A 142,110-nucleotide genomic window follows, 5' to 3' on the forward strand; every position below is an offset into this window, starting at 1 on the left:
CATCAAGGCAAAGGGCGGCTACTTTGAAGAATCGCCAACATAAAAAATATTTTGATTTGTTTAACACTTTTTTTGGTTACTACATGATTCCAAATGTGTTATTTCATAGTTTTGATGTCTTCACTATTATTATACAATGTAGAAAATGGTAAAAATAAAGAAACCCTGGAATGAGTAGGTGTGTCCAAGTTTTTGACTGGTACTGTATATTTACAAAACATATATATGGGGGACTGGAATTGATGCAGACAATTACATCTATCCACAATATTAATGCTGATCTAACCCCCACCAAAAAATATAAATAATTGTCATATACCAGAATAATTCTGCACATATGGATTTTCACCTGTTAGCATGTTGCTGGTCTCTCTGCAGTGTTCTGCTCTCCCTTGCTGGTGGCCTGCATGGGTCCTCACATTGAAGGTGGATGACACTGCATTCTCAGTTTCACTGCGGGGACCATACATGTGGACAGGAGCAGAGGCAAAGCCCTGGGGCTGCATGGGTGATGGTGTAGGGTAAGAGGCAACATTGTGAGTTGGGCTGTTGATCACTACATAATGTGGAGGGGTCACATCAGGGGCAGCCTGGCAGCAGCGATGGTCTGTGGGTTCGAAGGTAGGGGCCGTAGGCATAACTGGCATGTAGGCACCACTCATTGGGCAGAGGGTTTGAAATGAGCTGGCACCACCCATAAATATGTGATGGGTCCTGAAACAGGGCCCAAAGTCCTGGCACATTGGCAAGTTGGCCTGGTCAGGGTTGTAGCCTTGCTCTTGCCCACAGCCAATCACAATCCTAGATCCTCCTGGGAAAGCCACAACTGTTGGCATCCCAGCCATAGTCTCAATGCATCTCCAGCTCCTACCACATGCTTCAGGTGTAACATACTGGCACTCTGGCATGGCCCCAGTAGGCGCTGGGTCACATAGCCTTTGTGAATCTACAGGGATGATAGAGATTTGTTAGGGGGGTCAATGACAATAACTACACAAAGAGGGTGAAGAACTACAATTGGTACATTGGGTAGGTATGAGCATAATATATTGTCCTTTTACAACCAATCGTTATTCAACTTACGCGCTTCTCTGGACCAGCTGGGAATAAACTGATGTTGTTGTGGTTGAACATACATCTGTGGCACTCCCATAATGCTTTGGTAGACCAATGGAATCACATAGGGGGTTCTTCTGTTCTCCTCATTCACATGGAATGCTTCTGCATTCCGACCAGTGCACTGATGCAGGTGGGCAACAATGGCCTGGGGGAGTGGCAATGAAGGGGGTATTGTTTCCTCCTGAGCCAAGATTGATGGATAAAGCAGAGTGGCTGTTGTTTTTTGTGGAGCTGGTACATATGGGTTTGGTAAAGTGACTGCCCTTGGTCCTGCCACGGGTGGCACAATAGGAGTGCTAAGCAATGGGAGTGCTCCAATTGGTTGAGCAATATAAATAGGCGGGAGCACCAAACTGGGTATATTACCCCCCTGTCCAGCTGAAATTGGAGGGTACACCAAACTAGGAACACTTATTTCTCCTGCTGGTGAAACACTTGGTGGCATGAAGGTGGCTCCAATTGTTACCTGTGGTGTTGGAGGATACACCAAGCTGGGGGCACATGTTTCTTGTGCTGAAGTTGGAGGGTACACCAAGCTGGGGGCACATGTTTCTTGTGCTGAAGTTGGAGGGTACACCAAGCTGGGGGCACATGTTTCTTGTGCTGAAGTTGGAGGGTACACCAAGCTGGGGGCACATGTTTCTTGTGCTGAAGTTGGAGGGTACACCAAACTGGGGGCACATGTTTCTTGTGCTGAAGTTGGAGGGTACACCAAACTGGGGGCACTTGCTTCTTGTGGAGCTAAAATAGGTTGACACACAGGAATGTTCACCACACTTGTATCCTTTGTCTCCAGTGGTGCTGAGATGGGTGGGCCCATTACATTGACGCCTGTCATCTCATCTGACACCTTGGATAAAACACCAAAGTTCACCCCATTAATTTGATCCAGTATCATCTCATTCATGTAGGGGTTGTACCCGTTCACATCAGGTACTGCACTGGGGAAACATCCATCCTGAAGTGCTGAGTTGACAGGACCCATAATACCAGGGGCTATTCTATCATCTGACACCATGGTTGAAACATCTTCATTCACCCAGTTCATTTGATCCACTATCATTTCATTGATGTATGGGTTGTAGGCATTCGGATCAGGTAATGCTATATTTATGTCCATGTGCTTGTAAACAGAATTATCTCCAGGTGAAAGAGGATTCCAACCAGGTTGGGTTAGGAGATCCTTATTTCCATCACCAGAAAGCTGAGTGTCCTCAGTCAGCGCTAGGGGCATGACCAATTGGGTGTCTGGCTGATCTTTGACCACCTGCGATGGGGCTGTAGGCGGGGTGAAACATGGTGTGCAGTCAGGCTGGGTGTTACCTGGGGCACCAGTGGCATCATCACCACAAGCTGCTGCTGTTCGAGTGTTCCTCATTGTCTTACTGACTGATGAGACTCTCTGAAACACCATGGTCTTCGGGACCTTGTCTGACTGCACTACAATCATGTACTCACAGGGTACAGAAGGTGTCCTGATCAGAACAGCATTGGATATGTGATAGATCTCACTCAGTGGAACCCTCTTGAGGAAAGCTGACTTGGTTTGCCGGCACCGGTCTGGGGCAGCAGAGTTGATATCACAGGTAGCCGTCATGCAGTCATTCCTGGATTTCCTGCGGAAGATGACTAAATCTTCGGCTTGATCTGCTGAGATGGGGTGAGGGGACACATTCGTGGTAACTGCCTGCATACTTCTCGGGAGGCCAGCGTCATTGAGGTATTGGCTTGGCAGGGAGGTTGCTTCTGCAGCTTCTTTGCAACCTGATAGACCAGGCAACGTTGTGCCAGTGTACAGAATGTTCTGGCCGTGGACCCAGGGCTGCTCAGCATCCTGCTCCTCCACTCCTGGAATACTGGGAAGAGTTTGGAAAATCCTGTCTGGAGGGTAAATTCCAAATGGTTGGACATATTGACCACCAGGAGACACTGCTGTGGCACTTTCATTCTGAACTGCCAGCGGAGCAATCACAGCGCCAATGCCATGACTTGGGAACTTAGGCACTATAAGAGAAAAATAAATATAAGGGTCACGGTATTTGATTGACTTTGAATTGTGATTTCTTAAGCCAGGAGATTTGTAATAGTCACATTTATTAATGTCTTGTGCTGCCATGGACTTTCCATTTTTATTACAGTAGGCTACTCTTCAGGTACCTGTTTTGGTACTTGGGTATGGCCTTATCATTATGGGCTATTATCTAGTTAGGCCTACCTTTAGTTGTATTGAATTCTCTCACAAGGTCGTTGATGGCAAGAGTTGGATTTTCTGTGCCCAACATAGCAATGAAACATGTTACTTCAGTTTTCTCAACATATTTCATGATATTTTGTTTTAAAAAATGTAGTTATTCTTAACAAACATGTGTACCTGTCCTGAAGTGCAAGAGCTCGGCGAAGTAAAATGTAGCAAACTGTGAGATGGATTCTGGCCGTCTTTTCACCACGGACCGACTGAGGCCTTCCAAAAGAGTCATCAAGCCCGGAGGCACTTTGGCAGAATATCTGCAGGACATCTTTCACCTCGTTGAGATAATTCTCCTGAAGGGAAATATTATATAAATTAAATGAATCTAATATATCGGGCTATTACTTTATATAAGGAACACATCAGCTTCTGAGAATATTTCATTTTAATTTATACGTGCAACTATACAAGTTTGTCTGCGTTTGTCTGAAAAGTAGGCCTAGGTTAACTTACTCTGCGAAAAAAACGTCCTCTTTTCTATTCCCGTATTCCAAATGCAAAGAAATATGTTGTCAGATGAATTTTCCAAGAGGTAACAATGTAATACGTCAGTAAAAAACATAGAAATATACAATTATGCAGTTCGTCATAATAACGGGCATGGCCCGCCCACACGTGGGAATGTCGTCAGAGCTTTAGATCACAATACATATCATCTGAAGTTGCCGCCACCACCTCCAAATGGTGCCAACTAATTATAGAAAAGGTTCAGTTTTTCATATGGACATAAATTAAGCCACAAGACGGATGTTGTCAGCATAAAAGTGAAACAGCTCATTCGAAATGCAGAATTAATTGACAACACTTTATTGAACAGTATGTAGGGCTCTGACACCACATAGGAACAACTTCCTGTTACAATGTAACCATCTCTATCCACATAATCCTCCACAACCCCACAACAAAGTGGATAGAACACATTTCTAAGAAAGGAATGTCCTCGTTTTTTGGTATACATATAATGACATTTAACTCATTACTTATTACATGTCATTCTAATACACTTTTCTCTTACAGCTGTGAACTTACTTTATACCAGCACTTACTGGTCACACACTCAGTAGTCAAAAGGTATACATCACACCACATCTTCATCCCTTTACACAATCACAGGAAAAGATGGGAGGTCAGTGACTGACTTTAGTGTAGATAAAACAATGTTCAAAAACAACCTTGAACATGAAAAAATAAGTCCCACTTTAAAGGAAACATAGCATGTTGAAGCCTTCACAAGCCCTTTACCACAAGGCCTATATAGATGTTTTAGAAATCATTCATAATAATATACCATGCTATATGAAGGGTGGCAAAGAGTTATTCCACATTTGACAAGCACCAGATTCAAAGATCGTTTATATCCCCCTTCATGTATACTGAACAGAAACAGAAACGCAACAAATAACAAGTAGAAAGAGGAGGAAGGGAAGCGCTACTAAGATACACAATAGTACATTTTGGTAGACAGGAGGTGCTCTTTGCTAAAAGGGGTAAATTGGTCATCAAAAAGAAAGGAGGACCAGCACTCTTCATATAATTAATTAAAATGCCTTTATTAGTATGGCATGTTCATTTAACAATTTAATTTAACATTTAACAATTTCAAAGATTTTACTGAGTAGAAGGAAATCACTCAATTGAAATAAATTCAATAGGCCCTAATCTATGGATTTCACGATTGGGCAGGGGCACAGCCATGGGTGGGCCTGGGAGGGCATAGGCCCACCCACTGGGAAGCCAGGCCCAGCCATTCAGAATGAGTTTTTCTCCCCACACATTAAGGCTTTATTACAGAGACAAATACTCCTCAGCACCCCCCATCCCCCTCCTCAGACGATCCCGCACGTGAAGAAGCCGGATGTGGTGGTCCTGGGCTGGCGTGGTTACACAGGGTCTGCGGTTGTGAGGCCGGTTGCATGTACTGCCAAATTCTCTAAAACGACATTGGAGGCGGCTTATGGTAGAGAAGTTAACATACAATTATCTGGCAACAGCTTTGGTGGACATTCCTGCTGTCAGCATGCCAATTGCACACTCTTTCAATACTTGAGACATCTGTGGTATTGTGTTGTGTGACAAAGCTGCACATTTTAGAGTGGCCTTTTATTGTACCCAGCACAAGGTTCACCTGTGTAATGAGCATGCTGTTTAATCAGCTTCTTGATATGCAACACCTGTCAGGTGGATGGATGGTTTATCTTGGGAAAGGGGAAATGCTCACTAACAGGGATGTAAACAAATTTGTTCACAACATTTGAGAGAAATAAGCTTTTTGTGCGTATGGAACATTTCTGGGATCTTTTATTTCAGCTCATGAAAAATGGGACCAACACTTTACATATTGCGTTTATATTTTTGTTCAGTATAGTATGAATTAAAGAGTTGATATCACCCTTCCTGTAGTATGAATTAAAGACTGTTTATATCACCCTTCCTGTAGTATGAAGTAAAGACAGTTTATATCACCTCTCATATAGTATGAATTTGCTAATAAATTATTTGTGCTGTGTAGTGCTTGTGCTAAGCCTTTATAATTTGTTTATTTGTAAAGTGGGACTTGAAATAGCTAATGAAACTTCCAGTGTAAAATGAGCAGACTTTTAGCTTTTTATTGCTTTGCCTTTTATTGCACCTCAGAGTGATTATAAAAAGAGTGATACAATACCCTGCACTTTCAATTTAGTTTTAGACAGTTTTGAATGGTTCACTCGTCATCAGTGTGGCCTGATGATAGAAAAGCCTGATCACACTAAAATGACAGAATATCAAACTTGAATGTCCAGTTTGAATAACTTAAATCCTATCGTGGTTATTACAATGCCTGTAGTTAATAGGACCTTGTTGCATTTAGTTAAAAACCAGAGTAAATATGAATATAAATGTGTTCTGTGTCCTGATAAGGGTGTTGTCATCCAAAGTATCTCAGGAAAAAAAAACATTGTAATTTATAGTACACAGCTGTAGAAAATAAGCTTTCAGGTCCCTGGGTTACTAATACCCCTGCAATTGTATGCATAGTGTGCAGATCAATGCCCACTGCTTAGAAACTAAAATAAATCATGTTAATCTATAACATTGTTTGGACTAAAATTGTGCTAAAATGTCACAACACATTTGGCTGTGCATATTACTTGTAAGCTATAATGTGAATGTCAGAAAAACTCCAAAATTAAACGTTTTTACTGCTTAATGGTATGCGTTCCATGGCACGCTGCGTGATATAATACCACAAGGTAGCAGGCCACTAAGTTCTTGTTCAATCATTCTTAGGGTTGTTGTCACTTTGACTTCACTATAACACTTTCTCATTGCAGAAAAAGGATCTATTGATGAAAATGTTTGTTGACAATGTTTCCTACTGTTAACTGTACTATTACTACCTATGGTCAAGAAAACCGGGAATAAGGTGTGCCTCTTCAAGAAGTTACTTGTATCCTATGGTCCACAGAATGGAAGGAGAGGGGTTGCAAGGCAAAAAAACAAAACAAATACACTAGATTGGTATTGACTATGAAATTGTTGGTATTGACTATGAAATTGTTGGTTTATTGTACTTGGATGTGTGTATAAGAAAATAAAAATGTGTCTGATGAGACTGACATACTGTGGTTTTGAATGGCTTTCAATGTATAGTAAAAGCCATGCTTCCCGTATCATCAAATGCACAGCTGGAGGCTGAGTTATCATTACATCAGTGGTCGGCGGGTCTTTGAGGTACCACTTCCTTCAGCGAGGCCATGGCTGAGTGGATGCGCACATGAAGTCTGTTCTCAAAGTCATAGCCTGCATAATCCTCCTGTGGCAGAGCAAAGAATACAATGACGAGCTCACAATTAGAATGGACTGTGTTAAGGCAAAGGCTGTTTGTACCAGTAATTTCAAACAGGAAATCGCTAACTATTCATATTTTTATATAATCTGATAAGTATACCTTTGACTGAAGCAGAAAAGCTCTCCCTTTTCCCACCGTCTGGACAGAAACACAATGCAAAAAAAAATTGCATTTGTTTATTGAGATAAATTCCTTAATTAAATGTTGAACACAGACACCCACATGCACATATTGTCTGAGTTGAGATATTCTCACTTCTGGCTTGGCAAGCAGGACACATCCAAGTTCATAGCAGGAGTATGGCTGCACATAAGAGTTGGTCTGTCGACCAAACTCATCTCTGGCTGCCAGCTGGAACGACTAGATGTGAGGAGAAAGACCAAAGGAAATGCAAATGTATTAAAAATGAAAACCTGAAATGTCACATTTACTATTCAGACCCTTTACTCAGTACTTTGTTGAAGCACCTTTGGCAGCAATTACAGCCTTGAGTCTTCTTGGGTATGACACTACAAGCTTGGCACACCTGTATTTGGGGAATTTATCCCATTCTTCTCTGCAGATCTTCTCAAGCTCTGTCAGGTTGGATGGGGAGCGTCGCTGCACAGTCATTTTCAGGTCTCTCCAGAGATGTTTGATTGGGTTCAAGTCAAGGCTCTGGCTGGGCCACTCAAGGACATTTAGAGACTTCTACCGAAGCCACTCCTGGAGCAGGTTTTCATCAATGATCTCTCTGTACTTTTCTCCGTTCATCTTTCCCTTGATCCTGACTAGTCTCCCAGTCCCTGCCACTGAAAAACATCCCCACAGCATGATGCTGCCACCACCATTCTTCACCATAGGGATGGTGCCAGGTTTCCTCCAGAAGTGACGCTTGGCATTGACGCCAAAGTGTTCAATCTTGGTTGCATCAGACCAGAGAATATTGTTTCTCATGGTCTGAGAGTCTTTAGGTGCCATTTTGGCAAACTCCAAGCGGGCTGTCATGTGCCTTTTACTGAGGAGTGGCTTCCGTCTGGCCACTCTACCATAAAGGCCTGATTAGTGGAGTGCTGCAGAAATGGTTGTCATTCTGGAAGGTTCTCCCATCTCCACAGAGGAACTCTGGAGTTCTGTCAGAGTGACGATCAGGCCCTGATCAAAGCCCTTCGTACCCGATTGCTCAGTTTGGCCGGGCGGCAACCAAGAGTATTGGTGGTTCTAAACATCTTATATTTAAAAATGATGGAGGCACTGTGTTCTTGGGGATCTTCAATGTTGTGCCTCAACACAATCCTGTCTCGGAGCTCTACGGACAATTTCTTCAACCTTATGGCTTGGTTTTTGCTCTGACATGAACTGTTAACTGTGGGACCTTATATAGACAGGTGTGCCTTTCCAAATATATCCAATCAATTGAATTTACCACAAGTGGACTCCAATCAAGTTGTAGAAACATCTCAAGGATGATCAATGGAAACAGGATGCACCTGAGCTCAATTTCGAGTCTCATAGCAAAGGGTCTGAATACTTATGTAAAAAAGGCATTACTGTGTTTTATTTTTTAGATATTTTCAACAATTTATAAACACCTGTTTTTCGCTTTGTCATTGTATGTAGATTGATGAGGATTTTTTTATTTAATCCATTTTAGAATAAGGCTGTAACGTAACAAAATGTGGAAAAAGTCAAGGGGTCTGAATACTTTATGATTCACTGTAATTCAGCACAAATACCTAGATAATGAATAACTAATAAGTGCTTAATTGTTGGTACTGGCATATGATAATATAATGATAGTACAATAATGTGCTTAGGACCAAATGATCTAATTACCTGGATAGCATCTTTATTATTTCCATGGCATTTGTGAATGGAACCAAGAAGGAGGTTTTTCAGACCCCTGCACGATGCGTCATCCACACTCTGTAACACTAAAACGAGAGGGAACGATGTCTTAAACAGAAATTGTACAATACTTTACAATCTGTTAGTACAGTGGTTAGCACCCCACTCTGTCATAGGAAACTCCTTAACTAAGAGATTCAGGCCTGTGGTCTAAGTGTGTGCCACTAGAGTTTCTGGGTTTGAGTCCAGGCTCTGTCGCGACCGGGAGACCTATGGGGCGGCACACAATTGGTCCAGTGTCATCCGGGTTAGGGGAGGGTTTGGCAGGCAGGGATGTCCATGTCCCATCGCATAATGGTGGGCCTGGCGCACTGCACGCTGACACGGTCGCCAGGTGTACGGTGTTTCCTCCGACACATTGGTGCGGCTGGCCTCTGGGTTAAGTGGGCATTGTGTCAAGAAGCAGTGCGGTGCGGCTTGGTTGGTTGGGTTGTGTTGCGGAGGACGCACGGCTCTCGACCTTCACCTCTCCCGAGTCCGTACGGAAGTTGCAGAGATGAGACAAGACTAACTACCAATTGGACACCACAAAATTGGGGAGAAAACAGGGTAAAGAGAGTCTTCTCTCTAGGAAGCATTTAAGAATTTCATATTTTTTGACAGTGTAATAGAAAGCTTATGCCTGTTGTATTACTGTTTAGATATGATGACATGTGAAGGATGATAAAGGTTGGGCTCTAGCCCTTACCCTGATTCATGAGCTGCAGTTTGGAGGAGGAGCAGTTGGGCAGAGCCTTCCACAGGTACAGCACCTCTATGACTCCCAGAATGCACAGCTCTCTGGTGGGAGACATCTTCCTCAGTCTCTCCGCCTGCAGTAGGGTGAGGCAGAGAGGTCAAGGCAGAGAAAGGGAGAGGATTCATGGTTATTAGTTTCACAAAGAGTGGATAAAGACATGGTAAATACACTTAGATGAAAATGACCCACCCGCTTGAGGGCAAACTGCTCAATCTGGTTGTTCTTCCTCTTGAACAGTTTCTGGACATCTTTGAAGACACACTTGGCACCATCCAAGTCCCCTGCAGCTCCCTGACATACTGTACAAATGGGGGGTTTAGAGTGTGAGATAACTTTGAGAAGATAAAGATGAAATGATGATGATCGATCAATGCTCCACATGTTCCTGGGCAGTGGCTCTCTCACCTCCAGTCAGGTAGGCATAGTAACACTGTGACCACCGGGACTCATTCTTCAGCCTCTCAAATGACCTGAATGCATCCTCAAAGTTCATCTCTATCATACTGCACCAGCCTGAAATCAAGACAAGACAAATAGGTACAACAGATGGATTTGTCTCTCAGTGACTGTAAACAGTACATGATGAGTGTTTGCATGTCTGGGTGCTCATTTGAAAGTTGGCATGCATGTATGTGAGGTTAACAAGTACCGATTTCATAGAGACACACGTGCTGGATCTCTCTTTGGTCTGATGCCAGCTCTAGTGCATCATGGAAGGACACCAGCGCACTGTTAATTTGGCACTGGAGATAGATGAGATATAGATGAGATGGAGATAGCACACAACTCATCACTTGACACAATTACGAGCTACAACCACTTACTGTCTTGTACAACACTAAGCGGCAACATACTGTTATTTAACCTTCAGATGACCCCATGCTCACCTCTAACCTCTGAACACGTCCTTTAAAGAACATGAAGAGGGAGGAATTGGGGTAGACCACAGCCTTCCTCTGCAGAATGGCCTTGGCTTCCTCCAGGCCTGCCTGAGTGTCAGAACCATCCAGTGCAAAAAAGGGCAGCACTACTGTGTGGTACCACAGGAGGGCCAACCTGGGCAGGGAAGAGAGATGCAAACGGTTTGCTTGAATGACAATTTAAGATGTTTTTAATAAATATCAATTACAGTACTTTCAAGTTCTTAGATAGTTAACAAGGTTTCCTTTCTTGTCAAATTAGAGCTTTGTAAAGATGCCGTATCAAACAAAACCTCACTGCAGTAATTTGGTAAAACACCAAATTTCATAAATAGCAAATGGTAGTTTGTTTCAGGGAAATTTTTCACCACTAGACATTCCAATAAGCATGGGAATGATTATTGCTATTCTTAGATCTACTAGTCATCATAAGTCACCACTCAACTGCCACTGACAGCATGCAATTGTACTCAATATGTCCCCAATTCTCTATGACTTCAAATGTTACATTTGACAACAAACACCTGTGTCACACCCTGACCTTAGATATCTCTGTTTTCTATATATTTTGGTTAGGTCAGGGTGTGACTAGGGTGGGTAATCTAGGTTTTTGTATGTCTAGCTTTTTTTGTATGTCTATGTTGGCCTGATATGGTTCCAATCATAGACAGCTGTTTATCGTTGTCTCTGATTGGGGATCATATTTAGGCAGCCCTTTTTCCCACTTTCTGGTGTGGGATCTTGTCTACAGTTAGGTGCCTGTGTGCACGCTAATAGCGTTTCGTTCGTTCGTTCGTTCGTTCGTTCGTTCGTTCGTTCGTTCGTTCGGTTGTTGTTTTGGTGAATTTCAGTTCATTAAAAATATGTGGAACTCTATTCACGCTGCGCCTTGGTCTCATCATTACAACGATCGTGACAACCTGTCCCTGGTTCCCTCTATTACACACAGAATAAATACGCTATGATTATAATATGCCACTGTGATACTCTATGAGTTATGACAAAACAGATGGCCGTGTATGAAACAGCAGGAACAAGAACTTTGCCAAGAGCTGGGAAAGAGATGAGCTGAAACACATCGTGCAGAGTAACAACACATCATCCTAAATCTAAATCAAGACCTGTGCTCTGCTTTTCTTTCAAATGATGACATCATATCTACAGTGCCTTCAGAAAGTATTCACCCCCTCCACATTATGTTGTGTTACAGCCTGATTTTTCAATTGATTACATTGGGATTGTGTCACTGATCTACACACAATACCCCACAATGTCTAAATGGAATTTTGTTTGTAGAAAATGTTAGAAATTAATCAATTCAAAGAAACTGTCTTGAGCCAATAATTATTTAAACATTTGTTATGGCAAGCCTAAATAAGTTCAGGAGTAAAAATGTGCTGAACAAATGACATAATAGGTTGTTCAATCATTTTTTATGAATAGCGTATCTCTGTACCCCACACAAGGTCCCTCAACCGAGTAGTGAATTGCAAACAGATTCAACCACAAAGACCAGGGAGGTTTTTTTCCAAGGCTTGGACTCTTAGAGAAAGGTGCTTCTAAAAATGTATTTGTAAATGAAATGTATTTATTTTCAATCAATTTGTTAAAAAAAACACGTGTTCACTTTGTCATTATGGGGTTATGGTGTAGATGGGTGAGAGAAAAAAACGTATTTTATAAATGTTTGAATTCAGGCTGTAACACAACAAAATGTGGAATAAGTCAAGGGGTATGAATACTTTCTGAAGGCACCATACATATATCATCTCATTCAAGCAGTAAAAAGAACTGACAAAAAGAACATTATCCCTTTCCTTCTCCCTTTGCTTGAATGTCATTCCCTTCAACTACTACACTGAACAAAAATATAAATGCAACATGTAAAGTGTTGGTCCCATGTTTCAAGAGCTGATATAAAAGATCCCAAAAATGTTCCATATACACAAAAAGATCCCAAAAATGTTCCATATACACAAAAGCTGATTAAACAGCATTTCTCTTTGTGTTCAATAAAAATTTTGCAGGTTACACAACACAAATTTGTTTACATCCCAGTTTGTGAGCATTTGGCCCCCAATGGTTTGCCAAGATAATCCATCCACCTGACAGGTGTGGCTTAAAAGATTTTCAATTGTAAAGCTGTTCCATTGCAAAGGAGGTGTCACTTAAATGTAATGTAAATGTGTTGCCAGAGAATTGGATTTTAGAGGCAAATGGCACTCTATGCAAAGGACCAGATACTGACTGGTTTTCTGATCCACCCCCCTACCTTTTTTTTAAGGTATCTGTGACCAACAGATGATTATCTGTATTCCCAGTGATGTGAAATCCATAGATTAGGCCGAATTAATTTATTTTAATCGACTGATTCCCTTATATGAAGTGTAACTCAGTAAAAAATTTGAAATTGTTGTTGGGCTTTTAGTTAGTGTAGTAAGTCGCTCTCTCCCTCTCAGAAGTGATGTAATACTCATACTCACGTAGCTAGTGGGGCCTTCATGTCCTTACTCTCACTGGCATACATGAGGGAGGACAAACCCTGGAGACGGTCACCAGGGAAACCCAGCAGGTTGATGATCTTGAGTAGGTGTGGTGGTACCATAGAGATGCAGAGGTGAAAGAGGCCGTAGCCGAAGCTGACGGAGCCCTTGAGCCGGTCCAGGGCCTCTTCAGTCACAGTGCCCTCCACTGGGGAGTTGTGATTGGCCTGGTCTGAGGACAGATCCTCCTCATGGGAGGAACAGCGCCTCACACAGGTCTCCTGCAGCTGACTGATGTCACTGTGGCACTTATTGTACATCTTCCAGGCCTTACGGAGGATCCAGCCTCCTTTGATGTACGCTGTTGTGGAGAAGATACTGTAAGAGGCAGTCCAGTGGAGATGGAAAGTTAAATCCAGTTAACTCTCATGATTCCTATTTTACTTGTTTTCCAAAATCAGTAGACTGGTATTAATCATATCACATTATAGAATAAAAAATGTATCCGAAATAATTTAGTTAAGATCCATTTTGCATTACAGTTGTTATTGAATGATTGTGGATTCAACAAATGATACATTACATGAGAGCTCCTGCTTGACGAAGGAAAGCACAGCGAGGTAGACCTGGCAGTCGGCCACAATGATCTGTCGTTGCAGGCGGTCCACAACCACGACCGCTGACCTCTGGGACTCCAACTGACAGACAGAAACACACAGCAATCTGGTCATTATCTGGTCAACTCTCAACGAAACCATCAGTCAGTCCAGTTATGCAATGAAGAAGCCCCGTGTTGATCATAAACAGGTCTCCATTCTATTCCTTTCATTCTATTTCAGAGAGTTACACCAATTACATTTAGTGTGGGTTTGACATGATCTCATAGTTGCCAATATCACGCTCAATATAGAAGATTGTTAACAAAGATATTGTTTCCATTTTGGCTTTGATTATTGATACTGAAACAGCTGGCAACAATTATGTTATTTAACAGCCGAAATCAAGACAGAACTTTGCATGCTACATTACCAATGTTGGGATATCCTAAACATAAATTCTCCATGTAAATGAAACATCTGTCTCTGCCTGCCTGCTTCTCTGCCTGTAATCAGTCGTTCACTCACGCTCTTCTTGATTTTGTTCCTTATTGTCTCTATGACGCCAGCGTTGTCACTCTCACACAGCTTCTCCGTGGTTCTCAGGTCGTCACACGCCGTCTGCATCTTCTCCTCCTCAAAGGTCATCATGGCATTCTGCAACGTCACCCAAACACATTGGAGCTTTTCAGCTAACGCTGGCACATTGAAAACACTTCATGGAATGAATGAAAACAATAAGGACCAGATTTAATGAATAATAAGACCAGATTGAGTTTTCATTGGGGGTGTATTGGCCACAAGTGTGTTGTAATCGGACTGAAGGAGGGTTATAACACAGAGGTTAAACAATGCTTTCACAACGCAGGCTCAGTACAAAGAGCCCTTTCTAGGCCACAGCAAATGGAACACAGTGACATTGGCACAGACCCTGGAACTGACCATGTATATAGCTTACTTACTTTCTCGTGTTCTACTTATTTCAATTTCTTGTGTGTTTTTGTTCTAGTTTATTCTATAGTATGACTGATATTGATTACTTTGATTACTGCATTGTTGGGAAAGAGCTTGCAAGAAAGGCATTTCACTGTACTTGTGCACCTGACAATAAAACTAGAAATTTGAACTTGAAACATCGGGACCCTATTGTGTGTATCTGTGTGTTTACACGGTGACATCAGGATTGTATCTGTGTGTTACGTGTGAGAGCCACACTGTTTGGTCAACAATCTCTTATTCAGTGGTCTTTTATCACACTGTCAGTCAGAGAACATTTACTTGAATAAGTAACTGGAGCAATTCCAGAATCCCAGAGAGGAAGTCATGACATAAATCTACTGATTCGTAGATACAGTTGAAGTCGGAAGTTTACATACACCTCAGCCAAATATATTTAAACTCAGTTTCACAAATTCCTGACATTTAATCCTAGTAAAAATTCCCTGTTTTAGGTCAGTTAGGATCACCACTTTATTTTAAGAATGTGAAATGTCAGAATAATAGTCGAGAATAATTCATTTCAGCTTTTTTTTCTTTCATCACATTCCCAGTGGGTCAGAAGTTTGCATACACTCAATTAGTATTTGGTAGCATTGCATTTAAATGGTTTAACTTGGGTTAAATGTTCTGGGTAGCCTTCCACAAAAGCTTCCCACAATAAGTTGGGTGAATTTTGGCCCATTCCTCCTGACAGAGCTGGTGTAACCGAGTCAGCTTTGTAGGCCTCCTTGCTTGCACACACTTTTTCAGTTCTGCCCACTCCAATACCTTTACTTTGTTGTCCTGAAGCCATTTTTCCACAACTTTGGAAGTATGCTTGGGGTCATTGTCCATTTGGAAGACCCATTTACGACCAAGCTTTAACTTCCTGAATGATATCTTGAGGTGTTGCTTCAATATATCAACATAATTTTCCCTCTTCATGATGCCATCTATTTTGTGAAGTGCACCAGTCCCTCCTGCAGCAAAGCACCCCCACAACAGGATGCTGCCACCCCCGTGCTTAACGGTTGGGATGGTGTTCTTCGGCTTGCAAGCGTCCACCTTTTTCCTCCAAACTTAACGATGGTCATTATGGCCAAACAGTTCTATTTTTGTTTCATCAGACCAGAGGACATTTCTCCAAAAAGTATGATCTTTGTCCCCAAGTGAAGTTGCAAACTGTAGTCTGGCTTTTTTATGGTGGTTTTGGAGCAGAAGCTTCTTCCTTGCATAGCAGCCTTTCAGGTTATGTCGATATAGGACTTGTTTTACTCCCCTCTCTCCACTGGGATTCTCTGCCTCTAACCCTATTACAGGGGCTGAGTCACTGGCTTACTGGTGCTCTTCCATGACGTCCCTAGGAGGGGTGCATCACTTGAGTGGGTTGAGTCACTGACGTGATCTTCCTGTCCGGGTTGGCGCCCCCCCTTGGGTTGTGCCGTGACGGAGATCTTCGTGGTCTATACTCGGCCTTGTCTCAGGATGGTAAGTTGGTGGTTGAAGATATCCCTCTAGTGGTGTGGGGGCTGTGCTTTGGCAAAGTGGGTGGGGTTATATCCTGCCTGTTTAGCCCTGTCCGGGGTTATTGTTGGATGGGGCCACAGTGTCTACCGACCCCTCCTGTCTCAGCCTCAAGTATTTATGCTGCAGTACTTCATGTGTCGGGGGGCTAGGGTCAGTCTGTTATATCTGGAGTATTTCTCCTGTCTTATCCGGTGTGAATTTAAGTATGCTCTCTCTAATTCTCTCTCTCGGAGGACCTGAGTCCTAGGACCATGCCTCAGGACTACTGGCTTGCTGTCCCCAGTCCACCTGGCTGTGCTGCTGCTCCAGTTTCAACTGTTCTGCCTGCGGCTATGTAACCCTGAAATGTTCACTGGACGTGCTACCTGTCCCAAACCTGCTGTTTTCAACTCTCTAGAGACAGCAGGAGCGGTAGAGATACTCTGAATGATCGGCTATGAAAAGCCAACTGACATTTACTCCTGAGGTGCTGACCTGTTGCACCCTCAACAACCACTGTGATTATTATTATTTGACCCTGCTGGTCATCTATGAACATTGAACATCTTAGCCATGTTCTGTTATAATCTCCACCAGGCACAGCCAGAAGAGGACTGGCCACCCCTCATAGCCTGGTTCCTCTCTAGGTTTCTTCCTAGGTTCGGGCTTTTCTAGGAAGTTTTTCCTATCCACCATGCATCTACACCTGCATTGCTTGTTGTTTGGAGTTTTAGGCTGGGTTTCTGTACATCACTTTGTGACATCAGCTGATGTAAGAAGGGCTTTATAAATACATTTGATTGATTGATTGGATTTAGATACTTTTGTACCTGTTTCCTCCAGCATCTTCACAAGGTCCTTTGCTGTTGTTCTGGGATTGATTTGCACTTTTCGCACCAAAGTACGTTCATCTCTAGGAAACAGAACGCGTCTCTTTCCTGAGCGGTATGATGGCTGCGTGGTCCCATGGTGTTTATACTTGCGTACCATTGTCTGTACAGATGAACGTGGTACCTTCAGGTGTTTGGAAATTGCTCCTAAGAATGAACCAGACTTTTTTTCCTGAGGTCTTGGCTGACTTATCTTGATTTTCCCATGATATCAAGCAAAGAGGCACCGAGTTCGAAGGTAGGCCTTGAAATACATCCACAGGTACACCTACAATTGACTCAAATTATGTCAATTAGCCTATCAGAAGCTTCTAAAGCCATGACATCATTTTCTGGAATTTTCCAAGCTGTTTAAAGGCACAGTCAACTTAGTGTATGTAAACTTCTGACCCACTGGAATTGTGATACAGTGAGTTAAGTGAAATAATCTGTTTGTAAACAATTGTTGAAAAACTTACTTGTGTCATGCAAAGTAGATGTCCTAACCGATGTGCCAAAACTATAGTTTGTTAACAAGCAATTTGTGGAGTGGTTGAAAAACGAGTTTTAATGACTCCAACCTTAGTGTATGTAAACTTCCGACTTCAACTGTACATACAGAATGCATCCTCCAACCCTTGCAAATATGTGGTTTGCTTTTCAGATTATTTAAATGATGTTTCATTCGTGCAACTATGAGGCCCTCTATGCATCAGTGGTCCTTTAACTGATGCATTATCCTTCCAGGCATTTTGTTGCATGGGAGGACAGAGGAGAATGAAGTCATCTCTGCCTTCATAGTTGCTCCAACTCTGACATGAGGGGCAGTGACAGGGGGATTTTGTTTTGTGACCATTTTACGGAAAATCTGTTGCATTCTCTCTTTTTTCCCCGACTGACTAATAGAGTGTCAAACACATCACTACAAAGAGAGTGATAGTCTCCACAGCTAAATTATTTTGATGAGTTGAAGATGCATCCATTATGGTAATAGTTGAAAATGAGGGGAAATGGACAATAGTGGGCATGATGATGTAATCCATTCACAAATTGGGTCGAGTCAAGTCTTGACACATCTAACTCACTCAATGCACTGTATGGTGTAATGTCACACACTAACATTGTTAGGATGAGTCATTTAATTGGCCCTGTCTCTCTTAGCTTGCATGCTTGTGGTGATGTCATGAGAGAAAATGTCAGTAGAGGATGTGAGCCATCTCCAGGAAAACAACCAAAGGGTCACGGCAACACATCTGTACTGCAGCCAAGATGCAGTCTGAGGAAACTCACCAGGAAGCTGACAAAACTGGCCCCAAAGCTCATCAGTGGACTGTGAGTCCTGAAGAGAGAGGACAGAGTTAATGGAAGGGAGAGATAGACACGTTAAGGATGGAAAGTATGGAGAAGACGACAAAAATAATATAATACTTACGAAGTGGGTGAGCGATAGAGACAGTTACTTCGGCCTAATACCAAACATAATTCAAGAAAGCAGGGGAAATAGTAGCCAGTGAATGTTGAGTATCGACTAAGAGGAAAAGTTATGTTACTAAGGAAACAAACTAAAGATAAAGATCATAATTGATTATCAAAAATCATTCATCAAATTGGTCTAAAATAACCATGAACTTCTTAGTCACTAGATATGTTTTCCCACATCGTGCTTTACAGAGAGGGACATTGAGTCCTTTGTTTCAGCATCATCAGCGACTCATGGAGGGAGAAAGGCTTCATTATCCACGGAGCTAAAATTAGCACAGTAAGTGGAAGTTTCTCCTGTTGGCACAAACATAGCTGGATTGCTGTGAGTGCAGTGCACTATCCTTCCATTTCTCAGTCACCATTACCCTTCAACTGTTTGGAATGTCAGGGCCAGCATGTAGTACATAACCTACTATTTCAGTTCTTGTTTAGGGTGGGGGGCTATGAAGGGGGATGGTTTGAAGAGACAATACTGGATTTAAATGTAGACTTTCATTAGCCTATATTGTACGCTCTCTGCCTGTTTCATTACAGTATGTTACACCAACTCAATAACATTCATCTGCAGCTTTAAGAGGAAAAAAAGGGTAAAGCAAATAATACATCATCATAATCACAATCACAAGTGCAAACAGGCTAAACATTTCAAATAAAACTATGCCTAACCATGGTCATGCACTGTTTGGCACCAGTGTGTTCTACCAAAGAGAACAAACGGTCTTTGTGTTTTGGACTTTAGTTGGACAGTGTGTTTGGGGAATTACTGATGCAATTGGCCACTGAGATTATAATACTTTAATGATACCAAAGCCTTGTATAAGCCTCAAATATGAAATAGCCTGTATGGCTCTGATGGGTACGATCTCAAAGGAAATATGCTGAGCTCTGATGTTTTATCAATATTTCTGTCCAACCTTCAATTTGCTGGGGGGTACATTTGCTACTACCATGTGAATATTTAATAATGATTCAAGGTTATCTGTCATGATTAGATAGGTGCAGCATATTGCTTTACCTACATATTATCATATAATAGGCTACGTTTTATGAAATTATGAAGGCCAAGAAGAATATCTCACCTATATTTTCTGAAAAGCTCGTTGCTCTCCTTGAATCCGTTGTTGAGAAGCATGTTGATACCTTGAAGAGCGAGCTCAGCGTCGTCTATGGGCTCAGCTTTCTGCTCTACCTGCTGGGACTGCTCCGGGCCCGCCATTGTTTATGCCTATCGTCTGCTTGATATAATTAATATATTCAACAAAATGTGATTCCAAAATGAATCTTCCCAGTAGACTATCCCAACTTGGTTATTGATGATGACACTGTTCCGGCATATCCTTACAAATGAGGTGAGAGACGCTCCTTTCGGCCAAAATTCTGAAGGAATCACACCAGTGCAACGATAAACCTCTTCAGAAGGCGACTCAAATTGGTCACCGGTAAATTAATCCTCGGCGCGCATTCGAGCTTCGTGCAAATGCACACAATGCACCCTTTACATGTTATTTCTAAGATTAAAATAGGTATACATTCATTTAGACATAGCTGTTCTTCCTCGTAATTTACAATGTGCTAGCTGGTCGTCATGATATTTGCAATGCACAAAGTCAAAGTCTCCTCTGCTTGCTGTGTTTTATGCTATTACATAACAAGAATAAAGGGCTGTTTAGCTTTTTTTGTCTGCCCCACGCAATGATTGTCGTCAGTCGAAAAACTGATTGTCGTCATAACGTATAGCATAGCGCATCTCAAGTAGGAGGTTTCAAAGATGAAGGCTGCTGTGGTAAATCAGCAACCTGCCATCGCACTGTGTGCTGGCTCAGCTTCCCCTGCCTGCTGGCTATTTCCTCTCATCAGTACCATTTCCTATGTCCTGCTCTGCCCCCCTTCTCAGAGCAAATTTTATGACAGCAAAAACCTTTCACCTCACAGCCAGCCAATAGGCGCGAGCATCAGAACAACAGCAGGGAACTGTCACATCCAATGGTCCAACCCAACCAGTGGTCACATCAGATCAAAGGCTACACACGCCTCACAATCCTCAGCTTTGAGAGACCGTGGCGTGTATTCATGGATGCCAAGGGAAGCCAGGCTTCCCCCCAAAAATGAACTAATATAGATTTCATCTCTCTGTGTTTCATAATTGTCCTCCAATTCGCAAGAGGCTGAATGTATCTCACAGGAGAAAAATCTAAATTCGTTTTTTCCCCTTCCAGACCTCATCTATTTTTTCTCTCAAATGTTGTGCTGAAATGTATTTACATCTCTGTTAGTGAGCCTTTCTTCCTTTCCCAAGATAATCCATCCACCTGACAGGTGTGGCATATCAGAAAGCTGATTAAACAGCATGATCATTACATAGGTGTACCTTGTGCGGGGGACAACAAAAGGCCACTCTAAAAATGTGCAGTTTTGTCACACAACACAATTCCACCGATGTCTCAAGTTTTGGGGGCATGCAATTGGCATGCTGACTGCAGAAATGTCCAGAGATATTACCAGAGAATTTAATGTTCATTTCTCTACCATAAGCCACCTCCAATGTTGTTTTAGAGAATTTGGCAGTACATCCAACCGGCCTCACAACAGTAAACGACGTGTATTGCATCATGTGGGCAAGCGGTTTGCTGATATCGACGTTGTGAACAGAGTTCCCCAAGGTGGCGGTGGGGTTATGGTATGGGCAATGAACACAATTGCAATTTATCGACGACAATTTGAATGCACAGAGATATCGTGACGAGATCCTGAGGCCCATTGTCATGCCATTCATCTACCACCATCACCTCATGTTTCAGCATGATAATTCACAGCCCCATGTAGCAAGGATCTGAACACAATTCCTGGAAGCTGAAAGTGTATCAGTTCTTCCATGGCTTGTATACTCACCAGACATGTCACCCATAGAGCATGTTTGGGATGATCTGAATTGATGTGTAAAACAGTGTTTTCCAATTCCCTCCAATATCCAGCAACTTTGCACAGCCTTTGAAGAGGCTTTCTTTCTCTACAGTATTTGTGCTGCAGTAGTTTATGTGTTGGGGGGCTAGGACCAGTCTGTTATATCTGGAGTATTTCTCCTGTCTTATCCGGTGTCATGTTTGAATTTAAGTATTCTCTTGCTAACTCTCTCTCTTTCTCTCTCTCGGAGGAGCTGAGCCCTAGGACCATGCCTCAGGACTACCTGGCCTGATGACTCATTGCTGTCCCCAGTCCACCTGGCCGTGCTGCTGCTCCAGTTTCAACTGTTCTGCCTGCGGCTATGGAATCCTGACCTTTTCACCGGACGTGCTACCTGTCCCATACCTGCGGTTTTCAACTCTCTAGAGACAGCAGGAGCGGTAGAGATACTCTGAATGATCGGCTATGAAAAGCCAACTGACATTTACTCCTGAGGTGCTGACCTGTTGCACCCTTGTGATTATTATTATTTGACCCTGCTGTTCACCTATGATAATTTGAACATCTTGGCCATGTTCTGTTATAATCTCCACCCGACACAGCCAGAAGAGGACTGGCAACCCCTCATAGCCTGGTTCCTCTCTAGGATTCTTCCTAGGTTCTGGCCTTTCTAGGGAGTTTTTCCTAGCCACCGTGCTTCTACACCTGCATTGCTTGCTGTTTGGGGTTTTAGGCTGGATTTCTGTACATCACTTTGAGATATCAGCTGATGTAAGAAGGGTTTTATAAATCAATTTGATTTGATTTGAGTGGGACAACATTCCACAGACCACAATCAACAGCCTGATCAACTCTGTGCGAAGCAGATGTGTCACATTGCATGAGGCAAATGGTGGTCACACCAGATAATGACTGGTTTTCTGATCCACAACATTGAATTAACAATGGTTTATTAATCAAAAAGGGGCAGGCAATAGACAGGTCAAGGCAGGCAGGGGTCGGTAAACCAGAGGTGGGGCAACGGAACCGGATGGCAGGCAGGCTCAGGGTAGGCAGAGGTCAATAATCCAGAGGTGGGGCAAAGGTACAGGTCGGCAGGCAGGCAGGCTCGGGGGCAGGCTCAGGGGCAGTCATAGTGGTCAGGAAGAGTGGTCAGGCAGGCGGCCTCAGAGTCAGGACAGGCAAGAGTCAAAATCAGGAGGGTGAGAAAAAGAGAGACTGGGAAAAGCAGGCGCTGAGACACAAAACCGCTGGTTGACTTGACAAACCAGACAAACTGGCAACAGACAAACAGAGAACACAGGTATAAATACACAGGGGATAATGGGGAAGATGGGCGGCACCTAGAGGGTGGCGAAGACAATCACAAAAACAGGTGACACAGATCAGGGTGTGAACTAATTTATTTATTTCAATTGACTGATTTCCTCATATGAACTGTAACTCAGTAGAATCTTTATTGCATGTTGCGTTTATATTTTTGCTCAGTATAGAAAAAAATCAGTTGCTCGCGACATGTTTTATTTTTTTAATGTACACTATATATACTAAAGTATGTGGACACCTTTTCAACTTAGTGGATTTGGCTATTGCTTAACTCTACAGCATACAATTACTTTATAAACAATTCTGTGCTTCCAACTTTGTGGCAACAGTTTGTGGAAGGCCCTTTCCTGTTTCAGCATGACAATGCCCCTGTGCAGAAAGTGAGGTCCATACAGAAATTGCTTGTTGAGATTGGTGTGGAAGAACTTGACTGGAGAGAGTGGAGGGAGGCTGTTATAGCATTTTAATGCCCATGATTTTGGAATGAGATGTTCGATGAGCAGGTGTCCACATATCTTTGGTCATGTAGTATAGCTCTCATGCTAGAAAATGTTTGAGACCCCTGGTTTAGAATTAAATACTGTATTTAATTTAAAATATATATATATATTATGTATCCATCTCTTTGTTGTTCCTTTCTTCCTGGATTGCAAGCACAGACAGGTGCTGGTGTGGTGAGCAGTGAGATATGTGACAAGGGTGTGTCCCCAACTATAAGGACAATATAAACAAGTCAAAAGGATCTTGCATATTGACATTAGCATTTCATTATGTTGTATTTGATTTGCAAGATTGAGATACAGAGTGGATAGAGGGAGAGAGAAGAAGTTGTCTGGACTCTGCAGTCCCTGGTCTCAGTATGAGCTAAGTCCAGACGTGCATTAGACACACACTAGTGCACCCTGCATGAATAAATGATGTGTGCCAAGCCAGGGGGTCCTAGCTTTGTGCAGAACTAACCTCAGTAGACTACCGCAGTCAGCCTAGAAGGAGAGTCTAGAACCCCATAACATCATCTTCTTCTTCCTAGTCTTAATGATGACTATATGGCATGCCAATTGGATTTTATTACTCATTAGTACATACCTTTTGCCTGCAGTCCTATCATAATATTGAGAAAATTGTTCAGGCGTAATGTTTGGAATTCCTTTTACTGGTTTTAACAAGCATTTGGTTAAACTTCAACTTTTAACAGATTATGCAATTGTAGTTTTTGATATACAGCAGCAAGTACTGTTCAGTGATCAATGTCAGACATGGTTTTGAGATCAAATCAATTCTATTTTAGCCTCACTAGGGTTGACTTGTGTGCCAGTTCATCTTGATGAAGATATTTTTCCTGTTAATTCATTAAATACACCAAAGTCACTCTCACTGTAATTGAAAACATGTTAATGTTCAATTCATAAAACATTTAGAAAACATTGCCTTGAACCCCAAAAGAGTGTGAACGACCTCGCAAAGCGAGCAACACAGTAATGGGAGCACTGCAGTATCCTCTAGTGAAGTAAATTGTTAATGCACAGAGAGAGAGTGTCTTTCTATTACATATAGTGAGCTCCGAAAGTATTGGGACAGTGAAATGTTTTGTTCATTTTGGCTCTGTACTCCAGCACATTGGATTTGAAATGATACAATGTAATTAGGTCATAGTGCAGACATCATAGGTCATCATCCATATCGGGTGAACCGTTTTGAAATTATAGCACTTTCTGTACATAGTCCCCCCATTTTAGAGGACCAAAGGTATTGGTACAAATTCACTTATATGTGTATTAAACTAGTCAAAAATGTAGTATTTAGTCTCATATTCCTAGCATGCAATGATTACATCCAGTTTGAGATTACAAACTTGTTGGATGCACTTGCTGTTTGTTTGTTTTGGTTGTGTTTCAGATCATTTTGTGCCCAATAGAAATTAATGGTAAATAATGTCTTGTGTCATTTTTTGTCACTTTAATTGTAAATAAGAATAGAAAATGTTTCTAAACACTTCTACATTAATATGGATGCTACCATGATTACAGATAGTCCTGAATGAATCATGAAAATGATCAAATCAAAATCAAATGTATTTATAAAGCCCTTCTTACATCAGCTGATATATCAAAGTGCTGTACAGAAACTCAGCCTAAAACCCCAAACAGCAAGCAATGCAGGTGTAGAAGCATGGTGGCTAAAACTCCCTAGAAAGGCCAAAACCTAGGAAGAAACCAAGAGAGGAACCAGGCTATGAGGGGTGGCCAGTCCTCTTCTGTCTGTGCCGGGTGGAGATTTTAACAGAACATTGCCAAGATTTTCAAATGTTCATAAATGACCAGCATGGTCAAATAATAGTAATCACAGTGAACAGGTCAGGGTTCCATAGCCGCAGGCAGAACAGTTGAAACTGGAGCAGCAGCACGGCCAGGTGGACTGGGGACAACAAGGAGTCATCATGCCAGGTAGTCCTGAGGCATGGTCCTAGGGCTCAGGTCCTCCGAGAGAAAGAAAGAAAGAAAGAGAGAGAGAGAGAAAGAGAGAATTAGAGAGAGCAAGCCTTTCTGGGTGAACTGTGCACTGCGAGTCTGTGTTACTAACTTACAATGAATGAAACTTTCCCAGTACTCTTGGCTTTGAGGACTTAGTTGTCTGGCCTTCCCTGCAGCACAATACAACCTCTCTCCACAATAACGTTAGTATACAAATCCTATGAAATACAACATTCATGACGACATTTACACTACAGACAAAACCATAAATTCTCAATTAGGATTTAATCTATTCATGTTCAACTGCAATACCTTGAATTTCCGGTGTGTACTTTATGATATTGTATGCTTAATTGATTACACTACTTACAATGTAAACCAAGTCTTTCATTCACTTGCATGTACTAATTATTCAATGGTTTCTGCATGTGATTCAAATCAACATTTGCACCTGATATCAGATATACATACATACCTCATTTCCTATATAAAACAGTAATGCATTCCACACCCGGCTGTTTGTGTGGAACTTGACCAGTCTTCTTCTCTGGATTTCAGGGTCTTAATGTCTGGAACCAAACCGTAACCAATGCCGTCAAAATAATAAGGCACTGTTGACTGTTGACTAACCCAAACTCTGACAGGAGGAAAGAACTGCATGATACATTCTGACATTTAAGCAGAGAGGACTGCTATATCTATGGTAATGGTACAGGGCATAACTGGCCAAATTTGGACAGCATTCACCATTCTGTACAGTATGGTCTCTTTTATAGATGTTAAAACAAGGTGGTGATCCCCTTTTGTTGGTTCTTACTTTATATAGGGCTGTTTGTCTACGCTGATGGCATTCTTAAAGTTGTACAGACTAAATAATTGTCCATTGATAGTAGACAGTTTGATGGCTCCACAGCACGAGGGTAACGCAGCTCCACTGGAGGCTAATGAAGGAGGGGCATACAAAGTGAATTAAAACAAAACTTGAATATGGAGAATAAGACTGGTCTGGTCCCGCTGATTACAGACTAGTAAAGTGTACTTCTGTATTCAACAATCTGAGGATGATGCAGAGGCACAACGCACCTGCAAGACAAAGGGATAGAGGACTGTAATTACAGTGAAGTCATCAGGATAGCCATCCACGTAGAAGACCACACTGTTGGTGTCCAGGTTGAGGAGGCCAACTGCTGTGTTTAGCCGCTAACTCTCCTTAGACACTTGGACTGTGATGTAAAGCTGTGTGTGAGACTGGCCTCGGCATCTTGCTAAACTCTAGAGAAATAGTAAGCAAACAGGATTACAAGGGAGCGGTTTCCATCATGGGCAAACTGTCATGTCATCAAGCTAGTATCAAATCCAGAATGTTTCCCCAGAGGTGTGCCTGTTAAAAACCACCTTGTCAAAAACAGTGGAGTTCACTTTGGTTCTGGTTATTAAATCAAATCAAATGTATTTATATAGCCCTCCGTACATCAGCTGATATCTCAAAGTGCTGTACAGAAACCCAGCCTAAAACCCCAAACAGCAAGCAATGCAGGTGTTGAAGCACGTTGGCTAGGAAAAACTCCCTAGAAAGGCCAAAACCTAGGAAGAAACCTAGAGAGGAACCAGGCTATGAGGGGTGGCCAGTCCTCTTCTGGCTGTGCCGGGTGGAGATTATAACAGAACATGGCCAAGATGTTCAAATGTTCATAAATGACCAGCATGGTCAAATAATAGGCCTGGGACAGGTAGCACGTCCAGGGGACAGGTCAGGATTCCATAGCCGCAGGCAGAACAGTTGAAATTTGAGCAGCAGCACGACCAGGTGGACTGGGGTCAGCAAGGAGTCATCCTGCCAGGTAGTCCTGAGGCATGGTCCTAGGGCTCAGGTCCTCCAAGAGAGAGAAAGAAAGAGAGAAAGAGAGAATTAGAGAGAGCATACTTAAATTCACACATTTTTAAGCCTTGAGACAATTGAGACATGGCTTGTGTATGTGTGCCATTCAGAGGGTGAATGGGCAAGAGAAAATATTTAAGTGCCTTTGAATGGGGTATGGTAGTAGGTGCCAGGCGCACTGGTTTGAGTGTCTAAAGAACAGGAAAGCTGCTGGGCTTTTCAATCTCAACAGTTTCCTTTGTGTGCATCAAGAATGGTCTGCCATCCAAAGGACATCCAGCCAACTTGACACAACTGCGGGAAGCATTGAAGTCAACATAGGTCAGCGTCCCTGTGGAATGCTTGTGACACCTTGTAGAGTCCATTCCCCAACGAATTGAGGCTGTTCTGAGGACAAAAGGGGAGGTGTGCAACTCAATATTAAAGGTGTTCCTAAAGTTTGGTATACTCAGTGTATGATAAAATATCAGAATCAGAAGGAAATATCAGACAGAGACACTGGAATGTGTTTTATTGAGGGGCATACAATATACTGTAGTGTGAATTGGCCTCAATCCCTCCATTAACAGGTTCAAAGTGCAAACTTTTTTCAACATCATACAGCAAAGCATTTGCCCCATATCATTTAGCAGGTTGGCATTCATTGTCATGAATCTTGCACTGGATGAAGTTATGCCGAGTGGTCACTAGCTGGCACAGCCACAAAGTCTAAAATCTGATTTTAAACCTAATCCTTTTTAACCTTAACCACACTGCTAACCCTAATGCCTAACCTAATTTTTACAATATAGCTCATTTTGACTTTGCAGCTGGCCCATCTAAGGATACATTGCTCAGTTCTGCCTCCATGATAAGACTCATGACAATAAATGTCAACCTGGAAGGATTGAGAATGGGTCAATAACATCATACATTTTGGTGCAATTCTTGTTTCTAATGTAGCTTTAAGTGTCATTAAAAAGCAAGAATTAGGATGATTACTACACCTTTAAGGTCCTTCTCGGCATTCATGGCCTCTGTCAATAAGCTTCTTGCATTATTATTTAGCTCCTCGGACCTGTTGGTCAGACCTTTCTCCTCCACATCCTGAAACATATCAAAGTTAAGAGATATGTGAACTAATTTTGCATGGTATGTTAACTATTTTCCATGTCATTGTGAATTTAAGTTCATGGTGGCTGTAGCATCCGGACCAGAATAATCACCTTCAGAGCTTTTTCGGCTGCCTCTTTGGATATGTTGGCCGCAATCTCTGCCTCTTCAATGGCTTTTATTATTCTGCTGTAGGCTCTCACGCTTTCAGCAGCATGCTGCATGTCTGAGCTGTTGGTGGCATTGTGTACTGCCCTGCAATAACAAGGAATACAACGCTCACAGTGGTCCATTATCAAGGCACAAGGCGAGGTTCAGATGCAGACAAAGGAGCCAGATGGTTGGAGTCGTACAATGTTTATTAATCCCAAAAGGGCTAGGCAAGAGAATGGTCGTGTACAGGCAAAAGGTCAAAACCAGTTCAGAGTCCAATAGGTACCGAAGGGCAGGCAGAATCAAGGTCTTGGCAGGCAGGATGATCAGGCAGGCGGGAAAGTAGTCCAGAGTAAGGCAGTGGTCAAAACCGGGAGGACTAGCAAAAGAGAATAGAAAAGGAGTACAGGGAAAAACACACTGGTTGACTTGACTAAACATACAAGACAAACTGGCATAGAGAGACAGAAAACACAGGGATAAATACACTGTGGAAAATAAGCGATACCTGGAGGGGGTGGAGACAATCCCAGGTGACAGGTGAAACAGATCAGGGCGTGACAGTCCATACAGTCCACACAAAGGTCCCGACATAGGAAACATCTGTGGGGTATGAAGAAGTAGGCCCCCACCTAAGAACAACCTAACCCCCTCTTGTCTACCTACATTTGTAGTTCCATTGCCAGTCTGTTTAGCTCCTCGTCATGCTCCTCTGCCATGACAACGATGCCCTCCTGCTTTGCTTTAGCGATATCATTCAGTGTCTCAGTGAGATTGGGCTTGGCTCCCTCTAACCCTATTACAGGGGCTGAGTCACTGGTTTATTGGTGCTCTTCCATGCCGTCCCTAGGAGGGGTGCGTCACTTGAGTGGGTTGAGTCACTAACGTGATCTTCCTGTCTGGGTCCCGGCCCCCCTTTGGGTTGTGCCGTGGCGGAGATCTTTGTGGGCTATACTCAGCCTTGTCTCAGGATGATAAGTTGGTGGTTGAAGGTATCCCTCTAGTGGTGTGGGGGCTGTGCTTTGGCAAAGTGGGTGGGGTTATATCCTGCCTGTTTGGCCCTGTCCTGGGGTATTGTTGGATGGGGCCACAGTGTCTCCCAATCCCTCCTGTCTCCGCCTCCAGTATTTATGCTGCAGTAGTTTATGTGTCGGGGGGGCTAGAGTCAGTCTGTTATATCTGGAGTTTTTCTCCTGTCTTATCTGGTGTCCTGTGTGAATTTAAGTGTGCTCTCTCTAATTCTCTCTTTCTCTCTCTCTTCCTTTCTTTCTTTCTCTCTCTCAGAGGACCTTGGCCCTAGGACCATGCCTCAGGACTACCTGGCCGGATGACTCCTTGCTGTCCCCAGTCCACCTGGCCGTGCTGCTGCTCCAGTTTGAACTGTTCTGCATGTGGTTATGGAATCCTGACCTGTTCACCGAACGTGCTACCTGTCCCAGACCTGCTGTTTTCAACTCTCTAGAGACAGCAGGAGCGGTAGAGATACTCTGCATGATCGGCTATGAAAAGCCAACTGACATTTACTCCTGTGTTGCTGACCTGTTGCACCCTCAAAATCCACTGTGATTATTATTATTTTATCCTGCTGGTCATCTATGAACATTTAAACATCTTGGCCATGTTCTGTTATAATCTCCACCCGGCACAGCCAGAAGAGGACTGGCCACCCCTCATAGCCTGGTTCCTCTCTAGGTTTCTTCCTAGGTTCTGGCCTTTCTAAGGAGTTTTTCCTAGCCACTGTGCTTCTACACCTGCGGTTTCTGTACAGCACTGTGATGATGTAAGAAGGGCTTTATAAATAAATTTGATTTGATCTATCTCGGCTGCAAGGTGCTCATATTCCTGAAAGATTTAAATGACATTTTTAATGCCTCCTTCATTACGAGATAAATAATAATATCCACTGGAAACAATTTGAATTCATCTGCTTCATACCTTGTTTGTGCTCCTTCATCATTTCCAAAAGGTTTGTGATATTCCTCAATTTATATTTGGTCATATTGATTGGATTGAATCACGTTTCCTCTCCAGCTCATCTTTTAATTGCTAGTAAATTATTTGGAAAAAGGAAGGACATTTTTTGTGTTGTATCTACAACATTTCATAGATGTTATTCTTCAGTATTTGACATTACCATCAGGTCTCTTAGGAAGTCAGTACTGCTGGAGTTGAGGCTCCATGTCCTGTTTACCATATCCTCTGCTTGTGCCACAGCCTCTGCCAGATTCATCAACGCAGAGCCCCACGTCATCAGGGACTCTGCCGCCTCATTGGCTACAGCCAGGTTGTCATCCAATGGAGTTGTCCTATTGTTCCTGATGAAGTCCAATACTGAGAGGAACACATGTATTACCCTTTGCACCTTAAGTCATATCTATCAAGAACTTGTGTCACATTGATGTATGGAATGTCTCATTCAAAAGAATGCTCAATAAAGTGCTGCCCTATACTGTAAGTGACTTTAATCTAATCCAAAAAGCCCAGATCTCACGTTTGTGAGCCTCCTCTTGCTCCCTGGCAGCCTCCTTGTCTGGTTACTGCAGCCAAGTTCGCTCATCTCCTGCACCATGCGCTGCACCTCCTTCATCATCCTGGCCACCTCCTCCACTGCCACATTTATGTTGGGTATACTAGATTTCGCCTCCCTCAGGTGATGAAGGAGATCTGAGAGTGCAAGAAAAGAGGTGGGGATTATCATGACAATGATGTATCATTATATTATCATATTGAAATACTTTGAGTTATAGTTTACCTTCTATATGCATTAAGAGATAGAGCTTCAGGGATAAGACACCCACGACAGGTCCTCTGGGCAGCATTGCCGTAGTTACCCACTTTGTAGCGCTCACATCGATGTCCATTAGTATTGTACTGACAGTTCTGGAAAATAAAGTGTTCTCTCTGTTTATCAATGAAGCAGGCTTGTGGAATGTTGGTGGTATGGTTCATGATGTGAGAGGTAATGTAGTCTGGCATGAATGCTAATCTGTGGATATGACTGATATCCATCTGGATCAGCAGGTTTTGGAAAAAGCAGAACTAAGCCATACAGTATGTTTACCTTACTGGTGAGTCAGAAATGATCTATCCTGCTGTGTGTGTAGTGCCTTGCAAAAGTATTCATCCCCCTTGGCGTTTTTCCTATTTTGTTGCATTACAACCTGTAATTTAAATGGATTTTTATTTGGATTTCATATGATGAACACACACAAAATAGTCGAAATTGGTGAAGTGAAATTTAAAAAAACTTGTTTCAAAAAATAAATAAAAAATAAAAAAAACTGAAAAGTGGTGCGTACACATGTTCACCCCCTTTGCTATGAAGCCCCTAAATAAGATCTGGTGCAACCAATTACCTTCAGAAGTCACATAAGCCTACGCTAGCGGGACAACTTCCGGTGAAACTGGAGGGCGGCGCAATTCAAAAAAATTTTCAAAAAAAATATGGATATTAAACATTTAGGTACATATATGTGTCTTATATCGGTTGAAAGCTTATATTTTTGTTAATCTAACTGCACTGTCCGATTACAGTAGCTACTACAGCGAAAACATGCCATGTGATTGTTTGAGGACGGCGCCCCATTTCAAAATATTTTTCCACAGGCACAGGTTTCATAAATTCACGAATAGCGATTAAATATTCACTGACCTTTTGAAAATCTTCCTCTGATTTGTCATCCAAAGGGTCCCAGCTATAACATGTAGTGTCGTTTTTTAAAATCCTTCTTTATATCCCAAAAAGTCAGCACCATCGATTTGAGTAATCCACTCGTTCAACATGCAGAGAAAGGAATCCGAAAATCTACCCTTAAACTTTGTTTCAACAAGTCAAAATACATTTCTATGTATTCCTGAGATACCCTGAAATGTAATCAAACTATAATATTACTTACGGAAAGAAGTATGTTCAATAGGATACCGATTTTAGCAGGTGCATCCTGTCTTCATGGTGCGTGCAAACACACATTTCCAAGACTGTGTCCCTGTACTAAAACTGCTATTTCTTATTCGTTTTGAAAGTTACAAGCCTGAAACCTTGAACATCGACTGCTGACACCCTGTGGAAGCCATAGGAATTGCACCCTGGGAGCTAATTTTCAGTATGCCCTTATACTTGCCATTGTAAGAGGATGGTCTCTCTCAAAACAATTAATTCCGGTTGCTTTTTCTTTGGATTTTCTCCTACCATATCTATTGTGTTATATTCTCCTATATTATTTTAACATTACTACCAACTTCAAATTGTTTTCTTTCCAATGGTACCAATTATATGCATATCCTGGCTTCAGGGCCTGAGCAACAGGCAGTTTACTTTGGGAACGTCATTCAGGCGGAAATTGAAAAAAAACGGGCCTAGCCCTAAGAAGTTTTTAAATAAAGTCCACTTGTGTGGAATCTAAGTGTCACATGATCTCAGTATATATACACCTGTTCTGAAAGGCCCCAGAGTTTGCAACACCACTAAGCAAGGAGCACCACCAAGCAAGTGGCACCATGAAGACCAAGGAGCTCTCCAAACAGGTCATGTACAAAGCTGTGGTTGAAGTACAGATCTGGATTGGGTTATAAAAAGATATCTGAAACTTTGAACATCCCAATGAGCACCATTAAATCCATTATTAAAAAATGGAAAGAATATGGCACCACAACAAACCTGCTAAGAGAGGGCCGCCCACCAAAACTCACAAACCAGGCAAGGAGGGCATTAATCAGAGGCAATAAATAGACCAAAGATAACCCTGCAAAGCTCCACAGCGGAGATTGGAGCGTCTGTCCATAGGACCACTTTAAGCCACACGCTCTACAGAGCTGGGGTATATGGAAAGGTAGCCAGAAAAAAGCCATTGCTTAAAGAAAAAAAGAAAAAGGCATGTGGGAGACTCCCCAAACATATGGAAGAAGGTACTCTGGTCGGATGAGACTAAAATTGATATTTTTGGCCACCAAGGAAAACGCTATGTCTGGCACAAACCCAACACCTCTCATCACCCCAAGAACACCATCCCCACAGTGAAGCATGGTGGTGGCAGCATCATGCTGTGGGGATGTTGTTCATCGGCAGGGACTGGGAAACTGGTCAGAATTGAAGGAATGATGGATGGCGCTTAATACAGGGAACACCTTGAGGGAAAACTGTTTTAGTCTTCCAGAGATTTGAGACTGGGACAGAGGTTCACCTTCCAGCAGGACAAAGACCCTAAGCATACTGCTAAAGCAACACTTGAGTGGTTTAAGGGGAAGCATTTAAATGTCTTGGAATGGCCTAGTCAAAGCCCAGACGTCAATCCAATTGAGAATCTGTGGTATGACTTAAAGATTGCTGTACACCAGCGGAATCCATTCGACTTGAAGGAGCTAGAGCAGTTTTGCCTTGAAGAATGGACAAAAATCCCAGTGGCTAGATGTGCCAAGCTTATAGAGACATATCCCAAGAGACTTGCAGCTTGTAATGGCTGCAAAAGATGGCTCTACAAAGTATTGACTTTGGGGGGTGAATAGTTATGCACGCTCAAGTTTTCTGTTTTTATGTGTTATTTCTTGTTTGTTTCACAATATAAAATATTTTGGTAGGCATGTTGTGCAAATCAAATGATACAACTCCCCCAAAAATTATTCCAGGTTGTAAAGGCAACAAAGTAGGAAAAATGCCAAGGGGGGTGAATACTTTTTCAAGCCACTGTATGTGTGCGTGTGTGTGAGAGAGAGTGATAGAGGGATAGATTGATAGATGGAGAGAGAGAGAGAAACCCACCAGACATCTCCCTGTTTGTTCGTCACATTCATTGGACAGGCCGTTACAGTTGCAGGGTACACACTGGCCCCTAGGAGGCCTTGTCCTCTCTGTAGTATCTAGGGCCACACCTCTGTATGGAGGGGAAAAGTCAGCTTAAGGCAGCTTTTTGAATGCAAAAGTGTTTACTCTATAAAGTTCCAATAGAAAATACAGATCAGTTTTTGGACTCATGGGTTTGTGGTTTATTTGTATGACATCAAAGTGATATTTATTATAATCCTAAACGTCTCATCTTTCGTCTCTTCTTGATTTACAGCATATCCCTCATTCAGACAACAACAAATGTTCAAAAGTAGCCCAATTAGTGGGAGGGATGGGGGCATCTTGTTGTGCTCATGTTGATAACGGCTGTCAGTGACTACCCAGACAGCGTTGTGAAGTTGAGAAACTGAGCTCTGATTTTATGTATAGCATGTTTCAATTTAGGTGTTTATACAGGATGACAGGGGCTGTGAGTGGAAAGCAAGGACTATCAGGACTATAGTCCTACGTGTTTTCAGCCCATCCTGAACTTTACGCAGCACATTATTTAATTGAAGAAAGCTTGGACGGGCGGAAAGTAAGGTAAAACACGACCCTAGTTAGAAGGACATGCACTGTTTATCTCTATTGTGCTGCTATTCAAAATCATTATTTAATGTAAATATGGACTTGCCAAGCAACCCATTTTATGTAAGTCACTCAGAGACAATTTTGTTGTGAAAATTCCAGAGGTTTCAATTCAAAACCATTGCTTGTTTGAGTGGTAAATCAAGGTATGGTATATTGCACAACTAAATCAACACGTGACCAAAGAACAATGGGGATCATTGTGACATCAATTGATGTAAAAAGGGCTTCAGAAATACATTTGATTGATTGATTTGAGGACACACCACCTGAAGATGAAAGTATCAAAAGTTCTGTCGTTTGGACCATTTGTTCCCTTTAGAGAGGAATCAAGAAATATTTTTCAAATGTTTAAGGCTAATCTGTCTTTGTTTGTGTACCCTGTGTGTAACAAATTAATACATATATTTGTGTTGTTCAACATTTTCTTACTTAAACATCTACATGTAATTTGTGGACATACTCCATTAATATTTGTAATTAGCAGGCTTTTTCAAAATGGTGGACTAAATGTTTTGCATGTCTACAGTAAAAATTAATCTCAGACAGAAGCCCCTGACAACTATTAACAAATCAGTTACTCAACAACCTTAAACACAAGATCTGTAATCTAGTACAGAAATACCTGGGTGATGGCTCCAGCTGACTGGCTGTTGAATGAGGGGTCACAGTACTTCCTTGGGAGCCAGAGATCCTTACTGCTCTGGTGGCTCTGTGCCAGATAGTTATACCCACAGTTTGGATGTCTCTGTGGTCCTCTCTGGCCCTTTGTGTAGGGGCCAAATAAAGCACACCGCAACACTAATCCTCATACTCCTCCAATCCAGGAAAAACTCCCTTGCGTCATTTTCATACGTCTGCAAGACAGCAAATCTACCTCCCGCACTGTAGAGGAGCTTGGCTGTGGGAACTATGAGGAGTAAATAACTAGGAGCTCCACTCCCTGTAAAACTAGGGCCAAATAGAATGCCTGTATACAAATTGACTGGTATACCTACAGGAAGACTGAGCATATCAGTATGCTTAGTTTGGAGGTTGTTAAAGATCACCTGGGTACCACTTGCTTTTTCTCAGAGGTGTTTGTGGAGCAGTAAGTTGGCATGGCATAGATAGTATTTGTAGTATGTACCACAGGTCACATTTCACAGTTGTGAAACTATGTAAGGTGTAAACCTATGAACCAGGTGAATTAAATAACAATATAATAGAAGGAAATAGAATACAAACCAAAGTATAGCGTTGCTTACACACTGATTATGTTCCCAATCCTACGTCCCCTTGTTTGACATTCTTGCAGATTGAAAGGGATTTTTCAAGAGGCCTCACTGTGCAAAGAAATAGCTTCAAAGCAATCAGATACCTTGATGCAGAGTATCTAGTGCTATACCCAGTCCTGGTATTTAACGTTATATACAAAACATCCAATACTAACATCAACATTCTAGACGAACCTGCCACAGTCGGCCGAAATAGAAAAACAATTGCAGTCAAATGTCAATCCAATTGAGCTTTATTCTCCATCACAATGCAATACAGCCATAGCATTACTCAGAGTGGTACAGTATAAAAGACAGAATACCTGGCACCATCACCCCCACAAATAAACCAAATCAATACTTTTTATTAACCTCTGAACACCTATCTACCAAGATGATGTGTTCTGTCTCTGATACTTTATCAACTATATGGTTCTTAAAATAGGGTAGAGCGCATAGCTTGCGATACCACACGTGTTACTGCCATTCCGGATCATTCTCATGTAGCCACCCTCTCCCTATCCAGTACTCCAACTGGGAAGAAAAGGAAAACAGGCACAGATTTATATACAAAAAATCCCCTTAATATACAGTACCAGTCAAAAGTTTGGACACACCTACTCATTCCAGGGTTTTTCTTTATTTGTACTATTTTCTCCATTGTAGAATAATAGTGAAGACATCAAAACTATGTAATAACACATATGGAATCATGTAGTATCCAAAAAAGTGTTAAACAAATCTAAATATATTTTATATTTGAGATTCTTTAAAGTAGCCACCCTTTGCCCTGATGACATTTTTGCACACTCTTGGCATTCTCTCCAGCTTCATGAGGTAGTCACCTGGAATGCATTTCAATGAACCTTTCTAGCTCTAGTGGAACACCTCGACAACATTCCGCTGAAAAGGCAGCGCGCGAAATTCAAAAATATTTTTTAGAAATATGTAAGTAACTTTCCCACATTAACAAGTCCAATACAGCAACAAGATAAACATCTTGTTAATCTACCCATCGTGTCCGATTTAAAAAAAAAGCTTCACAGCTAAAGCACAACATATGATTATGTTAGATCACCGCCAATTTGAAAAAACTCACAGCCATTTTTCCAGTCAAGGATAGGAGTCACAAAAAGCAGAAATATAGATCAAATTAATCACTAACCTTTGATGATCTTCATCAGATGACACTCATAGGACATCATGTTACACAATACATGTATGTTTTGTTCGATAATCCAAAAATCTCAGTTTACATTGGCGCCTTACGTGCAGTAATGTTTTGTTTCCAAAACATCCAGTGATTTTGCAGAAATACCAAATAATAAACATTGATAAAAGATACTAATGTTATTCACAGAATTAAAGATAGACTTCTCCTTAATACAACCGCTGTGTCAGATTTTTAAAAAACTTTACAGAAAAAGCATAATCTGAGAACGGCGCTCAGAACCCAAAACAGCCAGAGGAATAGCCGCCATTTTGGGATCAACAAAGTTAGAAACAATACCATAAATATTCACTTACGTTTGATGATCTTCATCAGAAGGCACTCCTAGGAATCCCAGTTCGACAATAAATGACTGATTTGTTCCATAAAGTTCCATCATTTATGTCCAGCCCGGTAATCCATCTTCATGAAGCGCGAGCATTTCATCCAGACAAAAACTCAAAAGTTCCGTTAGAGTCCTTTAGAAACATGTCAAACGATGTATGGAATCAATCGTTAGGATGTTTTTTTAAAACCTCTTGAAACTAGGTGGCACTATTTTAATTTTTGGAAAAATAACGTTCCTAAAGTAAACAGGCTATTTTGTCAGGACAAGATGCTAGAATATGCATATAATTGACAGCTTAGGATAGAAAACACTCTAAAGTTTCCAAAACTGTAAAAATATTGTCTGTGAGTATAGCAGAACTGATATTGCAGGCGAAAGCCTGAGAAAAATCCAATCAGGAAGGGACTCTTATTTAGAAAGCGCTGCGTTCCTATGCGTCCCTATTGAGCAGTGAATGAGATATCAACCAGATTTCTTTATCTATGGCTTCCCTAATGTGTCTAGTGTCACAATACATAGTTTCAGGCTTTTATTTTGAAAAATGAGCCTGAACGACAACATTGCGTCAGTGGTCAGCTGGAGGCTCTCAGAGTGTTTTGTGCGTAAAAGACAAATGCGGCCATTGTTTCTCTCTTTCCTACTAAGAAGCCACCTGTCCCGGTTGATATATTATCGAATAGATATTTGAAAAACACCTTGAGGATTGATTATAAAAAACGTTTGTCATGTTTCTGTCGATATTATGGATCTAATTTGGAATATTTTTCGGCGTTGTCGTGACCGCAGTTTCCGGTGGATTTCTCAACCAAACGTGAAGTACAAACGGAGGTGTTTCGGCTATAAAAAAATCATCTTTATGGGACAAAATGAACATTTGCTGTCTAACTGGGAGTCTCATGAGTGAAAACATCCGAAGCTCATCAAAGGTAAACGATTTATTTTGATTGCTTTTCTGATTTTCGTGACCAAGCTGCCTGCTGCTAGCTAGGCATAATGCTATCCTAGGCTATCGATAAATTTACACAAATGCTTGTCTCGCTTTGGCTGTAAAGCATAATTTCAAAATCTGAGATGACAGGGTGATTAACAAAAGGCTAAGCTGTGTTTCAATATATTTCACTTGTGATTTCATGAATATTAATATTTTCTAGTAATATTTTTTGTCCGTTGCGTTATGCTAATTAGTGTCAGTTGATGACAATTCCCCCGGATCCGGGAGAGGGAGTTCCAAGAGTTAACATAAAACATCAATAATGTTCCAACCAGAGAATTCCTTCGTCTTCAGAAAGGCACTGGAACGAGAGGTAACTCTGAGAGCCCCTCCTTTACAGTAGAATCCTCATTCAAGTTGACATCTAGTGGAAGCCCTAGGAAGTGCAACCTCATCCATATCTCAATGTGTACTTGGTAGGCCAAGCTTTGAAAAACTACAAACCTAGATGTCCCACTTCCTGGTTGGATTTTTCTCAGGTTTTCGCCTGCCATATGAGTTATGTTATACTCACAGTCATCATTCAAACAGTTTTAGAAACAGTTTCCCATCCAATACTAATAATAATATGCATATATTAGCATCTGGGACAGAGTAGGAGGCAGTTCACTCTGGGCACGCTATTCATCCAAAAGTGAAAATGCTGCCCCCTATCCCAAAAAGGTTTTAACAGGTGTGCCTTGTTAAAAGTTCATTTGTGGAATTGTTTTCCTTTTTAATGTGTTTGAGCCAATCTGTAGTGTTGTGACAAGGTAGGGGTGGTATACAGAAGATAGGTCTATTTGGTAAAAGACCAAGTCCATATTATGGAAAGAACAGCTCAAATAAGCAAAGAGAAACGACAGCCCATCATTACTTTAAGATATGAAGGTCAGTCAGACCCAGAGTTACCTCTGCTGAAGAGGATAAGTTCATTACAGTTAACTGCACCTCAGAAATTGCAGCCCAAATAAATACTTCACAGAGTTCAAGTAACCGACACATCTCAACATCAACTGTTCAGAGGAGACTGCGTGAATTAGGCCTTCGTGGTCGAATTGCTGCAAAGAAACTACTACTAAAGGACAACAATAAGAAGAAGGGACTTGCTTGGGCCAAGAAACATGAGCAATGGACATTAGACCAGTGGAAATATGTCCTTTGGTCTGCAGAATCCAACTTTGAGATTTTTGTTTCAAACCACCGCGTATTTGTGAGACGCAGAGTAGGGGAACGGATTATCAACATGTGTGGTTCCCACCGTGAAGCATGGAGGAGGAGATGTGATGATGCTTTGCTGATGACACTGTCTGTGATTTATTTAGAATTCAAGGCACACTTAACCAGCATGGATAGCACAGCATTCTGCAGTGATATATTCCATCCAATCTGGTTTGCGCTTAGTGGGACTATCATTTGTTTTTCCACAAGACAATGACCCAAAACAAACCTCCAGGCTGTGTAAGTGCTATTTGACCAAGAAAGAGAGTGATGGAGTGCTGCATCAGATTACCTGGCCTCCACAATCACCCGACCTCAACCCAATTGAGATGGTTTGGGATGAGTTTGATCACAGAGTGAAGGAAAAGCAGCCAACAAGTGCTCAGCATATGTGGGAACTCCTTCAAGACTGTTGGAAAAGCATTCCTCATGAAGTTGTTTGAGAGAATGCCAAGAGTGTGCAAAGCTGTCATCAAGGCAAAGGGGTGGCTACTTTGAAGAATCTCAAATATAAAATGTATTTTTGGTTACTACATGATTCCATATGTGTTATTTCATAGTTTTGATGTCTTCACTATTATTCTACAATGTAGAAAATATTAAAAATAAAGAAAACCCTTGAATGAGTAGGTGTATCCAAACTTTTGACTGGTACTGTACATGAAAAAGTAACCCCATTATGATATTTTGTGAGAATGTAAACCATGTTACTCCCACCTGTGATTCACCGACCGTTTTGATGATCCAATATGCTTGTCCCTCTTCAGAGCCATAGCCAACCAGCAGCACTGCATGACTGAGGTTGTTGGGGTTACAGCTTGGCTCCTCATATATTCCTGTTTGACCAATAATAGCACTGGTTACAATGAGGCAAGCTCAGATAGGGAAAATGCATTTTTTTTATGGAATCAAAAAACGTTTACCTGGACTATCAAAGTTAATATTATGTACAGTAACGAAAAAACACTACCTTTAGTTGTCAAGCTTCAAGGTATGAAGACCAACCTGTACTGTAGAACATGAAGCTTGGGTGATCTGCATCCACAGCAATGGTGATTGGGCCAATGGTTGCCACAGCATCAGTCAGGGCCTGCTCATCTCCAGTGGGTATGAACCTCTAATCAGTAATCCTGGCAACTGACTGACTACTTTCATAGAAACAGGGCTGGGAATCCTAGAAATTCAGAAAGGTGTCTCAACCCTTGTACTTCTTAAATCATATGTTTCTATTAACATTATGTAACGTTGGTCTACACGGACAGGGATGTCCCCAGTCAGACTCTTACCACTGATGTGTAGGGGTGGGTGTCTGTGGACTGAAGCTCATTCTGAAGCACATAATCATAGGCATTAGCCATCCAGGCTCCACTGCAGCCATTGGTGCCATAGCGCTTGGAGCAGTCCACAAGGTTTTGCTCACTCAAGGACACCAGCTGACCTGTCCTCTTGAACATTTGTCCTTCAATGGCCCCCGTAGTGCTAAACGCCCAGCAGGAGCCACAGTCGCCCTGTGAGGAGAAATCAACAGAACTCAAACTTCCTAGTTTGCACTGACATTCTACTTCCAGAAGTTTTTTAAGAAAAGCCTCACCTGGTCTTTCACCTCAGTGACATAGCCCATGGCTCTGTAGTCAACGGTAACAGCCTCTAACTTCCGAGCACTGGCACGGAGCTTTCGAGCTGATGCATTCTTCCCTTTTCTCTTTATTTTGCTATGAGAAACTTGATGATAGGACAGGGAGTACTTCTCAAGGTCTCCCTAATCTCGGGGGAATGGAACTGTCGGCTGGGTAGTGATACACAGTGGTGAGAACTCTGGAGAAGGATACAACTCACCTACTGTTTGTGTGTATGTATGTGCGTAGGATACCTACTGTTTGTGTGGAAGTATGTGCGTAAGTAGGGAGCCAGTGTAAAATGGATGTCTTTGTATAATGGACTTCAGAGTGCTCTCGTGAATAAACATTTTGACTATTGTAAACTGGGAACTCTTGTATGTTTCATTCAACCAGAACCTTACAAACTCTGTGTTGCAGACTGAGTAGATTAATTGAAGTTTATGAACATTGATAATGAAATTCTCATAACAACATCCTTGTCCCTCTGATAAAACTGTTAATATTCTCATCAATCACCCTCATGTTCTCCTCCCAAACAGCCTTCCTCTCAATGTCATCCGCTTCAGAATGAACAAACAAATAGTTGATTATTGTGAAGGTGTGTGTCTGGGAGGGAGATAATTAATTATTGAATGTTTACAATGCGTCTTCATGTAGGCCTATATGAAGTTGAGTAGCCTAATCCAACAGTAACTATTGAGACGTGTTTGTGAATGCAGGCTGTGTCTATGAGTATGTGTATAAAATAACATATAACCTTCTTGTCGTACGACACACCGTTGCTCCTCTTCCATGTTTGCCACTCTGATGGCCCCTGGACCTCCTCATCCGAGTCTGACGCCACGTGGAGAGGATCAGACAGCAGTATAGAGAGCAGCACAGCTCTCCCCATGAGGCTGGCCCATTGAACTGGAGGGATGAATGATCAGAGTATAGTATTTCACCAAATGTGTTCTGTCGTAAATTACTTTACTGCAATTTATACCATTCTGGAGAGAGAATTCTATGGACACACTATAAATGCTCTGAGATTTTGAATGTAATGTTATAAAATCAATGCAATCAAGTTAGACTAAATGAATGTCAATAACCTGGCACCACCTGCTGGAAAGTTGGGCTGTCTTGTGTTCATGTTCTGAGACTAATTCCACACTCTGACTGTGACCGGTCATCACCACCTCTTTCATTGCCTGTGATGAAGGGTGTGCTCCCCACGGGCCTGTCTGAATCCCCATCACCTACACACAAGAGGGACATGCCAACAGGGGAGAAAACAACCCTTATTAGACAATACCAGGTCACAGAGTGTAAACACAGTATGTCACTATTCAAAGTAGCCTACATCAGAGTTTTTTGACACTCCTCACAACAATAGCTTAGCGGTGCCAAGAAAAGATGCTGGTCTACTCGAAATACAGCCCATCTCTAAAAACCTGCCAATTACCTACAATTAAACAGATACAACAACACCTCACGGCACAACGTGAACTGTGAAGAGAGACACACACAAACATACTCTAACACACACTTTACACACATTGGAGTATTGCACATTGTAATTGTTTTTATCCTGTTTGGACACCAGGAATGATAGCTGCTGTCTTGGTAGCAGGCGAGCAGCTAATGGGGATCCTAATAAATACTAAAACATTATGCACCCTGATATTTTGGTGTCAGGCTGTGCTTTTGTGTAGGCCCAGGCACCCATTGCATCATTGAAGCTTGTGCTTATCTTCTGAATGACTAGCGTAGCCTGTGAAAACAGTCATGTTTCTTCTCCCAAAGTTCGTCACAAACTAATACCTTTGAAACAGTTGTGGCAGCAAAAGCTGCTTAACATGCAGGCATGCAGGGTAGCATGGGTCACAGTACAGACACTATTGTAAGATCCGAGTACAGGTGTATGGCTGAGGACTGGATGGAGTCAAATAAGTTTATTCAATGCAATGAATGGATAATGGTAAATAATTAAGTAAACACAGTTCTTTTCTCAAACACAGATTCTGCTTGTAAATGCCTTATGTTTTATATTTATTTAACTAGGCAAATCAGTTAAGAAAAAAATATTATTTTCAATAACGACCTAGGAACAGTGCCTTGTTCAGGGGCAGAACAACAGATTTTTACCTTGTCGGCTCGGGGATTCGATCTTGCAACCTTTCGGTTACTAGCAACACATCTGCCACGCTGATCCTCAACACTGGAGCTCCCCAGGGGTGCGTGCTCAGTCCCCTCCTGTACTCCCTGTTCACCCACGACTGCATGGCCAGGCACGACTCCAACACCATCATTAAGTTTGCAGACGACACAACAGTGGTAGGCCTGATCATCGACAACGACGAGAGGGAGGAGCCTATAGGGAGGAGGTCAGAGACCTGGCCGGGTGGTGTCAGAATAACAACCGATCCCTCAACGTAACCAAGAGTAAGGAGATGATTGTGGACTACAGGAAAAGGAGGACCAAGCACGCCCCCATTCTCATCGATGGGGCTGTAGTGAAGCAGGTTGAGAGCTTCTAGTTCCTTGGTGTCCACATCAACAACAAACTAGAATGGTCCATACACACCAAGACAGTCGTGAAGAAGGCACGACAAAGCCTATTCCCCCTCAGGAAACTAAAAAGATTTGGCATGGGTCCTGAGATCCTCAAAAAGTTATACAGCTGCAACATCGAGAGCTGGTTGCATCACTGCCTGGTACGGCAATTGCTCGGCCGCTGACCACAAGGCACTACAGAGGGTAGTGCGTACGGCCCAGTACATCACTGGGGCTAAGCTGCCTGCCATCCAGGACCTCTACACCAGGCGGTGTTAGAGAAAGGCCCTAAAAATTGTCAAAGACCACAGCCACCCCAACCATAGACTGTTCTCTCTACTACCGCATGGCAAGCGGTACCGGAGTGCCAAGTCTAGGAAAAAAGGCTTCTCAACAGTTTTTACACCCAAGCCACAAGACTCCTGAACAGATAATCAAATGGCTACCCGGACTATTTGCATTGTGTGCCTCCCCAACCCCTCTTTTTAGCTGCTGCTACTTTCGGTTTATCTTATATGCACAGTCACTTTAACTATACATTCATGTACATACTACCTCAATTGGGCCGACCAACCAGTGCTCCCGCACATTGGCTAACCGGGCTATCTGCATTGTGTCCCACCAACCACCCGCCAACCCCTCATTTACTCTATTGCTACTCTCTGATCATCATATATGTGTAGTCACTTTAACCATATCTACATGTACAAACTACCTCAATCAGCCTGAATAACCGGTGTCTGTATGTAGCCTCGCTACCTTTATAGCCTGTCTTTTTACTGTTGTTTTATTTCTTTACCTACCTATTGTTCACATAATACCTTTTTTTGCACTATTGGTTAGAGCCTATAAGTAAGCATTTCACTGTAATACCTGTTGTATTCGGCGCACGTGACAATTAAACTTTGATTTGATTTAGTCCAATGCTCTGACCACTAGGATACCTACCGCCCATTATAGCCTATATTAAATAATTAGTCAGGAAAATAATCCTACACTAACGTTACCTTGAATAGAACAAAACCTTGTGTCATATATAAAACAATAGCCTATGTTGCCTCAGTGTAAGCCAACTACTATCTTGGTGTTAATGTATATGACTACTACCCACAAAATGAAATTGTAACAGAATCAAACTCGATGCATTTGTTTAAACAAACGACTTCAATGCATTGATTCAGTGAGCAGACAGAGCGCCACACGGAATTGATTCAGTGAGCAGACAGAGCGCCACACGGAATTGAGTCAGTGAGCAGACAGAGAGCCATACGGAATTGAGTCAGTGAGCAGACAGAGCGCCACACGGAATTGATTCAGTGAGCAGACAGAGCGCCACACGGAATTGAGTCAGTGAGCAGACAGAGTGCCACACGGAATTGAGTCAGTGAGCAGACAGCGCGCCAGTCTGTGTGGCTGGAGCGGCACTGCAGAGAATATACACAGGCTGCGTGTTGTTTTTCCTTCCGCGCGCCAACACCCCGGGAGAAGCCACAACAAATAGACCAAACAAATACGTTTTAGACAGTTATTATAGTAATATAAGGGCATCGCAATTTGTATCATACGCAAGAAAGATGAGTCACGAATGAGGTCTTCAGGATGTCGTTCAAGGTAATCTCCACATTTTCCTGATGTTCTGCATAGGCTACTCTAACCAAGCTTGAAATGAAAAGAGAGTAGCATAATCAACTCACTACGAATGTTAACTTTCTTTGCGGCCATCGCTCATAATGTGTGTTATGAATAGGTCTATGATGAAGAGTATGCGCGTGTAATCTGCGCGCAATAATTATGTATTTATGGAAATTAGATCTGCTGCTTGACCTTCAGTCAGAGTCCTGCCCTTTTGACCTGGCTAAGATTAGGTTGTCATGTCACTAGAGTAAAGTGACAGGTGTTGAGGTAGTTGATCATCATCTGGCCATGAGCAGCCTACCATTGCAGACCATGCCCCACCCACATGCAGTATTTGGAAATATCCGCCAAAAATGAGTCAATCCCAATTTCTATTAACTTTGACACTTTGAACTGTTTGGCCCCATTGAATTACAGTCAAACTTACTGTTTCCATAAAAAGGCCTCATTATTGCAGTAGAGTATTCCATACTTATCTTTCAAACCATTTAACTGGACATGGTCATTATTTGATTGACACATGATAAAATGTATTATTTTGTCTTGTCTGTGTTAGGTTTACACATATTTATTTGGACCAATGTTGGTGGGTGTGAGCTAGACTGTTAGAGACCACACAACCAGACCAGAGACCATACAACCACACCATACACAATGCAAGAGCATAATCAATGTGTGTGCATGTGCAAAGAGCCTCTGTCCATATTGATTCATATTGATTGTGAACAGGAATTGCCTGACTGCAACTCATTTGAAATGGTTGTCTATAACCGCCATTGTCTGATCAATACTAAAAAAATTGCATGCCAAATTTGGAATTCTGAGATGATACTGTAGATCTGTTACCTTTTATTTTGATTACAGGTCTGTTTTCTGACACCAATGTCTAGTCGATGTTGTATCATGTGTGTTTGTCCTGCAGAAGGAGACTCCCCTTGCTAACGCCGTGTTTTGGGCAGCTCGTAAGGGGAACTTGGCCCTGCTTCAATTACTGCTCAACAGTGGTCGTGTGGATGCCGACTGCAGAGACAGTGTACGGACACTGCATGCCCTGGTGGCTCAGCTGCACGCTTTACCCATAAACCACCTGTGGTAGGAGAGAAAGAGAGAGCTACAACCCTTCTGTCTGTCTCTGTGTGTGTGTGGATGTATACATGTCTTAATAATGTGTTTTAAGTCCACTTATGTGCTTGCTGTTTTCATGTGTGTCACATCTAATTGTTTATTGTTGCCTGGTATCTGAAATATAATGCTTTGTCGAGTCTCCGCTGACAAGTTCAACTATGTTTCAGCAACTTTCTCTTGAGACTATGGCATGTGAATGATTGGAAAGAGCGTCAGGCAAGGAGTGTTATTTTGGAGGGGTGTGTGTGTAATTAGATTGTCTTGAGGAGAACCAAAACACTTGCAAAACTTTAAAAAACATGTGCACCATGTTTCCTTCCTGTGCAGTTTTAATGACGTGTAAACAAGGATCTGACTGGACTTAAGGACTGAGGTGTTGATTGATTGTGATGCCTCGATCTCTTTCCAGTTTGGCACCACAGCCCTGATGGTGGCGTCCTACAGTGGCCACTATGACTGTGCCAGGGAGCTGATCATGCAGGGAACTGACATTAACCTGCAGAGAGAGGTACGGTAGATGACCACTTTAGTGCACTTTGCTGTCATTATAAGACTTACCTCGGTTTTAGTGTTGCTCGTTGATAAACTGCAACCTTCCACTTTTCCATAGAGTACACAGTTCGGTGGTTGAAACGGTCGGTGCATTATTGATGTTGCTTTGAGACTAATGTGGTCAAAGTAGAAATCAATAAGCAGTAAAGATGTTTTGAATCATTGAGAAAATGTGAACAGGTATGTCCGTTTAAGGTCTTTCTGACTTTGAATGCATGTTTCTACCCTCAGACAGGCTCCACTGCCCTCTTCTTGGCTTCCCAGCAGGGACACAATGAAGTAGTGAAGCTGCTCTTTGAATTTGGTGGCTCAACTGAATTCCAGACAAAGGTATGCTGTGTCACCTACTTGGAGAGAGAGTGAGATTACAGTGAGAGAGTGTCAGAGGACATCAGGGGGAGACGGACAGAATATACTGACAGCAGTGATCCAGAGTGTTTGATGCCTGCTGTGTTAAGTCATATTCCATGGGCCAGTCACTCCAGGATATGTGGCTAATCTGTATTCTCATGGTTTGGCAGGATGGTGGCACAGCCCTCTCTGCAGCCTGCCAGTATGGCCACTCTAAGGTGGTGGACACTCTGCTGAAGAACGGCGCCAATGTCCATGATCAGCTGCATGTGAGCATCCCTAACACCTCTCACACACTGTCTGTTCTTTTCCACCACTCCTTTTCCCTGCAGAACCCCACTGACAGTGTCCACTGCTGTAGTCCACAAAACAACAAAATCACACACACTCATGTTACCGCTGAGTCAGACATGAGCTCCATTTTGTTTTATGCACTGTTAGGGCTGGGTGATATGGTCAAAATATCACGTTACAATATTTTCAAAATGGTTGATGGTATTCGAGTTTACATTTAGCTAGCTAACAATAAGAAATAAAATAATACAAACAAAGTAAATGGCAGTAGAATATAAACATTTTAGCATAAGTATAATACAGGAATGCACAATTTATAGTGATACGGGGCATTCGGAAAGTATTCAGACCCCTTGACTTTTTTTACATGTTGTTACTCTACAGCCTAATGGATTAAATTAAATGTTTTCCTCATCAATCTACACACAATACCCCACAATGACAAAGAGAAAACAGGTTTTTATAAATGTTTTTAAATTTATAAAAAAATAAAACACAAAAATACCTTATTTACATAAGTATTGAGATACAGTGGGGCAAAAAAGTATTTAGTCAGCCACCAATTGTGCAAGTTCTCCCACTTAAAAAGATGAGGCCTGTAATTTTCATCATAGGTACACTTCAACTATGACAGACAAAATGAGAAAAAAAAATCCGGAAAATCACATTGTAGGATTTTTAATGAATTTATTTGCAAATTATGGTGGAAAATAAGTATTTGGTCAATAACAAAAGTTTCTCTCAATACTTTGTTATTTACCCTTTGTTGGCAATGACAGAGGTCAAACGTTTTCTGCAAGTCTTCACAAGGTTTTCACACACTGTTGCTGGTATTTTGGCCCATTCCTCCATGCAGATCTCCTCTAGAGCAGTGATGTTTTGGGGCTGTTGCTGGGCAACATGGACTTTCATGGAGTTTTTACCAAAAAGTTATATTTAGGTTTCATCTGACATTCTCCCAATATTCTTCTGGATCATCCAAATGCTCTCTAGCAAACTTCAGACTGGCCTGGACATGTACTGGCTTAAGTAGGGGGACACTGCAGGATTTGAGTCCCTGGCGGCGTAGTGTTTTACTGATGGTAGGCTTTGTTACTTTGTTCCCAGCTCTCTGCAGGTCATTCACTAGGTCCCCCCTTGTGGTTCTGGGATTTTTGCTCACCGTTGTGATCATTTTGACCCCACGGGGTGAGATCCTGCATGGAGCCCCAGATCGAGGGAGATTATCAGTGGTCTTGTATGTCTTCCATTTCCTAATAATTGCTCCCACAGTTGATTTATTCAAACCAAGCTGCTTACCTATTGTAGATTCAGTCTTCCCAGCCTGGTGCAGGTCTACAATTTTGTTTCTGGTGTCCTTTGACAGCTCTTTGGTCTTGGCCATAGTGGAGTGTGACTGTTTGAGGTTGTGGACAGGTGTCTTTTATACTGATAACAAGTTCAAACAGGTGCCATTAATACAGGTAACGAGTGGAGGACAGAGGAGCCTCTTAAAAGAAGTTGTTACAGGTCTGTGAGAGCCAGAAATCTTGCTTGTTTGTTATTGACCAAATACTTATTTTCCACCATAATTTGCAAATAAATTCATTAAAAATCCTACAATGTGATTTTCTGTCATAGTTTAAGTGTACCTATGATGAAAATTACAGGGCTCTCATCTTTTTAAGTGGGAGAACCTGCACAATTGGTGGCTGACTAAATACTTTTTTGCCCCACTGTAAGTATGAGACTACAAATTGAGCTCAGGTGCATCCTGTTTCCATTGATCCTCCTTGAGATTTCTACAACTTGATTGGAGTCCACCTGTGGTAAATTCAATTGATTGGACATGATTTGGAAAGGCACACACTGGCCTATATAAGGTTCCACAGTTGACAGTGCCTGTTAAAGCGAAAAACCAAGCCGTGAGGTCGAAGGAATTGTCCGTAGAGCGCTGAGGATTGTGTTGAGGTGCTGTCCTGAGCAATTGGGGGAGAAGGGACTTGGTCAGGGAGGTGACCAAGAACCCAATGCTTACTCTTACAGAGCTCCAGAGTTCCTCTGTGGAGATGGGAGGACCTTCCAGAAGGACAACCATCTCTGCAGAACTCCACCAATCAGGCCTTTATGGTAGAGTGGCCGGACAGAAGACAATCCTCAGTAAAAGGCACAACCCGTTTGGAGTTTGCCAAAAGGCACCTAAACAAGATTCTCTGTTCTGATAAAAACAAGATTAAACTCTTTGGCCTGAATGCAAAGCATCCCATCTGGAGGAAACCTGCTACCATCCCTATGGTGAAGCATGCTGGTGGCAGCATCATGCTGTGGGGATGTTTTTCAGGGCAGGGACTGGGAGACTAGTCAGGATCGAGAGAAAGATGAGCGGAGCAAAGTAGGTCCTCAGACTGGGGCGAAGGTTCCACTTCCAACAGGACAACTACCCTAATAAACACACAGTCAAGACAACGCAGGAGTGGCTTCTGGACATGTCTCTGAATGGCCCAGACAGATTCTGGACTTGAACCCGATTTAACATCTCTGGAGAGACCTGAAAATAACTCTGCAGTGACGCTCCCCATCCAATCTGACAGAGCTTGAGAGGATCTGCAGAGAAGAATGGGGAAAAACTCCCCAAATACAGGTGTGCCAAGCTTGTAGCATCATACCCAAGAAGACTTGAGGCTGTAATCGCTGCCAAAGGTGCTTCAACAAAGTACTGAGTAAAGAGTCTGAATACTTATGTAAATGAGATATTTACTTTTTTTATTGATGAGGAAAAAACACTATTTAATCAATTTTAGAATAAGGCTGTAACGTAACCAAATGTGGAAAAAGTCAAGGGATCTGAATACTTTCCGAAAGCACTGTAGGGTCTGTTACTATTCATAGGACAAGCCATACAGTGCATCGCTTTGTCATTTACTTTTCTGATGTGACATGTTTCTAATATCATGTTTTAGGATGGTGCCACTCCACTCTTCCTTGCTTCCCAGGAGGGTCATGTGACTGTCATACGTCAACTTCTGTCATCTGGAGCCAAAGTTAACCACCCTAGGGAAGTGAGGCCACACTCCCATACAATAATAGAGGACCTCAATAGAGGGACTGACATCTTCATCTCTCGTTTCACCCTCTTCCTCCTTTTATTTTATCTCCATGTAACTTTACTCCCCTTCTGTTTCTCCTCACTCCTCCCCCCCCCTCCAGGATGGCACAGTCCCCCTGTGGATGGCAGCCCAGATGGGACACAGTGAAGTAGTGAAGGTTTTACTTCTGCGTGGTGCAGATCGGGATGCTGACAGAAAAGTATGTAGTCCGTTAGCAACCCAGTCGGTGCCCAGTGGGTTGACAAAGACAAGATCATATTCCTCCATGTGGTTGCTTTATCTTTCAAATCCTCTTTCAGGGTTTACTCGTGGAAAATACCAAAAAAAATACATTAATATATTAAATCAAGTCATTTATTTAAATTACTTTGTGTACGTTTTGAAATGTTAATGTATCTTGTTTCTTTTGATCTCATTGAAGGACGGGTCAACTGCACTATTCAAGGCAGCTTTCAAAGGACACAACACTGTCATTGAGGAGCTCCTCAAGTTCTCCCCTTCATTGGGCCTTCTCAAGGTAGGATAGATATCAAGATAAAGCTTGCGCTTTGGCATCTCCTGACTTGCCATGAGTAGTTTTTATTCAGAAGTATATTGTGAAACATTATATTGTAAAACATTTGCAGTATTTTAGTGATAAGAAACCGCTGTTAGTTACAAGTGTCTTAACTGTTTCATTTTTCCAGAATGGTTCCACAGCCCTCCACGCTGCTGTCATGGGTGACAATCATAAAAGTGTAAACCTTCTGCTGGGGGCCAACGCAGACCCCACACTACCCAACAAGGTACATCACTGTAGTGTGAGCTAGGGATAAGAAGGAAAGCAGAGGAGGAGGATGCATTTCAGGACGTCTTTCAGGTTGATCATTTTATGTTATGTTTTCTTTGCAGAACAATGAACTGCCAGCAGATCTTACAAAGAGCAATCGTATCCTGAGGGCTCTGCGACCTCACATCTTAAATGGAAGTAGTTGATGACAACCCTAGTTGTCCATGGTTAGACCATGACCACAAACCTTAGACTATGGTTGTTTTGTGGAGAGAAATGCACTGAGGGCTCCGAACAACAGAACAAACCAACAGGATTCAGTCACACAACAATAATATTAATATGGTGCTTGTTTTCAATTGCAGCTTCAGACAATGTTATTTGGAGTTACCATAACTGGATATAGCTAAAAGGATGGTTATATATGTAGCCTACTACAAAAATGCATCAGTTTGTGGCAATAGTTATTTTGCCATGTGTGCCCTTATCTTTGAGGTGTTATAACTTTGCTGTATAGTTTCTGTTTATAAAATGTTTTATCCCTGGTGCTGTAATATTTCTAAATATTTAGCCTTTTCTTTCTTCCATATTAATAAATGTAAACTGTAAATGTGTTAAATAAAATAGGAATGTGAAATAACTGTCATATTTTGTCCTGTGACTCAGTCAATAACATGTGTGATGTTTTGGGTCAGCCTTTGGAATCAGTTCAATTGCCCTGGGGGGTATGAACAAAGGATCCAATTTGGGAATGTAGTTTTCCTGGTCGTAATGCTGGTGAGTTACTGCCGCTCTGATATCCAAAAGTTATTCCCAGCTGTATGAAATAAAACAAAACATTTTCTGGCCTAATAATGTAAGAAATAACACCAAAAAAATGAGGGCCTAGGGGCTAGAAGAACGGCTGCCCTCTGTGACATTTTCTTCTGGTGCCAGGAAAATAACCTCTTACTCAACGTCAACAAAACAAAGGAGATGATCGTGGACTTCAGGAAACTGCAGAGGGAGCATCCCCCTATCCACATTGACGAGATCGCAGCAGAGAAGGTGGAAAGCTTCAAGTTCCTTGGCGTACACATCACTGACAAACTGAAATGGTCCACCCACACAAACAGTGTGGTGAAGAAAGAGCAACAACGCCACTTCAACCTCAGGAGGCTGAAGAAATTTGGCTTGGCACCTATAACCCTCAAACTGGTACGGCAACTGTACCGCCCGCAACCGCAGGGCTCTCCAGGGGTTTGGTGCAGTCTGCCCAACGCATCACCGGGGGCAAACTACCTGCCCTCCAGGACACCTGCAGCACCCGATGTCACAGGAAGGCCAAAAAGCTCAATAACAACAACCACCCGAATCACTGCCTATTCGCCCCGCTATCATCCAGAAGGCGAGGTCTGTACAGGTGCATCACAGATGTGTTTCAGTCTCTCGGTCCCAGCTATCTCAAGATCATCAGACTGTTAAATAGCCATCACTAGCACATTAGAGGCTGCTGCCTATATACAGACTTGAAATCACTGGCCACTTTAATAAATAGAACACTAGTCACTTTAATAATGTTAACATATTTTGCATTGCCCATCTCATTTGCATATACTGTATTATATTCTACTGTATCTTAGTCTACACAAGCATTTCGCTACACTCGCACTAACATCTGCTAACCATGTGTATGTGACAAATAAAATTTGATTTGATTTGCTGCTCTGACAGTGCTCTTTCATATATTCTTAATTCCTTTACTTTGATTTGTGTGTGTTGTGAAATTGTTAGATATTACTGCATGGTTGAAGCTAGAAACACAAGAATTTCATTACACCCGCAATGACATTGCTAAACATGTGTATGTGGCCAATAAAATTTGATTCGATTTACTGTACTCACCAAGAAACAGAATCCTTGCAAATCTGTCTGATCTTGGTAACCTTATTTCTAGCATATACAATGCACATACATGTTTATGGTTTGTTAATCAGAATTTCAAAGTACAGATAAAAATAGGCTATGAAATTGACAGTAAAGGGTCAGAAAAAGCTTTACTCGTCTCCTTTCTGTTGCTGTCACGTGTACATCCATAGGCGGAAGTGACACTCGACATCTTGATGCGGAAGAGATTCAGAACAATTGAAGATTTCACCAAAATGATAACAAAACACTAACCAGAGCTAATAACGTCGTGTTGTAGCTATTGTACGTTGATCTATTGAGACTAGAGTAAAGTTTTATTTTGGCAATTGTACGTATCCAGCAACCATGGCTAATAACAATTTACAGGTGAGTGAGTGTCCAGCCAGGGACAACAACAAACGAAATTAGCCAGCTAGCTAGGCTTGCTAGCTAACACTGTATTCAAGTCTACTGTTGTTTCGGATGGCGTTAATGCTTAGATTTGTCTAGTAAATATGACTCTTGACGCGGGTGCGTGTGTGAGAAATGTTTCATTATTTACTAATTTCATTGTGACATACCTTTCTAAAATAAACTACACCAAATGACAGTGATGATATCTGGCAGAACAAGATGTCATGCTAATGCCCTTCCCTCTTTTGTTATGGTTCTTCTATAACATTGCCCATGCATTGTGTTACAGAAAGCCATAGATCTTGCAAGCAAGGCTGCAGAGGAGGACAAAGCTAAAAACTATGAGGAAGCTCTCCGGTTGTACCAGCATTCTATTCAGTACTTCCTTCATGTTGTGAAGTGTGAGTTGTCTTATATCTCCACTTGCTGTTTACAAGTCTTAATTTGAGAAATACACTGCAAACACAGAACATACACATACATTGTTATTCTATTCACTTTAATTTGGTAATATACACACATGCCAGTTTATTAGGTATACCCATCTAGTATTGGGTCGGACCCCCCTTTGCCTTCAGAACAGCCTGAATTATTCGGGGAATTCTACAAGGTGTTGTAACGGCATCATGCAGTTGCTGCAGATTGGACTTTGCGTCACCATGGACCAACATCCCTGTGGAACATTTCCGACACCTTGTAGAATTCCCCGAATAATTCAGGCTGTTCTGGAGGCAAAGGAGTGTCCGACTCGGTCTAGATCGGTACATTCATGCTGCGAACAGCCCATTCCATCTAATCTTAAAGATGCTCCATTGGGTTGACGTCTGGGGACTGTGCAGGTCACTCAAGTAAACTGAACGTGATGTCATGTTTCAAGCAGTGTTTTTCCACTACTCAATTGTCGTGTTGGTGGTCACGTGCCCACTGGATACGCTTCTTCTTGTTTTTAGCTGGTAGGATTGGAACCCTCTGTGGTGGTCTGCTGCAATGGCCCATCCGTGACAAAGATTGATGAGTTGTGCGTTCCGAGATGCCACCAGAGACTGCACACCACTTTTGCACTGCGCTGTTATTTGTTTGTTTGTGGCCCTCCTGTTAGCTTGCACAATTCTTGCCATTCTCCTTCAACCTCTCATCAACAAGCGGTTTTAGCCCACAGGACTGCCACTGGATGTTTTTTGTTTGTCGCACTATAATCGGTTAACCCGCACTGTCGTGCGTGAAAAGCCCAGCAGGGCGGTCGCTTCTGAAATGCTGGGTCCGGCACGCCTAACACCGATGATCATACACCGATAACACCACGCTGAAAGTTCCTTAGATCACTAGTTTTGCCCATTCTTTTTATTTTAATTTTACCCCCTTTTCTCCCCGATTTCGTGGTATCCAATTGTTAGTAGTTACGATCTTGTCTCATCGCTACAACTCCCGTACGGGCTCGGGAGAGACGAAGGTCGAAAGCCATGCGTCCTCCGAAACACAACCCAACCAAGCGCACATCTAACCCGGAAGCCAGCCGCACCAATGTGTCAGAGGAAGCACCGTGCACCTGGCGACCTGGTTAGCGTGCACTGCGCACGGCCCACCACAGGAGTCGCTAGTGTGTGATGAGATAAGGATATCCCTACCGGCCTAACCCGGACGACGCTAGGCCAATTGTGCGTCGCCCCACGGACCTCCCGGTCGCGGCCAGCTGTGACAGAGCCTGGGCGCAAACCCAGAGTCTCTGGTGGCACAGCTAGCACTGCGCCACCCAGGAGGCCCAGTTTTGCCCATTCTAACGTTCAATCAAACTAACTGAATGCCTCAATATGTGTCTGCCTGCTTTATATAGAAAGCCACGACAATCACTGTCTGTAGGAGCAAACCATTTTTGTGAATGGGGTGGTGAACCTAATAAACTGGCCGGTGAGTGTATGTGTTCACCTTTGATCTTAAAGTTTGGAATGAACTTGGAATGACCACAGCAGGACCTCTGGGTAAACATAAATAATTTATTAAAGAAACTGTTGTAAAAGTTTTTTTCACTTTCACATTAAATGCCCAACGTGTGAGGTGACTTAGGGCATAATGTGATGTGACAACCTGTGGTCCATTTCCTTTTCCTATAGATGAGGCCCAGGGAGACAAGGCCAAGCAAAGCATCAGGGCAAAGTGTGCAGAGTACCTGGACCGAGCAGAGAAGCTGAAGGAATACCTTAAGAAGAAGGAGAAGGCTCCTCCAGCCAAGCCTGTCAAAGAGTCTGGGTCTGATGACAAAGGGTGAATAGGGCTGTGGTGGTCATGAAATTATGTCAGCCGGTTATTGTCGTGCAAAAGTCTGCCGGTCTCACGGTAATTGGCCGTTAATTAATATAGGATTAGCATTTCCAGGCCTCCATGCATACAAGCCACAGATGTGTGCTTTTGTAACATCTACTTAAAAATAAAATCAACTAAATATACAATAAATCCATTATTTATTGGTCCAAATAGCCAAATCCACTAATGTTGTATATACGGTGTAGTTAGCAAGTTGAGTACTACCAAAAAATGTGCAGAGTCATAAAAGGAGATTTACTGCGGTCATGACTCATGATTGCCAATGTGGCGGTACTATGGTCACCACAACAGCCTTAAGTGAGCATAATGATGCGTTATAATCCTCACCAATCCTTCATTTGGTTCTGATTCTTTAGTCTTTTGGACTGTTTATATCATTTTTGTGTTGCCTCCTTATCAGTACAGTGAGGTCAAAACGACTTTGCTTTTTCTTTTGCAGGAATGAGAGTGATGAAGGTGAAGGTGACCCAGAGAAAAAAAAGTTCCAAAATCAACTCTCGGGTGAGTTATAGCATCAGCTACTTCCCTTTTCAGCATTTTTTGTGAGGCTCATACAAGCTTTGATGTTGCCTTTTGACACTGAATCTGCATTTGATTTGTATGAAAAAAATGTATATACGTCGTACTACATTTCACCCACTTCTATCTATCTACTATATGTCTTACAGGTGCCATCGTCATGGAAAAGCCAAACATCAAGTGGAGTGACGTAGCTGGGCTTGAGGGTGCAAAAGAGGCCCTTAAAGAAGCTGTCATCTTGCCCATCAAATTTCCTCACCTCTTCACAGGTATGGATTATGTAATTCAATCAACACATAACATTCTAGATAATAACACATGTATTGTGACTTGCAGCAATGCATCTGAAGAGTAAATTGTTTTAGTCTTGGATAGTATTAACTATAGAAGTCATGTAATTAAAGAATACATGAGTATGTTTGTCTTTGGTGTCCAGGAAAGCGGACTCCATGGAGAGGGATCTTGCTCTTTGGCCCTCCTGGTACAGGAAAGTCTTACCTGGCCAAGGCTGTGGCCACAGAAGCCAACAACTCCACATTCTTCTCTATCTCCTCATCTGACCTGGTGTCAAAGTGGCTGGGGGAAAGTGAAAAGTGAGTGATGGGGCAAAGAGGATGGGCTATGCAATCAAATCAAAATAGTATTTGAAGGATATTGCTCATACATACCCATCTCTATCCTCTTCATTCTTCTCCCACACCATCCATTGGTCTCCTATTTACTTGCCACCACTCTTTCTGTCATCAGGTTGGTGAAGAATCTGTTTAGCCTAGCCAGGGAGAACAAGCCCTCCATCATCTTCATCGATGAGATAGACTCTCTGTGTGGCTCCAGGAGTGAGAACGAGAGTGAAGCAGCCCGCCGCATCAAGACTGAGTTCCTGGTCCAGATGCAGGGTGAGAGTTTACGCAAAGCTTGGCCTCAGATCCTGTTTACCTTGTACCTTGAGTAGTGACACAACTGCTTCGTCCACTGTGTCGTTTAGCACTGAACCTTTTTCTTTCTAAACAACTAAACTACACATTTTTTGGCTTTCCATTTGACTGGACCAGCTGTCTATTTTAAAGTGTTTTCTCTCTCTTCTCCCAGGTGTTGGAAATGACAATGATGGAGTCCTGGTTCTAGGAGCCACAAACATCCCCTGGACATTGGACTCTGCTATTAGGAGAAGGTCTGTGTATATTTATCTTTTGATGATCTCAAGTCCTTTATCTTATTGTAAAGATGTATTATTCCTTGGATATTTACCCATTGACTCTTGTTAGACAGATTGTTAAAGATTAGAACTAAAGAATGAGATTCCCTCCTGTCACTTGCTGCATCACCATATGTCATTCCCGTATCAAATATCACAACTGTCGTGTTTCTGTGCCTCAGGTTTGAGAAGCGGATCTACATCCCTCTGCCTGAGGAGCACGCCCGCTCCTTCATGTTCAAGCTACATCTAGGCTCCACCCCCAGTGAGCTCATTGAATCAGACTATGTGACCCTTGGTAAGAAGACAGAAGGCTACTCTGGAGCTGACATCAGCGTCATCGTGAGGGACGCCCTCATGCAGCCAGTCAGGAAAGTGCAGTCGGCCACTCACTTCAAACGGGTAAGTGACATTCAACAGAGGCGGGGCTCAACTAGGTGCAGCAAATCTTAATTGATTTAATTTTCAGCATCTAATAGTTTTGAAGGAAGGATTGAATGCTCTGTCAATGAAACGTCAGTAATCACAAATCCAGTTCCGTCCATGTCTTCTCCTGCATACACCCAGGTCCAAGGATCGTCATGGAACCATCCCAACCTCGTGGTAGACGACCTCCTGACCCCATGCTCACCAGGAGATCCAGACGCCATAGAGATGACCTGGATGGATGTTAATGGGGAGAAACTCATGGAGCCTGTTGTTTGCATGGTGAGAAGAACCCCAAAAACATATATATTTTTGAATATAAGGGAACAAGTATGTGATGATACCTGTGTTGCGATTCTCGTTAGTATCGTGGCAAGGAAACAAAACATGAAGCGGATGTAACTTTTTTGGGGGGGAAACAGCCCTAATGTTGGGAACAAACATCATTATGTTGTCATCCAGAGTCACATTTTAGTTATGTTCCAAGCTATATCACACTATATTTTACATACACCAGGTTTTTAATATCCAAACAAAGATTGTTTGATCTGCTTCGCATTTTCATTTTTGCAAAAATATTGAGATACTGGTATCGTCCCAGACCCTACTAATTGACCTTTGTGATGTGCTGTTTACAGGCTGATATGCTGAGGTCACTGCACAACACCAAGCCAACCGTGAACGAGCAGGACTTGGATAAACTCAAGAAGTTCACAGAGGACTTTGGTCAGGAAGGCTAACACTCAACCAGATAATGCAAACCCAACTTTCCTTTCTCTTGTCCTTTTCCTCCACTGGTTCTCAGGCTTGTATTTACTACTCTACTTTCTCTCCAAGTTACAAAGGGGTTTCATGTATGTTGACTTGTTTGCTTATTCTGCTAATACATACCCATAGTACATTACTTTTTTCTTTTTTTTAACGAAGCCAGATAAGGTTGACTAATGTTTAAGATGGTGATGGTCTCAAAGAATATGGATTCAAGCAATGTATTCATAGTTTATGCTTTAAAACACTAAAGTGTCTGTTTTTGCCTTGATGGCATCAAACTAACAATGCATGTCATGGTGCATTACAGCAACTCCTCCAAAAGGCCTTTACTCCTTGAAGTACATCTATGACTTGACAAGATAGATGAGGATTGCAGGTTTTGTTGTACTGTATGGTGTTAGGACCTAGTTAGTTTACTTGACTAGGACCTAGTTAAGTTTTTATTTATTTATACATGTTGTATCCAAGAAGGGCTAAGTCTGTAACGTTCACTTCTGTGTTGGTGGAGTAGCACTCATTGAAGCGGACCATATCATGATTAAATATCAGCAACTTTAATTTGATTTCAACTTCCTTTCATTGTCTTTTTTTGTACAATATTCATATTATTTTGCTGTAGGCTGTTTTTGAAAGAAGGCGTTAGTCTGAGTTCCTTGCTGTTCAACAGCAAGTAAAAGTACTTTGGGATGGGTGGGTGGGGCTATGTTATAATGAAATAAAACCCAATGATTGATCTGAAAGATGAATCGGTAATTGAGTGTGCAATAATGTTTGGTCATTTTTTTAACCTGTACCCCTTCAATTGTACTTCATACATTTTTGCCCACTTCAAATGTTTTGTACAAGTTGTGCCTTGAAAGAGAATCAATGTATATCCTCTCTCACTTACTACTAAAGCCGATGAAACTTCAGACACCCTATGAAAGAGACACATATTCAGACAGTTACTTACTTATGATTGTATACAGTTCTTTCTATAACCTCTGACTTAAAAACGCAAAAAATGCTATAAATCTCAATGTACAGTATAGTCATTAATTCTCATTTGAGCTGTTCAAAAATATTGTCTGGTCACTGGGATGAGATTAGTGTAGTGTTGAACAATGCTGAGAAGGGAGGGGTTTTTCTTCATAAAAGAAGAATGGTCATTATGTTTTCTTTTGAAAATACTGTTAACATCTATGGCTGTGGGGTTTCCTTAGAAATATATATTCAGGTTTTTTTCTGGGATGTTCCAGAGGTATCCAGTTGTGTTCTAATCTTGGTGTATATGTAAATAAAAATATTGCTTATTGAAATTACTGATGTTTTACTTTACACATCTTTGGATGGTTCTATATTTCAATACACTACCATTCAAAAGTTTAGGGTCACTTTTCAATTTTTGAAAGAAAAGCATTTTTTGTCCATTTAAAATAACATCAAATTGATCAGAAATACAGTGTAGACATGGTTAATGTTGTAAATGACTATTGTAGCTGGAAACGGCAGATTTTTTAAATGGAATACCTACATAGGTGTACAGAGGCCCATTGTCAGCAACCAGCACTCCTGTGTTCCAATGGCACGTTGTGTTAGCTATTCCAAGTTTATCATTTTAAAAGGCTAATTGATCATTAGAAAACCATTTTGCAATTATTTTAGCACAGCTGAAAACTGTTGTCTGATTAAAGAAGCAATAAAACTGGCCTTTGACTAGTTGAGTATCTGAAGCATCAGCATTTGTGGGTTCAATTACAGGCTCATAATGGCCAGAAACAAATAACTTTCTTCTGAAACTCGTCAGTCTATTCATGTTCTGAGAAATTAAGGATATTCCATGCAAAAATTGCCAAGAAACTGAAGATCTCGTACAACTCTGTGTACTACTCCCTTCACAGAACAGTGCAAACTGGCTCTAACCAGAATAGAAAGAGGAGTGGGAGGCCCCGATGCACAACTGAGCAAGAGGACAAGTACATTAGTGTCAAGTTTGAGAAACAGACGCCTCACAAGTCTTCAACTGGCAGCTTCATTAAATAGTACCCGCAAAACACCAACGTCAACAGTGAAGAGGCAACTCCGGGATGCTGGCCTTCTAATCACCAAAATGAAAGCTAGACAGTCAGAGAGCATTGAAAATGTGAAAATTATGGCAAGATGACCATTTATTTGCAAATGTTGATGGCAAGGAAATACATCACTTTTCAATGCGTACCTCCGGATGTCATTGGAGACAATGTGTCTCACCCTGATTTGACACCCCTGATATAGCGTGTCATTCACAAAACACTGGGATGTGACCACAATGCATAAGAGAGTAATATTCTGATATTAACATTGGTGCGAAATACCAGGGAACGGTGTTGAGACAAGCGGTTTGTCCAGAGACCCAACATACAAGGCACTGTCATGCCAAAATGTGCAAATAATCTATGGAATGTGTGTATGAAGTAGTCTACATTTCATACTAACTGGCACTGTTATTAATTTGCTCTGGACTATGTTAAGAGCATATCATGGTTAAAAGTGATTCTTTTTCAAACACCATGTGACATCAAGCGGCTCCCCTTGAGCCAAGGTGAAACTCAGATGTTGCTAGGATTCACAAATAGTTTCCATAGTGAATTCATGTGGATTTAATAAGTAAATTGTTAAAATGTCATACAACCGCTAAAGAGCAATAAACACTGCATTAATTCTGCATAACAAAATGTTTTCCATTTGAAATGTAAGGTATAATGGTTTTGTGATTACATGAAAGCAGTTTGCCCCATAAAGCTCTACTTCATTTGATATCAAATAAATATAATCTGTTATCAATTATTGTATACAACGTTCATGTCTAAAAAGGAAACACAATCTAGTATTCCAAATGTCTGTACAAGGTGGTGTAAGAGTTAAATAAGACTTTGAAATTGAATATAAAAGGTGAAAAACCAGTGGCTGATGTGTTCAGCGACAAATAGAGGCCATTCACATGTTAACTAATTAACATATCCAGTTAAACAAAGAGCACATAATGTAATGACTCAATAAATATCCATAAATATCATTAACATAAAAAAATAGACACATATTTCAAAATGATTTTAGGAGTGGCGTAAAGTCAAAACAATTGAAATGTCAAGGAGTATCATTCAGTTCTCTGTTGTAGCAGCTTTAAATGTAAGATTAGCCTGGATGTTTGTGCATACTCTAGTTTACACATGCATCTCCTCCTCACCTCTCACATGAGGTGAGATAAAACAAAAGACATGGTTCAACAGCTGACAATGAATTAATAGGAAAACCAAGCAATAATCCTAGATTCACTTCCAAAAATATCCAATATCCTTCCATGTTCAAGGAATGACAATAACCAAATAAAGGCAAGTGAAATCTCAAATGCAAAGTAGATGAAAAATGAGTGAAAAGCCTCAAAAGGACATTGGGTTTAAGACAGATGTGTAAAGTGAAGAATCAGGATTTTACAAGCTCAGGCATGTTCCAATAAAACTCTAGTCCCACTCTTAATGACCACTCTACTATACGAGTCATCAGTTAGAAGAATTTACATTTGCGAGACCTGAAAAGGATAAAAATAAGTTTAAATATATCAAAACCTTTTCTTCAGATGTGCATAAAATATCACATAATTTGTGTTTCTTCAAACAAAAAAAGGCAAGCTGCAAAATAGCTACTGTGCCTAATAGAAAGCGCTACAGCGTTAATATACATCAAAAGCTTTGGTAAGGGCACAAAAGGAGTAATTTACTGGCACATCACAATCAAACCTCATAGGTGAACATAGCCCAACCATCACATACATGTAACTCCTCCATCTCGGTCACATGGCTACAGAAATGCAGCTGCAGTGCTGCAAAAATGTGGGAATGGTGCGTGTCAGTTAGGGATAGGTATCGTTGTAAACTGTTCCAATGAAGACACTAGAAGACAAACAGAGACCCAATAGCCAATCCAGTCACAGCTCCAGCGAGCATACTGAGAGCCACGTCTCCTCCATCATCACGTTGACGCTCGTGAACAATAACCTGGTCCATTCCTTGTGGATCCCTCATAGGATATGCTCCTACAAACCATGGTGGGAAATATGAACTGTGGTTAGAATGGTGAAAACTTCTATATTGCTAAAATAGTCATTGAAAGATAACATCCATTAAAAGAATGAAGAAACATTTAAATCAATGTAATTATCAATGTAACCTTGCAGACTTAAAAGTGGGCATTCACCCAGTGCGTACCCTGGTACTGATAGGGGTATACAACCGCATTAGGCTGCCCATCTGCTGAATAAATTATCTGTGTGCCATGAGGAGGAGCTGGGGCATAGCCTCCATAAGTGTCCGGGACATAAACCTATTGGAAAGGCAGAAATTACCTGTCACTATGGGAGAGTACCACCACCACCACCACCGTAACTAGAGAGCATGTATCCTAAAGCACAATATATAACAAACACCATGTTATATAGATGTATTATAAACTAAGGATTTACAATGGATTCACTAAATCAATGTAAGTACACTGAACATTTTTTTGTAAACGCAACAAGTGTTTGTCCTGTTTCATGAGCAGAAATAAAAGAACCCAGAAATTTTCGAAATTGAGCAGAAACGTGTTTACATCCCCGTTAGTGAACATTTCTCCTTTGCCAAGATAACCTGACAGGTGTAGCATATTAAGAGGCTGATTAAATAGCATGGTCATTACACAGGTGCACCTTGTGCTGGGGACAAAAGGCCACTCTAAAATGTGCAGTTGAGTCACACAACACAATGCAACAGATGTCTGAAGTTGAGGGAGCGTGCAATTGGCATGCTGACTGCAGGAATGTTCACCAGAGTATTTAATGTTAATTTTTCTAGCATGTCGTTTTAGAAAATTTGGCAAAACGTCCAACAACCTCAGACCATGTGTAACCACACAACCCCAGGACCTCCACATCCGGCTTCTTCACCTGCGGGATCATCGGAGACCAGTCCCCCAGACAGTTGATGAAACTGTGGGTTTGCACAACTGAAGAATTCCTGCACAAACTAGCAGAAACCATCTCAGGAAAGCTCATCTGCGTGATTGTCGTCGCCACCAGGGTCTTGACCTGACTGCAGTTTGGCGTCGTAACCGATTTCAGTGGGAAAATGCTCACCGTCAATGGCCACTGGCACGCTGGAGAAGTGTGCTCTTCATGGATTTACCCCGGTTTCAACTGTACCGGGCAGATGGCAGATAGCATCTATGGCGTCATGTGGGCGAGCGGTGGGCGAGCACAATTTAATTTCATCGATGGCCATTTCAATGCACAGAGATACCGTGTAGAGATCCTGAGGCCCATTGTCGTGCCTTTCATCTGCCGTCATCACCTCATGTTTCAGCATAATGCATGGCCCCATGTCACAAGGATCTGTATACAATTTCTGGAAGCTGAAAATGCCCTAGTTCTTCCATGGCCTATATACATTCACCAGACATGTCATCCATTGAGCATGTTTAGGATGCTCTGGATCGACAGCGTGTTTCAGTTCCCGCCAATATCCAGGAACTTTGCACAGCCATTAAGAGGAGTAGGACAACATTCCACAGGCCAATCAACAGCCTGATCAACTTTATGCTAAGGAGATGTGTCACGCTGAATGAGGCAAATGGTGATCCCACGAGATACTGACTGGTTTTCTGATCCACACCCCTACATTTTTAAAGGTATCTGTGACCAACAGATGCATATCTGTATTCCCAGTCATGTGAAATCTATAGATTAGGGCCTAATGAATATATTTCAATTGACAGATTTCCTTATATGAACTGTAACTCAGTAAAATCTTTGAAATTGTTGCATGTTGCGTTCATATTTTTGTTCAGTGTAAATGTCAAGACAGAATTCCAAGTGAAATAGCATAAGACACTGTGCCACACTGACTGCTCAAAGTATATTCACAAATGTAAAGGATAGGCAGCAGGCTCACATGTACTTATTCAGAATACAGAGGAGAGGCAGAAGCAACAATCTTCTGCGCAAAGTCAATCTGAGGATGAGCGACCACCTAAAATATAGATAATCTCTATGGAATGTTTTGAATGTGAATTAAAAAAAATATACTAATCTATTAACTAATCTAACACGGTCAATAAGAAGACTGGGATATGAAGGCTGAGGGTTTTGGCAGATCAGTAGAAACTCACAGAGCTGACTCTGGCATCCTGGAGAGCCATGGTCCATGCACTGAAACACCAATGGGAAAACAAGAATTGACATGACTTATCAGCAGGCTATCCAATATAGACACAACTAACCACAGTAATATTGATTACAATGGGAGAGCTGTCTTACAAAACATCATCTGCACTGTCTCCACAAATGCTGATGACCCGTCCGTCTCTGCAGACTATCTGGAGCAGGGCATTTTGACTCCTGCCCTCTGGTGGGTTCAGATCTATTGACAATGAAAATGTGAATGGAACAGGTGATTGATGGGTTAGTGCAGATAAACTATCCTAGGTCTAGTTGAGAGGATAGGATAGAAAAGTATAACAGATGTAGTCAAGTACCTTGACATGCAGTTGCACTGCGAATGTTAATGCTGTCCACTCTCATGTGGATCCCATCCTCCATATCTCGCCGGTGCTGGTCATCAAAGAATACCAGCCACCCATCAGACCACAGGTCAAACCAGTTTCTCTTCCACCGCCGCAGAATAGTGCCTGCATCAATTGTATTAAAAATATTGTAGCACTTAGTGCAAACACAGGTCTTAAGCCCCAAAGTCAAAGAGCAATGAGGTCCTCGTGATATGGAAAAACTCCATGAGGAAATTCAGTGAAGTATCAGGAAGAAACATTCAACTATAGAAATCAAACTTATTCTTGACCACACCTAGTACCTGTTACATTGGTAGTTGGAAACATGACAAGCATGATGCATGGCTAACAGGTTTCTGACATTTGTGTGCTGTACAGCTCCACTTACTCTGCCGATGAAGGAAGCCACTTTTCATAATCGACATCCTTAGGTCACACTGAAAATAGAATACATAGGAAAAAAATGCTTACTGCATATAGCGAAATCCATTTAACTAAATTGGCCTTCCTAAACCATCACTGATCCCTATCTAGTTAGCTACTGTAGCTGATTTAATCAATAAATCGACTGGTCCTTAATTAGAATGATGGGAATTGTAGTTTATATCAGTTCTATATCTACGATTATAAACTGGGTGGGTCGAGCCTTGAATACTGATTGGCTGACAGCCGTGGTATATCAAACCGTATACCACAGGTATTTTTTTATTTCACCTTTATTTAACCAGGTAGGCAAGTTGAGAACAAGTTCTCATTTACAATTGCGACCTGGCCAAGATAGAGCAAAGCAGTTCGACAGATACAACGACACAGTGTTACACATGGAGTAAAAGCTATTACAAAACATGTGTTTGTACTGCTCTAATTATGTTGTTTATAATAGTAATAAGGCACCTCGGGGATTTGTGGTATATCGCCAATATACCACAGCTAAGAGCTGTTCTTATGCACGACACAACGCGGAGTAGAACTTCCGACGCCGACAGAGATGGCCGCCTCGCTTCGCGTTCCTAGGAAACTATGCAGTTTTTTGTTTTTTTTTACGTGTTATTTCTTACATTAGTACCCCAGGTCATCTTAGGTTTCATTACATACAGTCGAGAAGAACTACTGAATATAAGATCAGCGTCAACTCACCATTAGTACGACCAAGAATATGTTTTCCATGACGCGATCCTGTGTTCTGCCTTACAAACAGGACAACGGAATGGATCGCATGCAGCGACCCAAGGAAACGACTCCGAAAAAGAGGGAAACGTAGCGGTCTTCTGGTCAGACTTCGGACAAGGGCACATCGCGCACCACTCCCCAGCATACTTCTTGCCAATGTCCAGTCTCTTGACAACAAGGTTGATGAAATCCGAGCAAGGGTAGCATTCCAGAGGGACATCAGAGACTGCAATGTTCTCTGCTTCACGGAAACATGGCTTACTGGGAAGACGCTATCCGATGCGGTGCAGCCAACGGGTTTCTCCACGCATCGCGCCGACAGAAACAAACATCTTTCTGGTAAGAAGAGCGGCGGGGGCGTATGCCTCATGACTAACGAGACATGGTGTGATGAAGGAAACATACAAGAACTCAAATCCTTCTGTTCACCTGATTTAGAATTCCTCACAATCAAATGTAGACCGCATTATCTTCCAAGAGAATTCTCTTCGATTATAATCACAGCCGTATATATCCCCCAAGCAGACACATCGATGGCTCTGAACGAACTTTATTTAACTCTTTGCAAACTGGAAACCATTTATCCGGAGGCTGCATTCATTGTAGCTGGGGATTTTAACAAAGCTAATCTGAAAACAAGACTCCCTAAATTTTATCAGCATATCGATTGCGCAACCAGGGGTGGTAAAACCTTGGATCATTGTTACTCTAACTTCCGCGACGCATATAAGGCCCTGCCCCGCCCCCTTTCGGAAAAGCTGACCACGACTCCATTTTGTTGATCCCTGCCTACAGGCAGAAACTTAAACAAGAGGCTCCCACGCTGAGGTCTGTCCAACGCTGGTCAGACCAAGCTGACTCCACACTCCAAGACTGCTTCCATCACGTGGACTGGGACATGTTTCGTATTGCGTCAGATAAAAATATTGACGAATACGCTGATTCGGTGTGCGAGTTCATTAGAACGTGCGTTGAAGATGTCGTTCCCATAGCAACGATAAAAACATTCCCTAACCAGAAACCGTGGATTGATGGCAGCATTCGCGTGAAACTGAAAGCGCGAACCACTGCTTTTAATCAGGGCAAGGTGTCTGGCAACATGACCGAACACAAACAGTGCAGCTATTCCCTCCGCAAGGCTATTAAACAAGCTAAGCGTCAGTACAGAGACAAAGTAGAATCTCAATTCAACGGCTCAGACACAAGAGGCATGTGGCAGGGTCTACAGTCAATCACGGACTACAAGAAGAAACCCAGCCCAGTCACGGACCAGGATGTCTTGCTCCCCAGGCAGACTAAATAACTTTTTTGCCCGCTTTGAGGACAATACAGTGCCACTGACACGGCCTGCAACGAAAACATGCGGTCTCTCCTTCACTGCAGCCGAGGTGAGTAAGACATTTAAACGTGTTAACCCTCGCAAGGCTGCAGGCCCAGACGGCATCCCCAGCCGCGCCCTCAGAGCATGCGCAGACCAGCTGGCTGGTGTGTTTACGGACATATTCAATCAATCCCTATACCAGTCTGCTGTTCCCACATGCTTCAAGAGGGCCACCATTGTTCCTGTTCCCAAGAAAGCTAAGGTAACTGAGCTAAACGACTACCGCCCGTAGCACTCACTTCCGTCATCATGAAGTGCTTTGAGAGACTAGTCAAGGACCATATCACCTCCACCCTACCTGACACCCTAGACCCACTCCAATTTGCTTACCGCCCAAATAGGTCCACAGACGACGCAATCTCAACCACACTGCACACTGCCCTAAACCACCTGGACAAGAGGAATACCTATGTGAGAATGCTGTTCATCGACTACAGCTCGGCATTCAACACCATAGTACCCTCCAAGCTCGTCATCAAGCTCGAGACCCTGGGTCTCGACCCCGCCCTGTGCAACTGGGTACTGGACTTCCTGACGGGCCGCCCCAGGTGGTGAGGGTAGGCAACAACATCTCCTCCCGCTGATCCTCAACACGGGGCCCCACAAGGGTGCGTTCTGAGCCCTCTCCTGTACTCCCTGTTCACCCACGACTGCGTGGCCACGCACGCCTCCAACTCAATCATCAAGTTTGCGGACGACACAACAGTGGTAGGCTTGATTACCAACAACGACGAGACGGCCTACAGGGAGGAGGTGAGGGCCCTCGGAGTGTGGTGTCAGGAAAATAACCTCACACTCAACGTCAACAAAACTAAGGAGATGATTGTGGACTTCAGGAAACAGCAGAGGGAACACCCCCCTATCCACATCGATGGAACAGTAGTGGAGAGGGTAGCAAGTTTTAAGTTCCTCGGCATACACATCACAGACAAACTGAATTGGTCCACTCACACTGACAGCGTCGTGAAGAAGGCGCAGCAGCGCCTCTTCAACCTCAGGAAGCTGAAGAAATTCGGCTTGTCACCAAAAGCACTCACAAACTTCTACAGATGCACAATCGAGAGCATCCTGGCAGGCTGTATCACCGCCTGGTACGGCAACTGCTCCGCCCTCAACCGTAAGGCTCTCCAGAGGGTAGTGAGGTCTGCACAACGCATCACCGGGGCAAACTACCTGCCCTCCAGGACACCTACACCACCCGATGTTACAGGAAGGCCATAAAGATCATCAAGGACATCAACCACCCGAACCACTGCCTGTTCACCCCGCTATCATCCAGAAGGCGAGGTCAGTACAGGTGCATCAAAGCTGGGACCGAGAGACTGAAAAACAGCTTCTATCTCAAGGCCATCAGACTGTTAAACAGCCACCACTAACATTGAGTGGCTGCTGCCAACACACTGTCATTGACACTGACCCAACTCCAGCCACTTTAATAATGGGAATTGATGGGAAATGATGTAAATATATCACTAGCCACTTTAAACAATGCTACCTTATATAATGTTACTTACCCTACATTATTAATCTCATATGCATACGTATATACTGTACTCTACATCATCGACTGCATCATTATGTAATACATGTATCACTAGCCACTTTAACTATGCCACTTTGTTTACTTTGTCTACATACTCATCTCATATGTATATACTGTACTCGATACCATCTACTGTATGCTGCTCTGTACCATCACTCATTCATATATCCTTATGTACATATTCTTTATCCCCTTACACTGTGTATAAGACAGTAGTTTTAGAATTGTTAGATTACTTGTTGGTTATCACTGCATTGTCGGAACTAGAAGCACAAGCATTTCGCTACACTCGCATTAACATCTGCTAACCATGTGTATGTGACAAATAAATTTGATTTGAGTATATACCACATCCCCATGTGCCTTATTGCTTAATCACAACACACACCGCCTACACCAGAGAGGAAGTTTACTATATTTATCTAAACTCATTGTTGACAGTGTCGGGTATGTTAACTAGCTAAATTAGTACTGTCTGTAACGTTACCTAGCTAGCGGACCTATTTACGTTGGCATTTGACCCTTTCGTCATTAAAACTATTACGTTACTTTGAAGTTTGTGCTGACAATATTTCTGGATATTATAATATGACTAACGTAAACTCACTCACTTTTGTACATCGCCATGGTCCGTACAATTGACCTTATTTTAGCGCCCAAAAAATGTAATACTTCCAGATCAACTGTAATGTCAATACCGATGTAAAGCACAATTTCTCCCCTTTCCAACAGAATTTATGCCGAGACCTCCACGCTGCCCGTTTCTGCATGATTGAAAAAGGCAATGAGCTCCTTCGGGTCTTTTTAAAAATGGCGGGTGGGGAAGCGAAACTAATGCGTGGTTGTGAGGAGATGTGTGGGAAAACAGATCGAGTGTTTTTTTCACTCGATCTGTCCAACTTATCACCTTATCGCCTCTAAAATGTAAATAAAACAATATAAAGAGTTTATATAATGTGTCATTACATACCTATTTGAAGGTTTGTGTCGAATTTGAATAGGGTTTTTAGGGCGGTGCTAAAGTGATCTTAGAAGTAAACAGCGACTTTGAGAGTGACGGTCGCTTACAGTGATGACGCAAAAAAATAACTAGGTATCCCCCTTTACTGTCCATTTCTTGTTTTTAAACGATGAGAGAAGTGCTACACCTGGTGGAGAGCGATTGTAAAACAGGAAAAGTTGCTTTATGCGTGCTGTACGTTACGGCATGACACGTCACGATGTAACGGAGGGTCAGTTTTTTAAACTTTTCTCCAATACTATAGAGCCATTACCATGACGATCAACGCTTAAATAGAAACGTTGTTCACACCCCAGATTTTAAGTCAACACAGTCCCATTAGTTTTCTTTGCAGCCTCGTTTGAATTTCGCCGTTGCGCACATTTGTACGGAATGGGGTGAGTTTACGTTATACATTCCATACTTGTATCTAAAATACTAATTGTGGAACGCTGTTTTCAAAGCCCTGAGACGAAAAACTTAGCTAACTGCCTCGTTTTGAATGTCATAATCAATATCGTTCTTCTTCTGTGGTTTTTATATAGTGGTTGCATAATCAATAAATGGACCGGTCCTTAATTAGAATTATGGGAATTGTAGTTTTAAAAAGCGTGGCTTCCTTGCGTGGCAGTGGGAGAAGATGGAACGAGATGGGTTTTGGACGACATTGTGCAAATGTTCTCATCGATTCAATATTTGATTTCATTAGATTTCTGTTCCCAAAACTAAAATATGTTATGAACAGAGTGGACTGTAAGGTTTGTAGACTATACCAGTTTGCGAAAGTTAAAAAATATTGTGTTGTGTAGAATGAGCGCAAGCGCAAGGGCGAATTGAGTTATTTGCACACGCAGAGTAGAGGCGTTCTTTAACAAAAAATATGCAAATAATGCTAGACCGCGCCAATAGAATCTCGCTAGCTCGTGCACACTATGATTAATTTGCTCCCGGCCAGTGTGCCAGTGGAAACGCCAAGCGGATGCTTCACATTTATACATTCGGTGAAATATCTGTCTCATTGTTCTTTCTGTCACGACGTGCTGATGATCTGTCTCCCTCATTCACCTGACACAGCCAATGCTGGACTAAATTGCCTCCTGCAGTGTTCTTAACGCTCACCCGACAACAGCATGTCAGTGAAATATTTGTATATTTTTAAGAGAAATGCCATGGCGGGCGCAGTGCAACAATGTTTTCAAAGTAGCCCAATTTCGGGAAAACCGCGGACATGGCAACCCTAGCTGCATTATTTAAACGCAAACACATTAGCTAGCACAAGACAAACAAACTGATTTAACATCTCGTGTAACTTTGACGACCACCATATTTGTGATCAAACCAGACATGTATAAAAGTCGATTAAAAAAATATATATATATATTTACAAAATGTACTCCTCACGGCGTTCTGAGCTTGTGAAAAGCAAAATTACTTTTATCTAAGACAAATGGTGATATTAGTAGTTATTCGTAATGTTACAATAATAATGTGGGTATGATCTTTACTGTTTGAAGCGTATTAAAATATGAAGGAGCCACACCTTAAAGTTATCCAATCAGAAGAACATCTTCAAACCTGTATTTTAAGCCAATGAAAATTGAGGACGTCATGAATTAGAAACGTATCTAGCGTTCGGCTAAGCTAGTTGGCAAAAAAAGAAGTTTACTAGCTTGTCCTGTAAAATACAATTGAAAAGATGGCGACGGCAATATACCTGGAACATTACCTCGACAGTGAGTATCTAGCTAACTTAATGTGAACAGTTGTTAATTGGCTACATTTCCAATCGTGTTTGTTTTTCAGTCTCGAACTTCTAAACTAACGTTAGATAGCTTGACGAGCTAGCAAGCAAGACACATGTGTCGTTAGCGAGATTACAAATTCTCGGCATTACTAACTAGTTCGTTAATTTACTGTTATTTGTTTTCTAGTAACTATGTCATTGAAACTGTACGTTAAATTTATAGCATTTCATCTATCTTTAGAGAACTAATGTTAGCTAGCGCACTGAGGGTATATTTTTCCGCTGTCTTGGCTTATTTTGTAGCAGTAAACCAGTAACATTATGTTCTGGCTAGTTACTAACCTAAACGGCAACCTGTACATTAATCTGTGGTGCATGCCAGTATCATAAAATGCGGTTGATAGTACTAGTTCGTTTGTTATAGCCACGTTCCGAATAATGATTGACAACTTCCCTGAAAAGGGAGCACTTTCCCCAATGTAACTTTGGCAAGTTGGCGGGGAACGGGAGCGGCGCAACCTCGTTTTCTACGGCGAGTCAGGTGTACACAGGGCGGAATGTTTGATTTCGAAGTGCGTCACGAGCACAAAGTATAACCAAATTCCAGTTCCACATCCGCCAAAATAATCGTATTTATAAAAATGTTTAAATAACAAATCAATACAAAAAGTACATGGAAGACACGTGTGTGTATATAAGCCAAAATAATCGTATTTATAAAAATGTTTAAATAACAAATCAATACAAAAAGTACATGGAAGACACGTGTGTGTATATAATATTAATGGACATTTGGGCTAGGGGGTACAATATCACATTACACAAGGACCTTAAGGGGAATATACACATTAATAATTCTAAAAAAATTTTGTTGACAGTCTTAAAATATAGTTACATTTCTTTTTTCCAGGTAATTTTTTATTTTATTTTGTCAATTTGAAATATAAAATTTGTTCTAAAGAATAATGAAATTTAATTTAATTGTTTCAACTTATTTCTATCATAAGTAAAGAATCAAAGCAGCAGCTCTCTCCATAATAGTGTAACATCTTCATAAATGTGTTCAAATATAAATCTACTGATGTCTTGCCACAGATCCATTTACAAGTTAGGATTTTTTTTAAACATCTTAATATAGTGGTTGGCAAGAATTTTTATGAATACTTTTTACGTGTGTGGCAACATCTAAACTTTTTCCCAACAGACATTATCAGTAAAACCAATCCAATAATGTATAGATACAACATCCTGTTGCCACAAGGCTCGTATAGCTCTATTGTTGTTGAATGGACTAAAAGAAAAACAAATCTTTCCTACTAATGAGTCAATTGGGTTAATTGTAGGTATGTTCTGAGGGTCTTGACATGTTCCAGAATAATAAAGCAACACCTGAGGGAATGGCTTCAGGTGTTACAGGGATCTTGTAAAGTGATACAAATTCCTTAGAATTAAGTAAAAGACCCTCTTCATTAACAAGTTGACTCACCAATAGGATATTTCGGAACCAATATTCTTATAACAAATAAGTATTTTTATACCGTATGTCCCGACTATTCCATATAATATCTGTGGAGAAAAATTATGCTGATAAATTAAGGACTATGACGAGAACCTGATGAAAAGCAGAGTTTCACTGGAACTTTGTCAATGTTATTATTGCAAACCAACATTAAGGCCACCAAAAGTAGAGAAGACATGATGAGGAGTAAAGTTCCACATAGAAGTGGGTCTTCTTAGGAATTGTTTTATCCAATTGATCTTAAAAGTATTCTTTAAAATTCAGCCCACCATACACAAGTGTTCCATTGTATCAGTTTTTTCCTAATGTAATGGGTACGGTTTCTCCACAGACCAAATGCTTTTCAACTTTCTATCTCTTTGCTTATTTTACCGTAAAGATATAAAGATAGAGAGGCATATGTTAGTCTAGACCTTCAGCCTTGGTTATTAGGACTCTTCCTTTTAATGATAAGTCCCTATGTAGCCATTGATTTAGCTTCTAGTTAAAAGAAAAATAATAATAATAATTTGAGGGTTACAATTGAGTAAGTTCTGATCCTTAGTTATGCCTAAATATGTAAATTCTTCATTCACTGGAATACCATAATATGAGGGTGTCACACAATCTTTGACAGCCATGAGTTCACATGTATTAATGTTAAGATATAGACCAGATGCTTTGGAAAAGGATTCTATCACATTTATCGATATGGGAATCTAACTAGCATCTTTCAGGAAAAATTTTAGTATTGTCAGCCAGCTGGCTTATAATAATTTGTTTACCAGCTATGGAAATGCCTTGTACAGGACTATTATTTAAAGAATTTGTAAGAAGTTGGGTGATTAATAAAAATAGATACAGTGAGATAGGACAACCTCACCTTATTTCGCTCTCTAAATCAAATCTAGGTGAGGTGTCATGTTTCAGTTTGATAGAGCTGTTACCATTCATATAGAGTCTTAATAGCCTTACAGAAAAAATCCCCGAAGCCAAATTTCTTAAGGGAGTGGAAGATAATATGAAGCTATCCTCTACCGGAAAACAAGAGTCACGAGTTACTACAGTCATAATAATTATGGCTAAACCCTGCCTATTTCTCTTCTGATTTTAAAATGAACCTTAACCACACTTTTAACATGCCTAATCCTAACCTTAAATAAAGGCTCATGTTTTCATTCATTGTTACGATGTAGCCAATTTTTTTATATATATATATAATTTTTTTGTGTGTCTGTGGTTACTAGTGACAACCTTGTTTTCCATGGGGGAAAACATTTAGGTTGAAGTTATTTTTCTAGTACAGCTGTTGTGATCCAGCTACCTGGCTAACATTATCCATTTTGGATGTGGCCACCTGTTATCTAGTATCGGCATCAGACTGCAGTGTATTCATTGTAGAAAAGTGAACATGAACCATGAGCTGTCAGCTGTGTGTTACCATCAAGTCCTATCTTGTTCTGAGGACGTAATATTGTAGTTACTGATGACTGCGTTTAACAATCATGATGTATTCCTCTAGGTATTGAGAATCTGCCCTGTGAACTACAGAGGAACTTTTCACTGATGCGGGACCTGGACAATAGAACTGAAGGTACAAAACATGAGGTTGACATCAGTTAACTTCTTGCGTCGAGCCATCCCGGATCCGGACTACAGCCTCAAAGCCATTACCATAACGCAACGTTAACTATTCATGAAAATCACAAATGAAATTAAATCAATATGCTAGCTCTCAAGCTTAGCCTTTTGTTAACAACACTCATCTCAGATTTTCAAAATATGCTTCTCAACCATAGCAAAACAAGCATTTGTGTAACAGTATTGATAGCTAGCGTAGCATTTAGCATTAGCATTCAGCAGGCAACATTTTCACAAAAACCAGAAAAGCATTCAAATAAAAATAATTAACCTTTGAAGAACTTCAGATGTTTTCAATGAGGAGACTCTCCGTTAGATAGCAAATGTTCAGTTTTTCCTGAAAGATTATTTGTTTAGGACAAATCGCTCCGTTTTCTGCGTCACGTTTAGCTACGAAAAAAACCTGTATCCAGGATTGTGTAAATCTATCCGCAAGCTCATTAGCATAACGCAACGTTAACTATTCATGAAAATCGCAAATGAAATGAAATAAATCTATTTGCTCTCAAGCTTAGCCTTTTGTTAACACTGTCATCTCAGATTTTCAAAAATATGCTTCTCAACCATAGCAAAACAAGCATTTGTGTAACAGTATTGATAGCCTAGCATAGGATTATGCCTGACATTCAGCATGCAACATTTTCACAAAAACCAGAAAAGCATTCAAATAAAATCATTACCTTTGAAGAACTTCAGATGTTTTCAATGAGGAGACTCTCAGTTAGATAGCAAATGTTCAGTTTTTACAAAAATATTATTTGTGTTGACAAATCGCTCCGTTTTCTTCATCACGTTTGGGTAAGAAAAAAAACGAAAATTAAGTCATTAAAATGCACACTTTTTTCCAAATTAACTCCATAATATCGACAGAAACATGGCAAACCGATGTTTAGAATCAATCCTCAAGGTGTTTTTCACATATCTATCGATGATAAATCCATCGTGGCAGTTGACTTTCTCTTCTGAAGAAATGGAACGCGCATGGACCTAAAGATTACGCAATAATTTCGACACAGGACACCGGGCGGACACCTGGTAAATGTAGTCTCTTATGGTCAATCTTCCAATGATATGCCTACAAATACGTCACAATGCTGCAGACACCTTGGAGAAACGGCACAAAGGGCAGGCTCATTCCTGGCGCATTCACAGCCATATAAGGAGACATTGGAACACAGCGCCTTCAGAATCTGGGGCATTTCCTGTATGAAACTTCATCTTGGTTTCGCCTGTAGCATTAGTTCTGGGGCACTCACAGATAATATCTTTGCAGTTTTGGAAACGTCAGAGTTTTTTCTTCCCAAAGCTGTCAATTACATGCATAGTCAAGCATCTTTTCGTGACAAAATATCTTGTTTAAAACGGGAATGTTTTTTATCCAAAAATTAAAAGAGCGCCCCCTATCTCGAAGAAGTTAAGCTACACAAAAAATACATTACAAATTGTATTAGTTTTGATCACCTGATTTACTACATGGTTTCATGCCCATCACTATTATATTGTTCAGCATAATTCCTTTTCCAGTATTTAAATTGTCCTGCAAATGTGTAGAGAAAAAAGGAGAGATCGACAAGCTGGCAGAGGAGTACATCTCAAGTGTAAGGAACTTGGCTACGGAACAGAGGGTTGTGCACCTGCAGAAGATCCAGAGTGCTTACTGCAAGTGCAAAGAGTTCAGCGATGACAAAGTGCAGCTTGCCATGCAGACATATGAAATGGTCAGTGCTCCAACACTGTCATGAGTACATAAAGATGTCAATACTTTCACTATTGGTTGTATAGTGCGCCAAACCTGTCATTTGAGTACAAACTAGTGTCATACTGTCACTATTGGTTTTGCATTATCTATTGACCAATCTAATTGTTTGCATGTCATAGGTGGACAAGCATATCCGCAGGCTGGATGCAGACCTGGCCCGATTTGAGAATGAGCTGAAGGAGAAGCTGGAAGTGAGCGGCTATGACAGTCCAGAAGGAAGAGGGTTAAAGAGTAAGCAGGGAGACTGTCGGTGGGAAAGCACATTTACAGCACATTTACGACATGTGCACATGGAAGTTAGTTACATCTGTGAATATCTGCTTCAGAGGGTGAAGGTCGAGGACTGCGGGAGAAGCGTGGGCCCAAGGGGAGAGGCAGGAAATCATCGGATGAGGATTCTCCCAGGAAGAAAAAGCTTAAAAACAGGTATAGAAAAGATTGTATAAACAAAATACTATCTATGTGTCTGCCTGGTTTTTACTCTAACTCAATGTCATTTTACCCATTAATATCTGTAGCCCAGAATTGAGTGACGCTCTCCTGCCAATGCAACCGTCAGATGTTTTGGACATGCCAGTTGATCCAAATGAGCCAACATACTGCTTGTGCCATCAAGTGTCATATGGAGAGATGATTGGATGTGATAACCCTGATGTAAGTTTCTATTGGTTGTCCTTTTATTCCAAAGAATGCTTTGAAATTAGTGGCATTTTTATGTAGATCCAAGAAGTTAATTGAAAGATTACTGTAATCTGAATGTCTTCTTACCAATGTTTTCACTTATTCAAACAGTGCCCAATTGAGTGGTTTCACTTTGCTTGTGTTGATCTTGCAACGAAGCCAAAGGGAAAATGGTAGGTGAATCTTTTACAAAGTTGGTGATTACACGCATTACTTTTTTGTACATCTTGTATTTAGTCTATTCTCTTTCAGGTTTTGTCCACGATGCACCCAGGATAAGAAGAAAAAATGATATAGTTCTTAAGTACTTTTCTATAAATGTGTGTTTTTTGTCTGTAGTAAAATAGTGTAATATATTTACAAAAATATTTCCCTTTCTATTATGGCTGTGCATAAATATGATGGTCTAAATACAAAGCTTTTATTCAAAGTACTTGAAATTTATAAAGGTTTTAGTATTTGCCAAACACATTTAACTGCTGTTGATAATACTTTTTCTCCATGGTTTAGTTATTTTTTTAAATTCTGTCCTCACTCAAGTGTTACGATCTCATTTGTGCCTGCATTTTAGTTACCTAGCTACCTCTTGGGTTCAAGCACACACATGCAGAAAATATCTATACAACAATCTTGAATCCTGCCAAAAATCTTTAAACCAAGCAAACAAAAATGTTCACTCTGTCCATTTTTGGACTAATAAGCTATCTGATAAAAGGTGTACTATATTTTTATATCGACTGTCAAAAGCAGTTGCCCGCTCTTGAATGTAGGATGGTGATAATGGTCAGACATTTAGGAAGCCACACTGATTTCTTTGCCTTCATAACCAGCGAGCATTAAAGGACTTTGAATTAAAATCAACTGCTCACCACTAATTATTAACAATGCCTAGATACAAAAGAAAAAATTCTGGGGAATGGTGTTCCAAAGATATCTTATTCAAACTGCTATAAAGTATGAAAGACCAGCAGTAGCTAGGTTTCCATCCAATTTGCGACTGATTTTCATGCATATATTCTAAAATCTGCATACGAACGGCATTTTCCATCAAACTTCCGATGGTTGTCACAAAAACTGTTGTGATAATGGTCTATAGACAGTTCGGCCAGGGTAGGTTATATGATGAGATAGAAAAAAAACAGATCACTTTTAGTGGATAAACAGCCAAGCATCTTTCAAATTATAGCCTTTGATATTTAGTGGAAATTTGCATGAAGCTCATCACCATATGCTCTTATCCAGTGACTTACAGGAGACATTTGGGTTAAGTGCCTTGCTCAAGGTCACATCAACAGATTTTTCACCTTTTTTGGATTCTGGGATTTTTTTTTGTGGTTACTGGCCCAATGCTCTTAACTGCTAGGCTACCTGCCGTCTACTTAACCACCATAAGTTATGAAGTTTGTGAAATAAATTATGACGAACTTTAACTTAACTGCCGATAAACTCTGCATGCTTTTTCACTTCGTGTTAGTAGAACAACGAAACATATCATTCATTGCATGACTTCAAGCTTACTGCGGTTTTTATATGGCAATATTTGCGTGTAAAAACGTTATCACCGCAATTGTGGCAATATCCCACTTTGTCTTGCGTATTTTGTTTTGGCGACATTGGAAAATGTACTGTTTCCATGAGGCCTGTCGCGAGTTTTTTTTTTTTTTTAAATGCGTCAGGTGATTAATCTCCATGAAATGGTTGGATAGAAACCTGGTTATTTGAAGAAATTGAACATAAATGATTCTGAGCTATTATCCACTGTAAAAAACCACTGCTATTGCTTTTGAATATTTTGTTGACCTAAAATTTTAAATGTAGAGATTCAGATGATATTTGATAGTTGTATGTGCTACTTTTTATTCAAACCTTACACAATACTATTGTACTTGATATAGGCTACAATGTTGACAACGACATGTGACAAGAATATTACTTTCCAAAGATTGTTACTTTAGATAATTGTTCGGGATTCTTAGGGGTTTAGCATGAACTTGTCTTTAGTTAACTGTGAATATATCAATCTTGTACAAGTATAATGCTGTTGAAACAGAGGGTCAAGGAGACAAAGTATTTGTATTTTGTAAATGTAAGTTTCATATCAATAAACATGTACAACTACTCAATATTTCAATAGCATCTGTAAGGATATTAGTTTAAATGTGTATCTTAATTGAGCAAAGGGCCAGAATAACAACTGCCCTGTGCAAAGGAATGAGTATTATTCGGTCACTAAAGATCAGGTAGGGTGCTTTGTTGACAAACTGAAACACTCCCAGTCTGATCTGTGTTCTTTTAAAACCCATCATCAGACTCTTCTTCATCCCAGCTGCATGCTTCCCGAGCAACCTCCCCTTTAAATTCCACCTCCAGGTCATAGACAAAGTCAGGGTCATCTTTCCGCCTTCGGTTGCGCTCAAAGAGTTTGTCCATTTGGACCTTCTTGCGCGCAAGCTCCTCATCATCCAGCTTGTTGAGGTCCTCCTCGGGGTCCAGGCGGAGGGAGGCTAGAGTGTGCTCCAGGCTGTGGCCCTGCATGTGATCCCGCAGCACTATATGAAGCCTCTCCAGTTGCCCCAATGAAACACTCTCCAGGTATGCCCTATGCCGAATATGGTGCTTCATTCTCTCCGCAGCCATGCAGCAGTCTGTGGGTGAAATAGAATTAGATTACCTCATGTTTTAAGTATCTATTTGGGTAAAGCACCTTTTAAAGGTGGTCACCAACCATAATTCCTCAAGAAGAGTGTTGGGCTTGTAATGAAACGTGTACTCTGCAGCTCTCAAATACTAATTGGGAAAGTATTTTCTATGATCTATTTGCCTTGTGGGTTGTCCATCTAGAATTTCAGTTGTTGCATTGGACAAGTTAATAAGTATAGCAATGTGTTGCTATATGTATTGATCTGACACAAATAATTCGGGAGATCACTATGCCATCTGAAAGTTCTCCATAACAAGGGTGACCAAGGTAGCGTTTCCCAAACGCGGTCCTGGTTATTGCCCTAGTACTACATAACTGATTCAAATAATCAACTAACGTTAATCATTAAGCTTTTTTATTATTTAAATCGGCTGTGTAGTGCAAGGGCAAAAACCAAACACCCCTTGGGGTCCCCAGGTCCGAGTTTGGAAAATGCTGGACTAGGGGATGCTCATCCTTTCTGTGATCAGCATTGTACTATGTAGTTTTCCTACCTGAACAGTTCGAGAAGTTCCTCACAGGTATGATTCTTTTGCGGATCTTGTTTGTATCATCAACATTACTTTCATAAATTAAAACGATTGATGGTGGGCTGAATTGAACACCGCATCGTTTAGCCACAAAAGGCATTGTTGAGTTTTATTTTACTTATACGAACGTTTTATGTAGATTTATCAAAATACCTCGCAAGGTAATTAGCTCGCAAACATGTTTGACATGCATACTATCTTGAGTTTTGAAAATAAACAAAATACTGAAAGGCAAGGCACGCAAAAAAATCAAACGAATCGACCCAGCTAGTTTCTCAACCCTCGTCCAAATCTTGGGCTACGCTCCAATTGCCTGTGCGCTATGGGGTGAAGATGGCTTCTACTTTTGTTCACAGTAGGTTAAAAAAATGTCTTCACTGTTTTAAGATTTTATATGTAGTTATCGCAATTAATTTGAATATGAGAATAATATATTTGTCTGTCATAATGAACTGCATATTGGAATGGGTCCTTAATTTCAGTTTGTTTCCGTAAACACATGACGTGGCTGGCTGACATTTCTAGCATCGCCCAGGGTTTTCGGAAGACAATATATTAATGTTTGTATTTTTCAGCACATGTACTGTTTACTTGGTTCTTTTTGGATCAACGCAAGCAGGTAAATGATAACACATCAAAGAAAGTAATTTTGAATAAATCCGACAATGTTCATTGAGGGCGATTGAAGGGTGATGGCTAGTAACGTTAGGTATTTAACGTAACGTTAGCTAGCGCCACTTCGATACAAAGTGCTTTTGCGAAGCAGGTAATTTAGCTAGGATAGCATTTCGCTAACCTTGACCTCAGTATCCTATCCTGCTACAAAAAAGTAAAGGTATCGAAGTGACCTGAAAATGGTTTCCCAGCTAGTTAACGTTACACATCAAATGTGTCATGCCATTCGTTCAGCCAATCTTTTTCACAGGTAGCTATGCACAGTAGCTCATCTTCAATGTATGAAGTTAGGTGCAAACAGCAGAGCCACACTGATTGTCAACCAACAATTGTCACTGACCCTATGCTTTTAGATGGCTGCTAGTTTTTCATGTGATGTACAAAGCCTCTGACCTTTTTTTGCAGACGAGAACAGCTGTGGTTTGTCCATGACATGGCTGGAGACTGTATCAGTAACGATGGATGTCAGCAAAAATGGTTTTCACAGGTAACTAACTGTAAGATGACCATCTGGCAAATAGACATCTGCAAGGTTACCAAGAGCATAGCTAATAAATGCAATTGAAAGATGTTGACATCTGATTTTGACTCCTAATCTTTGGTTACTCTGGGGCCATACTTGTGAACATTAGAAAGAGTTACATTTAAACAGGGTCTCAGTCTCAATGTGCATCAGACAATTAAAATGGTCAACATTGTAACTGGTTCCATTGGATAGTCTGGCACACGTTAGACCTATGCAAACCATAGCCATGGGAAGTAGAGGTGCTGAGGGTGCTGCAGCACCCCTTGAAATGTAATTTAAATATATTTGATTTTTTTCCTCAGGTAGTGCACTGGGTCTTCACTAGTCTTGTATAATTTCTGTGTTTCGCCCACCAAGCGAGGAATTTTTGTATGGAGGTCAATGAGTGTTGAATAAAAAATAAATAAAAAAGGAAGTTTCCTAATGCTTATTAAGTTGTTACGAGTGTACTGATAAGTAGGACACGTGACATCCCGGCAACTTTGAGAAAAAACACTTTATATTGCTGTTGCCTCAATGCAAATTCATGGCACAAAGCTAGTAGCATAGCATCTCCATCGAAGACAGGCGGTTGACAACAACCCTCATTGAATATTCAAAAAAAGAATACAATAATCAGATGTATCCACCAAACCAAAGACAGGATAGGCGGTAGATATTAGAGGTCGACCGATTATGATTTTTCAATGCCGATGCCGATTATTGGAGGACCAAAAAAGCCGATGCCGATCAATCGGCCGATTTAAAATTAAAATAACTTAATTTGTAATAATGACAATTACAACAATACCGAATGAACACTTATTTTAACTTAATATAATCAATAAAAATAAATTTAGCCTCAAGTAAATAATGCAAAAACAAAGTGTTGGAGAAGAAAGTAAAACTGCAATATGTGCTATGTAAGAAAGCTAACGTTTCAGTTGCTGAGAACATATGAAAGCTGGTGGTTCCTTTTAACATGAGTCTTCAATATTCCCAGTTAAGAAGTTTTAGGTTGTAGTTATTATATGACTATTTCCCTCTACCATTAGTATTTCATTAACCTTTGACTATTGGATGTTCTTATAGGCACTTTAGTATTGCCAGTGTAACAATATAGCTTCCATCCCTCTAGTTAGCGCGCGCTAACTAGCTAGCCATTTCACTTCGGTTACACCAGCCTCATCTCGGGAGTTGATAGTCGTGAAGTCAAACAGCGCAATGCTTGACGCACAACGAAGAGCTGCTGGCAAAACGCACGAAAGTGCTGTTTGAATGAATGTTTACGTGCCTGCTTCTGCCTACCACCGCTCAGTCAGATACTTGTATGCTCAGTCAGATTATATGCAACGCAGGACACGCTAGATAATATCTAGTAATATCATCAGCCATGTGTAGTGAACTAGTGATTATGATTGATTGTTTTTATAAGATAAGTTTAATGATAGCTAACAACTTACCTTGGCTTACTGCATTCGCGTAACAGGCAGACTCCTTGTGGAGTGCAACTAGAGAGAAGCAGGTCATTATTGCGTTGGACTGGTTAACTGTAAGGTTGCAAGATTGGATCCCCCGAACTGACAAGGTGAAAATCTGTCATTCTGCTCCTGAACAAGGCAGTTATCCCACCGTTCCTAGGCCGTCATTGAAAGTAAGAATGTGTTCTTAACTAATTTGCCTAGTTAAATAAAGAAATAAATAAAATGTAAAAAAATTAAATCGGCGCCCAAAAGTACCGATTTCCGATTGTTATGAAAATTTGAAATTGGCCCTAATTAAACGGCCATTCCGATTAATCGGTCAACCTCTAGTAGATGTACAGCCTACCGTACCGCTTTGTTGACAACGACTCCCATTTTTAGGGTGGAAAGACCTGTATCTTGCCAGTATATCCATAATCTTTGGCTGACCTCACCGGGAAATAATCACTGTCATCTGGATCAAGTAATGCATCAGCCAATTAAATATTAACGTAGATGGACTTGAACAAACACTTTCCATAAGAGCATTATTATCCTACAGATTCCAGTAACAGTGTTTAATTATTTTAAATAAGTTTATCGTGAGTCCGGACTCGAACCCACAGACTTGAACCCACGCAGGCGAGTTCCACACTAAAGGAAAGTTTATCATTCTACAGTACACCTGCCAATCAACGCATTCTATTGCACGCTCTATGCCTAATTAAAGGACCCATCCCCAGAGGAAGATGCTGCAACTATTTTGATGTAATTTCCTGTTCTAGAGAGGAAATGCATGTTTAGGTTCCACCTCCTGAAGAATGATTAAGACCACATACATATTCACGAATTCCATCTGGAGTTGATCAACATCAACAAATGGGGCACTGACAGCTGTCAGTGTAGCTAGCTAGCATGATATCCTTATCTAGCTAACTAATGTTATCTGTTGCTCTTTATTTTACGACGATGTATTCCAAAAAATAGCCAGCTGGTTCTGGATTTGTCATCTTCCATAATTGCGGCCTCAAATCTGCAATAGAAATAGTTAAGGGGTGCAAACTAATGTTATTCTATTTTAATTTGCTCCGTGGCTCAGGTGGCCAAGTGGACAAGGCTTTTTGGCTCATCTCTGTTGCCGAGAGAAATTACTTTGCAGCTGTTTTTGATTAATAAAGGGGTGGCAGGTAGCCTAGGGGTTAAGCATTGGGTTAATAACAGAAAGGTTGCTGGTTTGAATCCCTTGAGCAAGGCACTTAACCCTAATTGTTCATGTGAGTCGCTCTGGATAAATGACTAAAATGTTATCAATGCCATGCTGATGGGTGTTAACATTCAAATAAAACCTAGCCATGAAACTAAATAGGAAAATACATCACATTTGCACAGATTTGCACGAAGTGGACAGTTTGAATTTGTTACATCATCCCATATATATCATACTTTGACTAAAATGATGACTTGTTGATAGCTTACCCACGATTGATGTTGCACTATGTTAGCTCGAATAAGTGTATTTGTACTGGTGTGGGCATTTTTAATAAGGTGATTACACAAGACCATTCAGTGCTTTCAGGGTGTGTTTACAACTGTAAATAATATACAAAATGTAGCAATTCAACAGCAAATGTTGTTTAGCCTGCACATCTTTTAGAGCATGCCAAATCAAAGTTTATTGGTTACGTACACATATTTGCAGATATCGCAGGTGCAGCAAAATGCTTGTGTTTCTAGCTCCAACAGTGCAGTAATACCTAGCAATAAAATACACACAATCTGGGAAAACATTTAAAATAAGTCTTATGGGATGAACCATGACTAGAATACAGTATATACATATAACGTGGTGGAAACAGTATGTCAAGATTATTAAAGTGACCCATGTTCAATGTACATAGAGCAGCAGTCTCTAAGGTGCAGGGTAAGAGTACCGGCTAGTGATGATTGTTTAACAGTCTGATGGCCTGGAGATAGAAGCTGTCTCTCAGTCCCAGCTTTGATGCCCCTTCTAGATGGTAGTGGGCTGAACAGGCTGTGGTTGAGGTCCTTGATGATATTCTTGGCCTTCCTGTGACACCGTGGCATGTAGATGTCCTGAAGGGCTGGCAGTGTGCCCCTAGTGATGCGTTGGGCTGACCGCACCACCCTCTGGAGAGCCCTGCGGTTGTGGATGGTGCAAAGCCCGACAAGATGCTTTCAATGGTGCATCTGTAGAAGTTTGTGGCTTGGCCCATAAGACTCACATTTCTTTAGCCTCCTGAGGTTGAAGAGGCACTGTTGTGCCTTCACCACGCTGTCTGTGTGAAGGGACCAAACTTCATGATTGAGTTGGCGACGTGCGTGGCCACACAGTCATGGGTGAACAGGGAGTACAGGAGGGGGCTGAGCACGCACCCCCAGTGGGGGTCCCTGTGTTGAGGATCAGGGTGGCGGAGGTGTTGCTGCCTACCTTCCTGACTTGGGGTCAACCCATCAGGAAGTCATTGCTTGCCTCATTGCGCAAATGATTTCCATTTTTCAAATGGTTAATTCCTTTGGATCTTTTTTTCACTGTGCTCATCTCTGTCCTGTGCAACTACACTGAACAAAAATATAAATGCAATATGCGACAATTTCAAAGATTTTTACTGAGTTACAGTTCATATAACGAAATCAGTCAATTGAAATCAATTCATTAGGCCCTAATCTATGGATTTCACATGACTGGGAATGGCGATATGCATCTGTTGGTCACAGATACCTAAAAAAGTAGGGGCGTGGATCAGAAAACCAGTTAATATCTAAAATGACAACCATTTGCCTCATACAGGGTGACCTCTCCTTAGCATATAGCTGAGCAGGCTGTTGATTGGCCTGTGGAATGGTGTCCCACTCCATTAATTCATCTGTGAAGAGCAGACTTCTCCAGCGTGCCAGTGGCCATAGACGTTGAGCGTTTGCCCACTGAGGTCTGTTGCGAAGCCAAACTGCAGTCAGGTCATGACCCTGGTGAGGACAATAATCACGCAGTTGAGACGGTGTCTGACAACTTGTATTTTTTCTCTCTCAAATAAAAACCTGGCCCCGAGGGGGATTCAAACTCAAGGCTGTCGTACGTTGCTGTCTCTGGGCTTACCGTCTTAGTGGATCACACCACTAATTTAAGCCTTATTCACACTGGCAGTTTGACTCATCCTATTTTGGATTTGAATCCTATGTGATCCTACATTTAGATTTTTTTTCTGCATTCGGAACAGCCAAAAAGCACATGGAATCGGATATTTCAAACCACCATTGATTCCTGGCCATGCGACATGTCTTGAACGGTCAAATCAGATTTATTTGGCATACTGTTATTTTGACAAAAACATGTGGTAGCTAACTAGCTTGTTGGTTGTTTACAAAAAAAATGGTGAACGTACTAGAAAGTTTAACAGCTAGCTAGTTGACTGCTGTGGTTAGCTGAAAAGGACGTGTTTTAAAAGTTGGATCTTATCCTTTGAGGCTTTAAGTGTTCATACACTGATTTTGAACACTCAAAGCAACTGGGAAACATCCATGGCAGGCATGATCACCTTAGAAGTTATGTAGAAACTAGCAAGCTAAGTGATAGGAGGCACAAGCACCACCACCAATCAGCCTCTACCACTGCTCACACACCCATCATTACTATGACTGCTAGCGTAGTCATGTCTGCAAATGACAACCAATCTGATTTGGTCACTTGCAACTTGCTGTTTGGACAGTCAGTAATCCAAAACGTACACAGTATTTGAGCATTTAAGGTCTGCAGTGTGAACAAGACTTTAGTCATAGCAGTAAGGGTAAATGACTGGTATTTGACAAGACCATGAGTGTACGAATATAAACTTACATGTTGTATAATCAAATGTTATTTGTCACATGCGCCGATTACAACAGTGAAATAATTACAACCCCTTAACTGCATTGTTGGTAAAAATGAGAGTCAAGAAAATATTTACAAAATAAACTAAAGTAAAATGAGTAACACAATAACGAGGCTATATACAGGGGGTACCGGTACCGAGTCAATGTCACCTGAAACCCCACCTCTTTAAGGAATACCTAGGATAGGATAAAGTAATCCTTCTCACCCCCCCTTAAAAGACCTAGATGCTGTGGCTGTTCCTAAGTGGCTGTTCCACTGGATGTCATAAGGTGAAAGCACCAATTTGTAAGTCGCTCTGGATAAGAGCGTCTGCTAAATGACTTAAATGTAAATGTAAATGTAATGTGTGGGGGTACAGGTTAGTCGAGGTAATTGAGGTACTATGTACATGTAGGTAGGGGTCAATGTGCGGGGGTACAGGTTAGTTGAAGTAATTGTTTAGTAGTCTTATGGCTTGGTGGTAGAAGTTGTCAAGGAGCCTTTTGGACCTGGACTTGGAGCTCTGGTAACGCCTGCCGTGCGGTAGCAGAGAGAAGTCAGTTTTTGGTGGCTGGTGTCTTTGAGAATTTCTTTGGGCCTTCCTCTGACACCGCATAGTATAGAGATCCTGGATGGCAGGAAGCTTGGCCCCAGTGATGTACTGGGCCGTACGCACTACCCTCTGTATCACCTTATGGTTGGATGCCAAGCAGTTGCCATACCAGGCGGTGATGCAACCGGTCAAGATGATCTCTGGTGCAGCTGTAGAACTTTTTGAGGATCTGGGGGGGAAAAGGTGTTGTCGTGCCCTCTTCACGACTGTCTTGGTGTGTTTGGACTATGTTAGATTTGTTGGTGCTGTGGACACCAAGGAACTTGAAGCTCTCAACCCGCTTACTACAGCCCCCTCGATGAGATTAGGGGTGTGCTCGGCCCTCCTTTTCCCGTAGTCCACGATCAGCTCCTTTGTCTTGCTCATGTTGAGGGAGAGGTTGTTGTCCTGACACACACTGCCAGGTCTCTGACCACCTCCCTGTAGGCTGTCTCATCGCTGTCGGTGATCAGGCCTACCACCGTTGTGTAGTCGGCAAATGTAGTCGTGCTATGGTAATGGTGTTGGAGTCGTGCTAGGCCACGCAGTTGCGGGTGAACAGGGAGTACAGGAGGGGACTAAGCATGCACCCCTGTGTGGCACCTGTGTTGAGGATCAGTGTGGCAGATGTCACCTACCTTTACCACCTGGGGATCCAGGTGCAGAGTGAGGTGTTTAGTCCCAGGGTCCTTAGCTTAGTGATGAGCTTTGTGGGCACTATGGTGTTAAATGCTGAGATGTAGTCAATTAACAGCATTCTCACATAGGTGTTCCTTTTGTCCAGGTAGGAAAGGGCAGTGTGGAATGCGATTAAGATTGCGTCATCTGTGTATCTGTTGGGGCGGTATGCAAATTGGTGTAGGGTTTCCGGGATGATGGTGCTGTGAGCCATTACCAGCCTTTCAAAGCACTTCATGGCTATAGATGTGAGTGTACGGGGCAGTAGTCATTTAGGCAGGTTACCTTGGTGTTCTTGGACATGGACTATGGTGGTCTATTTGAAACATGTAGGTTTTTAGACTCGGTCAGGGAGAAGTTGAAAACATCAATGAAGACACTTACCAGTTTTTCCACGCATACTTTGAGTACACGTCCTGGTAATCCATCTGGCACCTCAGCCTTTTGAATGTTGACCTGTTGAAAGGTCTTACTCTCATCGGCTACGGAGAGAGTGATCAGTCATCCGGAACAGCCGGTGCTCTCATGCATGGTTCAGTGTTGCTTGCCTCAACGTGAGCATGAAAGGCATTTAGCCCGTCTGCTAGGCTTGCATCACTGGGCAGCTCGCAGCTGAGTTTCCGATTCTTCCTAAATCTGTATTGCTGTGAAAGCACACGTGTGAAATAGATAGGCAGAAGCCTGGGATTTTGTAATGTATACAAAAATGTTGTCTGTTAGTACTAGTAGCTTGTAGTCTATTTAAGGATGCATCAATGCAATATTGTCACACAACATTTTGACACAGACCAATGGAACAAAAGTAAACCAGAATTTGTAGGTTTAAAATATCTCACTGGTTACCAAGGTTGACCTATTTTAAGAAATGCCATTGGTTGGTGGATATAAAGTGTAAGATATTTGATAGGCTGATGCAGAATAAGCAGTTATCTGGTGAGGTTAGCATAGGGCTAACGTATGCCAGTTTATCTGATAGGACCAACAACATTGTACCTGGTGTTAGACTCATTGTTATATTTATCCTGATACCAGATTCGAATTTACGCAACACTAACACTGGTCCTATCACGTGCAAGTAAATTGACAATTGTAATTGGGTGACGCACATTTGAGACTTGAGAAGCTGTTTACTTTAACTGTTTCTAATGTTAGGAAGTATGGTCCCTCTGTGTTTTTAGAGACCTGGTCACCACAGTTGACTTCGGTCCTGGTTTTCCAGATGGCCTCGAGGCTCTGCTGGTTCACAGACTACCCAGTGGGATCTACATTGATCAATACCAACTTGCATCTCTGAAAGAGGACACTGGTTTACAGGTAAAAAATGACAATGACCATAGCATTATACAACCACAGTACAGAAAAGTACAGGATCAAATTATTATACCCAACTCCATCTGCCAATTCTGAGATCTATGTTAGGCCAAACCTAATACATGCTATGCTAAGTAACACATTTGATGATCTTTTCCTGTTAGGTGCTTTTGGGTTCAGCGGTTGACTTGGAGGCTCCAGCACACACATCTGAGGAATTCCTTGTTCTTGTGTATCCTGCTCTGGACCAAGGAATTCTCAAAGCAACACTCCCTATCCATGGCCGTTATCACAAGCCCTCTCTTGCAGGGAAGAGATTTGAACTTGTTGAAATTAAACTTCCAAAGCTAATACTCAGGACAGATACATGTGAGTTATCGTGTTTATACCTTTTACGCATAACCATACTTCCCAATTTCCTTCAGGGAGATTATGCCGTGTCTGTAAATAACATTAACCTTTGGTTATTGGAAGTGGACCAACTTATTTTATGGCAAATATGCTTGTTTTTACCATTATAACTAGTTTTTATTTTGTTTTAAGGTACACAGCTAATTTCCTTCCCTCCTTACAAAATTGTGGACGCACCCTGCACTGTCCACAACTTAAGCATATGCCAATGGCTTGAGATCCAACAACTACAGGTAAATCTATCAGCCAATGACATTGTCGCATACACTACATGACCAAAAGTATGTGGACAACTGCTTGTCAAACATCTCATCCCAAAATTATGGGCATTAATATGGGGTTGGTCCCCCCAGTTGCTGCTATAACAGCCTCCACTCTTCTGGGAAGGCTTTCCACTAGATATTGGAACATTGATGCGGGGACTTGCTTCCATTCAGCCACAAGAGCATTAGAGGTTTTGCACTGATGTTCGACTGCGAGCCAGGCCTAATCACCTGTGTTCCAATTCATCCCAAAGGTGTTCGATGGGGTTTGAGGTTAGGGCTCTGTGCAGGCCAGTCAAGTTCTTCCACACTGATCTCGACAAACCATTTCTGGATGGACCTCGCTTTGTGCATGGGGGCATTGTCATACTGAAACCGGAAAGGGCCTTCCCCAAACTGTTGCCACAAAGTCGGAAGCACAGAATCGTCTTGAATGACATTGTATGCTGTAGCGGTAATATTTCCCTTCACTGGAACTAAGGGGCCTAGACCAAACCATTATTCCTGTTCCACCAAACTTTACAGTTGGCATTATGGATTTGGGTAGGTAGCATTCTCCTGTAATCCGCCAAACCTCAATTAGTTTGTCCAGACAGCCAGCTGGTCAAGCGTGATTCATCACTCCAGAGAACGCGTTTCCACTGCCCCAGAGTCCAATGGCGGCGAGCTTTACAACAATCCAGCCTTTGCTTGGCATTGCACATGGTGACATTAGGCTTGTGTGCGGCCATGGAAACCCTTTTCATTATTGTGCTGACATTGCTTCCAGAGGCATTGTTACTCGGTAATAATTGTTGCAACCGAGGACACACTATTTGTACGGCTCACAGAACGTTGGTCCATTCTGTGAGCTTGTGTGGCCTACCACTTCGTGGCTGAACAGTTGTTGCTCCTAGACGTTGCCACATAACAATAACAGCACTTACAGTTCACCAGGGCAGCTCTGGCAGGGCAGAAATTTGACGAACTGACTTGTTGAAAAATTGGCATCCTATGACGGTGCCACGCTGAAAATTACTGAGCTCCCTCAGTAAGGCCACTACAGCCAATGTTTTCCTATGGAGATTCCATGGCTGTGTGCACGATTTTATACACCAGTCAGCAACGGCAAATAGCCGAATCCACTCATTTTAAGGGCTGTCCGCATACATTTGTGTGTGTGTTTTGGTAACACTAAATTATGTTTGGAGTCCACATTTTTTTTTACTAGGTAAGTCAGTTAAGAACAAATTCTTATTTACAATGACGGCCTACCCCGGCCAAACCCGGACGACGCTGGGCCAATTGTGCGCCACCCTATGGGACTCCCAATCACGGCCGGATGTGTACATTCAATGTAGTATTGAATGTATCATTACTATCATACTTAGTAACTAACTTGTTTATTTTCAATAACAATGTTTCAAAACGTACCAACTGTGAATATGAAAATGACTTGAATCACCTTATCCAAATGTTTATTTATTTTTAGGAGCAGGATCCTGTGAGTTTGGAGATACCACTTGGTGATGGGTCTCTGGTGGAGCCTGTGTGTGCTGGAACTCTGCTTGTCACGCTGCTGTGCTGTGTCATCCTTTCAAGAAGTATCTGGATGCATGGTGTTTTTTTAGACAATGTTATACTGATTTAATAATGTACTGTACAGTAAGAAATCCCCAGGGATTAATTTGCAACTAGACTATTTAGCTTTTTTCCTTTTTTCCCAATGACATTAAATAATTGGCACACTGCTTCCATATGTTTTTGTGTCAAAGAACCGTTGATTGGATCCTTGAAAGTAATGTACCATACATTGACTCTGCTATAGGGTACTGTAGGCCTATAGACATGTAGAGTTGAACAACCTCAACCAAAATGCTGTTTGAACCTGGGTACCTTCACTAATAACTGTACTGCAGACAGGTTCTAATTTTTATCACCAGGAAAGTACACACAGAAGCAAATAAATTACCAGACGGATCTTGTCAATATGTAGTTGGTACCGTTTAATATAGTTGTAACACCCGTCGCTGGGGCGGTAGTTCCGCCTCCCCTTCGCCATAGTGGAATTATTCCCGGGACGAAAAGATTGAGGAAAAAATTATGTAGGGAACTGAACTATTGAAAACACAATGGATTACGCTGTGTAATTTATGCAAGCTCTACAGTAATATCATAACTCTTGTTTTACGTATGTACAAACGTTTTCATAGCGTCTACGGATTGGACCCAAGTTATATTCATGTTTCCTGTGGAGTCTTTCTGGTAAGTTGCGAGTCGCAGAACGTCATCAAATAAGTTAGTGCTTGTCCTCGGTACCGACAATCGCTATCTAGCTAATCAATGCATTTATGTTGCTTACCAAATTAACATGTGTATTATCAAGCATGGTTCGTTATTGTCTGGCATTCGCGCTACTGCACTTGGAGGACAAGCTTGCTAGCTAATTCACTCATGCACATTTCTGCTTTTCTAGCAGTGCTAGCTAACGTTAGAACTCTAATTACACATAGCTAAGTATCTAACTAGAGAAAAAAAACTCGGGTAACTGTTAGCCTAGCTAACCTGCTTTAATTAGCTTAGTTGAATAGCTAAAATAATTAGCACTAATATAATCGTGGAATCCGCTAAATAGTTAGGCCTAACGTCACTTGCAAGACGGACAGAGCATCTGATCTTTCACTGTGACTTTCTAATACACAGTTGGAAGTACTGAGGTAAAGACCGTTTCAGATTTGATATTCGCTCTTTCTAACCACTTGAGCCACATAATCCAAATAAGTGTCTTGATGTTGGAAAAATTGCGCACAACATTGCACAGGTCTTATTTTCAAGATTTGGACATTAATTCGCTTTCCAAAGCTCATAAACGTGGAAATGTGAGCAGCATTTTGTATTCCTAGTTGAATTTGTTAGGGAGTGTAAACAAAGTACAAACTACTTTTTTTCTTCCCAATTTCGTGTTATCGCTGCAACTCCTGTAGGGACTCGAGAGGCAAAGGTCGAGAGCTGTGAGTCCTCCGAATCACAACCCAACCAAGTCGCACTGCTTCTTGACACAATGCCCACTTAACCCGGTAGCCAGCCGCACCAATTTGTCGGAGGAAACGCCTCTGACCGTGTCAGCATGGCACAGGAGTCACTAGTGCACGATGGGACAAGGACATCCCTGCCACAGCCAAACCCGGACGACAATGGGCCGATTGTATGCCGCCCCATGGGTCTCCCGATCGTGGCCGGCTGTGACAGAGCCTGGACTCGAACCCAGAATCTCTAGGAGCACAGCTACAGCTTAGACCACCACACATTTGAATTTCAATAGCTCCATGTGACCTACTGACTTCAAGGTTCAGAATGTACACTCAGTGGGCCTACACAATGCACACCCTTTAGTTTGTCCATTCTCACATTTTGTATATGAATTTGTCAAACTTTCTGATTTCAATAGCTCCTTGGTCATGTGACCTACTTGACTCAAACAAGGTTGAGAATGCCCACTGACTACCCTTCTATATTGAACATCTTCATCTCACATGATTTTACATACATTTTGAAAAATGTTACATTTCAATAGCTCCTTGGTCATGTGACTTACTGACCTCAAACTACTTTCAGAATGTACCATGGACTGGTGGAGCGGCGCCCAGTGTGGTAACATGACCGATCCCTGAGAAGCTGGTGGGAGCCCCGGGGAGAGTTTTCTTTGCAGGGTAGGGCGCCCTGGAATGGGTTCTCCCCAAGAGAGGGGCCCAAGTCCTGGAAAGCGGTGCGGTTCAGGCGGCATCCGTTGAGCTCTCGCTGGCCCTTGAAAATCCGGAGCAGTCGCTCCGTTGCCTTTCTTTCACCACCATTGGAAGTTTGTTGTGCAGTCTTTTGTGCAGAGAGGGGCTGCATGCGGGGGGTTGGGGGCCGAAGGCTGGACAGATGGGGGTTGGGTCAGGCAGTTGGTGGCGGCAACTCTGGACGCGCGCCGGTCCCTGTTCGCGCTGGGTCTCCGGCGAGTCTCCGGCGCCGAGCAGCTGATTTAGAGCGGGTGCGGACCAGAGAAATCCGTCTGCTTTAAGTAAAACAAAGCATCGCGAAGGCCGGAGGTGGGTGTTGATGTGATTTCTGCCCAGTGCTCTGAATGTCAAAGTGAAGAAATTCAATGAAGCACAGGTAAACTGCGGGAGGAACAATGACTCTCTTAAGGAGTGCTTAGCCTTAGTAAGGTAGATAATGAGGTATCCCTATAGCAGGGCTCTTCCAATCCCTCTCTATATGTCACCTGTTTTCTAGTGTCGCTAATGATGCAAACCAAGCGGGAGTTACCTCTGTACTAGTCCGTACGCGAAGAGAGTCCTGCAGATGGTGATGGCTGATGATTGTTAACGGAAGGTGGCAGTCAGTCCTGGACTATGGGGCTTTCGGTCAAGCATGACAATGTAAGGGCGGTTCCACCACACTCAATGTTTTGCTGCTGGGCTCTTGTAAACAAATCCTGACTTTGGCTTCCTGTCAATCAGAGAATGATGGCTCGAACGCATACCTGGCTTTGGCTGGGAGGGGTAGTTAAGTCCTGGGAGATGGCTGATGAAAGTGTACTACTGGCATCAGTCTGATCACAGAGCGGCTGTTGTGAAACGTTTAAACACACGTCCCCAGTATACTTAGCTAGCTCTAAACCGTGAAGGTTTGAATCGAATGCTGGCTTTGGCTGGATCCGCTAACGGTGGAGTACTAAATGGAGCGGGAATGTGCTTAGCGGTTATGGACACTGCCAGGTCTCAGGTCCGCCTGGGTGCGGGACTCTACACATTCTATGTGGGAGCTCTCCTCCATGCTCCTTGGAGCATGTAGTGGAGATGGCATGTGCCTTACCATTAGTTGACACTACCAAGCCTCAGGCTTGCCTCATTGCGGGACACCACACATTGGAGGTCTCTACGCTCACTAGACTCGAGGTGGAGACCAAACCCATTGGCCCGCATGGATCTGGCTCATGCCCTACGAAGTGGGGAGAGGTATCTCCAGCTCGTCTTGGGAGGGAGGCCTACATCTGATGTGGGTAGTACCATCCACGCCCATTGATTTGCTGTGGACCCATACAACGGACAGGTTCCCACTGGGCACTCATCACTGAATGTCAACTTGATGAAATTCAAAGGAGCGTACCCACCTGTCGCGGTCGCACTCAAGTCACCCAAGCACGGCTTCCGGTGACGCAACTTAGGAAATGGCTGCCTAGTTTTTCGTACTGCACATCAGTTGGGTATTTCCCCCCCTAAATTCAAGTATTTACTCTGAGCATTATAATAACTTACGCAAAAGGGGAAAATAGGAAAAGGCCGCAGAGCTACAACAGCCCGTAACAAGACAGCAGAATATATAATAGTTGATGAACCCGAAATGGCTAATGCTAGCGCAAATAAGATAGCAGCAGCAAAAGAGCGGGTCGTGAGGTGATAAGGAGGAATTGCACGAGGCGCTCACAGGCTTACGAGAGGAACTTCGAGAAGATGTAAGAAAATAACTAAATGAGTTCAAGAAGGACATTAACCAGAAACTGGAAGAAAACAAATTAGAACTTCACAGCATATCTGTGACAGAACTCAAAGGTTTCTCACGTCGAAACATTAGATTTTATAACTTAGTAGAGGGCGCAGAAAAATACTCTATGCCCAACTTCATGGAGGGTCTATTCAAGGGCATACTTGAAGACGACACTGACCTGGGAATCGAGAGAGCACACCGAGCTCTGGCCTCAAAACCCCCAGCGGCGCCCCACCAAGATCCATAGTAGTACGGTTCCTAAAATTCTCAGTCAAAGAGAAAGTCTTACATGCAACCTGGAAAAAGCCTGTTAACTTCCAAGGCCAACGAGTGTTCTTTGATCATGACTATGCGGGAGAGATACTGAAAAGGAAAGAATACACCTCCATTAAGAAAGCACTTAAAGAGAAGGGTATTCACTTCCAAACACCATACCCGGCAAAAATGCGGGTATTTCTGGAAAATGGCCCGGTTACATACGAGCATGCAGACGAGGCGGCTGAGGACCTGAAGTCAAGGGGCTTCCCAGTGGAGTATACCGCCAGGAGAAAGGCGACATCACCAGCGGAACGAGCAAGCTCTCCCATGGATCATTGTTGACAAGCAGGGTCATGGAGAAAGAGGGAAACCATCTCGACGAGAGGACGTTCACATCCGAGAGAGACTCAGGCATTTCCAACGGGAAGATGGAAGACGCTGAATCGGATTTAACAGAATTCATAGTTAACACGAGCTGTTAAGACTTTGGGTTGTTACGGTTGACATTACAATAGGTAAAATATATCCCCTATTTTCCCCCAATGCTGAAGAAGGGTGAGTAGCCAAAAGCACGTGTTCTTTACGAACACACTAAGTAGCGTCACGTTAATAACATATATATTAGCTAAGGATTAATGACACATTGACAACGGGGCGACAGAAGGGCATATCAAGGGGAGGATTTATGATATGCAAGCATGACCGATATATTTTTCACTTGTAATTAACCGATGTGTATAAGCGACGAAATTAGGCGCCCTGATTATTTTTGGTTCCACCAGGTCTTGTTTGTGACTACGTCAAGCATTTTCATATCTGAGCGAGGGGTCCCTCCAGCGGACAGGCTCATCCCCTCAAACCCCAGAGGCAAGAGACAGTCCTCTGACATGGGAGTCCAAATACCAAAGTATTTTCCCGCTTTGGTTTACTTTATTATCATTCTTGATTTTTTTTGTTCATTTTTAGGTTCATGATCAGCAGACAGATATTGTGCACAGGGTTTTTTATTTATATTGATGCATCATCGGGAATTTAAGGTCATCAGTCTCAATGTAAACGGACTGGGGAGTGACATCAAGAGAAGTAAGGTCATCAGTCTCAATGTAAACGGACTGGGGAGTGCCATCAAGAGAAGTAAGGTCATCAGTCTCAATGTAAACGGACTGGGGAGTGCCATCAAGAGAAGTAAGGTCATCAGTCTCAATGTAAACGGACTGGGGAGTGCCATCAAGAGATGTAAGGTCATCAGTCTCAATGTCAACGGACTGGGGAGTGACATCAAGAGAAGTAAGGTCATCAGTCTCAATGTCAACGGACTGGGGAGTGCCGTCAAGAGAAGTAAGGTCATCAGTCTCAATGTAAACGGACTGGGGAGTGACATCAAGAGAAGTAAGGTCATAAGTCTCTATGTAAACGGCCTGGGAAGTGACATCAAGAGAAGTAAGGTAATAGCAAAGATGAAACAGGAGAGAGTTGACATACTATTCTGTCAGGAAACTCACTTATCCACACCTGAACACGAGAAACTCAAGAAAATGGGATATAGGAACACTTTTGCAAGGAAAAGGCCGCGGAGTTGCAATCTTTATCCCAAATTCAGTTAATTTTGAGTTTGTCAGAAATAAAAGACAAGGAGGGTAGATTTATACTTGTTAAATGTAAACTGGATAACAAGGAAGTTACATTATTTAATGTATATGCACCCCCAGGGAGTGACATGGTCTGCCAGGGGAAGGTGTTTGATTTAATTGCCACAGAAACCACTGGCACTCTTATCTGTGGAGGGGACTTTAACACAATTCTAAACTCAAAATTGGACAGCACAAACCAAAATAGGAAAATTAGCCTAGTTGCCAAATAGATCAATAGGATACTGCTGGATCTAGGACTGCTCAATGTATGGCGTTGACACCCACAAGACCGATAAGGAATAGACTTTTTGCTCAGCCCGCCACACTGAATACTCCTGGTTAGACTACTTTTTTATGTACAGTGCAGATAGACACAGGCTTAAGGATTGTAGGATCGGGCAGAGCGACTTATCAGATCATAATGGACTTTACCTAACTCTATACCTTGATAGCAAACCGAGAAATACTACACTGCTCAAAAAAATAAAGGGAACACTAAAATAACACATCCTAGATCTGAATGAATGAAATATTCTTATTAAATACTTTTTCTTTACATAGTTGAATGTGCTGACAACAAAATCACAAAAATTATCAATGGAAATCAAATTTATCAACCCATGGAGGTCTGGATTTGGAGTCACACTCAATTAAAGTGGAAAACCACACTACAGGCTGATCCAACTTTGATGTAATGTCCTTAAAACAAGTCAAAATGAAGCTCAGTAGTGTGTGTGGCCTCCACGTGCCTGTATGACCTCCCTACAACACCTGGGCATGCTCCTGATGAGGTGGCGGATGGTCTCTTGAGGGATTTCCTCCCAGACCTGGACTAAAGCATCCGCCAACTCCTGGACAGTCTGTGGTGCAACGTGGCGTTGGTGGATGGAGCGAGACATGATGTCCCAGATGTGCTCAATTGGATTCAGGTCTGGGGAACGGGCGGGCCAATCTATAGCATCAATGCCTTCCTCTTGCAGGAACTGCTGACACACTCCAGCCACATGAGGTCTAGCATTGTCTTGCATTAGAAGGAACCCAGGGCCAACCGCACCAGCATATGGTCTCACAAGGGGTCTGAGGATCTCATCTGTGAAGAGCACAGGGCGCCAGTGGCGATTTTACCAATCTTGGTGTTCTCTGGCAAATGCCAAACGTCTTGCACGGTGTTGGGCTGTAAGCACAATCCCCACCCTTGGACGTTGGGCCCTCATACCACCCTCATGGAGTCTGTTTCTGACCGTTTGAGCAGGCACATGCACATTTGTGGCCTGCTGGAGGTCATTTTGCAGGGCAAAAGGCGGAGATAGTGGTCCTGCTGCTGGGTTGTTGCCCTTCTACGGCCTCCTCCACGTCTCCTGATGTACTGGCCTGTCTCCTGGTAGCGCCTCCATGCTCTGGACACTACGCTGACAGACACAGCAAACCTTCTTGCCACAGCTCGCATTGATGTTCCATCCTGGATGAGCTGCACTACCTGAGCCACTTGTGTGGGTTGTAGACTCCGTCTCTTGCTACCACTAGAGTGAAATCACCGCCAGCATTCAAAGTGACCAAAACATCAGCCAGGAAGCATAGGAACTGAGAAGTGGTCTGTGGTCACCACCTGCAGAACCACTCCTTTATTGGGGGTGTCTTGCGAATTGCCTAAAATGTGAAATTTATTGTCAATCAGTGTTGATTCCTAAGTGGACAGTTTGATTTCACAGAAGTGTGATTGACTTGGAGTTACATTGTGTTGTTTAAATGTTCCCTTTATTTTTTTGAGCAATGTATATGGAGACTTAATACAAGCATGCTGAATGATCCAGCATTCAAGGAATCAATAAAGACAGAATTGAACATCTATCTGGAGAATAATGATAATGGGGAAGTATCTCCTGCTATATTGTGGGATGCAGCTAAGGAGGTTATTAGAGGGAAGATCATAGCCACATCTCTCAAGAAAAAGATTAAAGCACAGAAACTGCTGAAATTACAGGAAACCCTAAGAAACTTAGAACCATCTCGTAGTCAATACAAATACCCTCTTATATTACGAGAAATTCAAAAGGTAAAACAGGAGATTGACCAGATTTATAGATAAGAAGTAGAGAAATAACAATATTATGAAGCAGGCTCAAAGGCAACCAAATTACTTGCATGGAGACTCAGGAAACAAGAAGCACAGAATACCATTTTCAAAATAAAAGACCCCAAAACAAAAAAGATCACATGCAAATTAGATGAAATACAGAATGCATTTGAATCATATTACACAAATCTGTACAAGCAACCAGAGAAGGCAGATGCACAGACAATAGAGCACTTTTTGAACTCACTTGATCTCCCCTCAATTGGGACAGAGCAAAATGATAGACTAACTTTAGAAATATCCACCGAAGAAATTAATAAAGCAATATCTCAACAAAAAGTCAAGTCTCCAGGCACTGATGGCTTCCCTTCAGAATGGTTCAAGACGTTCAGAGAACAATTAACACCTCTACTTAAGGCCTGTTTTAACTGGACTCTGAGGGAGGGGGGTCTCCCACCGTCATGGAGAGAGGCCATCATATCAGTAATCCCAAAAGAGGGTAAAGATAAGAATGTAGTTCAAATAGACCTATCGAAATTCTTAACACCGATTATAAACTATATGCATCAATCATAGCCAAAAGAATGGAGAACATAATCCCAGAATTGATTGATGGAGATCAAACTGGTTTCACACAAAATAGGCAGACACAGGACAATATAAGGAGAACACTACATGTCATGGACCGCATTAATCAGAATAAGTGCAATATTAATCAGCCTAGATGCAGAAAAAGCATTTGATTCAGTGGGATGGGATTACCTATTCCAAGTTATGGAAAGATTTGGTTTCAACAAAGTGATACAGTGCATCAAAACACTGTATTCATGTCCGGCCGCTAGAATAAAGATAAAATGGACATTTGACACGAACGCTAAAATTAGAGCGAGGGGCAAGACAAGGCTGTAATCTTTCACCGACGCTCTTCTCCTTGTACCTCGAACCATTAGCACAGGCAATAAGACAGGACCCAACCTTAGAGGGAATAACAATAAGAGGCAGTGAACATAAGATATGCATGTATGCTGATGACGTTCTGTTATTCCTTAAAGACCCAGGCTGAAGTGTACCTAGATTGATGGATGTTTTACAAACATTTGGAACATATTCAGGGTATGTGCTTAACGTACACAAGACCCAAGCCCTAGTAGAAAATTATACCCCACATTATACCCCACAGGAAGCGCTGAAGAGTAGGTAAAACTAAAAACGTGTGAGATGAAAAATTGACAAACTAAGGTATGCAATATAGAAGGGTAGTCAGTGGACATTCTGAACCTTGTTTGAGGTCAGTAGGTCACATAAAATCAAGTTGTATTTAGACCCTACAGTGAAATGCTTACTTACAAGCCCTTAACCAACACTGCAGTTTTAAGAAAATCCCTAAAAAGTAAGAGAAAGTAATAACAAATAATTAAAGAGCAGCAGTAAATAACAAAACCGTGACCAAGGAGCTATTGAAATGAGAAAGTCTACAAAATGTACAGTGGGGCGAAAAAGTATTTAGTCAACCACCAATTGTGCACGTTCTCCCACTTAAAAAGATGAGGCCTGGAATTTTCATCATAGGTACACTTCAACTATGACAGACAATGAGGGGGGAAAAAATCCAGAAAATCACATTGTAGGATTTTTTATGAATTTATTTGCAAATTATGGTGGAAAATAAGTATTTGGTCAAACAAGCAAGATTTCTGGCTTTCACAGACCTGTAACTTCTTTTTGAAGAGGCTCCTCTGTCCTCCACTCGTTACCTGAATTAATGGTACCTGTTTGAACTTATCAGTATAAAAGACACCTGTCCACAACCTCAAACAGTCACACTCCAAACTCCACTATGGCCAAGACCAAAGAGCTGGCAAAGGACACCAGAAACAAAATTGTAGACCTGCACCAGGCTGGGAAGACTTAATCTGCAAGAGGTAAGCAGCTTGGTTTGAAGAAATCAACTGTGGGAGAAATTATTATGAAATGGAAGACATACAAGACCACTGATAATCTCCCTCGATCTGGGGCTCCACGCAAGATCTCACCCCGTGGGGTCAAAATGATCACAAGAACGGTGAGCAAAAATCCCAGAACCACACGGGGGGACCTAGTGAATGACCTGCAGAGAGCTGAGACCAAAGTAACAAAGCCTACCATCAGTAACACACTACGCCGCCAGGGACTCAAATCCTGCAGTGCCAGACGTGTCCCCCTGCTTAAGCCAGTACATGTCCAGGCCCGTCTGAAGTTTGCTAGAGAGCATTTGGGTGATCCAGAAGAAGATTGGGAGAATGTCATATGGTCAGATGAAACCAAAATAGAACATTTTGGTAAAAACTCAACTCGTCGTGTTTGGAGGACAAAGAATGCTGAGTTGCATCCAAAGAACACCATACCTACTGTGAAGCATGGGGGTGGAAACATCATGCTTTGGGGCTTTTTCTGCAAAGGGACCAGGACGACTGAGCAGTGTAAAGGAAATAATGAATGGGGCCATGTATCGTTAGATTTTGAGTGAAAACCTCCTTCCATCAGCAAGGTCATTGAAGATGAAGCATGGCTGGGTCTTTCAGCATGACAATGATCCCAAACACACCGCCCGGGCAACAAAGGAGTGGCTTCGTAAGAAGCATTTCAAGGTCCTGGAGTGGCCTAGCCAGTCTCCAGATCTCAACCCCATAGAAAATATTTGGAGGGAGTTGAAAGTCCGTGTTGCCCAGCAACAGCCCCAAAACATCACTGCTCTAGAGGAGATCTGCATAGAGGAATGGGCCAAAATACCAGCAACAATGTGTGAAAACCTTGTGACGACTTACAGAAAACGTTTGACCTCTGTCATTGCCAACAAAGGGTATATAACAAAGTATTGAGATAAACTTTTGATATTGACCAAATACTTATTTTCCACCATAATTTGCAAATAAATTCATAAACAATCCTACAATGTGATTTTCTGGATTTTTTTCTCTCTCATTTTGTCTGTCATAGTTGAAGTGTACCTATGATGAAAATTACAGGCCTCTCATCTTTTAAGTGGGAGAACTTGCATAATTGGTGGCTGACTAAATACTTTTTTGCCCCACTGTATCTAAAAACGTGTGAGGTGAGAATGGACAAACTAAAGAGTGTGCAATGTGTAGGCCCACTGAGTACGTTCTGAACCTTGTATGAGGTCAGTAGTTCACATGACCAAGGAGCTATTGAAATGTAACATTTAAAAAATATATGTAAAGCAGTTTGAGGGTTGTAGGTCACATGACCAGAGAGCTATTGACGTTTTTTATATTTTTTAAATTGTAAAATCTCATGAGATGCAAATTGACACAAAAGAGTGTGCAGTAGGCCCACTGAGTGTACATTATGAACCTTTTGAGGTGTTGGTCACATGACCAAGGCACTATTGAATTTCAAAAATTCAAATAAATCATTTTAAAATAGTGTGAGATGTAAACCAACAAAAAAAGGTGTGTGCAATTTGTGTCTATGCCACCGGGTTAGCTAGAACCAGTTTTGAAAGTTTTAGGAGTAATGGTTAAAGATCTATTGAAATTTGAAAATGTTGATTTGTCACTATGTTGACGGTCCCTAACTGCTGTTGGTGGACATAAGGAAAACTACAGGTGAATATCAGTGTAATATCCAACCCGAATCTGTCTTTACCTCTGTGTTGGATGTCGGGGTGATCTGGAATGTAGAACTAGCTAACGTTACTATGTTGCATATTTCAGAAACCTTGGCCTAATGTTAGGTAAATGCTATTGAATGTGTGGAGTGAGAGAATTTATAGGTATGCCTCCATCTTCTCTCTTTTCTAACTAGCTAATGCTACTGATCTTGAAAGTTGATTATGATGGTCTTCATACACAGTCCATTTATTGTGTTTCTCAATAGTCTGACATGGTTTCCTCTCTTCATTTACTCTCTATCATCTGCACTGATCTGAGAAGATGGATAGATGTGAGAACAATAGTGGAATCGGATGTCCTCCAATTGATTGGCTTCCCCCTTGCCACTTCTCTCATAATTAGATGGAGATAGCAAAGGATACAAATGAAAGGGAGACAGTGCCACACTGGTGATGCTGCTTCTTTACTCAAGGTATTCCCTCCCTATTGTTGATCTCTACTACATCAATTATTAAACCTCTAAAAACCCACCACAGTCTGCACTGGCAGTGCTTTCCTTGGCTCTGTATCCCACACCTTTGTGATAAATGACTGATTGCGGCATATCTATTCTAGACCCTACTGATCTTGTCAAGTCCCTACCTATCACCTCTGCACCACAACTTATCCAGTGTTGTTGTTGTCCCCTGCCCCCTCCTTCCATAGACATAGAATTATCTTTAGAGTGTGAATGAGTATGCGATGATGATAATATAGGAAATATGGTCTATGCTCAAATCTCTCCATAATCTCAGTGGAATGCTGAAAACATGCCAGGGAGAAAATGACCTCTGCAGGACAGAGCTTCCTGTCTACATAAATGTGCTCATCTACTGTGTAAAGTCAGTGTCACCCACAGATATGTACTGTATAGAGACCTCTAGTGCCCAAAGCCCATTTTAACATGGACAATACCATTTAATACTTTCACCATTTTGAAGTACTCAACTGGGTGAGAAGGATTACAATTTCATCTAGGTCACCAGGAGGGATCAGCCAACTAATTATACTTGTGAACACACATTCTGCCAGTGCAGCTGGCAGTAAATTGCCAACCTTGGCTTTATACCTGTTCAATCAACACACTCGTAGAAGTACTAGAAGAAGAAATTGTATGAATTCAAAATGGAGATGGCCTCAATGGCGCTGCCCCTGCTCTCACAGGTGCCATAATGGGACAGATACAACGTTGCGATATCTACACATATCTATAGTGTCCATAAAACTGAACTGGCCTCCAAAAGCAAAACCACCTATTATGTAATGTAATGTGCATGTGCTCTTGTTCACCTGTCATTTGTGTGGTCAAGCTGATTATGTCTCTGTTTTTCTTGCAGATATCACTGCGCTCTCCTTCCATTCTGATTCCCATTCCTGATCTCTCTGCACACACCTGTCTATTCCGCACACTCTCAGTCTCTGTCTGTCTCTTTCTGTTACCCTTTCTGTCCTCCCCCCTCCCTGTGGCCATGTGTGATAACGGTGATCCCGAGGACAAGCCCCCTGCCCCCCCGGTCCGGATGAGCAGCACCATCTTCAGCACAGGCTCTAGCAAGGACCCACTCTCAGCCAATCACAGCTCTAAGCCCCTGCCCTCGGTTCCAGAGGAGAGGAAACCCCGCAACAAGATCATCTCCATTTTCTCAGGCGCAGAGAAAGGTCAGACGAGTCCATAGAGGTGGGGCACTGGGAGGGGCTCTAAAGCATGGGTCGGCTGTCCTATCTTATTTTTTACCTAGGGAACCACTGGGCCTCGAGGCTGCTGTTTGACAAATACAAATAATATCTCTCTTTTGTCCATAATAGTCTCATCATGTATGCTATACCCGCACTGTATCTGCCAGCTGTTGGCTAGAGCGCACGTGCCAATAACAGAGTGGGCACACTTGCTATGTAATGCAAATACATTTTTTAAATGTGCATTACACTTAGTTGAAAATGCGATGGAAACCCATTTTAACTTGTATTTTTTATTCGGTACATGGGAATTTAACTGCAAAAGGTATTTTATGTCCAATACATCATCACGCACAGCCTTTTATCTGCAACAAGGCACTTTGATGCAAACAGCTCCGGTGGGAAAATGCGCATATCATTTTTATGCAGATTTTAGAATATTCGCATTCAGAAATCTGTCACCAATTGGATGGAAACCTAGCTATATATGCTATCACAAAAATAATAATTTGGTTGTGTTTATGAATGTCTTAGATAACATTAGAACATGAAATATATATATTTCAAATAACACAATAGCACTTTAATTTGTTTCTGCTCCTGTAGGCTGTATGTAAAAACACATTCAAGTGTTCAATACATTTTATTCCTGAGTGGAGCAGTGGTCTAAGACACTGCATCTCAGTACAAGAGGCGTCGCTGCAGTACCTGGTTCAAATCCAGGCTTTATCACATCCGGCCGTGATTGGGAGTCCCATAGGGCAGCGCACAATTGGCCCAGCGTTGTCTGGGTTTGGCCGGGGTAGGCCGTCACTGTAAATTCTCATTTGTTTTTAGCTGACTTGCCTAGTTAAATAAAGGTTAAATAAATTAAACTATTTGTGGAATTGTGACAACTATGAAACATAGGCTATGTGTTGGAATGTGGTAACAGCTTATTTTTATAACAACAAAAACAACAACAAAAAATACCCCAACCATCAAGATGCACGTTCAGGTCAGCATGACGTGTCAAATGATGAAAACATCAGTAGCCTTAAACATCATTATAAGCGCCAAGTGTGCTTAATAAATAGTGTAAATCATCAAAATAGCAATGATGGTATTATAATGAATGTGTCTGACAGCAGTCAAATATGACCAGCTTGTGCTGACATGGCGTGCATCTAAACGCAATGACCTCATGTCACATAAACAACAAACTGCTGAGTGTGTTGCTGATGTTTTTGCTTGATGTAGGGTCCTCTCTCTCAGCGATGACATTTTGTGCTGATAATTGTCCCGTAGCATTGTCACCGGCTTATTCTATCCAAACCAAACGGTGCCGTTCCTTCCTCTCTCCTGTCTTGCCTTTCCATTTGGTGGTGGCGCGGGCACCTGCTCATTGCACCATTCATTTAAAACATGTTTTTACTTAGACCTCAGAGGTGTATGTTCAGGAGAATAAGAAGAAGAATCATCAGAGATGATTAATTTCTTCCCCACTATCTGAGTCGTTTTCATTCAGATTTTGTAGCAACGCTGATGCAGAATGTGCATCCAATCATCTTGGTCTTCTTGCCATTGTAAATGACGCACGCACTCCAAGTAGGCCAGAGTAGACTGATAAGACTGATTGGATTCAATGGGCTGATAGAGGGTACATACCATTTTGAAATTAGATAGATCAATGCAATGGAATGGCCTGCCTTGTTCTTCATTCACAATTGGTGATTTACAAAATTTGGCATTGTTAGCTTCCCCTCAGTAATCAACTCACACTTTCTCACCCATCATTTGGGTGAGATTTGTTGTAATTTGTTGTGTGATGTTAGTCTCTGTATAGTTTAGCTTAGGTTCAGTTGAGGCAATTATTGGGGTGATTATCAACTGGGCACGGCACCTCCAACTTCCGGGAGAAGGAGGGGATCAGGCCCTACTGTCGGAAGAGGGACAACGGGGAAAACCATTCAGAAAATGACATGCCCTCCAGAACTGGTTATAACTCCAGTTTATTTTGTGATATTAAGATTCTAGTAAAGAACAAGAAGGCCTGCAAACTGTTAAAGCTCACAATTCACGGCTTTGTTGACAATGTTTCTATCTAACGGATCTTTTTCAAGTCAAATAAAAAAAACTTGAGTGCTTACATCCCAAAATATACATGTTTCACCTCGCATGACCATTACGCACATGACACATGGTGGGTGTAAAAACTATTTGTGTATCACTAATCATTTGATATCAATGAGATTGGCACATGTGGTAGTTACAAAAGCATGACCTATATTTACAAAATGACCAAGTAGGAGACCTGGAAGGCAAGACAAATCAAAGTGACATATTCATGTAAGAAATGGTCTGATGTCAAACTCTTGGTTCAGACCTTTTTAGGAGACATGGTACACATGGTGAATCCAATACAATATTATTGAGAAGATTATCAGTACCCCCCAGGAGTCTTAACATGTTCGATACCGATGTGTCTCAGCGCTAATGTTGTGACGAGCCTCCATGAAATGCACAGCCACAGGGCTTCTCTGGTCAAGGGTCCTGATATTACTCCTTGTTGTCAGAGATTGTTTCGTTTTTCCTACATAGCATAGACCACACACTTGATCAGGTATATCGCATTTTTTGTGGAACACGTAATGATGCCCTTAATCTTAATGACCTTGCCCGTAATAGGGTGATTGAACATTGTGCATTTGTTCGTAAAGCTACACTGGTTACATCGGCCACATCTGTAATTGCCATTCGGCACATTGTCTAGGAAAGTACAACGTGACACTGTTGGAAGATCCGATATCACCACCATTTGATTGATGTTAGAGGCGCGTTTGAAGACGACCCGCAGGAGTTGTTTAAACGTCTTTTCCAGTTGTGGATCAGTGCTCAAGATGTACCAGTGTTTTTTAATGATGTGGTTGAACTGTTTACCATGTGGGGAGTACTGAAGGAAGCACTGAACGCATTGGTCAGGAGGGCGGGGTGGTTCTGGCGTGAGGCTGTCAACCTGGGTCATAGTTTTAGAACGATCCCTTGCGTCATGCAGCCATTCCTCTGGGTAACCCCGCTGCCTGAAAAGCTCATCCAGATAGTCGGCTTGTTTGTCATAGTCCCTCTGTGTAATACAAATCCTGCGTATGCAACTGTATTGGGGCAGCAGGTAGCCTAGTGGTTAGAGCGTTGGGCCAGGTAACCAAAAGGTTGCTGGATCAAATCCCCGAGCTGACAAAGTAAAAATCTGTCGTTCTGCCCCTGAGCAAGGCAGCTAACCCTCTGTTCCCCGGGCGCCGAAGACTTGGATGTCGATTATGGCAGCTCCACGCACCTCTCTGGTTCGGTTAAATGCGGAAGGCACATTTAGTTGAATGCATTCAGTAGGTATACCCCTTTCCCCTATTAGCTGATGGGGAGGCACTTTTTTAGGGTGTACAGTGCATTCGGAAAGTATTCAGACCCCTTGACCTTTTCCACATTTTGTGTTTGGACCATGATAGTCCGTTGGTAATGTGGACACCAAGGAACTTGAGGCTGTCTCACCATTGTCAGTGAGGCCTACCACTGTTGTGTCGTCAGCAAACTTAATGATGGTGTTGACTGTGTGGCCAAACACAATTCCGTAGTAAGTCTAGGGTTTCCGGGATGATGGTGTTGATGTGAGCCATGACCAGTCTTTCAAAGCACTTCATGGCTACCGACTTGAGTGCTACGGGGTGGTAATCATTTAGGCAGGTTACCTTCGCTTTCTTGATCACAGAGACTTTGGTGGTTTGCTTGAAACATGTAGGTATTACAGACTTGGTCAGGGAGAGAATGTCAATCTGACACTCAATAGTGCTCCTTACGTTTTGACAGGAAAAGGGTCCATTTCACACAGTTGTCAAGATAACGTCCCTGCCTCTGATCTGGCGGACTCCCGAAACACAAATGCTTTGTTTGTAAATCATTTCTGAGTGTTGGAGTGTGCTTTTGGCTATTCGTCAATAAAAATATAAAATGAAAATTGATATAAGGAAGTTGAAATGATTTATACTTTTACTTTTGTTATTTATGTACATTTGAGCAATTCCATGTACTTTTGATACTTAAGTATATTTAAAACCAAATACTTTTAGACTTTTACTCAAGTAGTATTTTACTGGGTGGCTTTCACTGTTACTTGAGTCATTTTCTATTAAGGTATCTTTACTTTTATTCAAGTATGACAATTGAGTACGTTTTCCACCACTGCAGTCTGGTACCAAAAAGGCCTGATTGGTGGAGTGCTGCAGAGATGGTTGTCCTTCTGGAAGGTTCTCCCATATCCACAGATGAACTCTGGAGCTCTGTCAGAGTGACCATCGGGTACTTGGTCACTTCCCAGACCAAGGCCCTTCTCCCCCAATTGCTCAGTTTGGCCAGGCATCTAGCTCTAGGAAGAGTCTTGGTGGCTCCAAACTTCTTCCATTTAAGAATAATGGAGGCCATTGAGTTCTTGGGGACCTTCAATGCTGCAGACATTTTTTGGTACCCTTCCCCAGATCTGTGCCTCAACACAATCCTGTCTCTGAGCTCTACCGTCAATTCCTTCAACCTCATGGGTTGGTTTTAGCTCTGACATGCACTGTCAAATGTGGGACCTTATATAGACAGGTGTGTGCCCTTCCAAATCATGTCCAATAAATAGAATTTACCACAGGTGGACTCCAAGTTGTAAAAATATCTCAAGGATGATCAACGTAAACAGGATGCACCTGAGCTCAGTTTCAAGTCGCAGAGCAAAGTGTCTGAATACTTATGTAAAAACAGTATTTCTAGCAAACAGGGAACATTAAAAATACAACCTTCATCTCTGAACCGGATTTTGAATAACAACCCCTGGGGATTTGAATACAGGTCACTGGTTGAAGCAAAGGCTGGGCTTGGAACTTTCAATGAAATGTATTAGAAATGTACTTCTAGCCCATTGGATTCCTTCCACTATAACTCTAAGATGTTGTAATTGTAGTTTGTTGTACGGTTATAAAGATGTCCAAGTAGGTAGTAAAATCCAGGTGACATCATAAAAGGTGAAAAAAACCCTCTTTGAAAAAGACCTGCTTGTTGCTCTGAGCTGGATCAGATCCCAAGGTCAGGTGGAGGCTTATGTCACAGAACTTTAAGACTGTCTGATGATCTGATTGATTCTTAAGGGGGATTTGTATGTGTTGCATTACATCTGATGTGGCCCTCTATCTCTGTTTTTGGCTGAGAACTGCATTTTCAACCCACTTACAAGTTCCCACCGTTGTCCTCTACGGTACACAAAACATGTACAGTAGAGGGCCTCTCTTCCCTTCCCCAGCCCTCAGCTCCCGGCACCAGCTCCCAGTTTCCAGGGTCTCTTGGTTTATACATTTATTCCTACAGTGAAGAAGTGAGGTCTCCAGAGAAACTAGCTACTACTGTACATCCCCTGAAGACATATCCAGATAAACAAACTGCACTTCCCAAAAACACATCCCAGGGGTCAGAGGTCAGGGGTTGAATTCTCTCAGAGACTGGTGGGATTTACCATGGTCTGGCCTGAGGTTAGATCAACTGTACTCTGCAGGGCAAGCACCACATAATGACGACAGCTGTCTGTCAGTCCAGCTAGCTCCTGGTCACTTACATGGCCAATGTAACGGCAGATTTCCTCCTCTTCGTCTGAAGAGGTGTAACAAGGATTGGACCAAAACGCAGCGTGGTAAGTGTCCATATCGTTTATTATAAAACATAAACTGAACACTAAGAACTACAAAACAATAAATGTGAACATGAACGAAAACCAAACCAAAACAGTCCCGTGTGGTGACAGACACGGAAACAAACACCCACAAACCAACAGTGAAACCCAGGCTACTTTAAGTATGATTCTCAATCAGGGACAACGGTAAACAGCTGCCTCTGATTGAGAACCATATCAGGCCAAACATAGAAATGGAAAAACATAGAAAAACACACAGACTGCCCACCCCAACTCACGCCCTGACCATACTAAATAAAGACAGAACAAAGGAAATAAAGGTCAGAACGTGACAGCCGAACAGTGTGCCATTCAGTGTGTCTACTGTATATTCATGTAAAGTGTATTGAGATGTTTAAACACAGTAAAGTTTTGTTTTGATTGGAGAGAAAAAAAAGTTATGTTTTTAATTTTTACTACATTTGCAATAATGTCTAAAAACCTGTTTTCACTTTGTCATTATGTGGTATGGTGTGTAGATTGATGAGGAACATTTTTTATTTAATCCATTTTAGAATGAGGCTGTAACGCAACAAAATGTAGACAAAGTCAAGGGATCTGAATACTTTCCGAATGCACTGTAGGGTGGAAGCTGTCTCCACGTAAAAGGGAATTCCTGTCTGTTGGCTTCCTCTATTGGTCTGTGCTAAAGTACCCCCCCCCCTTCCTCTTAATCAAAATGTCAAGAAAGATTCTAACAACTACAGTGTGTTAAATAGACTTATTTAGGAAAAGTCTCAAGGACAGAGAGGGGCATGACTTTAAAAATGTCACAGTAATAAATAAAAAAGACATTCGTGAGCAGTCCAAATGACTGCTTTAGTGGTTCTGGTGGTAAAGGTGCATTTCCAGTAGAGGCTACATTTCATTCAGTGCATCTTAGTTCAGAACCAATCCATCTTATATTAGTTTCCATCTGTGTGCATCAGACTATCCAGAGGCAGTTGAAGTTTTTTGGTCTTTCAATTTGTCTATCCATTGTTGGATCTGATTACGTTTCACCCCATTTATTAACAGAGAATGTAATGATGGTTTATTGATTGACTTTCAGGTGGTAGAAAGAAAGACCGGGACAAAGAAAGACCAGAGATCTCTCCGCCTTCAGACTTTGAACACACCATCCACGTTGGCTTTGATGCTGTCACTGGGGAGTTCACTGTGAGTAGCCACACTTTCCTCCAACTCTTCATATCTTACTCCAGGTATACTCACATCTCAGCCTGGATGGATGTAGTACTGCTAGTTTTCTTAGTTGATTGACCCCCCCTTGTATCCTCCTCGCTGATAGGGCATGCCAGAGCAATGGGCACGACTTCTCCAGACATCAAACATCACCAAGTCCGAGCAGAAGAAGAACCCACAGGCTGTTCTCGACGTGCTCAAATTCTATGACTCTACGGGCAACGGCCGCCAGAAATACCTCAGTTTCTCCTCCTCTGGTGAACTTTCATATGGATTAGACTTGACTGTTTTCTGTTTGTTACAGACTTTTTAAAGATTGCACTTTTTTTTTCATTTTTTCATTTTTAGAAAAGGATGGTTTCCCCACAGGACCCCAGTCTGTAAGTACTAAATTTGTTCTAGTGATGACTTACTAGCTACCTGAATAATATGGTGCTGCAATTTCTTGTTCCTTGACCTCACTCATGGCAGCCCAGAAAATATGTGAAAGAAATATGTGTGGGCTATGTATGAAATGTTTGTTATATCTTCTATTTTGCATTAGCCGGTCAAAAATGTCATGGAACCCTCATCGACCAATATCAAGGACATTGATGATGATGATGATGATGAAGCTCCCCCACCCACTGTGGCACCACGTCCAGAATACACTAAGAGTGTGAGTCATTTTGAATGGAGCTCACAACCTCCACTTCTCTTTCGCTCTTGCTCTCTTTCGACCTTATTCTCTCATGCTTATTTATTATGTGTGCCTTGTGTGTTGGCCTGCAGGTGTACACTCGCTCCGTCATTGACCCCATCCCAGCTCCAGCCACATGCCCAGATGGAGACTCGGCCTCCAAGGCTGTAGACAGACAGAAGAAGAAGGGAAAGATGTCAGACGAGGAGATCATGGACAAACTGAGTAAACAAACTATATATTTTACAAAAGCAATGTTACAGGTAGCTATTAAGACCCGTTTGTCAGGGGAAATCAGTATTGTTCTGGTCTGTATAATCATATATTTGCCCTCAGGAACTATAGTCAGCATTGGAGATCCCAAAAAGAAGTACACGAGATATGAAAAAATTGGACAGGGGTAAGTACGTTTATTTGAAGGTGGTAATTGGGGTGTATTTGAGTGCAGTGTGTATGGGGCCTTATTTGTGCATGGGGAGAGTGTGTGTGACAGAGGTGTGTGTGTGTGTCCGAGTTATAAAAAAATATGTTAACATTGTCCACACACAGGGCTTCGGGGACAGTGTACACAGCCATTGATGTCGCCACAGGACAAGAGGTAAAGGGGAATTAAGGGTTGTCATTGGTCGACTGACCGGGGATTGATGCATAGAGGAGAATAAGTGAAAGGAAGGAAATATTGAAAGAGTAGAGGAATGACGACAAGAGAGTCAGGAATGGGGAAAGAGTTTGAGAACTGTTAGCCTGGCAGCAGATTAGAAATAGCAGGATAACTAATCACTCACCCATTTTAGAGGCTCATGTTGAACATTTCCTTCTTTCTGGGTGTTTTTCACAGGTGGCCATTAAACAGATCAACCTACAGAAGCAGCCCAAGAAGGAGCTGATCATAAATGAAATTATGGTGATGAAAGAGTTAAAGAACCCAAATATTGTCAACTTCGTAGACAGGTAATAGAATGGTCAAATATATAATTAACCTTAACATCACTAACTTTGGTGTCAGTTCGATGTACGAAACCTAACCTCCTGGTGATGGTGAGACTCTAGAGGTCCTGGAACACATTGGGTGTACCATTTTTTACAATACAATATATCCTAATGACCTCTCTGGCTTTGGTGTCTGTGTGTGTTTATGTCAGTTTCCTGGTGGGAGAGGAGCTCTATGTGGTGATGGAGTACTTGGCTGGTGGCTCGCTGACTGATGTGGTGACAGAGACCTGCATGGACGAGGCTCAGATAGCTGCTGTCTGCAGAGAGGTGACCAGCTCTTATACGGAACACAGCGTTAACCTTTACATATTTACCCTTTAACACTGGCTGGGTGGGAAACTTGTGTGTGTTTGTTGACTGTTTTTTCCTTCATAACCATCCCTCTCTGTGTCTCTCTCCCTCTCATTGGTTTCCCCATCTGAAGTGTTTACAAGCACTGGAGTTCCTTCATGCGAACCAGGTCATCCATCGTGACATCAAGAGTGACAACGTGCTACTGGGGATGGATGGCTCTGTCAAGCTCAGTGAGTCTCCCTCTACCCCCTAAACAACCCCAGGCTGGTCATGGTCTATGTAGAGTTGTAGAGGAAGTAAAAGTACTAATAGTTGGGGGTAGATATTTACCTTATTGACCGTGGTAGTGGTGTGTGAGTCAGCTGTTTGTTCACCCGCACATGCCCACAATTGCTAATAACCCATCCTTAACTGCTCGACTATATGTGATAAAGTGAACATCTGAGGCCCGACCCTAACCCGCTAATATAGAAAATGCGCTGTAGGCTACCTATAGTCAGAGACGGCAGATTGATTTTTTGACAAGGGGTGCAGGATTTGTTTGGCCTGATTTAGATATGTTTCTGCTTATAATATCCAACAATTTGGTAGTCAAGCTTCTCTTCTGTCATTATAGGTTGCCCTAGAAGACTAAATAAACCCTTGTACCCCAGAATGTCATAAATAATTAGAATTAAAACGCTGATTGTATTTCAACCACATAAAATCCGAGCTGATGTCATTTGGAAATTTTACACAGAAAATCTTTCCCATTTATTTATTTGTTACTGCATTTTCTCCCAGGTCCCTAAACGTCTTTGCTCCGCAAAATAAGCAGAGATGATAGAGAGAACTTTACCGATGTCAACTAGATTGAAGCATTGATTCCATTGATCTATTACATTTTCTGTTGAGTAAGAGTTTATTTAGTCTTCTAGGGCACCATATAATGACAAAAGAGAAGCCACATGTATATAATTATAGACACTTGATTTACAAATAGCCTACCAAAATGTTGGAAAGTATAAGCAGAAACATATCTAAATCGGGCACACAAAACATATCCTGCACCCCCTGTCAAAAAATCCTTCTTTGACTGTAGCCTACAGCACATTTTCTATAATAGCGGGTCGGGTGCGGGCCTCAGATTTCCACTTTATCACATATAGTCGGGCAGTTGAGGATGGGTTATTAGCAATTGCAGGAGGGTGAACAAACAGCTGACACATCAAACCATTAATCTACATCCTATGAAAGAGAAGTACCATTTTGTCAAGGATAGTTAACAAATGACTATTATGCTAGTGCTGCTGTTTGTAGTGCTAACATTCAGTCTCCATCTCTCTCTGAGTTGTCCCACCTCCCTTCTCTTTGTGCAGCCGATTTTGGTTTCTGCGCCCAGATCACACCAGAGCAGAGCAAGCGCAGCACCATGGTGGGCACGCCTTACTGGATGGCACCTGAAGTGGTGACCCGGAAGGCCTATGGGCCAAAGGTTGATATCTGGTCCCTGGGCATCATGGCCATTGAGATGGTTGAGGGGGAGCCTCCATACCTCAATGAGAACCCGCTAAGAGTAAGTGAACCGTAGAGTAGCACCCTTCTAAAATGAAATTTCTTCGTTTTACTGTATCATAGTGCATCAAAAGCTAGTTCCATAGTGATACAAGACTGACATGGATGTAACAGGCAGACTTTTCCAGCACATTTGTAAGGTATCTCACAGTTCTAGTCTTCCCCTCTGCACTCTCTCCTCTCCCTCTCCAAGGCACTGTACCTGATTGCTACCAATGGCACTCCAGAGCTGCAGAACCCAGAAAAGCTGTCCCCCATCTTCAGAGACTTCCTTAATCACTGCCTAGAAATGGATGTGGAGAAGAGAGGCGGGGGAAAAGAGCTGCTGCAGGTGATGCCCCATTTTATCTATGGCTTCCCATGTGATTTGCTCTTCTACTCTTGTGTCAAATTGATTGGTTGGATGTGGCTGTATATGCCTCCATCATTACACCATCTGCATGTACTACAATAGAGATGAGCTCCAATGTTAACCATACTCTCTTTTTCCTCCCTCTTTCCTGTTTGTCTAGCATCCCTTCCTGAAGCTGGCAAAGCCCCTCTCCAGTCTTACACCTCTCATCTTGGCTGCTAAGGAGGCCATGAAAGGCAACCATTAACCGAACAAACAACCATGCCTTCCCATGTTGTGCCAGATTTGAGGTTTTGTGCCAGACAATAGACTGAGTGACAACCCAACTCTATATGCTCCAGCCTGATAAGCCCTGACAAACCGCACTGTGAAGAAGACCAAAAACATCCAGAGCACAACCCATCGCTGACCATATGAACTCTTTGATTCTCACTCAAACGTTTGAAGACAAGTCAAATGAAAGTGCTTATCTTCAGATCCAGGCATAGTTATTTTGTACAAGAAGAAAAAAATTGGGGGCTAAATTTTTATTTAACATGGAATTAAGATATCTAGTTCTTACTTTTTGGAAGAAATATTACTGCCTTAAACAAATGCAAACATTGCCTAATGTATTGTTGATTGTGTCAAATTATTTTCCCATAATTGTTTTTTTCTTTGTAATTTTTCCAATCCAGCCTGTTAGTGTCCTCTTAGGCATTTTGATACTTGAATTTAATTTGTGTCCCCACTGTGATCACGTTAAGGGCCTCTCACTTAATGAAACTGTTATTCCCACTTGGTGCCACATTTCATCTTTGGTATTTTCTCATTTGTTATAGGACAGACATTTCAAAACATTCCCATTATTACAGTGAATATGGTGATATGGATGACGATATAGGGTTGCCCCATTTGCCAGTGCTACCATCATTTCCCTCCTGTGTCATTAGTCCCTTGGTAGTAGATGTGCACCCTTATGGGCAAATTCAATGGAAGAATGACAGGGTTTATTCTTGCTTGGGCCAACGTTCTTTGTTCTCATAAAAATGTTTTGCTATATTGTATATGTCAAATTCTGTACTTTTTGTGTATTTAGGACTGTAGCTTGAAAATGTGCTTTTTCATGTGTATATTGTGTACCTAACTAGACGGAAAACAGTGGATATCAGGCCGGGTACCTTTTTTATAGGCTAGAAAAGGCCATGTATATTTACTGTTTTATTTTTTTCTATTTGGATTACTAACAATCTGACAATTGCCTGCAAATTCAAATAAATGCAGCTGTTTGTCCTTATTGTTGATTTAAGAATGATTATTTCTGTATACTATGACTCTAACTTGAATGGAGACCATCAAAGAGTGGGCTGAAGGAATGGCACTCCAATAGAGCATTATTTTTAAGCAAGATTTGGAGCTATTACATTTTGTTAAAGTAGGCCAAGAAAAACGAACGTCCTCATGATTTTGTTTGTCTTTTCTCTTATGTATGCATGTATAATAAGTCATATTGTTCAAAGTCAAGGGTTGTTTCATGAATTGAAAATGTTACAAAATGAATGTGGGTGTAGATAAACCTGGGTAACTCCCGCTACTGTAGATGGGAGTATGTCCAGGCAGACCCATTTTACTAGCAAGAACCTGGCACAGGTACTGGACTGAGAGGGTAAGTTGTGCCAGAATCTGATACACACATTCTTGATCTAAACTCAGCAAAAAAAGACATGTCCCTTGTTCAGGACCCTGTCTTTTCAAAGATAATTTGTAAAAATCCAAATAACTTCACAGATCTTCATTGTAAAGGGTTTTAACACTGTTTCCCATGCTTGTTCAATAAACCATAAACAATTAATGAACATGCACTTGTGGAACAGTCATTAAGACACTAACAGCTTACAGACGGTAGGACATTAAAGGTCAGAGTTATGAAAACTTAGGACACTAAAGAGGCCTTTCTACTGACTCTGAAAAACACCAAAAGAAAGATGCCCACGATCCCTGCTCATCTTCGTGAATGTGCCTTAGGCATGTGGCAAGGAGGCATGAGGACTGCAGATGTGGCCAGGGCAATAAATTGCAATGCCTGTACTGTGAGATGCCTAAGACGTGAGACCACGTGTAACAACACCTGCACAGGATCGGTACATCTGAACATCACACCTGCGGGACAGGTACAGGATGACAACAACTTCCTTAGTTACACCAGGAACACACAATCCCTCCATCAGTGCTCAGACTGTCCGCAATAGGCTGTGAGAAGTCTGGACTGAGGGCTTGTAGGCCTGTTGTAAGGCAGGTCCTCACCAGACATCCCCGGCAACAACGTCGCCTATGGGCACAAACCCACCGTCGCTGGACAGACAGGACTGGCAAAAAGTGCTCTTCACTGATGAGTCAGGGTTTTGTCTCCTCAGGGGTGATGGTTGGATTCGTGTTTATCGTTGAAGGAATGAGTGTTACACCGAGGCCTGTACTCTGGAGCGGGATCAATTTGGAGGTGGAGGGTCCGTCATGGTCTGGGGCGGTGTGTCACAGCATCATCGGACTGAGCTTGTTGTCATTGCAGGCAATCTCATCGCTGTGTGTTACAGGGCGACATCCTCCTCCCTCATGTGGTACCCTTCCTGCATGCTCATCCTGACATGACCCTCCAGCATGACAATGCCACCAGCCATACTGCTCGTTCTGTGCGTGATTTCCTGCAAGACAGGAATGTCAGTGTTCTGCCATGGCCAGCGAAGAGCCCGGATCTCAATCCCATTGAGCACGTCTGGGATCGGAGGGTGAGAGCTAGAGCCATTCCCCCCAGAAATGACCGGGAACTTGCAGGTGGAAGAATGGGGTATCATCTCACAGCAAGAACTGGCAAATATGGTGCAGTCCATGAGGAAGAGATGCACTGCAGTACTTAATGCAGCTGGTGGCCACACCATATACTGAATGTTACTTTTGATTTTGACCCCCTTTGTTCAGGGACACATTATTCAATTTCTGTTAGTCACATGTCTGTGGAACTTGTTCAGTTTATGTCTCAGTTGTTGAATCTTGTCATCTTGTTATGTATTTTTTTATTTTGAGTTTATATTTACTCATAATAAGAATGTCCTGACCTTACCAGGTACATACAGTTAAAGATCTACAATTTGAGAAGGAAATGAGCCATACGCTACTATTTTTCTTGCCAATGCAATATCCAATAAGCCAATCAGACGCATTGATCATATGACGTCATAGACAGTCAGATACTGGCCATAGTTGTCTTACTAACAGTTCGTCGTCGAGGATCTGTGAGTGGACATTACTCTTTAAAATACTGTATATGCATGGAAATTATTTTTTGTAATTAAGTAGAAAAAAGATTTAGATATATAATGGATTGCTGGCCACATGTAGCCTTGTGCACTTGATCGATGTCTACTATAGTGGCCACTATAATAGAGCAAAAATAGAATGCCTGTTTGTTTCATTGTATTTCAATTTAAGATTTTTTTTTTCTTAAGTACAATATTTAGATGTGTGTGGTCACAAGTGTTCTATTATAAAGGTTGTCATGGCTAACTGCAATATTAATGTATTGTTTTTTTTCTTCTTAAGACATCATTTGCAGTGAAGTCTAGGTTACAAATAACATTGGATTGCTTCCTTAATTTTTTTTTACTGTGAGTTAGGTTCACATTAACCACTTTATTTTACACACAGAGACTGTAGATCATATTATTTGTTGTTTAATGAGTTAAAACCTGCATTTCCCCCGAGCAGTGCAAAAAAAACGTCACATTTTTGGGCCGTTTGCATCCATTCCTGCATGTATTCTTAGCTAAGCCTAGATTTTCATGTATCAATAAGCATTGGTGGTTCAGTGGTAGAATTCTCGCCTGCCACGCGGGAGGCCCGGGTTCGATTCCCGGCCAATGCATTAACATGTTTTACTTCGGTCACCTATGCTCTTTAAGCAATAAGGCCCGAGGAAGTGTGGTATATGGCCAATATACCACGGCTAAGGGCTGCTCTTTTGCACGATGCAATGCGGAGTGCCTGGACACAACCCTTAGCTGTGGTATATTGGCCATATATGTTCAGAAAGTATTCAAACCCCTTGACTTAATCCAAGTTTTGTTGTTACAGCCTGAATTCAAAATTGATTAAATTGATTTTTCTCTCTCAACAATTTACACCCTACAATAATGACAGTGAAAACATGTTTTTAGACATTTTAGCTAAATTATTGCAAATGAAATACAGATCTCATTTACATAACTATTCACACGAGTATTTTCTCTTAAAATTTTAACTGCAATTTTCACAATTCAGATGTGGTTCTGCATATGACCGCTAGGGGGAAATGCAGTTCGATGTACCAATATAGATCATTTTGACTTTGTGGCTGTGGTAACTAGTGGATAACCTACAGTGATGAATGAAAGTGTGTTTATAGACATCCAGCAAGTCTGATTCTAGATTGGCGCAGGGGTCAAAGGCACTGCATCTCAGTGCTTGAGGTGTCACTACGACCTTGGTTCAATTCCAAGTTGTATCACAACTGGCCGTGATTGGGCGGCGCACAATTGGCCCAGTGTCGTTGGGTTAGGGTTTGGCCGGGCTAGGCGGTCAATGTAAATAAGAATTTGTTCTTAACTGACTTGCCTAGTTAATTTAACTAATTAAAATCTAGATATGCAAGTAGGTTACTGAAACCAACATAATTTACCATTGCAGTTGATTTGCAGCCATTCTCAATCATTTCAAGGGGTGCCACTGTAGCTCAATTCCACCATACCATGTAAAGTTTGCATTTCATCACCTCATTTAACTTCTCAAAGTAAGTAGCCTATTGCCATATAGAAATTCGCTGCTGTCACTTCCCTTTCTCACTATCTGCCATTTTTCCAACTGTTAACGACGATGATGTGCGGATCGCTTTATATCTGTGGCAAATTCATTTGAAAGATGCAGATCTCCTACTTTACAGCATTGTTGCATTAGGTATATATTTCATTAAAAGAAGTGAGTTTAAGTTGATGATCAGGGTCTGATAGTGGTAGTTTTGTGATAACTGCACTGTGATTCACTTTTTACTTTTTTTTGTGAATGGTTTGTCATCTGACAAATCAACTGTACATTTCAGTGTTCCTCAAGGTTCCGTTTTAGGACCACTATTGTTTTCACTATATATTTTACCTCTGGGGGATGTCATTCGAAAACATAATGTTAACTTTCACTGCTATGCGGATGACACACAGCTGTACATTTCAATGAAACATGGTGAAGCCCCAAAATGCCCTCGCTAGAAGCCTGTGTTTCAGACATAAGGAAGTGGATGTTCTGCAAACTTTCTCAGACAAAACAGAGATGCTTGTTCTAGGTCCCAAGAAACAAAGAGATCTTCTGTTGAATCTGACAATTAATCTTGATGGTTGTATAGTCGTCTCAAATAAAACTGTGAAGGACCTCGGCGTTACTCTGGACCCTGATCTCTCTTTTGACGAACATATCAAGACTGTTTCAAGGACAGCTTTTTTCCATCTACGTAACATTGCAAAAATCAGAAACTTTCTGTCCATAAATGATGCAGAAAAATTAATCCATGCTTTTGTCACTTCTAGGTTAGACTACTGCAATGCTCTACTTTCAAGCTACCCGGATAAAGCACTAAATAAACTTCAGTTAGTGCTAAATACGGCTGCTAGAATCCTTACTAGAACCCAAAAAATGTATCATATTACTCCAGTGTTAGCCTCCCTACACTGGCTTCCTGTCAAGGCAAGGGCTGATTTCAAGGTTTTACTGCTAACCTACAAAGCATTACATGGGCTTGCTCCTACCTATCTTTCTGATTTGGTCCTGGTGTACATACCTAAACGTACTCTACGGTCACAAGACGCAGGCCTCCTAATTGTCCCTAGAATTTCTAAGCAAACAGCTGGAGGCAGTGCTTTCTCCTATAGAGCTCCATTTTTATGTAATGGTCTGCCTACCCATGTGAGAGACGCAGACTCGGTCTCAACCTTTAAGTCTTTACTGAAGATTCATCTCTTCAGTGGGTCATATGATTGAGTGTAGTCTGGCCCAGGAGTGTGAAGGTGAACGGAAAGGCTCTGGAGCAACGAACCGCCCTTGCTGTCTCTGCCTGTCCGGTTCCCCTCTCTCTACTGGGATTCTCTGCCTCTAACCCTATTACAGGGGCTGAATCACTGGCTTACTGGTGCTCTTTCATGTCGTCCCTAGGAGGGGTGCATCACTTGAGTGGGTTGAGTCACTGACGTGATCTTCCTGTCTGGGTTGGCGCCCCCCCTTGGGTTATGACGTGGCGGAGATCTTTGTGGGCTATACTTGGCCTTTCTAGGGAGTTTTACCTAGCCACCATGCTTCTACACCTGCATTGCTTGCTGTTTGGGGTTTTAGGCTGGGTTTCTGTACAGCACTTTGAGATATCAACTGATGTACAAAGGGCTATATAAATACATTTGATTTGATTTTAATTTGGTAAAATATATATATTTTTTAGTTAAACGTTCACACCTGTAATTCATACATGTTAGATTACATTATGGGGGTGCCACAGGGTTCAATTCTTGGACCGACTCTCTTCTCTGTATTCATCAATGATGTCGCTCTTGCTGCTGGTGAGTCTCTGATCCACCTGAACGCAGACGACACCATTCTGTATACTTCTGGCTCTTTGGACACTGTGTTAACAACCCTCCAGGCAAGCTTCAATGCCATACAACTCTCCTTCCGTGGCCTCCAATTGCTCTTAAATACAAGTAAAACTGAATGCATGCTCTTCAACCGATCGCTGCTGTAGACTGTAAACTCTCCTTCCAGACTCGCATTAAACATCTCCAATCCAAAGTTAAATCTAGAATTGGCTTCCTATTTCGCAACAAAGTATCCTTCACTCATGCTGTCAAACATACCCTTATAAAACTGACCATCCTACCAATCCGCGATTTCGGCGATGTCATTTACAAAATAGCCTCCAATACCCTACTCAATAAATTGGATGCGGTCTATCACAGTGCCATCCGTTTTGTCACCGAAGCCCCATATACTACCCACCACTGTGACCTGTACGCTCTCGTTGGCTAGCCCTTGCTTCACAATATGTTTATTATTTTACAATAAAAAATCTAATAAAAAAGACAGCAATACTAACAATGACATTCATTGTACTGTTGAATGGGATGGCCAATTTAGAGGACAAAACAAAACTTAACTCACACATACACAAAATAAAACAAAATCCTATTAGGTGGTACATGTATAAGAAGACAGAATATAGTCATTACAAGCAGTGTAGTTAAGCCATAAATAAATATTGAGTGGAGTACAGCACAGAGTAGCAGCAGATCATCAACCCAGTTATGAAGCGGGACTAGACCATTTATCCAGTATCGGCTGCCATATTTTGTAAAACATTGGACTTCTAAATCAAATCAAATCAAATTGTATTTGTCACATACACATGTTTAGCAGATGTTAATGCGAGTGCAGCGAAATGCTTGTGCTTCTAGTTCAGACAATGCAGTAATAACCAACAAGTAATCTAACTAACAATTCCAAAACTGGAGGTATTGTATCGAATCTTTTCCATATGTATTACATTCCCTAAATCCCGTAACCACATTTCAAAGGTAGGTACAGTCTCCAGTTTCCAAAATTGCAATATGAGCCTTTTGGCTAATAGAGTACAAAGAGAGACAGCTTTCCCTTCGTGGTTATTCCCATCAACTGTACCAAACAGAGCGGTCAATGAGTCTGGGGCTAGAACTCTATCAAAGGCTCTAGATAAGTAATCAAAAATGAGAGCCCAGTAAACATGTAATTTAGGACATGTCCAGAATAAGTGGGTCAACATCCCCTCATCCTGCTTGCACCTCTCACACAGTGGTGAGGTGTCCGGGAATATTTTATGCAGTTTTACTTTTGAGTAATGTAACCTGTGTATCACCTTAAACTGTACAAGATTGTGTCTGGAATTCACTGAACTGTAGTTTATATTCCTGAGAGCTTCTACCCAGTCCTCATCTGAGATTTCTGACCCAAGTTCTTGTTCCCAAGCCCTTTTAATGGTGTCTGTGGATACCTCAATGTGGGCCTGTAGCACATCATACAGTCTAGAAACCGACCCGTTTGAATGGGGTTTGACAAGGATCAAGCTATCTAATGTAGGACTATTTGGCTTCATGCCATACTGTGGGATATGTGTCCTTACGAAATTCCTGATTTGGAGGTATCTGAAAAAATGTGTTGTTGGCATGTTGAATTTTCCCTGTAATTGTTGAAATTAAGCTAACTGACCATCTATGTATAGATTACCAATTGTTGTGAGCCTCTTCTCCCTCCACTGTGAAAACACCACATCATCCAATGTGGGGTGGAAAGCATGATTCAGGCAAATCGGGCTGTCAATGTATACAGTGGGTATGTTAAGAAAATACCTAATCTGTTTCCAGATCCTAAGCGTATGACAAATGACTGGGTTAGAGTCATAAGTGGATTTTTTCACATATGATGGGCTATTAACAAGTGCAGGGAGTGAGGAACGTTGACAGGAGGCCTGCTCAATCAAAAGCCATGAAGACATATCATTCTGTCTCGTCGCAGGTAAACTTTCCCTCCAGAAAGACACAATGTTCAGATTAGCAGCCCAATAATACAGTTTAAAGTGAGGAAGGCCAAAGTCCCCCTCTATTTTGTACTTGCATAAATGCTTCTTTGAAATTCTGGCTGCCTTGTTATCCCATAAAAATGGAGTTACTATTGAATCCAGTTTCTTAAAATAGCTTTGTGGTATGAAATTGGGTAGACATTGGAAGTGGTAAAGAAACCTGGGTAGGACAACCATTTTAATAGCGTTTATATGACCAACCAAGGAGATAGGCAGAGTTTTCCAAAAATCTATATTTTGTTTAAGCTGATATATTTTCATGGCCCTTGCTTCATACTCGTCGCCAAACCCACTGGCTCCAAGTCATCTACAAGACCCTGCTAGGTAAAGTCCCCCCTTATCTCAGCTCACTGGTCACCATAGCAGCACCCACCTGTAGCACGTGCTCCAGCAGGTATATCTCTCTGGTCACCCCCAAAACCAATTCTTCCTTTGGCCGCCTCTCCTTCCAGTTCTCTGCTGCCAATGACTGGAACGAACTACAAAAATCTCTGAAACTGGAAACACTTATCTCCCTCACTAGCTTTAAGCACCAGCTGTCAGAGCAGCTCACAGATTACTGCACCTGTACATAGCCCATCTATAATTTAGCCCAAACAACTACCTCTTTCCCTACTGTATTTATGTCATGTATTGTCATGTTATGTCTTGTTCCTGTTCTTTCTCTTCACTTCGTTTCCCCCTGCTGGTCGTATTAGGTTACCTTCTCTTCCTTTCCTTCCCCCAGCTGTTCCTCATCTCCTTTAACTACCTCGTTTACCCTCTCCCACCTGTTCCCTTTTTCCCTCTGATTAGGTCTCTATTTCTCTCTCTGTTTCTGCTTCTGTCTTTGTCAGATTCTCGTTTGCTTCACCCTTGTCCCGTCCTGTCGTAATCTGCCTCTTCATCAGATGCTACGTGTGATCAGGTACCTCTGTCCTCTACGACCCGCGCCTACCCGGAGAGACCAGCAGTCTGTTGCCGCTAACCCTGCTATTCTCCTCTGCTGCTAGAAGGGGACTCTCCTGTAAAGATCAGAGGACTTTATGATTTATTTGTCGCCCTCTCTGCGGGTTGTCTATTTTGTCAATCGATACATCTGAAGAGGATCTATGTCTTCCCTGTGTTTTGACATTAAAAGACTCTGTTTCTGTTAAACCGCTTTTGGGTCCTCACTCACCTGCATAACAATTTATTTTTGCTCCTTTGCACCCCGTTATTTTATCTCTACTTTGCACATTCTTCCACTGCAAATCAACCATTCCAGTGTTTTACTTACTATATTGTATTTACTTCGCCACCATGGCCTTTTTACCTTTACCTCCCTTATCTCACCTCACTTGCTCACATTGTATATAGACTTATTTTTCTACTGTATTATTGACTTGTTTTTGTTTGTTTTACTCCATGTGTAACTCTGTGTTGTTGTGTGTGTCAAATTGCTTTGCTTTACCTTGGCTAGGTCGCAATTGTAAATGAGAGCTTGTTCTCAACTTGTTCTCAACATGCCTACTTGGTTAAATAAAGGTGAAATTGACCTGTTTTCAAGCATTGGTGGTTCAGTGGTAGAATTCTCGCCTGCCACGCGGGAGGCCCGGGTTCGATTCCCGGCCAATGCATTAAAATGTTTTGCTTTGGTCACCCATGTTATTTTGGTAGAAGGGTTGATTGTTGACCAACAAAACCGACACGTGCGTAACTGTGGGGCACAACAGACAAGTTTGGCTTAGATTGTTAACATGTAAACTATGTAAACTATATTTTGTCTCCAATGTTTATTGAAACAAATACATTTGCACAATGAGCAGTGTCACAGAGCTTCTTTTTTTTTCATGTGCGTGACCGAGAGATTGTCTTTCTTGTTTACCTTTTCTATTGACGACGTTATTGTCCGGTTGAAATATTATTGATTATTTAGGCTAAAAACAACCAGAGGACTGAATATATAAATTGTTTGACATGTTTCCATGAACTTTACGGATACAATTTGGATTTTTTGTCTGCCTGTTGTGAATGCGTTTGAGCCTGTGGATTACTGAAGAAAACGCGCGAACAAAACTGAGGTTTTCGGATACAAAGAGAGACTTTATCGAACAAAAGGAACATTTATTGAATAAATGAATGTCTTCTGAGTGCAACCATATGAAGATCATCAAAGGTAAGTGATTAATTTTATCACTATTTCTGACTTGTGTAACTCTTCTACTTCGCTGGTTACTGTTTGTAATGATTTGTCTGCTGGGCTATGTTCTCAAATAATTGTAAGGTATGCTTTCGCTGTAAAGCATTTTAGAAATCTGACACCGTGGTTGGATTCACAAGAAGTTAATCTTTAAACCTATGTAAAATAGTTGTATCTTTTCTGAATTTTTATAATGACTATTTCTGTATATGAATTTGGTGCTCTGCAATCTCACTGGATGTTGGCCAGGTGGGAGCGTCCCACATACCCTAGAGAGGTTAAACAGGTCAACATGAAAAAAAATGCGGGGCCAGACGGATTACCAGGACGTGTACTCAAAGCATGCGCAGACCAACTGGAAAGTGTCTTCACTGACATTTTCAACCTCTCCCTGACCCAGTCTGTAATACCTACATGTTTCAAACAAACCACCATAGTCCCTGTGCCCAAGAAAGCGAAGGTAACCTGCCTAAATTATTACCGCCCCGTAAGCACTCATGTCGGTAGCCATGAAGTGCTTTGAAAGGCTGGTCATGGCTCACATCAACACCATAATTGCGGAAAAACTAGACCCACTCCAATTCGCATACCGCCCCAACAGATCCACAGATGACTCAACCTCAATCTCACTCCACACTGCCCTTTCTCACCTGGACAAAAGGAACACCTATGTGAGAATGCTTTTCATTGACTACAGCTCAGCATTCAACACCATAGTGCCCACCCTGGGACTAATCACCTCCCTGTGGGTGGTGAATGGAAAGAGACATCTGTTACCAAAACGTCAAAAAGTGTAATGACATTTTGCGATTGTCATCAGGCCAGAATTTTTTTCGTCTACTGTTGTCTGCATATCTCTGTGTTGGCAAATAATTGCAGTATTTTCATCTAACCACATCGCATTTTGGAGCATAGGTTCCACCCATTTTCAAGTCAATTCGTTCGTTTTTCATGCCTGACATGCGGTAATGATAAAAAAGTGATGTAATAGCCTACAGTTTTCTTGACATTTAGCTTTAATTATTGTGATAGGCTCATGTTTTATTGGTACTGCATACCGCCGCTATTTATTTTGGACACCGTACTGGACCATATGAGCTTACTTTCGCCCCTGGTTGTAACACAATATAATGGAGTGTGAATGCTTTCTGAAGGCACTGTACCTCTTTACAAAGCATCACATGCGAAAATGATAATGCGGTGATCAGTTATATAATCACCACTGTGATATTGTGTGTGTAGTCCTCGTTAGTATAGTGGTCAGTATCCCCGCCTGTCACGCGGGAGACCGGGGTTCAATTCCCCGACGGGGAGGATATATTTTTATAGTTTGAGGCTTTTTCAATGTTGATTTTGAATTAGGTTATTCCGCTTTTAGTTTAAATGCACCTTATTGCTGGAACCAACTGCAAAATGCAGTGCAATTTGACGCTCTGCAATGTTAAAATCTTGATTGGGAAATTATTTGCTGAGGAATGTTTCTGTTTTTCTTGATTGTTGTGCTTTATTTTTGTTTGTATTTGATTTGGTGTATGAATTGAACGTGCAGGGCTCCCTTGCGAGAGACCCTGGTCTTAATGGTGACGTTTAAAAGTAGAAGCTACTGTATGCTATAGGTTAAGTTAATATGCAGGTGGTTTATTTTGAGTACTTCTGCTAAATGTGTTCAGTTTCCGTAGTGTAGTGGTTATCACGTTCGCCTAACACGCGAAAGGTCCCCGGTTCGAGACCGGGCGGAAACACATTTTCAAAAAGTACATTCTAGTGTTAATCTATGGCAAATGTCTGAAAATAAACAAATAAATGCAATATTGTTTTGAACATTGTTTGGGACACTGACTGAACGTTATACTCAATGCATTTATCAATTGGTGTTGATTAAGATTTAGTCAAAAGTGCATTATAGTAGCTTGGAAATACAATTACATTTCTAAAGGAGGCAAAAAAATGGTAGGAAAACCTTTTGTCATTGTGATGTCACCAGCTGGCTGGTGTGTTTACGGACATATTCAATCAATCCTTATCCCAGTCTGCTGTTCCCACATGCTTGTTCCTGTTCAAAAGAAAGCTAAGGTAACTGAGCTAAATGACTACCGCCCCGTAGCACTCACTTCCGTCATCATGAAGTGCTTTGAGAAACTAGTCAAGGACCATATTACCTCCACCCTACCTGACACCCTAGACCCACTCCAATTTGTTTACCGCCCCTATAGGTCTACCCTGGGTCTCGACCCCACCCTGTGCAACTGAGTCCTGGACTTCCTGACGGGCCGCCCCCAGGTGGTGATGGGTAGGTAACAACATCTCCAATCCGCTGATCCTCAACACTGGGGCCCCACAAGGGTGCGTTCTCAGCCCTCTCCTGTACTCCCTGTTCACCCATGACTGCGTGGCCATGCACGCCTCCAACTCAATAATCAAGTTTGCAGACGACACTACAGTGGTAGGCTTGATTACCAACAACGATGAGACGGCCTACAGGGAGGAGGTGAGGGCCCTCGGAGTGTGGTGTCAGGAAAATAACCTCACACTAAATGTGATCGTGGACTTCAGGAAACAGCAGAGGGAGCAGCCCCCTATCCACATCGACGGGACAGTAGTGGAGAGGGTGGAAAGTTTGAAGTTCCTCGGCGTACACATCACGGACAAACTGAAATGGTCCACCCACACAGACAGCGTGGTGAAGAAGGTGCAGCAGCGCCTCTTCAACCTCAGGAGGCTGAAGAAATTTGGCTTGTCACCAAAAACACTCACAAACTTTTACAGATGCACAATCGGGAGCATCCTGTCAGGCTGTATCACCGCCTGTTACGGCAACTGCTCCACCCACAACTGTAAGGCTCTCCAGGGGTAGTGAGGTCTGCACAACACTTCACCGGGGGCAAACTACCTGCCCTCCAGGTCACTTATACCACCCGATGTCACAGGAAGGCCAAAAAGATCATCAAGGACAACAACCACCCGAGCCACTGCCTGTTCACCTCGTTATCATCCAGAAGGCGAGGTCAGTACAGGTGCATCAAAGCGGGGACCGAGAGACTGAAAAACAGCTTCCATCGCAAGGCACTCAATGTTAGTGGTGGCTGTTTAACAGTCTGATGGCCTTGAGATAGAAGCTGTTTTTCAGTTTCTCGGTCCCAGCTTTGATGCACCTGTACTGACCTCGCCTTCTGGATGATAGTGGGGTGAACAGGCACCTCTGCTGTTTCCTGAAGTCCACAATCATCTCCTTAGTTTTGTTGACGTTGAGTGTGAGGTTATTTTCCTGACACCACACTCCGAGGGCCCTCACCTCCTCCCTGTAGGCCGTCTCGTCGTTGTTGGTAATCAAGCCTACCACTACTGCATCTTGCCTATGCCGTTAGGCCATCACTGATTCATATATTTTTATGTACATATTCTTATTCATTCCTTTACACTTGTGTGTATAAGGTAGGTAGTTGTTGTGAAATTGTTAGGTTAGCTCCGAGATGGCATAGCAGTTCAGACGTCTTTTGTCCTCGTCTTGTCGTGTCCTGTATATATATATATTTACAACTTTTTTTCACATACATTTTATTTTTATTTTCCATCAACTCATCTTCAAAACACTCTCCTGCAACCCGCCTCACCAATTTATATTTATAAATAAGTATTATTTACCTCAAATCTGCAATCCTCCAAGAAGCTAGCCAGAAGCTAGCCAGAAACTCCAAGAAGCTAGCCAGAAACTAGCCAGAAGCTAGCCAGGAGCTAGCCAGAAGCTAATCAGAAGCTAGTTCAGAAGCTAGTTAGCTTCTTTACTGGCAAATCGTTAGTATTCAGCTAACCACGGTTTGTGGTCATCAGCTATCCTTTAGCTCGAAAATCTATCGCCAGTTTTGTACGGCGCAGCGCGGCTCGGAACGGAAAACCCCGGACCAATTTTTCTCTCCAAGTCCCTGGATTTCAACTGCTCTCTGGCCATTCATTCCCGGATCTCACAGCTAGCTAGCTGCGATCCGTGTGTCTATCTGCTTTCGTCGATTCCGGAGCAAACATCAATTACTCCGGAGCTAGCCAGCTCCGTCAATCACTCCTGAGCTCCGTCAATCACTCCTGGGCTGCAGTCACCTATCCGGACCCGTTTTACTGCCTACGCGGAGCCCCACTGGGCCTTCACAACTGGACTGCCGACGTTATCTACCCGAAGGAGATCCGGCTGGCTCCTCCGTCGCGACGTTACCTGAACGCCCATCTGCGGCCTGCTAACCGTCAGCTGTCTCACCGGCTGCTCTCAGAATAGACAATCGGACAATTTATTTATTTTTATTATGTTTCTTCTTGGGCCTCTATAACTATATCTATTGTTTTTATTTTTGTTGTTGTTGTGTGATTTGGACTAATCCCCTCTACCACACGGAACCCCACTAATCTACTGATGGAACGCAAGAGGTGGCTAACAACAGACCTCCATCCTATGCTAGCTTGCTACCGATGTCCTGGCTAGCAGTCTAAATCGCCGTGACCCCCAAACCAACCTCTACACTCACTGGACCCTTTTGATCACTCGACTAAGGATGCCTCTCCTTAATGTCAATATGTCTTGTCCATTGCTGTTCTGGTTAGTGTTTATTGGCTTATTTCACTGTAGAGCCTCTAGTCCTGCTCACTATACCTTATCCAACTTATTAGTTCCACCACCCACACATGCAATGACATCTCCTGGTTTCAATGATGTTTCTAGAGACAATATCTCTCTCTTCATCACTCAATACCTAGGTTTACCTCCACTGTATTCACATCCTACCATACCTTTGTCTGTACATTATACCTTGATGCTATTTTATCGCCCCCAGAAACCTCCTTTTACTCTCTGTTCCAGACGTTCTAGACGACCAATTCTTATTGCTTTTAGCCGTACCCTTATTCTTCTCCTCCTATGTTCCTCTGGCGATGTAGAGGTGAATCCAGGCCCTGCAGTGCCTAGCTCCACTCCTATTCCCCAGGCGCTCTCTTTTGATGACTTCTGTAACCGTAATAGCCTTGGTTTCATGCATGTTAACATTAGAAGCCTCCTCCCTAAGTTTGTTCTATTCACTGCTTTAGCACACTCTGCCAACCCGGTTGTTCTAGCTGTGTCTGAATCCTGGCTTAGAAAGACCACCAAAAATTCAGAAATTTTAATTCCAAACAACAACATTTTCAGACAAGATAGAACTGCCAAAGGGGGCGGTGTTGCAATCTACTGCAAAGATAGCCTGCAGAGTTCTGTCCTACTATCCAGGTCTGTACCCAAACAATTTGAACTTCTACTTTTAAAAATCCACCTCTCTAAAAACAAGTCTCTCACCGTTGCCGCCTGCTATAGACCACCCTCTGCCCCCAGCTGTGCTCTGGACACCATATGTGAACTGATTGCCCCCCATCTATCTTCAGAGCTCGTGCTGCTAGGCGACCTAAACTGGAACATGCTTAACACCCCAGCCATCCTACAATCTAAACTTGATGCCCTCAATCTCACACAAATTATCAATGAACCTACCAGGTACCCCCCCAAAGCCTTAACCTACCAGGCACCCTCATAGATATCATCCTAACCAACTTCCCCTCTAAATACACCTCTGCTGTCTTCAACCAAGATCTCAGCGATCACTGCCTCATTGCCTGCATCCGTAATGGGTCAGCGGTCAAACGACCTCCACTCATCACTGTAAAACGCTCCCTGAAACACTTCAGCGAACAGGCCTTTCTAATCGACCTGGCCGGGGTATCCTGGAAGGATATTGATCTCATCCCGTCAGTAGAGGATGCCTGGATATTTTTTTTAAATGCCTTCCTAACCATCTTAAATAAACATGCCCCATTCAAGAAATTTAGAACCAGGAACAGATATAGCCCTTGGTTCTCCCCAGACCTGACTGCCCTTAACCAACACAAAAACATCCTATGGCGTTCTGCATTAGCATCGAACAGCCCCCGTGATATGCAGCTGTTCAGGGAAGCTAGAAACCGTTATACACAGGCAGTTAGAAAAGCCAAGGCTAGCTTTTTCAAGCAGAAATTTGCTTCCTGCAACACCAACTCAAAAAAGTTCTGGGACACTGTAAAGTCCATGGAGAATAAGAACACCTCCTCCCAGCTGCCCACTGCACTGAAGATAGGAAACACTGTCACCACTGATAAATCCACCATAATTGAGAATTTCAATAAGCATTTTTCTACGGCTGGCCATGCTTTCCACCTGGCTACTCCTACCCCGGTCAACAGCACTGCACCCCCAACAGCAACTCGCCCAAGCCTTCCCCATTTCTCCTTCTCCCACATCCATTCAGCTGAAGTTCTGAAAGAGCTGAAAAATCTGGACCCCTACAAATCAGCCGGGCTAGACAATCTGGACCCTTTCTTTCTAAAATTATCTGCCGAACTTGTTGCCACCCCTATTACTAGCCTGTTCAACCTCTCTTTCGTGTCGTCTGAGATTCCCAAAGATTGGAAAGCAGCTGCGGTCATCCCCCTCTTCAAAGGGGGGGACACTCTTGACCCAAACTGCTACAGACCTATATCTATCCTACCATGCCTTTCTAAGGTCTTCGAAAGCCAAGTCAACAAACAGATTACCGACAATTTCGAATCTCACCATACCTTCTCTGCTATGCAATCTGGTTTCAGAGCTGGTCATGGGTGCACCTCAGCCACGCTCAAGGTCCTAAACGATATCTTAACCGCCATCGATAAGAAACATTACTGTGCAGACGTATTCATTGATCTGGCCAAGGCTTTCGACTCTGTCAACCACCACATCCTCATCGGCAGACTCGACAGCCTTGGTTTCTCAAATGATTGCCTCGCCTGGTTCACCAACTACTTCTCTGATAGAGTTCAGTGTGTCAAATCGGAGGGTCTGCTGTCCTGACCTCTGGCAGTCTCTATGGGGGTGCCACAGGGTTCAATTCTTGGACCGACTCTCTTCTCTGTATACATCAATGAGGTCGCTCTTGCTGCTGGTGAGTCTCTGATCCACCTCTACGCAGACGACACCATTCTGTATACTTCCGGCCCTTCTTTGGACACTGTGTTAACAACCCTCCAGGCAAGCTTCAATGCCATACAACTCTCCTTCCGTGGCCTCCAATTGCTCTTAAATACAAATAAAACTAAATGCATGCTCTTCAACCGATCGCTACCTGCACCTACCCGCCTGTCCAACATCACTACTCTGGACGGCTCTGACTTAGAATACGTGGACAACTACAAATACTTAGGTGTCTGGTTAGACTGTAAACTCTCCTTCCAGACCCATATCAAACATCTCCAATCCAAAGTTAAATCTAGAATTGGCTTCCTATTTCGCAACAAAGCATCCTTCACTCATGCTGCCAAACATACCCTTGTAAAACTGACCATCCTACCAATCCTCGACTTTGGCGATGTCATTTACAAAATAGCCTCCAATACCCTACTCAACAAATTGGATGCAGTCTATCACAGTGCAATCCGTTTTGTCACCAAAGCCCCATATACTACCCACCATTGCGACCTGTACGCTCTCGTTGGCTGGCCCTCGCTTCATACTCGTCGCCAAACCCACTGGCTCCATGTCATCTACAAGACCCTGCTAGGTAAAGTCCCCCTTATCTCAGCTCGCTGGTCACCATAGCATCTCCCACCTGTAGCACACGCTCCAGCAGGTATATCTCTCTAGTCACCCCCAAAACCAATTCTTTCTTTGGCCGCCTCTCCTTCCAGGTCTCTGCTGCCAATGACTGGAACAAACTACAAAAATCTCTGAAACTGGAAACACTTATCTCCCTCACTAGCTTTAAGCACCAACTGTCAGAGCATCTTACAGATTACTGCACCTGTACATAGCCCACCTATAATTTAGCCCAAACAACTACCTCTTTCCCAACTGTATTTAATTTATTTATTTATTTTGCTCCTTTGCACCCCATTATTTTTATTTCTACTTTGCACATTCTTCCATTGCAAAACTACCATTCCAGTGTTTTACTTGCTATATTGTATTTACTTTGCCACCATGGCCTTTTTTGCCTTTACCTCCCTTCTCACCTAATTTGCTCACATTGTATATAGACTTGTTTATACTGTATTATTGACTGTATGTTTGTTTTACTCCACGTGTAACTCTGTGTCGTTGTATGTGTCGAACTGCTTTGCTTTATCTTGGCCAGGTCGCAATTGTAAATGAGAACTTGTTCTCAACTTGCCTACCTGGTTAAATAAAGGTGAAATAAAATAAAATAAAAGGTTAGATTACTTGTTAGATATTACTGCATGGTCGGAACTAGAAGCACAAGCATTTCGCTACGCTCACATTAACATCTGCTAACCATGTGTATGTGACAAATAAAATTTTATTTGAATAAACTGGCCACTGGGTGTAGGTCTGTGTACTTTTTGGCCAATTGTTAAATTTTAAACGGGGGGGATCAGCAACATGAAAACAGCTTCTTTTTTTTAATGGAAAAATGAAATTGCTTGATTTTTATAGATTTTTTGTTATCTTTTTTACTGCATATAAAAAAAGTAACACTTGAGTCCATTCGCTCATTTTTTATGCCTGACATTCGGTGATGATTTGCTCGTTTTTCATGCCTGACATGCGGTGATGATAATAAGTGGTGTAATAGCCTACAGTTTTATTGACATTTTAGTTTTAATTATTGTGATTGGCTCATGTTTTACCAGTATGGCATACCCCCACTATTTACTGGACCATATGAGCCTACTTTCACCCCAGGGCTGTAACACAACATAATGTAGTCAATTGGGTGTGAAGGCTTTCTGAAGGCTCTGTACCTCCGTGTATAATTTACAACCCATCACATGCAAAAACTATAATTTGGTTAAATGACTGTTTTATAGAACTATTTAGTGACCTAGATTTTGTGAAGGGATAAGCATTGGTGGTTCAGTGGTAGAATTCTCGCCTGCCACGCGGGAGGCCCGGGTTCGATTCCCGGCCAATGCATCAACATGTTTTGCTTCGGTTACCAATGTTATTTGTAGGTTGGTTGTTTAGCAACAAAACCGACACGTGCGCAACTATGGGGCGAAACAGACAAGGTTGGCTAAGATTGTTGACATGTAAACTATATTTTGTCTCCAATTGTTAAGAACGCTTCTTGGAGGAGGGAACGCAACACCCTACTACACACATAAAACTGTAAGTCTATTAATAAAGCCAGCGTCTCTTGTTCAATGGTAGAGTACCTTGACGGACACGAGTTTAACTTACGGGTGAAGAAACTGACGGACTGATCCACTCCCTCTTCATCTTCCTGGAAGAGAACCAGACCCACCCCCACTATACTAGCGTCTTACCTCCAACTTAAAAGGTTTGTCAAAGTTGGGGGCGGCAAGCACTGGAGCACTACAAAGTAGTGCTTTGGCGGACTCAAAAGTGTAGTTACAGTCCTGGGACCACTTAAATGGTGCTTTAGGACTTAGCAGAGATTTAAGGGTAACTACTACAGTTGAAAAATTCTTACAGAACCTACGATAGTACCCTACCATCCCCAGGAATCTGCGCAACTGGCGGAGAGTCGTGGGAGCAGGAAAAGCAACAATTGCTTCCACTTTGTCAGTTACTGGGCGCACTTGACCTCGTCCCACCTGCTTCCCTAAGTAAGTCACAGTAGCCTTTCCAAACTCATACTTGGCCAAATTGAGGGTTAAAGAAGCATTCTCCAACCGCTGAAACACACGTTTCAAGGTGGCAAGATGATCAGACCAACTAGGGAACGTAACACCAATGTTTATTGAAAACATAAATAAATGCGCATAATAAGCACTTGTTGTCTCTAAAATATATTGTTACAGTTGTTGGTTTGCTAGCTAGTGATTTTTTTTTGTCATATTAACATAGACGTGATATCAGTTAAGCTATTTTTATTTATGGTAGTGCACATGTACCTCAGGTCATTGCGGACCTGCTCCCTCAATCGATTTTTGGTTAATACACAAAGTAAAAGCCTCCTAGTGAATCTGTTTAGAATAACCAAGCTCCTATTATTGATATATTCTAAGTATTTAGAACATCAAATCAAAGATATCTTAAATCGTTTCCCCAAATTCGTGAATAAATATTACTGACCTTGTCTTGAAGACTGGGAAAAGCAATGTTGGTTGGATCCCGTCACCGTCTCTGCCGACCTTAGGTATATACCGGCGTGTTATGGAACACCAATGTCAGGGAACAGGTCTTTAAATTACGGGTCAATGACCCACCCGTGCACGGTATTTCGGCGTGGTACCTTCGGACGGCAGGGACAGGTATTGGGATCCGGCTCTGAAGGATCAAATTGTCATGAGAATTATGTTCTCGATGTTCATAAACCAATTAAATTAAACTACTCAGTCTGCAAACCAGGATTTCTAAGATACTGGTTGAAATTAAAACAGACAGAAGCCCAGTCTACAATAGTCAAATATTTATTCACAGGAACGTTCTGAAGTCCACAATACAAAAACATCCATTTTATAGCGAATCACATACTTCCACACAAACAGTAGGTATCCTGCACACATACTGTCTCCCTACCCAGCCGACATAGATTACAGACACCGTGGGAGGCACTCCCTGTCCTCCCCCAAGATTGGGGAGGCTGTGAGACCAAATCTCTCAGTGGCCCCTGGCCAAGGTCGGCACTGAATTTTGCTCAGACAGTCTGTGTTTAGACCCCCATCATTAATTAATTATGATTCTAATCAATTTCATACAATTATATGGTTTCAGGGTGGAGTATTCTAATAATTTGTTTAAACCTATAAATTCCATCAACACTGATGCATGCAGTAGAATCAGATTGAGAAAAATTAACAGATAAAAATACACCTTATGGAACAGCGGGGACTGTGAAGCAACACAAACATAGGCACAGACACACGTAGGCACGTACACATGGATTTTGTGGTGTTGATATGTGGTAGTGTTGTAGGGGCCTTAGTGCAACACACTTAGTGTGTTGTGAAATCTGTTATGAATGTATTGTAATGTTTTTAAAATGTATAACTGCCTTAATTTAGCTAGAGCCTAGGAAGAGTAGCTGCTGCCTTGGCAGAAGCTAACGGGGATCCATAATACATACAAATAAGTCAACCACAGGAATCGGAGCAGGTAAACATACTACAAGAAGTGGTAGAGGGAAGAGAGGATAATAACAAAATAGATGGATTAGCGTCACAAAAACAATGCCCATGCTTCAATGGGGCAGAAGTCAGTATGTTGTTGTGATTCTGAATGGTCAGATAATTAGCAACAATGAGGGAATCGTAACCGGCTCGTTTCAGCTAGTTTTATCTTGTTCTTGATACGATGTCTTGTTTAGAGGTGTTTTAATAATTGAGGTCTGTGAGGAATGACTGAAAGGTTATTTGAGGGATGGCCGAGAGGTTATTAGCAAGGGATATAAATAGGTGCTGTGAGTGTAACGGATGTGAAACGCTAGTTTAGTTAGCGGTGGTGCGCGCTAAATAGCGTTTCAATCGTTGACGTCACTTGCAATTCAAAAGACATACCTAAATAAAATCCTAAAGTGTGAGGATATTGCTTTGTGAGATGGGACGGTAATTCTATGCAAACAAATAACTTAAATGGTCAATTAACAAAAGTGAATTAGCTATAGATCCGATTCAAAAGACAAATACTGAAATAATGTCAACAAAAAAAATGGAGAAAGAAGGGAAACCTAATATTGCGGAGTGAGATACGAGACATTAACGTCAAAAGAACACGCAACAACAGAAAAATAGGCTTTGGAATTTACGACCCCTGGAAAATAGCTTATAGTTGTAAACGGGTGAAACCTAATGTCCGATCGACACCACTATAGATAAAGTTTCAAGAAAGGAATTTAGCAACATAGGCGCAAAATAGGTCTCACTATTCCACGAAAGGAGATACCCACATAGATTGAGAGATTAAAGCGAGCACATACATAGATCATAGAAATACATACACATAGATTGTGAAGAGAAGCATAATAACCATAATAGTAACATGGAGAGTAGAAAATGGATAGAACCCGAGACCAGAAAATGTTACAACTGTAGCAAGCCAGGACATTTGGCTAAGGAGTGTGAGGAACCATGCATGCACTGCGATAAGGTGGGCCACAATCACCGAGACTGTAGAGAGAAAGAGTACAGAAATGATAGGAGAGAGGGTAAAAGGCAAGAACAGAGAAAATGGTCAGGTGCCTACAGCCAGACAGAGGAGGAATAGAAAAGAAAGGAGCTCAGTACATAATGGTAACTATCGGGGTAATTGTAGACAAGCATAAAGGAGGCTTCAAGGAAAAGAAAAGTAAGAAAGATCAGACAGGAACGGAATATTTTATCGCCACTCTTGGGAAAAGAGCAGGAATGATTTTAAACAGAGAAACGGGATGACAAGAAGCGGTGTTTTAATTGCAATAAAACAGGACATTTCGCCAGGGACTGTAAAACACCCTGCAAATACTGTAACAAAGTAGGACACAATCACCGAAACTGCAGATAGAGAGAGAGAGTAAGGAGAATCCTCGCTGGGGGAACGCTTGGACCTTTAAATAGGGGCTATTTTCTGGGAATTGTCAACAGCCAACGTCTACTGAATAGAACTTTCGCATTCCGGTCGCATTCCGCGTCGCTCCACAGGTAGTATCACTTTTTCATTTCATTTCATTACAGTCCCAACGGTGTGATTTGTTTGATCGTAGCTAGCTACATAGCTAGCTACATAGCCGTCTTTGTTTCAAAGATAATTGTGTAGTCTAGAGCGATTTTCTAGGTTAGCTAGCCAGCTATTGTCGTTCTCCTAACGCAACGTAACGTAACCAACACTGCTAGCTAGCCAGCTAGCTCCCGATAAGCAGCATTGTAGAAACTTCACACTCAACGGTACGACTTGATTAGGGTAGTGTCAACAACGCAGCTAGCCTACCCCAGCAGTACTCTATCATTTTAATCATTTTAGTCAATTAGATTCTTGCTACGTAAGCTTAACTTTCTGAACATTCGAGACGTGTAGTCCACTTGTCATTCCAATCTCCTCTGCATTAGCGTAGCCTCTTCTCTAGCCTGTCAACTATGTGTCTGTCTATCCCTGTTCTCTCCTCTCTGCACAGACCATACAAACGCTCCACACCGCATGGCCGCAGCCACCCTAATCTGGTGGTCCCAGCGCGCACGACCCACGTGGAGTTCCAGGTCTCCGGTAGCCTCTGGAACTGCCGATCTGCGGCCAACAAGGCAGAGTTCATCTCAGCCTATGTCTCCCTCCAGTCCCTCGACTTCTTGGCTCTGACGGAAACATGGATCACCACAGACAACACCGCTACTCCTACTGCTCTCTCTTCGTCCGCCCACGTGCTCTCGCACACCCCGAGAGCTTCTGGTCAGCGGGGTGGTGGCACCGGGATCCTCATCTCTCCCAAGTGGTCATTCTCTCTTTCTCCCCTTACCCATCTGTCTATCGCCTCCTTTGAATTCCATGCTGTCACAGTTACCAGCCCTTTCAAGCTTAACATCCTTATCATTTATCGCCCTCCAGGTTCCCTCGGAGAGTTCATCAATGAGCTTGATGCCTTGATAAGCTCCTTTCCTGAGGACGGCTCACCTCTCACAGTTCTGGGCGACTTTAACCTCCCCACGTCTACCTTTGACTCATTCCTCTCTGCCTCCTTCTTTCCACTCCTCTCCTCTTTTGACCTCACCCTCTCACCTTCCCCCTACTCACAAGGCAGGCAATACGCTCGACCTCATCTTTACTAGATGCTGTTCCTCCACTAACCTCATTGCAACTCCCCTCCAAGTCTCCGACCACTACCTTGTATCCTTTTCCCTCTCGCTCTCATCCAACACTTCCCACACTGCCCCTACTCGGATGGTATCGCGCCGTCCCAACCTGCGCTCTCTCTCCCCCGCTACTCTCTCCTCTTCCATCCTATCATCTCTTCCCTCTGCTCAAACCTTCTCCAACCTATCTCCTGATTCTGCCTCCTCAACCCTCCTCTCCTCCCTTTCTGCATCCTTTGACTCTCTATGTCCCCTATCCTCCAGGCCGGCTCGGTCCTCCCCCCGCTCCGTGGCTCGACGACTCATTGCGAGCTCACAGAACAGGGCTCCGGGCAGCCGAGCGGAAATGGAGGAAAACTCGCCTCCCTGCGGACCTGGCATCCTTCATCACTCCCTCCTCTCTACATTTTCCTCCTCTGTCTCTGCTGCTAAAGCCACTTTCTACCACTCTAAATTCCAAGCATCTGCCTCTAACCCTAGGAAGCTCTTTGCCACCTTCTCCTCCCTCTTGAATCCTCCTCCCCTCCCCCCCCTCCTCCCTCTCTGCAGATGACTTCGTCAACCATTTTGAAAAGAAGGTCGACGACATCCGA

The 142,110-nt window shown here is 42.1% G+C and overlaps 9 protein-coding genes and 5 non-coding genes across 24 annotated transcripts; 10 read left to right on the forward strand and 4 right to left on the reverse strand.

The window, feature by feature from the left end:
• Positions 1-4,153: 4,153 nt before the first annotated feature.
• LOC115108393 (tetratricopeptide repeat protein 39C-like) lies at positions 4,154-20,533 on the reverse strand. Of its 2 annotated transcripts, none has more exons than XR_010460934.1 (15): positions 19,736-20,533; positions 18,465-18,513; positions 14,350-14,478; positions 13,809-13,923; positions 13,226-13,586; positions 10,710-10,878; positions 10,472-10,565; positions 10,228-10,335; positions 10,012-10,121; positions 9,772-9,895; positions 9,012-9,109; positions 7,452-7,556; positions 7,296-7,334; positions 6,969-7,160; positions 4,154-5,297 (listed from the first exon to the last, which is right to left on the reverse strand). XR_010460934.1 is itself a non-coding variant. In XM_029632661.2 (15 exons), exons 1-14 carry the CDS (start codon positions 19,870-19,872, stop codon positions 7,056-7,058), a joined length of 1,743 nt encoding a protein of 580 aa, XP_029488521.1. In that variant the 5' UTR covers positions 19,873-20,533; the 3' UTR covers positions 4,154-5,297; position 7,055. The 2 variants fall into 2 exon arrangements, 1 of the variants encoding a protein (XP_029488521.1); XM_029632661.2 differs by having other exon boundaries at positions 7,055-7,160.
• A 15,863-nt stretch (positions 20,534-36,396) lies between these two features.
• LOC115107408 (procathepsin L-like) lies at positions 36,397-45,330 on the reverse strand. The gene is made up of 6 exons (XM_065009044.1): positions 42,611-45,330; positions 42,267-42,418; positions 41,177-41,398; positions 40,896-41,064; positions 40,608-40,726; positions 36,397-36,674 (listed from the first exon to the last, which is right to left on the reverse strand). The coding sequence occupies exons 1-4, from the start codon at positions 42,639-42,641 to the stop codon at positions 41,008-41,010; spliced, it is 462 nt and encodes a 153-aa protein (XP_064865116.1). The 5' UTR covers positions 42,642-45,330; the 3' UTR covers positions 36,397-36,674; positions 40,608-40,726; positions 40,896-41,007.
• Positions 45,331-45,445: 115 nt separating this feature from the next.
• Positions 45,446-52,496, forward strand: LOC115108394 (ankyrin repeat domain-containing protein 29). Of its 3 annotated transcripts, XM_029632663.2 has the most exons (10): positions 45,446-45,655; positions 46,602-46,712; positions 47,214-47,312; positions 47,588-47,686; positions 47,878-47,976; positions 50,941-51,039; positions 51,188-51,286; positions 51,509-51,604; positions 51,774-51,872; positions 51,979-52,496. In XM_029632663.2, exons 1-10 carry the CDS (start codon positions 45,644-45,646, stop codon positions 52,060-52,062), a joined length of 897 nt encoding a protein of 298 aa, XP_029488523.1. In that variant the 5' UTR covers positions 45,446-45,643; the 3' UTR covers positions 52,063-52,496. The 3 variants fall into 3 exon arrangements, with proteins under 3 accessions (XP_029488523.1, XP_029488525.1, XP_029488526.1); XM_029632665.2 differs by lacking the exon at positions 46,602-46,712; XM_029632666.2 differs by lacking the exon at positions 45,446-45,655 and having other exon boundaries at positions 46,622-46,771.
• A 1,432-nt stretch (positions 52,497-53,928) lies between these two features.
• LOC115108395 (vacuolar protein sorting-associated protein 4B-like) lies at positions 53,929-60,685 on the forward strand. The gene is made up of 11 exons (XM_029632667.2): positions 53,929-54,130; positions 54,447-54,558; positions 56,266-56,416; positions 56,916-56,977; positions 57,145-57,264; positions 57,432-57,588; positions 57,743-57,891; positions 58,085-58,166; positions 58,373-58,592; positions 58,758-58,898; positions 59,255-60,685. Exons 1-11 carry the CDS (start codon positions 54,110-54,112, stop codon positions 59,354-59,356), a joined length of 1,317 nt encoding a protein of 438 aa, XP_029488527.1. The 5' UTR covers positions 53,929-54,109; the 3' UTR covers positions 59,357-60,685.
• An 816-nt stretch (positions 60,686-61,501) lies between these two features.
• On the reverse strand, positions 61,502-71,126 carry LOC115108396 (pleckstrin homology domain-containing family B member 2-like). 2 transcript variants are annotated; one of them, XM_029632668.2, is made up of 7 exons: positions 71,007-71,126; positions 66,331-66,379; positions 65,913-66,065; positions 65,695-65,797; positions 65,547-65,586; positions 63,611-63,725; positions 61,502-63,438 (listed from the first exon to the last, which is right to left on the reverse strand). In XM_029632668.2, exons 2-7 carry the CDS (start codon positions 66,365-66,367, stop codon positions 63,296-63,298), a joined length of 591 nt encoding a protein of 196 aa, XP_029488528.1. In that variant the 5' UTR covers positions 66,368-66,379; positions 71,007-71,126; the 3' UTR covers positions 61,502-63,295. The 2 variants fall into 2 exon arrangements, with proteins under 2 accessions (XP_029488528.1, XP_029488529.1); XM_029632669.2 differs by lacking the exon at positions 71,007-71,126 and adding an exon at positions 70,648-70,939.
• Positions 71,127-71,298: 172 nt separating this feature from the next.
• On the forward strand, positions 71,299-80,482 carry LOC115108401 (inhibitor of growth protein 5-like). Of its 3 annotated transcripts, none has more exons than XM_029632676.2 (8): positions 71,299-71,434; positions 75,801-75,872; positions 77,471-77,637; positions 77,798-77,909; positions 78,005-78,104; positions 78,197-78,332; positions 78,471-78,532; positions 78,612-80,482. In XM_029632676.2, the coding sequence occupies exons 2-8, from the start codon at positions 75,845-75,847 to the stop codon at positions 78,649-78,651; spliced, it is 645 nt and encodes a 214-aa protein (XP_029488536.1). In that variant the 5' UTR covers positions 71,299-71,434; positions 75,801-75,844; the 3' UTR covers positions 78,652-80,482. The 3 variants fall into 3 exon arrangements, with proteins under 3 accessions (XP_029488536.1, XP_029488538.1, XP_029488535.1); XM_029632678.2 differs by lacking the exon at positions 71,299-71,434 and adding an exon at positions 71,689-71,794; XM_029632675.2 differs by lacking the exon at positions 71,299-71,434 and adding an exon at positions 72,640-72,769.
• cep19 (centrosomal protein 19) lies at positions 80,192-81,763 on the reverse strand. The gene is made up of 2 exons (XM_029632679.2): positions 81,555-81,763; positions 80,192-81,004 (listed from the first exon to the last, which is right to left on the reverse strand). Exons 1-2 carry the CDS (start codon positions 81,688-81,690, stop codon positions 80,652-80,654), a joined length of 489 nt encoding a protein of 162 aa, XP_029488539.1. The 5' UTR covers positions 81,691-81,763; the 3' UTR covers positions 80,192-80,651.
• pigx (phosphatidylinositol glycan anchor biosynthesis, class X) lies at positions 81,488-93,086 on the forward strand. Of its 3 annotated transcripts, none has more exons than XM_029632674.2 (6): positions 81,488-81,581; positions 82,671-82,752; positions 90,550-90,685; positions 90,847-91,051; positions 91,226-91,326; positions 92,828-93,086. In XM_029632674.2, the coding sequence occupies exons 2-6, from the start codon at positions 82,694-82,696 to the stop codon at positions 92,984-92,986; spliced, it is 660 nt and encodes a 219-aa protein (XP_029488534.1). In that variant the 5' UTR covers positions 81,488-81,581; positions 82,671-82,693; the 3' UTR covers positions 92,987-93,086. The 3 variants fall into 3 exon arrangements, with proteins under 3 accessions (XP_029488534.1, XP_029488533.1, XP_029488532.1); XM_029632673.2 differs by lacking the exon at positions 81,488-81,581 and adding an exon at positions 81,848-81,945; XM_029632672.2 differs by lacking the exon at positions 81,488-81,581 and adding an exon at positions 82,072-82,209.
• Positions 93,087-93,373: 287 nt separating this feature from the next.
• On the forward strand, positions 93,374-118,221 carry pak2b (p21 protein (Cdc42/Rac)-activated kinase 2b). Of its 3 annotated transcripts, XM_029632671.2 has the most exons (16): positions 93,512-93,600; positions 104,766-104,916; positions 105,821-106,142; positions 112,943-113,049; positions 113,180-113,330; positions 113,422-113,453; positions 113,618-113,731; positions 113,845-113,977; positions 114,089-114,152; positions 114,302-114,350; positions 114,591-114,703; positions 114,895-115,012; positions 115,170-115,269; positions 116,398-116,594; positions 116,787-116,924; positions 117,106-118,221. In XM_029632671.2, exons 2-16 carry the CDS (start codon positions 104,869-104,871, stop codon positions 117,190-117,192), a joined length of 1,773 nt encoding a protein of 590 aa, XP_029488531.1. In that variant the 5' UTR covers positions 93,512-93,600; positions 104,766-104,868; the 3' UTR covers positions 117,193-118,221. The 3 variants fall into 3 exon arrangements, with proteins under 3 accessions (XP_029488530.1, XP_029488531.1, XP_064865115.1); XM_029632670.2 differs by lacking the exon at positions 104,766-104,916 and having other exon boundaries at positions 93,374-93,600; XM_065009043.1 differs by lacking the exons at positions 93,512-93,600; positions 104,766-104,916 and having other exon boundaries at positions 106,022-106,161.
• A 2,548-nt stretch (positions 118,222-120,769) lies between these two features.
• Positions 120,770-120,840, forward strand: trnag-gcc (transfer RNA glycine (anticodon GCC)). The gene has a single exon. It is a non-coding gene; the product is annotated as a tRNA-Gly (tRNA).
• A 6,282-nt stretch (positions 120,841-127,122) lies between these two features.
• trnag-gcc (transfer RNA glycine (anticodon GCC)) lies at positions 127,123-127,193 on the forward strand. The gene has a single exon. It is a non-coding gene; the product is annotated as a tRNA-Gly (tRNA).
• A 1,805-nt stretch (positions 127,194-128,998) lies between these two features.
• trnad-guc (transfer RNA aspartic acid (anticodon GUC)) lies at positions 128,999-129,070 on the forward strand. Its single transcript has one exon. It is a non-coding gene; the product is annotated as a tRNA-Asp (tRNA).
• Positions 129,071-129,425: 355 nt separating this feature from the next.
• On the forward strand, positions 129,426-129,498 carry trnav-aac (transfer RNA valine (anticodon AAC)). The gene has a single exon. It is a non-coding gene; the product is annotated as a tRNA-Val (tRNA).
• A 7,140-nt stretch (positions 129,499-136,638) lies between these two features.
• trnag-gcc (transfer RNA glycine (anticodon GCC)) lies at positions 136,639-136,709 on the forward strand. Its single transcript has one exon. It is a non-coding gene; the product is annotated as a tRNA-Gly (tRNA).
• The last annotated feature ends 5,401 nt before the right edge of the window (positions 136,710-142,110 follow it).

This window comes from Oncorhynchus nerka, linkage group LG24 (assembly GCF_034236695.1).
Source record: "Oncorhynchus nerka isolate Pitt River linkage group LG24, Oner_Uvic_2.0, whole genome shotgun sequence".
Taxonomy (NCBI): domain Eukaryota; kingdom Metazoa; phylum Chordata; class Actinopteri; order Salmoniformes; family Salmonidae; genus Oncorhynchus; species Oncorhynchus nerka.

Excerpts from the sequence above, each read along its gene's own strand:
- LOC115108393 (XM_029632661.2), bottom strand. The coding sequence starts at position 19,872 with ATGGCGGGCCCGGAGCAGTCCCAGCAGGTAGAGCAGAAAGCTGAGCCC. Across the intron at positions 13,587-13,808 it reads CGTCAAGCAGGAGCTCTCAT|CGTACATCAAAGGAGGCTGG; the intron begins GTAATGTATCAT and ends TCTCCACAACAG. Across the intron at positions 9,110-9,771 it reads ACTGCAGCTCATGAATCAGG|TGTTACAGAGTGTGGATGAC; the intron begins GTAAGGGCTAGA and ends CTCTCGTTTTAG.
- LOC115107408 (XM_065009044.1), bottom strand. The coding sequence starts at position 42,641 with ATGAACACAAGACAGCCCAACTTTCCAGCAG. Across the intron at positions 42,419-42,610 it reads ACAGCCCAACTTTCCAGCAG|TTCAATGGGCCAGCCTCATG; the intron begins GTGGTGCCAGGT and ends TCATCCCTCCAG. Across the intron at positions 41,065-41,176 it reads CCCACCCCTACACATCAGTG|GATTCCCAGCCCTGTTTCTA; the intron begins GTAAGAGTCTGA and ends CTGAATTTCTAG.
- LOC115108394 (XM_029632663.2), top strand. Across the intron at positions 51,287-51,508 it reads ATCGGGATGCTGACAGAAAA|GACGGGTCAACTGCACTATT; the intron begins GTATGTAGTCCG and ends ATCTCATTGAAG. Across the intron at positions 51,605-51,773 it reads CTTCATTGGGCCTTCTCAAG|AATGGTTCCACAGCCCTCCA; the intron begins GTAGGATAGATA and ends TCATTTTTCCAG.
- LOC115108395 (XM_029632667.2), top strand. The coding sequence starts at position 54,110 with ATGGCTAATAACAATTTACAG. Across the intron at positions 54,131-54,446 it reads TGGCTAATAACAATTTACAG|AAAGCCATAGATCTTGCAAG; the intron begins GTGAGTGAGTGT and ends ATTGTGTTACAG. Across the intron at positions 57,265-57,431 it reads ATTTCCTCACCTCTTCACAG|GAAAGCGGACTCCATGGAGA; the intron begins GTATGGATTATG and ends TTTGGTGTCCAG.
- LOC115108396 (XM_029632668.2), bottom strand. The coding sequence starts at position 66,367 with ATGTCGATTATGAAAAGTGGCTTCCTTCATCGGCAGA. Across the intron at positions 66,066-66,330 it reads TGGCTTCCTTCATCGGCAGA|GCACTATTCTGCGGCGGTGG; the intron begins GTAAGTGGAGCT and ends CAATTGATGCAG. Across the intron at positions 63,726-65,546 it reads AGGATGCCAGAGTCAGCTCT|GTTTATGTCCCGGACACTTA; the intron begins GTGAGTTTCTAC and ends CCTTTCCAATAG.
- LOC115108401 (XM_029632675.2), top strand. The coding sequence starts at position 72,733 with ATGGCGACGGCAATATACCTGGAACATTACCTCGACA. Across the intron at positions 72,770-75,800 it reads CCTGGAACATTACCTCGACA|GTATTGAGAATCTGCCCTGT; the intron begins GTGAGTATCTAG and ends GTATTCCTCTAG. Across the intron at positions 77,910-78,004 it reads AGAAGGAAGAGGGTTAAAGA|AGGGTGAAGGTCGAGGACTG; the intron begins GTAAGCAGGGAG and ends TATCTGCTTCAG.
- cep19 (XM_029632679.2), bottom strand. The coding sequence starts at position 81,690 with ATGCCTTTTGTGGCTAAACGATGCGGTGTTCAATTCAGCCCACCATCA. Across the intron at positions 81,005-81,554 it reads GAACTTCTCGAACTGTTCAG|ACTGCTGCATGGCTGCGGAG; the intron begins GTAGGAAAACTA and ends TTTCACCCACAG.
- pigx (XM_029632672.2), top strand. The coding sequence starts at position 82,149 with ATGTTTGTATTTTTCAGCACATGTACTGTTTACTTGGTTCTTTTTGGA. Across the intron at positions 82,753-90,549 it reads AGCAAAAATGGTTTTCACAG|AGACCTGGTCACCACAGTTG; the intron begins GTAACTAACTGT and ends CTGTGTTTTTAG. Across the intron at positions 91,052-91,225 it reads AATACTCAGGACAGATACAT|GTACACAGCTAATTTCCTTC; the intron begins GTGAGTTATCGT and ends TTTTGTTTTAAG.
- pak2b (XM_029632670.2), top strand. The coding sequence starts at position 93,529 with ATGTACAAACGTTTTCATAGCGTCTACGGATTGGACCCAAGTTATATT. Across the intron at positions 113,050-113,179 it reads CTGTCACTGGGGAGTTCACT|GGCATGCCAGAGCAATGGGC; the intron begins GTGAGTAGCCAC and ends CCTCGCTGATAG. Across the intron at positions 113,978-114,088 it reads GGAGATCATGGACAAACTGA|GAACTATAGTCAGCATTGGA; the intron begins GTAAACAAACTA and ends ATTTGCCCTCAG.